Consider the following 144179-nt stretch of genomic DNA (forward strand, 5'->3'; position numbering starts at 1 on the left):
TACGCAATTCTTCCTTCCTACTTTGGAAATGCTTAATGAGTTAACATGACATAACCTCCTATGCAGTAACTAGTTGTTGTCACCACTAGCTACCATACATGCATTACCATAAATATTGAGGTAAAAGAGATTACCTATGCTTTTCTCTCCTATGGCTAGTAACTTGTCTGTCTTGTCTAATATTTTGCAAGATTTTCTATTGAAATAAAACTTGTAGCCTTTGTCCACTAGTTGAGCTACACTCAATAGGTTGTATTTCGGTCCTTCCACTAAATACACATCCTCAAAAGTAGTAGTCTTGTTTAGGGCTATAGTACCTTTTCATATCACTATGCACTATGAGTTGATTCCAAACTTTACCATTCCTCCATTGTAGGCTTTAACCTTATGAAACTTGCTCCTATCACTTGACATGTGGTGTGAGTAATTGTTGTCTATTATCCATTTATTGTGGATACTGGTACTTTGTATCAAGTCTATCTCCATAATTTCTTCTATAATGGAAAGAAAAGATACTTCATCCTCATCCTCTTCCTCACCACTAGTTAACTCTTCATCAATCACACCTTCTCCAATGATGTAGCACCACTTATTTTATTTCCCCTTGGACCACTTCTTGCTAGAACCTTTCCAGTTGTTGTTTTCTCTCCAGTCGTTGGTCTTCTTTCTGACTAGATCTGGACATCTATTTGTGTAGTGTCCTACCTTTTTTAGTTGAAGCATTTGAAAGGAAGCTTACCTTTGTGATTCCCTTTTCCTCTGACCATTCTCTTTATGAATAGGGCCTCTAGTTCTACTTGTTTGGCCTCTTTTGCATATAGACTCTCCAACTACTTTTTGTGTCTAGACGAGCTTGATTCTCCTCTCTCCCTTTGTGTTTTATTTGGCACAATAGATGTTTTGAATGCAATATCAACCTTAGCTGGTTCATTTTTTTTGTATTTGTTAACTTTCTTATCGAGGCTTCAAGAAACACCTCTATCTTATCTATGGTTCTCAAATCTTGGATGGTTGACACCCTTTTGGAATATTTAGGCAAAATGGTTCTCAAAATATTGCTCACATTCTGATATTAGTCCTCTACATACTCTCATGACTAGCATGATTTCCTTCAATCATTTTTCATAGGCCTTGATTTCTTCTCCTTCTTGCATTCTCATGTCATCAAGCTTTCCTCTCAAGTTCTCTTCTTTAGATCTCATGACATGTTTGTCTCCACCATGGATGACCCTTATCTTTTCCCACATTTCCTATGCAGTGTTTGGTTCCTCCACATCTTTGTACTCAGAGTATGATAGGGTGCCTACTAGAGCATCCATTGTAGTAGTGTTTATCTCCTTTTCCTTCAATTAGTTTACACTAATTTGACCAGATAGTTCTATGTACTTAACTTCCAAATGAGTCTAGAATGCATCTCTCAACGTCTTCAAATGCAGATGTATATTTTTGTACAATGAGCTATAATTTTTCCCTTGAGAAATTTGGTGCATCTCTTTTAAACATCTTGATTTTTTCCTTTAGCTATTAGGCTCTCGTCACCCAAGGACATGTGCTTTGGTTCCAATTTTTGTTTCCAACTATAGGTCAATATACGAAGAGAAGGGAAAATCAGTATACTTACTAGTTTTTACTTTTCATCTTAGATCTTGCTTCTGTTCTTCGATAGTTCAACGTAGGCAATAACTTAGCTAGTCAAGGTCAAGAAAAAAAAACATCACATGAAAGTACCAATACATAACATGGTATTTATCTCATGGAAACCTAGCTAGGGTAAAAACCACATTGTGTGAGTCAATCCTCACAAGTTTTCACTTTTCTAAAGTGTGCCTAGTCAAGAGCTTATCCTTGTAAAATATTACAAAGACACTATAAGGTGTCACCCTATTAAATGGGTTTTGATGAGATCTATTAGGAGAATTATGGTTAGAAGACTTCAAAACACAAGGTAATGTGTCACCCTATGAATGGATTTATACAAAGAATGTGTTATGGTCCACCCTCAACAGGATTTGTTGTTGCAAAGGTAAGTAAACAATAGTGAAAATGATCTAATAGTTTTAGCTACTAAACTTATCTTGGTGTAGATCTTGGGTTGACTCTCTTGACTAGTCTGTATATGTGCTATGCTTTCTATGGCTCTATGTCTTTAGTCTTTGATCACTTGTGTGCTTGCTTCACTTTAGGAACATGATACTCTCCATGTTGTTGATTCTTTCTCTCCTCTTCTCAGCACAATAGTCACCTTGAAGGATTGACCTAAGATTCCACTTTATTTTGGCTCTTCTGGCTCTCAGGATAATCACTTGGAAATCTAACCTTCTCTCCAACTTCATTTTTTTAAATAATTTTCTTCTTTCTTCACTTGGAAGCTTTTTCCCTTAGAATTTAAAATTTGACTTCCGTCCCTATTACCAACTCAACTTCTCATTGTAGTGTTGCACCACTCTTGTTAGATTGGGGTATGTTTGTACAAGTCATAGGTGCCATGTGTCTTTGTTGACTCTCATCTACTAGAAAGAATTCAAATTTTAATTCTTTTAAAAGTTCCTTGCTCCTTTCTCCCATCACCATTAGATGTGATGGTAAGTGCACTCTTTTCTTTCTTTATGACCAAGTATTCGTGGTTATCCTATTTTGTGCACTTTATGTTGAGTCATCTCGTTACCCTATTTGTTGTTCCTACAGCTTATCTTCCTTCTTCTGGTGTGGTATTCACTTATCACTTGGCATGTTATGCCAAGTGGTTTACCTTCTTCATTGTCTTAACTCAAGTTGTCATTGTTCCTTCCTTCCCTTCTGAATTAGGTTCTCACATTAATGTGTTGTACAGGTTGTACCACTCTACTAGTTAGATCTCTTTTCTTGTGTTGCTAGCAATGACAACACACTTGATGACTAAGTCTATTAGTCTTCTTATCGGTTAGTCTTCAACACTTTAAGAAAACATTTAGTACCTTATTAATCTTGTCATCATCTAGTTTCTTATTTTCAATTCCTTTATTACTTTCCCTTTTTTCTCTACCAGTAAATAACTTTAGATCATCCCTTCTGCCTAGTTTTCTTAATTCTTTTCTATTTCTCTCAATATCTCTCAATAAGTATCTCATTTTGTTGTCAAATGCATTAAATTAATGAGACAAATATTCTCATCCAAAATCATGACTTGAAATAATGTATTTATACCCTTCTGGAATCTAATATTGAATTCAAAAGTTGATTCATTCTTATTCTTCTTAATATTCTTGAATTCAATCAGCATGAAACTAGAATTTGTCTTATCCCCATATTGCTCCTCAAAATAATATTCAAAATCTTTCCAAAAACATATACTATCATCAAGAAGTCTTCTAAACCAATCTTGCACATCCTCAGAAAGAGGTTGCACAAATAAATTCATGACAACATCTTCATTATCAACTTCATAATCATTGAACATATCAATGATATTAGATCTTCCTCACCACTTATAGAATTTTTTCCAATGAACTTGTTGGTCTTATCTCTTAATCCATTTAGGACAAGATTAGGATATCCAAGTATACCATTAAAACAATTATTCCTATATTTCTCAAGATGAATAGGTCTCCTCTAAAAGTTTAAACTAGTACCTCCACTAGGACCCACTGCACTACTTATATGACCACCCATATTCACATTTTTTGTTTGAATTGGTGCAACATGACTTAGTCCAAAAGATGAGGAAAGAGGTATAACACAAGTTTTACTAGCAATATTTTCTACAAGACCAAAACCAATACTAGTAGACATACCTTGACCAGAAGGAGGTAATCCTACAACACCAACAGAAGAGGTTTTCAGAAACTATATTTTCTTGTGCATCTTTGTAGTAGCTACTTCATTTTCAACAATTTCTAGCCCTTTAGCCAGAATCTCTCATTCCTTACTTTGTCTCTCTAGTTCTACATGAATCTTTGATGGGACATAAACACTAGATGCATTCACTAGTTCATTTATTTGGAACCCCACCACCTTTTGTTTCCCTTTTTTTATGGTATGTATCATAGGCTTAGATAAAACATTTTCAATTCTATCCTCTTTAAGTGCTTCACAATAGTTTATTTGTCTTACAATTGGTCCTTCTCATTCAAACTCATTTTTCTACAACAAGCATTCCCTCTCATGATATTCACACCTCAAAGAATCTATGTCACCAAATAGATCATGGTACAATTTTTTGGGTCAAATTCACATTTCATGTTTCTTTCTTTTAGTCTTGCAATGTTTTTGAGGAGATCTTCTCTCTCAAAGAGAGCCCTTAGAGTCTCATCTTCTCTTTCTTTCTCTGAACATCTATATATGGAATATTGTTCCATATATTCTTTCCTCAAACAACTCTACTCACCAAATAATATGTTTGGACTAGGAATGGTAATTTCATGCCTAGATGAAACTTTTAGATCTATCAGGTTGACATACTACTGATTCATAGTCCTAATGTAAGGGATTTGGACTTATCCTAATACTACAAGATTCATATTAGAAAAATTACCATATTGATTACTCCCTTTAGAATGATCCTTTCTTTTATTCTTGTCACTATAACCCGGCATGGTGATCTCCTTGTCTTGCTTAGGGGTATCTCCTTGTGTAGGAGTGTTAAAGAAGAATATTCACTCTCTTCAACAACTAGATGTAAAAGGTTATCTCCATTATCACCCTTTGCTTTCCAAGTAGGAGCACTACTTGTTTGTCCAGTCTTCTTGAGTCAACTTTTCTTATTTCTGTGAGGTAACTCAATCTACAAATTAACCTTGGGATGTGTCTTAGTGTAGGTCCTAGTATTTTCTCTTGTCGGCCATTTTATAATATATTGTATAACCACTAGTTCAGAAACCTTTTTGAGTCGTCACCCACTCAGGGAAATGGAAATTTTCTATAGAAAAACTTCAAGAATCTAAAAGTAAGGCTAGATAAAAGGACAACTAGGTGCATATCCCAATTAGGACAATAGTAAAATCACCCCAATAACTCTACTTATAATATGGAAACATACAATATTATATATTTCTTCATAATTGTACCCAAGACACACTAACTAGGCTAGTAACCTTGTACTGTAGATGGAGATAATTTTGTATGAAAAATCCGAAAGGATGACTGGTATGACATATACCATGTAACCATGTGAACCATTTCCATAGCATTCCCCAGTAGAGTTGTCATTTTGTTGGCTTCTATTTTGACAGAATTTTAACTACCCAATAGTGAGAACAAATATGCCTAAGGTTTACCTAACATTGCATCATGCACTTTATGAGAGATTGTATTTCATTTCATATTACATGGGTACCTAAATAGCTTAGTAGCTAGGATACATATTGCATTGTGAATTAAAGTGCATTCCAATAAGTTGTACTTGATGGGGGGTATTGATATAATTAGATATTCACTAATTTCCATTTATTAAATTTACATAGGATAGTCCAAGGGGTTTATCTTAGTTAATTGGAGAAATGAGTTCTCTTTAGACTCTTGGTCTTCCCTTGGATGATTTTTCTCATTGTAAAAGGTAGATTCTAAGTTGTGACTCTTGGTCTCCCAATTGTTGTTTCTAGTGTGGTTGCTTGTGAGGAACTCGAATAAGATTGTAAATCTCATTTTGTTGCTTGAATGAGCACAATATTTGTCAACAACCTTCAATATAAAATTTACTTAGGATAATACATTGCATAGAAGTTCAAATATGATATACCTAGGAGTTTGTGCCTATATTAAGTACATGCCATAGGATACTTCTACTTTGGAAGGGAATAGTTGTTATCTCATTCTATTTGTGGGAGATTCACCTTTTGTGCATATATCACATTATCATCCTCATAATATGACATATACACCATTTTATAATGGAGGATGATCGATTATTGGAGGACATATAATTCCACCTTATATAGGTGATATCCTATCTACTCCTTATCATTTTATCTTATTATCTTTCATGTATGAGTAGTTCCTTATAGAGATAGCTATATTGGAAAGGAAAGGGAGAGAGGTATAGATCGAGAGAGAAAAATAAGATGAGAGAGAGAGAGAGAGAGAGAGAGAGAGAGAGAGAGAGAGAGAGAGAGAGAGAGAGAGAGAGAGAGAGAAATGGTGTGTTTTGAATAATAATGGTTGGTAACATGTCATTTTCACTCAAATTATTTCACTTCACTTTAAAGTTTGGGCATCAAATCCTTTCTCTTTAGGTAGGCATCCACACCTCAATGATATTTCACTATAAATATAAAGCTCTATGTTGAACTACACATTATATTATACAAACTACACAAAATCATATCATGGTTGGTGAGATGCACTTTTTTTTCTTATTTGATGTTATCTCAAATTAATAAATGGATATCAAAATACTCCTTTTAGGTAAAAAAGGTACCCACACCTCAACATTATTACATTCTATTTATGAAGTTTTAGGTTGAACCACGCACCATGTTTTGTAACCAACACAAACTGAGTTCATTGTAGGTAAGATGTTATTTTTATACTCATTTTATGTTTCATTATATAAATTCTCACTTTCATCAAATTGATATGTTCTTCTACCCTCATATTAATATATTCTTATTTTTATTTCCAAATACACTTTGATGATATAATCCTATTATGTATCATAGTGACAAGAATACAGTATGCAAGGTTAAAAATGTGGTTAATACATATCCATTATATTAGTATGTTTTGGGCTGGCATATCCATCTCTCTAACCATATCTCATAACCAACTCTAAGAAAGGTCCCCTGACTATCTTTTACATTAAAGAAGAAGACCAAATTATTGAATGGTGCCAAATATGGCTATATTTGGTCATAGATGGGAGATTTTAAACTTGAAGGAAGTTGTGTCTTAAATATGTGAGAGTAGACCCACCCCTTTCAAGATGATCGAATTGTAAAGTGAGAGGGAGGTAGGGAGATGAAAAAGAGGGATAAAGTGAGAAAGGGGGAGATAGGTGGGAAAGAGGGAGAGAGTGAGAGAGGTAGAAAGAAATAGGGGGAAGGGACGAAAGACTTAGGTTTTAGGGATTATGGTTATAAGGTTTAGGGTCTTGGTCTTAGGGTTTTGGGTTTAGAGAGGGAGAGAGAGGTGGACCTCTCTCTCTCTCTCTCTCTCTCTCTCTCTCTCTCTCTTTGTGTGTACTAAACCATGAATTATTGGAAGAATAAGGATTATGATAAAAACCTATCTGACCTCTTAGAAATAAGATGGAAGAGAGTTTTTTATCTACTATATTATCCTAAAATAGTGGACATCAAACATAATAAGGCCAACTAAATGTGGAAAGGAAGTGTGAGGTAATCATGAAAGTTGACCACAAAGGCAATTCAAATTCCAAAAGGCTTCATTGAAAACCAAAGGTCTAAGTAAATAAGGTAGTTGACCTGATATACTAGGAGTTGTGACCCATGGAGGAATTGGTATAAGGACAAATGAAATGCACCCATTTCGATTGTAATTCAAGAACAAATCAGTGCAAATTGAGTAAGTTTATAGAGTAGATAAGGAAGGGTGCAATTTATATCATATCAAATTAATCCACAACAGATTTATTTGAATTAGGTGTTTTTAGATTTGAGTCTCCAAACTTAACTTCTATAGTTTCAAGAAAGAATAAAATCATGATCAATGAAAGCCAATCTAGAAAATCAACCTACATAGCCAACCTAGTAATTTCAATGAAAAATGAAAAGAACATAAAGTATGTTGACTAGCATGGGTGAAGAGGTGTGAATCCATAAGGAGATATACATATAAGCCCCTCATAAATCAATCAAACACATTTAAACTCAAAACAAATTCAAGGGAAAAAAAAAGCAAACTCCCAATACAATGTGAAAAGTATAATTAGAGAAGTGTCAAAATTATGTAAGGGTGAATTTGTAAATGAAAGTGCAAAAATAAACTAATTTGCAGAGCAGATTACAAGAAAATTCAATCCAAATTCAATATGAAAGGGTTAAGTATTCAAATTTAATCATCAAGAAGGAAAATTAATGTGTAGACTCAAATTGTCAATTTGCAAGTGAAGTTTTCAATCAATCAAGGGTGAAATATGTAATTAAAATCGTAGATGCACTTAGTTTCACAAATGATAATGTCAAAAATAGACTCAAATTGAAAGTAAGAATTATATTTTTGTAAAGGATGATTTTGTCTTGAAAATGCTTTAAGTCTAAAATTTTAATTCATAAAATTCACAAGTAATTTCTCTTGTTTTGCAAGGATCAATACATCATGTTGATCAAGGAGCTCAAAGTGACAATAAGAGGGAAGATTAAAGATCAAGTTTGAGGTAGAGGTTCAACATTCATGCAAGAAATGACAAATGATGAAGATCAACATGATGATCCTGAAAATGATGGAAGAATTCATTACAAGGAAATCACATCACTCCAAGGATTTATCAACAAATGAGAAATGAGATTTACATCAAAGGGACTCAAAGAGCTAGGAAAATGAACAAGTTCTACAAATCAAGAAATGCTATCTCAATCTTGACTTTCCTTCAAAAATCCAAGATCAACATAAAGAACCCAATTGTCACAAGAAGGTAAAGATACTAATATTAACAATTTCAAGAATAATATAAGGAGAAGATTTCCAAAACAATGAGGATGAAGACAATTCTAAAGATGAAGCAATTTGGGAATATAAGTCATCACAATCAATCAAAAGGCTTGAAGATGTTGAGTATCAGTATTGCTCGAGATGCGAACTCTTTATGATGCTACCAAAATAAAGTTGTAACAATGATGAAAGAAAAACATTTTGAAAATTATACAAGCTAAAATGGCCCCCACTCATCTTCAACCAATCAAAGAAATCCAAGTCACCTTGTTCAAGTTCATCCAAGTGGACATATGGGATGCATTTAACAAAACACAACTAATTTTCTCATTGGTCCATCCTTAAAAGTGTACATATTTTAAAGAAATTTGATTTTTTTATTAGATTATTTTAAATGATTGTAAGTAGTTGTTGTAATAGCCCTAGTTAGTAAAAATGTGTCATACAATGTCGCTATGGCTTCTCGCCAAGGTAAACTTTAAGAAAGCAACCTCCAAAAAAAGATATAAAATATTGGTGAATCTTTCACTATTTTGAAAAAATCTATTTATTTCTATTGGGGAATCAATTTTTTATTCTAAATATGATTAATATTGGCGATTATTTTTTAATCATAATTTTTTTGTATAAAATATTGACAAATATCAATAATAATAGGAAGTTCAGTAATCACCATGGAATATTAAAAATCAAAATTGAACATTTTTTTACCTCGTGGAATATTATGAGGATCGTTACATATACTTTAAATCAATAGCGAAGGTTAAGTATTGGTGATATATCCCTAAAGTAACTAATGATTATGATAATTATTGATCAGTTCAATTTAATTTCTCCACTAATATATTGTATTTAGGTGACTTAAATCTAATCATGTAACAAATATTGTGGTCAATATTTGAGTTTGAATTTTTTAATAAAATAAATTATTGAATAATTTTAAATATTCTAGAACTAAATTTTATAAAACTATGGCAATTTAGGTTGTATAAAATCTTAAATTATTAGCCAAATTACTAGCCAAAAAATTCTAAAATTAGCCAATTTACGAATATTAGCCACTAAAAAATACCTTGCTTCTCACTTCCATGAAATTTTAAAACCATGTGTCCCTGTGGATCTCTCTCAAGCTTTTGCTTCTGCCTCTGAGCGTGTCGCTATGGTTATTCCTTCATCACCTTCGAGGTCTGTTGCGGTGGATGGTGTTGTTGGGGGGGTAGGGCTTCCCTTGCGCGTTCTCCAAGTGGCGTTCATCTTCCTTCCGACCCTATTTTATTTGTTTTGGTTCTACCCAGTACCTCTGCAAGAACCCCCATTTTGGCCTCTCTTGTTTGTGTTGCTCCTGTGGCTGGTGCCATTTCTGCAAGCTCCCCTCCTGTTGCTAGTTCGAGGGGTAGGGTTTCTTCCTATGCTGATGTGGCCGCCTTTGAGGCCAGTTTGCATGGCGATGTTCCTTCTGCGGGTCTCTCTTTTGGGATTTCTACGCTCCGGTGAGTGTCTCTAGCCCATCAAGGGTTGTTTTAGATCAATATATTGCTAATGAAATTTTTAGTACGGTTGAGGAGTTCTCTGCCCTAGCTGCTATTTTTTGATTTTGGGGTTTTTAGCCCTCTCTTTCTAATCTCCATGCTTGGATCTCCAAGCATTGGGAACCAATCTTAAACAATGGTGTTCAGATCTTCCTGAATGCTAAAAGATTCTTCATTATCAAGTTTGCAATTGTTAAAGACAGGAAGACTATTCTGTGTGATAGTTTCTCATGGAAAGATTGTTTCCCACTCATGGCCAAACCATGGCATATGGATTTTGACCCACTCACAGAGTCCTTTAACAAGGTCCCTATTTGGGTTAGGCTTCTGAATCTCCCTATGCACTCTGGCTTGACTTTGTTTTGGAATCTGTGGAGAATGCTATTGGAAGTTTTTTGTATGTGGACTCGGCTACTTTTGATGTTCTTCGTTCAACGTGTGCACGAATTATTGTTGAGTTAGATGTCTCAAAGGGCCTCCCAGAGAAAATCTGCTTGGCCTCTTTGTGGGGCTCCTGGACCCAAATTTTGGATTACAAAGGTATCCCCTTCCGCTATAGGATTTTTCATATGACAGGTCACATGGCTGCTCGTTGCTCTACTGTGAAGTCCAAGCTTGGGCGACCTCCTTCCTAGTGGCTAGGGGCCTCCTCCGAGCATTATACGGTGCATAAGTCTCTAGAAGTGTTCTCGGATCCTGAGGACGACTCTCCCCCTGTGGTTGGCACTCCCCTGACTGAAGCTTCTTTGGGGGCTTTGGTTGTTGAGGATGTCTAGCCTTCGTGTCAAGACCCTATCCCTCCTCCTATCTCAGTTTTGGCTACTCTTCCTGGGCCTAATGGGGGCCTATCTTCTATGGTTCCTCCTAGGGAGATTGATTTGTTGGATTCTTCTGATTTTCCTGGCCTCCTCTCTTCTTCTAGGGCTTGGCTTGGTGAGGCAGCAAGGGTGGATGATGGATGGATTGTTGTAAAACAAAAGAAATCTAAGCCCTCTATTCCTCCACTAGATTTGATTCTCAGGTCAGGCAAGGGAGGCTCTAAATCAAAGGGCAAATCATGAGCTCCCTCGTTGTGCCTAGTTTTTGGAGGTGGATCCCACTGTTGGGTTCTTTGGCTCCCAATTGGATGTTTTGATTTTGTTGGTGATAGACTTTTCTGCCACCATGTTTACCTCTCTTCTTGGGGGGTAATCATATCCTTCTTAGTCTGTTGTATCTTTGTCTCAGTGCTTATTGAAAATCTTAAGCTTTGTACAGGGTTTCAGGCACCCTTCAAAACTTGTTTTCCTTAATCAAAAATAGCCCTAGCTAGGGTTGACTTGAAATTATTTTGGTCATTAATTCAAATGAATCTCACCGCTCCATTGTATTTGAGAGTTCTATAAAAACCTTGGCTTTCTTATTTGTAAGAAGTGAGTCAAGTTGTCATAGAAGTGTGAAAAGCATAATTAGAGAAGTGTCAAAACTATTTAAGGGTGAATTTGTAAATGAAAGTGCAAAAATAAACTAATTTGAGGAGCAAATTATAAGCAAATTCAATCCAAATTCAATATGAAAGGGTTAAGCATTCAAATTTAATCATCAAGAAGGAAAATTAATGTGCATGCCAGAGTGTCAATTTGGAAGTGAAGTATCCAATCAATCAAGGGTGAACTATGTAACTAGAATCGTAGATGCACTTAAGTTTCATAAATGCTAACGTCAAAAATAGACTGAAATTGAGAGTTAGGATTATATTTTTGCAAAGGATGTTTTTGTCTAGAAAATGCTTTAAGTCTACAATTTTAATTCATAAAATTAACGCAAGTAATTTTTCTTTTTTTGCAAGGATTAATACATGACGATAATCAAGCAGCTCAACCTAACAATAAGAGGGAAGATTAAAGATCAAGTTTGAGGTTGAGGTTCAACTTTCATGCAAGAAATGTCAAATGATGAACATCAATATGATGATCTTGAAAATGATGGAAGACTTCATTACAAGGAAATCAATAACTCCAAGGATTTATCAACAAATGAGAGATGAGATTTACATCAAAGGGAACTCAAAGAGCAAGGAAAATGAACAAGTTTTACAAATAAAGAAATGCTATCTCAATCTTGACTTTCCTTCAAAAATCCAATATCAACATAAAGAACCCAATTTTCACAAGAAGGTCAAGATACTAATATTAAAAATTTCAAGAACAGTATAAGGAGAAGATTTCCAAAATAATGAGGATGAAGACAATTCTAGAGATGAAGCAATTTGGGAATATAAGCCATCACGATCAATCAAAAGGCTTGAAGATGTTGACTATCAGAGATATTGCTCGAGATGCTGACTTTTTATGATTCTATCAAAGTAAAGTTGTAACAATGATGAAAGAAAAACATTTTTAAATTTGTACAAGCTAAAATGGCCCCCACTCATCTTCAACCAATCAAAGAAATCCAAGTCAACTTGTTCAAGTTCATTCAAGTGGACATGTGGGATGTATTTAACAAAATACAACTAATTTTCTCATTGGTCCATCCTTAAAAGTGTATGTATTTTAAAGCAATGTGATTTTTTCATTAGATTATGTTAAATGATTTTAAGTAGTTGTTGTAACAACCCTATTTAGGGTTGACTTGAAATTATTTTGGTCATTAATTCAAATGAAGCTCACCCTCCATTGTATTTGAGAGTTCTATAAAAAGCTTGGCCTTCTCATTTGTGAGGAGTGAGTCAAGTAGTCATAGAAGTGTGAAAAGCATAATTAGAGAAGTGTCAAAACTATTGAAGGATGAATTTGTAAATGAAAGTGCAAAATAATCTAATTTGAGGAGCAGATTACAAGATAATTCAATCCAAATTCAATATGAAAGGGTTAAGCATTTAATTTTAATCATCAAGAAGGAAAATTAATGTGTAGACCAAGAGTGTCAATTTGCAAGTGAAGTTTTCAGTCAATCAACAGTTAACTATGTAATTAAAATCATAGATGCACTTAAGTTTCATAAATGCTAATGTCAAAAATAGACTCAAATTGAAAGTAAGAATTTTTTTTGCAAAGGATGTTTTTTTTCTTGAGAATGCTTTAATTCTACAATTTTAATTCATAAAATTAACACATGTAATTTCTCTTGTTTTGTAGGATCAATACATTATGATGATCAAGGAGCTCAAAGTGACAATAAGAGGGAAGATTAAAGATCAAGTTTGAGGTTGAGGTTCAACTTTCATGCAAGAAATGACAAATGATGAAGATCAAGATGATGATCTTGAAAATGATGGAGGATTTCATTACAAGGAAATCACATCACTCCAAGGATTTATCAACAAATGAGAAGTGATATTTGCATCCAAGGGAACTCAAAGAGCAAGGAAAATGAACAAGTTCTACAAATGAAGAAATGCTATTGCAATCTTGACTTTCCTTCAAAAATCCAAGATCAACATAAAGAACCCAATTGTCATAATATGGTCAAGATACTAATATTAACAATTTCAAGAACAATATAAGGAGAAGATTTCCAAATTAACGAGGATGAAGACAATTATAAAGATGAAGCAATTTGGGAATATAAGCCATCACAATCAATCAAAAGGCTTGAAGATGTTGAGTATCAGAGATATTGCTTGTGATGCAGACTTTTTATGATGCTATCAAACTAAAGTTGTAACAATGATGAAAGAAAAACATTATGAAAATTGTACAAGCTAAAATGGCCCCAGTCATCTTCAGCCAATCAAAGAAATCCAAGTCAACTTGTTCAAGTTCATTCGAGTGGACAAGTGGGGTGCATTTAACAAAATACAACTAATTCTTTCATTGGTCCATCCTTAAAAGTGTATGTATTTTAAAGCAATGTGATTTTGTCATGGGATTATGTTAAATGATTGTAAGTAGTTGTAACAACCCGAGTTAGGGTTGACTTGAAATTATTTTGGTCAATAATTCAAATGAATATCACCGCTCCTTAACCTTGTCATTTGTAAGGAGTGAGTCAAGTAGTCATAGAAGTGTGAAAAGAAAAATTAGAGAAGTGTCAAAACTATTTAAGGGTGAATTTGTAAATGAAAGTGCAAAAATAAACTAATTTAAGGAGCAGATTACAAGAAAATTCAATCCAAACTCAATATGAAAGGGTTAAGCATTCAAATTTAATCATCAAGAAGAAAAATTAATGTGCAGACCCAAAGTGTCAATTTGGAAGTGAAGTATCCAATCAATCAAGGGTGAACTATGTAACTAAAATCATAGATGCACTTAAGTTTCATAAATGCTAATGTCAAAAATAGACTCAAATTGAAAGTTAGTACTATATTTTTGCAAAGGATGTTTTTGTCTTGAAAATACTTTAAGTCTACAATTTTAATTCATAAAATTAACATAAATAATTTATCTTGTTTTGCAAGGATCAATACATGACGATGATTAAGGAGTTCAATGTGACAATAAGAGGGAAGAATAAAAATTAAGTTTGAGTTTGAGGTTCAACTTTCATGTAAGAAATGACAGATGAAGATCAACATAATGATAACAAAAATGATGGAAGACTTCATTACAAGGAAATCACATCACTCCAAGGATTTATCAACAAATGAGAGATGAGATTTACATCAAAGGGAACTCAAAGAGCAAGGAAAATGAACAAGATCTACAAATGAAGAAATGCTATCTCAATCTTGATTTTCCTTCAAAAATCCAAGATCAACATAAAGAACCCAATTGTCACAAGAAGATCAAGATACTAATATTAACATTTTCAAGAACAATATAAGGAGAAGATTTCCAAACAACGAGAATGAAGACAATTATAAAGATAAAGCAATTTGGGAATATAAACCATCACAATCAATCAAAAGGCTTGAAGATGTTGACTATCAGAGATATTGCTCAAGATGCAGAGTTTTTATGATGCTATTAAAGTAAAGTTGTAACAATGATGAAAGAAAAAAAGAAAAAAAAGAGAAATGTATGAGCTAAAATGGACCCCACTCATCTTCAACCAATCAAACAAATCCAAGTCAACTTGTTCAAGTTCATTCAAGTAGACACTTGGGATGCATCTAACAAAATACAACTAATTTTCTCATTGGTCCATCCTTAAAAGTGTACGTATTTTAAAGCAATGTGATTTAGTCATTGGATTATGTTAAATGATTGTAAGTGGTTGTTGTAACAGCCCTAGTTAGGGTTGACTTGAAATTATTTTGGTCATTAATTCAAATGAATCTCACCCCTCCATTGTATTTGAGAGTTCTATAAAAAGCTTGGCCTTCTCATTTGTATGGAGTGGGTCTAAGTAGTCATAGAAGTAGAAGTAGAGAATGAGACAAAACAATGTTGCCAAGACAATGTTTTAGTTGATATACAAATTTTGTTGAAGATATGGTGAGTTCCTATGTGTTGCTTCTACAGTATTGCAAGTTGTAGTGTAAGGTTAGTTTGAACTTGATTAAATACTAAGTTTGATTGTGAATATTCATTTGGCTTGTACCAATATTGAATATTTGAATGAATGTTCGCAATGTAAAATCCCCTTGTTACCTTTGGAGATTGCATCATCCTCGTACAATTTCATTTGTAAGCAAAGCTTGGTTAAGGAATTCACTCATCTAAGCATCATCCATTGTTGTCATTGTCCTTGTGAATAGAGTAGATTTCCTAGCCTTTCAAATCCCTTTTATCTTTATTTGAAGTAAGTAAGTTAGTGTTCCAAGTTCTAGCCACATGGAGAAGAAGAATTGATTAAGTCCAAAAAAATAGCACATATCTCCACACGAATACCAACAAGATGACGCCATATTCACTAGGTTATATCCAGCAGAAAGTTTATCATTTGCATTGTAAATCTTGGGGTTGCTTCATTTGATCACACATTTCCAGATTCTTTAGCATTTGAAGTTTCCTTATTCAAGAACGAATACAATACTTGGTATTTTATTTTGCATGTTGAAGTGGTCACAAAACTCACATCAATACATGGAAACATCAACCTTCTAGCCTTGAGTCAAAAGTCATTCCATTTACACGATTTGGAACATCACAAAACTATATCAGCCTCTGTGCCAAAATTCAATCAGATTTACACGATAAGTTGCATTTCTTTTATTGCTTTTGAAAGCAATTTGTAAATTGACAGTAATTATTTAATGAGTTTCTTCCTTCAAGATTATGATCTGTTATACCAAAAGATGCAATAATCTACATAGTTCTCAAGGAAATGTTTTCACATGGTATTCGCTCTGCACAGAAAAGATATGCATGTTGTTTGCCACAAACATTAATTGAAAAGATAGGATAGGGTGAAGATCCCAAAATCCTATCTTCCCAAGGTTTTTTCAAGAATTCAGCACAGTGGTGTAAAAATGAAAAACTTTATCTTGGGAACCTCCACTAAAAGGATTTACTTTACAATTAGCCTCCTCTATCCTAACGAATATAAAAAATTACTAATTTTGAATCTCAAATTATCAAAGCTATTTTTTCTTAAATCTTTAGATATCCAAATCATCATCGGGATCTTCATCTGAATCAGGTCTCTCATCATCTGAATCTCTCACATAATGTATCTCACCTTTTCCCCCTTCCTTTGATGCAACAGATGAAGCAATAACTGAATTCCTAGTAGCTTCTTCAGAATCCAAAACAGGTGAAGCTTTCCATTCAATACTCCCTTTTCTTCCATCATAGATATGTATCTCCTTGCCATTTCCTAAATACATAACACACAATGTAATACAAGTAGCGTTCCACATCAGAAAAGACAGGGATCTAAACAATAAATCTGAGCTATTAAAAACAAATCTCTAGTAAAATGAGAGAACAGTTCTGCTACAATATTACTTTCTAATGTTTCCATTAATGTTGAAGTACACATATCTGCCACCCTACCTTGATGCTCAAATGGAAGAGTAACTTTTGCACGATCCTGACGTTCCTTTTCTGTTAATTGAAGATTGAATCGGACCTGTCACATTGTTTGCACTTAGTTTTTAGCTGAAAAATAATGTTGTTATGCAATAGGAGAAACTTAACAAAATAATGGAGGATAACTACACCATCTGGATTGATTTCCATCCTAACGCTATGAGGATCTTTCTAGAATGGTATAGATACAATTGGTAACATTAAAGTAGATATAAGAAAGGCAAGCAAGCTCTTCATAAACTGACTTGACCAGATTCAAAGCTGCAACAAAAAGGACCAGCCCTCCTAAAAATTCAATAACATCAAACAATGTGCTTATTAAAGTGGCACAGTGCAAAATCAACAAACCTGGGGAATATTACTACTTCCTTTAACAATCAAATTCCCATGGGTAGTTGGGGAAAACTTCACATTTGCCCGCTCCAGCTTGAATTCTTCAATCTGAACAGAAAATTGGAAATCACCAACACTGTAAATATTAGAATTAAAGACAACATCAATAAATTAAGAAGCTTACCTGTTCTTGAACTCTCCCATTTCGGCGTTTTACGCGTAAACGAAACCTCCCTCTTTTCAAATTCTCTTCTAAGGCAGCCAGATTGTGAGGATGACTTTTCAGTCCAGATAAATCTCTTGATAGAGGGGTGATTGGCTCTATAAAAGCTACCATAGAGGACATGTATTCAAGAGCCATTGAAGTGCTAAGGTTGTGTACCTCCGAGTGAATTAACAACAAGACACATGAGATTTGAGCTGCATGCCAAGACAAAATTGACTTGAGAGACCCCATGCCAGTTCATTAAAATTAAAATGCTGTCTTGACCTGCAAATTATCACAATCAACTAAAACCACAGGAACTTAATATAGAACCCAATATTATCCAAAGCCGCAATTTTAGGATTGGTCTGTTACTTTGTAATCATTTATAACATTGTTAGATTCTTCTATTAATGTTAGCCAATGAGTTTACTTGGATTATTGATAAGTCAAAACAATACAAAAACAACTATTATCCATATTCTCAATCCATTATTCTAGGATGGGTTTACTCAATAGTCAAAATACATTTAGACCCAAGAAGCCGGGTTCGGACCTTGGAGCTTGGGTCCGGATCCAGATTCAAGCCCGAGTCCGCTTCGGGTCCAGGCAGGGTCCCTATTGGGGAATGTGGGTCCACAGGCAGACCCACAGTCCCCAACAGGGACCCTGATTGGACTCGGGGGAATCCATGCGGACCCGTGGCCGATGGGGTCAAAAAAGTGACCCATTTTTTGATGACCCATTTGACCTGTGAAAGGCATTTGCATCTTTGATACTATGAGTCTATGATCATTAATAAACTATTAAACATTTGTCATATATCATTATGTTTCAAACTTTATTATTTGTCAATCTGATGAACTAGTTTATGTTTTGAAATTTTCATTTTGCAATGTAGTAATTTTCTTTACAATCATGAACATAGATTAATGAGTGAGTATTTAATGTTTATCTTTGACATTTGGCATTGATCAATGATCAAGTAACATTGATATATTCATACTATGAAATGACTTAGTTTTACAATTATGCACATTTCTCTTTTCTTTTTGCACATACACACACACACACACACACACACACACACACTCACAAACCCACCCACGAACCCAAATGGGAAAAGAAAACTTGCCTGAACCCACGACCCGAACCCTGAAGCTGAATCGGCAACTTAGATTTTGACGGTGCTGTTATCATTAACCAGTAAGGTTAAATGGGAATCATTGATGACACAATTGGATATAGACAATAGATCATGGCATTATGATTTTGAAACTACTATTATAGACTTTGTGAGTTCTTAATGCTATAAAATGAGCACTTTGCTCCTTAATTTTAATCAGCTCAAATTTAGACTTTGAGGGCTGATTGCAGGAGACACCTTTCAGGAAAGACTCGGCATCTTTTTGATCGGACTTGGAGGGTTGATTGCAGGAGATGCATAAAGGAAAAAACTTGACATGATAGCACGTCTACTTATCCCACCTTCAAATATCTGCTTATCCATATGTCTTATTTCTAGTTTTTGTATTTCTCATCGCATGTCCTTATTGCAATAGAGAATAACAAGTATAATTATTAAAATATATAAAAAGGAAAAAATACATGGGAAAATGATGGTGCAAAGCTGTTTCCTGCTGCGAGGCAAGATTTGTGTGTGTCCGTCTTGTGAAAGATAAGAGTTTATGAACATTCAATTGAAACCCTAGAAAGCTCCACACAGATCAGAGCTGCAAACAAGAAAAATAAATGAATCTCATTTTATATTGGTTTCAGATAGCTGCATCATTTGTTAAAATTAACTTCACTCATAGGAGTCTGTCATGTACATAAATATAAATACCAGTGAAGCAATAGGAAAGAAATACAAACCATGACAACGAAGGTTATTTATGAGGCTTGCTACCGAAGGCAGTGGTAAATGTCTCATCATGATGCTTACCTGCACAGTACAGAAATGATTTTCAAAAGACAGTATCCATAAAACAGTCTTGATTGATTGGCATTCTTCATTGTGTGAAAGAATGTAGAAATTCAAAGCATGAATCTATGAAAACCAATTATTTTCAAGTTGTATGATTTCTTTTAAAGGAAAGAATGCTTTTGACCTCAAGCTATGGACAGGTGAGGTCACATAAAGGGGCCTCATCCTCATTTAAACATTCAACATTAACACACCAACGGAGTTTGAACCTTGATGGCCAGAACACCACCACTGTAACTTAACCATCAAAACATGCCAATGCCAGAAAGTTGCATTATTGATAGAAAACCACTAAGGCTTTATTTCTATGGATATATATCTTTAAGTTTCATCTTAGTGTAGAATGGACCTTTACCCTCCCCATGTCTTCCTATATTAGCTGAAGAAACAACATTCAAAACCGTAGTTACAATATGTGTGAAATACCATCTGCACCATTAGTAGTCACTTCAATGATCTCCTCCAGTGTTTACAGTTTTACACTTCCAGAATGGAAACATGTATATCCCTTAGCTGCTTGATTTGAAACACATCCAAGGTTTAAATGGCTTCCTTCATCTTTTACAAAACCCAACTCTTATTTTTTGCACATGGACTATAATGATTATAGAGTATGCCGTCTTATATGCAGAGGCCATCTGACTGTTTCACTTTTATCACATGATGCGAAATAGCATAGATCTGGGTAGATTTAAGGCCTCTGCTGAAATAGTGTAATTATTTAGAGTAACAAGATTCATGGTTTTGTATCTGATCTTAAATCTTCTATTATAGCTATGTAAGAGGATTTTAGGGCCAAAGAATACAAAAGCATTTCAAAATATTGAAAATGTCAAAGATGAGTAATTAGTCAGAGCTCAATTGCAGTAGCATATTTCTTTTCTAAATGTTTCTGTAATGTAGTTGGAAAAAAACTCACGTTTCATCGTAGCTAAATATGTGTATTATAGAGTCAGATCACGCATGTCCAGTCTTCCACACAATCTCTCAGATAAGTAATTTGTCAGAGCTCAGCTGCAGAAGCATATATATTCTCTCATTGTTTATGTATAACCTATTGCACTGTCTTTGTATGTATCCTGCACAACCCAACATGCACTTTTATACAAAGGGAATTTGTCTCGACTCCCAACTATATCCAACCTGCTTTTGTTTTGGTATTAAGAAAAAAAATTATCATGTAATAGTTGACATGTAATTATCATCTCATATTTGATAGAATAGTTGATATTTATTATTAACATACTATATAAAATTCATTTCTTATCTGCATCCCTTTCAACCTTGCTTCTCATCACATTACTGATGTGGTCACTATTTCCCATTTCTTGATTCCCGTAAATCATGTGCAAACATAAGCACAACAATCCATTACACAAATCTGGAAAACTGAAAGCATTGGCTAGCCCTCACTATGTTTCCCATAATCAAAAGTTTTGTTAGCATGCTTCATCCTCTAAGGAAAACCATTATAAAAAATTAATATGTCCCTTTCTTGATGGTAACTAGCCAATATCCACAAATTTACAGTTTGTTGATGTTTTAAATTTCTAGCCAAGAAGACCTTAATATGATTTAAATTCAACCAAGCATACAGTAAGCCTGCAGTGTAGCTAGTGCTATTATTTCGATTTTCAATATAGCCCTAGATACATACAAGGTAACATGTCAGCAGGAACAGGATGTGTTATTCAGACCTCACTAGTGTTCTGCCTACCCCATAGCCTAGCATTCGAATAACAACAAAGACTTGCTAGAAGTTTATGTAGACCAATCAATGATATGCACCAGCATTTTAGCAAGATTAGCAAACTAGTATATAGTGAATTGTTTGGCATGCATGTGGCAAGGCCATGAAGTGGTTGTTCAAAAGAATTGGCATCATATCCAATAATGTGGCTAGGATCCTACAAAGTTGCATGGCATGTATAATGCCTTGGAGAACTCTAACTTGAGATGCAATAGCACTGGAGAGGACGATCTTTTCTAGCTCACAAATAATCATGACTAGTATTAGTAGAAGACAGATTAGAAAGTGTGAACAAATTTCTCCCTTCCACCACCTTATAACTGTTTTCCTGATCTTCTTACCTTCTCATTCTTGCCCTCTCTCAGCCCCTCTCTCAGCTAAATCCCATTTGGGGGTGTTTCTCCTTGTCACTCCCTTTGCAGCTTAAAAGACTAAGACATGGACAATGTTGTGGACAATGGTCACAAGGTTGTAAGTGCCATCTTTACACAGTTCAGACCTTAACGCAGAAAAAGTAAAGAATGGCAGGCACCATCCACTTCGACACAAGAAAGGTTTTAAGAGAAACAATCAAGAATGGATGCAAAATGAGATCCCCTTGAAAAGTTAGTGGATCACATAATGTGCATTAAAATTCCATTCTGTCTATGCCCAGGCCCATGCACTTGAGGACACTAACTATCGAGTGACCTACCCTCCAGAGTTATAGAATATGTAAGCTGAGAGTTTAGGCGAAGAAAAAATCAGCATTAAAGTGCTAATGTTAAGGTTGAATTTGTCGATGTTCTGGTAGCTTTAGGAGGATAAACCTGTGAGATCAAAGAGAAATTAACATAATTACAATGATTCGTATATATTATTATATATATACACAACTATAATTAAGTTTGTGATTATATTAATTATATTAAATAATAGACATGTCCCATGAAGGGACATGTCTCTTCTCGGTTTATTCCTCATACAAATTTAGAGATCAATGCATTTGAAAAACATATACCAAGAAGGCAGTGCTATTACATTTGCAGCAATCCTTGTAAAATCAACCTGGTATCAGAGCCAAACTGCAAATGTAATAAAACAATCAAAGACATGATAGAAAGATTTTGTTCTTGTAATCAGCGTATAGAGTCAAACAATCAGAGCAAAGCCTTGGGGAATAATCAGACTGAGAAAGTGATAACGAAAGAATACTATAAAGTTTCTCACAATTATGTCTATCAATAATGGGATGTGATCCCTACTATGGATGATGAGGCTAAGACAGTCACAGCATGCAATTAATCTATTATGGATGATGAGTCCATGTTGCTGGTTCAAACCAATGTTCCGGGACTCTACGAGTTTGAGCAGGACTCTGCAAGTCCGAGGCAGAGGCAGCCTTTCCGAGGCAGATGGCCTCTGGACTTTGACTTGGCTGAGTCCTCGTCGACTCGCAGAGTCCAAGGACTCGCCAAACTCGCCGAGTCTCGAGCCTAGGACTCTCGCCGGTGGCTAAGGCCATAAACTGCAATTTTTTTTGGATTTATCATTATATTTAGCCTCTATGTTGTCATCCTCGTGGTTTAGCTCATATTTACAATTTTGAACAGCCCCTTGGTTAGAAGAAATTCCATCATCTATTGCACTATTTTCAAATTTATTAGAGTATTTTCCTCCCCTAAATGTATGGCCTCGCATACTATTATGTCATCATTTTCGAATGGTTCATCCCAATGGAAAAACTCATTTTCTACCTCAGAATTATCTTGTAAATAAACATCCTCATAAAAAGGCATAGATAGATATATGATTATCTTGATACTGTTAAATTGATGATGCTTGCACCTTGACTTTGATATTTTGTTGTGATCAGTTTACAAACTAATTTAACATAAATAAATAAACAATCACCCATAACAATAGATATCGTATGTTGTCTAAACTTATTAAATTCATGCTACTACTCCCCAAATTGAGTTTTCTATTCTTTGAAAGTTATTCTCGTCATTTTGTGGTGGAAGATGCCTCTGTATGGACATATAAGACTGAAATAACTACATTTATTCTGCTAATTCTGTTGAACTGTCTTTATTCTGTTGTTACCTCCTGTAAAAGGTAACTGGAATCAAACAATAGAGATTTTACATGTATTGATGGCACTTTTGCTCATAATCTGTTCTGGCCCATCCTATTTCTGCCCTCAACAGCCAGGTCAGCTCTCAAAAAAAATCCATTTTTTGTCCATTTAAAAATACAGTAACATAACATGTTGATATGTACTGAACCTGGTTTTTGACCTATAATATGTACTAAACTTTAAATTTGATCTCTATATGAAGGAAGTTGGTACCCCTAATTCAGTAATATACATGTTTTTAAGAATATTTTTGCAGATTTATGTTGAAACATATGAATATACATGTGCACAGACAGGAACATAAGCAGGAACTGTATTCAGTTTTTTTTCCTTCAGAAATTCACTTATATACTTATGTGATCTATGCAAAATTGTGTATGTATATTAAGCAGCTTCTACTTATCTCAATTATTGTGTATTTGATGTTAATTGACTAAAAGATGGATGAAAAAAATCTTAAAATCCTTAAAAATCTTTGAATGTTGTGGGTTTTTCAATTTTCCAACTCCTTGCCAAGTCTGGTGGCCGAGTCCAAGTCCGAGTCGGGTTTTGATTTTTCGAGTCCGAGGCGAGTCCGAGTCCCATAACTATGGTTCAAACCCCCGACACTCTCACACCAGATGATGTCTCTACCTGTTGTTTTTTCCTTTCTTCGATTTCAAGATATTTTAGCTTCATTCGATGGCCGTGAGGATGCTGCAGAGCTTACAGAATTTGGTGTTACACCTGCCAATCCCTTTGCTTGACAATTTCTAGAATCTTTTCAACAATTTCAGTTTGCACAAATCCTGCAATCATTGCAAACAATGAGGCATTCTGTCAGATAGTCTACATGCCCTGTCTATGCTTCCACATTCTGCATACCAATTCAACAGTGTTTCTAACGCAGCCTTCAAAATCTTATACGAGTCAAGCATTGGGGGGTTTTTGGAGGATTGCCTCTTATTCTCTGCTCAACTCATTGAAAATCACAAGAGGACCAATGGACAAGTTCCAGTGGAAATTGGGTCAGCGCCTCTTTAATTGCATCCTTCAATTCAGACTTGATGTTGACATTCACCCACATTGGATTGAAGTTTGCCTACAGATTGATAATGTAACATGTGATCTGCTTCCACCATTAGACTTTGACAATTCATCTGAACAACAATTTCCAGCAAAGATCTGTTTGACAGTACATCCTAAGCATGGATCCCAAGCTGTTTCTTTGAGTGTATCCACGAACATGTTTAAGAACAATTGGGTGGCCATGAGCAGTCGATTGTGAATGGGACTGATGAAGAAAAATAGAGTGGACTATGTATGATTCCACCACCAAAAAGCCGTTACATAGCACTTAGCTTCTTAAGTATATTATTCCACATAAGAATAAGGAATAGGATGTACATAGGGCTTTCAAACAACCTTGACAAATGGCAAACATATCACGTGCCACATTTCAGTGTAACATACAAAGAGGAGGAAAATTATTTGGTAATCACCAATTCAATAGAACTATAAAAGAAAGTATATTGGCCACAAACGATAGTGACCATCCACGTGAGAAAGAGAATCAAATGTATACAGTGCTCATACATTGGTGGTCGTGACACATGATGGCGGTAAGCATGAATTAGATCATTGAATACTGATGTGGGAGTGTTAAGAGAATATTGTCATCCCCTCATACATGAAACAAGTTTTAAGATGAGGGGTCATCGGACCCCACAAAGGTATACCATATTAATGTTTTCCTTTAATTACCAAATGATACTATAATCATATATATATAGTTTTCTATTCATTAACATATGAAGTAATATAATTTGATATTATATTCTAACAATAAATAAAGAAATATTTTTAATAATAATGAAATTATTATAAAGTATTCTGGGAGGAAAGATTGATCCAAAACTTAATAGCTAAGTTACCGGTTCGTGTTCAATTCCAAGTTCAAAGTTCGAGAACTGGTTTGCAAGTTTGTCAAAATTTTGGAAAGGTGTTTGGGTTTGTTTGAGTCCGTTAGTGCAAAAACATGTAAAAATTTAAAATTATATAGATATATACATTTATGAAGCATGAGTTAAAATTAGAATGTAGCATACTAGCATAAACACATTTAAACAACAAAAACACCATAAACTTGTAATCATAGTGATCATACCATCATATAGTTCAACATCAAAGATTCAGAACATTAAATATAAATCATAACATCAAGTTCAAGTATCATTGTTTCGCATTCATTGTTCAACGAATAGAATAAAAATCTATTAATATTTTAAGCTCTTCAATCTTCATCTTCTTCTTCATATTCTTCTTCTTCTTCTTCTTCTCTAACATTAGTTGACTCAGCAATAGAGCTAAGGCCAATGGGATCAGCAGCAACACCAATGGTATTGGCATCAAATTTTTCAAAAAATGACAATGAGAGGCCACCAAAAGCATTTCATGACAACCTTTTAGGGTTATGGATGCCAAAAACTAATTAAATTGCAAAAACAACACTTTATTGTTGTCTGCAAGGCCCATAAACCACATGGTTCGATTATTTTGGCTTGGTTCGCCTGGGTTCGAACCAGATCAAACCAGCAGGCAAAAAATGGAACCCTAACAGAACCAGACTGCGAATCAGACCCGAACTTCGAACCAATTCAAACTTCTGAAGGTCCTGGGGTCCAAGGACGGACCATGGTAACTTAGCTTTATAGTGTCAATATGGAAGATCAGTAATCCCCATCTGACTAACATGACTATGTTTATGTTACATCCCAATTTTTGACCCAATTTAAAATGTTCATAAAGTCGTTGAGGTTCACAAGAAGTCAGTTGACAGTTAAATTTGTTATAATCCTACGAAATGGTAAGATGGTTAGTCGTTATGATTTCATATGAAGATAACATGCTAGTTGATTATTTATTATGAATTCATGGAATTGAAAAGGTGGTTTTCCATTATGATTATTAATGATTAATAACTTGTTATGGTAATATGATTTAATTGCAGAGAATTTCTTTGTAGGAAGCACGTCAAAGGGGTGGAAGCATTGTCAAAAAAGATTGGGTATAGGAGCATCACCATCACTAGGCAAATAGGTATGAATCGTGAATCACCATGGTTGAGGACCTAGTGATTGCATAATAGGATACACACATTAAACATGCGTGAGCTATTAAATTAACATTTAAAATATTAGTTTTTTTTTTATTAAAAATAATGCGTACTGTTTATATCAGTTTTGTATCACTATATAACATATAGCAATCAAACACTTGATATGGGATATCAAACACTCAATTCCTCTCTTGAAAAGTTAATACTCATGAAGACATGAGATAAACTCCAATGTTCCTTACACCTGTGCATACTAACTCAATTATACCGATGTGATTTGTTGGTAATCACGTAGGCAGCCTTACGTTATTCATTCAAGGATAACTTAGACCGATGATATTGTATGAGTGCAAGATGATGTTGATGGTGGTGATGATGGAGGGTGTGTTCAAATGACTTATGCCTTCCTAACTTTCTTAAAATGAAATTCGACTACTCAACTACTTGCTATTCTACTCCTACTCCTATGAATGGAAAGATTAGCAAATGGACGGGGATCGAATCTGATGAAAGTTTACCAGCAGCTCTACCTCCATAGATGCAATGATTCAAGGGAAAAGACTAGTTTACCACGCAAGGCTTCCCAAAAAGCCGCTAGTTATAGATCCCTATCAAACATCCACTAATATCACCATGCAACTACCCATCTACTCTTACTCTTACTTAACAACCTTCTTGAAATAAAATCTACTTTAGCAACTTCATTGAAATCTAATTCTATCTATTGGAAGTAGAAACCATGCAACAACACCAAATGTTCTTAATCACCATAAAAGTCACAACAATGATAAAGAGAAGCGATTTTGGTATTATCTTAGCAACAATTTTCTTCAAACCTTTACAAATGAGAGCAAATGGCCTTATATAGAGGCCAAAATTACACCCAACGGTAGAGATTAAGAGGCAAAACCAATGATCCAGATTGGATCCTAGAAACCCTAATTAAGGTTGCCACTCCATCGACCAATGAGAAGATGCCACCTCATCAATGGATCAATGATGAAAAAAAAAAAAGTGACAACTAATGAGAAGGCACCAAAATGGTAGCCAATTAGAATCAAACACCTATCCTACCCAAGAAGAAGGAGAATTTGCCACTTGGGCTTACATTAAATGATCTTCTAATATAGTTCTACCCTTTTCTTTCATCCTTTTAGCCAAAGTGATGAACTTGGCTAGCATGTTGTTGACTTCCTTCATGGGAGGGCAAAATGTATGCATCATCTTGAGCTCAGCTGAATTCATCATGTTGCTTGCTGCTTGCAGTGTCTTCTCATGATTGTTTTCATATTCTTTCGAATATTCAATAAAGGCATTGAGGGAGGCAAGGGTGCCCAAATGTTTCTTCTTGATGGCAACATTCCCAAACTCATCCAATCTTGATCCAAATTCTGTCTCATTGACGTCCTGCTCTCTGATATCTTCAAAATCAAGCGCAGCCCCAACATCGCTCATCATGGTTGAAATGGAAGTGTCAACGCCTAGGCTGTACTATGTAATCTCGTTCTGTACCTCTTCAAGTATTCTCAATCTGATAGTCAAGGCAACAAACCAAGACTCCACCATACTCAATCCTCCTTCATCTATCAACTTGGCTCTTTCCAAATATTTCTCCAGTAGCTCAATGAATGCCTGTAACCTAGGAATGGTTAAGTCCTTGACTGGAAGGAAATCCTTCCACTCATTGTCAAATGTTCTGAATTTGTCTTTAACAACCACTAATGACCTAAATGTCGAGACAAAGGAAGGCAAGATATTTCGCCCATTTTGGATTGTATCATGGACCCAATCCTTGACTTCACGCATCTGAGCCAATATCTCTTCTATGTTGCTTCTGCTGTCTTGTGGAAGGGTTGCCTGATGCAACTGTTGGACAAGCTAGCAATCTCTTCAATACTTGTTTTTGGCCTCCAAATTTACAATCCTTTTGTTTGCCTTCCTCAACCTTTCTTTAATTGAAACCATGCCTTCCTGGATCTCCTCACATTCCATGTCATCTGTGATTCTTCCCAAGTTATGCTCTACTATCTCATATTCCTAAGCTACAATCTCATCCAATGCTTTGCTAACCGTTGGTATAGCAATCTGAACTTTTCAGTGACCATCATTGTCGCTCCTAATTACCTTTGCCACTGTTTTTGCAATTTGTTTCTAATTCTTGCTATCACTCTTTTCCATTAATCCTTGGATATCTTCAACTATTCGGGCAATCACTACCTCACCTCTTGGCATAAGCATTTGCCTTTGTTACATCCCAATTTTTGCCCTAATTTCTCTTTAGTTAAAAAATAGTCGTTGAACCAGAATAAAATTTTGGTTGTTCATGTGAAGTTAACCGTTGTTCCACCATGATAGTTATAGCCGTTGCGTTCATGTGAAATGAATATAGTTTATAGCCGTTGTGTTCATGTGAAATGAATATAATTTATAGCCGTTGTGTTCATGTGAAATGACTATAATTTTTCTTTAACAGTTGTTCAATCAGTTATTATGTATGATGAAATTCCTAACGGTATTATTTAAGCAAATTATGAATTATGAAATTGATGTTTTTGGCGAGAAAGATTGTTTTGAAGGTTGCAGGATAAAGACTCCAGAAGGAGGGGAAGCATTACGAAATGAGGTCATTCGGAAATGGGATGATCATGTGACCTAGTTATCAGGAATATCAGGTTTGATCAAAAAGACACCATGGCAAGGTTGTCAAAGCTAGACAATAAAAGTTCAAAGTGGAAAGTTACATGAGCTAAAAAAAATAATGCAAGATTATTAAATTAAATAATAAAATTCTTACCTTTTTTTAAAAAAAAATAAGTACTATCATTTAATATTATATCATTATTTTGATTAGAATCACAATTAAATATTTGCAAAGTGGCACTATTATAAAAGGATCTATAATACAATAATGTCACTTTGAATATACTTAACTATAATCTAACCAAAATAATAATATAACATTAAATTATATTAATAAAACTTTTCACCCATTGTCCCAACGTTTTATATTTCCAATTGATGGGAATTCCAATCGTATTTCAATCTTGTAACAGTAGGAGATGAAAAGCCAATTCATATCTTTTAAATTCTGCCTTTGTCGTTTTCAAATCACAATAACAAATGTTTCCGCCTGTTCCTGTCTTTGCAATGGTCTCAGGTACTGTCTACCAATAATCCAAGAGTGGTGTTAAGTGAAAGTCTCTCTCTCCCTGCCATGAGATATCTGTTCTAGACTTCCTTTTAAGATTCCATGATCTTCCTGCCAAACATTCACCGCCTACAACCTGTTTTGGATAACCACGAAATCATTTATCTGAGCCACGTGAAAGCCATTCTTGCACGTTTTCTGAGAGTCGGGATTCAACTTATATTGAAGACTTCACCAACTGGGCGCTCAGTAACTATAAACAAGTAAGAGTGTATTAAAAACGTTTTCATTTCCTTTGCTCACGGGTTTCCACCTTTTATGTCTTCTTCCTTTCTGAGTCCGGTTGAAACAGAGTGAAGGGTTCTGTATAAAGGTTGAGTCATAATATTACACTTGTGCTCATCATAAATTGTAGAAAAACCAACAGAGTTTGTAATCATTGTTTAGCAATTAAAGTAGATAATGCTTATGATAGTATTAAGACTTCTGATCTCAATTTATTCTGTCTGATATTACCACTTCAATCAACAATACTTTTGAATATAGAACTATTCCATTATCAGCCATGTTATAAATCTGTAGAACCGAATCATGAACTATTCTGCTTCAATAAACCGAAATTAGTAATAATGATCAATTCTGAAAAACCACGAAATTCTAAGAATGCAGAATCATAATCTTATGAATAAGATATGACGAGTTCAAGCACCGAAGAATCACCGATCTAAAGATCTGTTAATGGTGTGAGGTGTAGATGAACCTGACAAAAGGAAACAAGAAAAATATCAATAATTAATTATAATCAAAATAATCTAATTAGCTCATGTAAGTCCACTTTGATGATTAATTGTCAAGCTGAGCAGTGGAGATCGGGTTATAAAAACCCACCTCTGAAATCCCTGGCCAAAGCGATAAAAGGGTAAACATGCCACAACAAAAGATCGCGTTGTTGTCCTGATACTTCAGCTATTCAATCGAATAGCTGTTGGGACCTCAACTCACCTGAGTACTCCGATGACTGGATCGATGAACATCCTAAGCCTAACCTCAGAGTAGAGAGGGTCGTTCTATTTATTTAGAACTTGTGGGGATAAGTAAAAAGGTCCGCGGTTAGGAGGTTAAGCCTACGTTAATGCTTCTTCTCTCACCAAAATTAGAGCTTGGTCAATTAATTGGATAAGTCTATCAAGTAAATCAGTACGTATCTTTATTTTATTTAAGTTATCTTTATTTCTTTAATGCAATATTTTTTCTCTGTAAATAGATGAATTATAAATTGAATCTTATTAATATGATAGTTTGGAGTTTTTCTTTACAATAAAATAGATCAGGATTTTTCAAACGTTAGAATGAATTGATATTCAGTAAATAAAATAGATTTAGAATTTAAATTAACTTCAGTTTTAGTATAGATATATCTCAACAGATAATTTATTCAGTTGATTTTGTAGTTGTATAAGAAACTGATGTTACATATGGTATCAGAGCGCTGGGTTCAACACTGAACCTAGGGCTCATCACGTCCATAAAATCTAATAAATATGAATATAAATACAGGATGCTAGTACGTAGAACACCCCACAAGAAAACCCGACATCCTATATTTCCTTACCTCATAAAAAATATGACTAAGTATGACTATTCTAGCTGCTTTGAGCCTCGAGATGATGAAACATTGTATCAAGCCATACAACGAATGAAGAAGGAAAGGATTCGATGGACCCCGGCCAAGAAAGCAGCGAACAAGAACAAATTGATTCAGAATTGGAACGCTGAGCAGAAAAATTCCCTTCTTCATTTTCATTGATCTTGGATGGTACGGGACATGTACCAAATTAAGCCAGAAGTTGCAAAACAAAAATAAACCTATTCTATGAATGTAGGTAACCTCATTAGAGGAATTTTTGTAATAAAGGATTGCTTTGTCGCGCAATGTTAAATAAGATTTTTGCTTTGTTGAGCAATGTTAAAAAAAAATTTGCTTTGTTCAGCAATAGATATGTTTTTGCAATTATGCTTTGTCGAGCAATGGATATGATTTGTAATTAAAGATTTGCATAGATGTGCAATAAAATAAAATAAATAAATATCTTGGCAAACAATGGGGATTAAACTTTTGAGCAACAAAAGCTAAACTTTAAACTTAATTGTGTAAACTAACAGGTGCAACTCCTGGAAATACAACATGAATAACGAGGATGTGGAAAACCGAGAAATAATCTGAGAGAATCAACAAGCCTCTAACGAATTATTACTTCAAATTCTTCAAGAAACACAATTAAAATTAGAAGCAATGGATAAAAGAATGAGTGAGATGGCAGCCCAGATGGGGCAACAACGCGAGGAAATGCAAGAGACACCCAGAGTTGAGACTAAAGTCTCGGAACATAATAGGACTCCCTCCCCTAAGCAAACTGATAAACAAAAGAAAAGGGAGATTGTAGCTGATTTATCAGCTGATATTACGAAAATTAAACCTCCAAAATTTTGTGGTATTGAATCTGGGGAAGAAGCCGAGGCATGGCTGACGGAGATGGAACAATACTTTGAGATTCGGAATTTTTCAGAGACTTCTAAGGCTGTTTGGGGTATATACCAATTCACTGGGGAAGCAGCAACTTGGTGGGGAAACACTAAGGTAGAATTGAACATTAGATCTACCGACATAACTTGGGAAAAGTTCGTCAAAATATTTAGAACACGGTGGTTACCTCAAACCTTCTATGACCAGAAACTCATGGAGTTTCAGAATCTGAAACAGGGGGAAATAACAGTTCATAAATATTGGGAGAAATTTACCAGATTACTTAAGTATGTACCCCCTTACCAGCAGGATACCAATCTAAAAGTAAGAAAATTTATCATGGGTTTGAATAATAGAATAGGGGGAGCCGTAGATGTTTTAGCACAACGAACCATATAAGAAGCCTTGGAAAAAGCTGTGCGTCAGGAGCATAAAGTCAAAAAGGATGATTATATTAGGGACAGCAAGAGAAAAACCAATTGGAACTCAGAAGGTGTTGAATCTGGACCACCAAGGAAACAGTTCAAGAACTTTAAGAATATCAAACCTGATAATCGAAGCAGTGGAACCAGAGATAATCAGGGAAATGTTCATATAAACAAAAATGACAGGAACAATGAAAAAAGAGGACCTGTAGGAGGTTGTTTCATTTGTAAAGGAAATCATTTTAAAAGACAATGCCCTAACCTCAATCAGCAACAACGCCCATCCTTGCCGCAGCAACAACAGGTTTTTCAACAAAGAATTCATGCAGCCCTGGATAATCATCAAGCAGAGCAACAAATAGGCCCCATTGAAACACTGGGTAAGATTTATGGTAACCCGGTAACTATTCTTGTTGATACTGGAGCAACAGAATGTTTTATTTCACCTAAATTATTAAGTAAATTTCCAAAAAGATCTGGCTTTATGGCAAAACCGTGGACAGTCGAATATGCAAACCAAACAAGGGCTAAGGTAGAGCAATGTTTGTTCGAAGCCCAGGTTGACTTTCCAAACTTCTCTACAGAACTAAATTTATACGTAGCACCATTAGGATCTTATGACATTATTATAGGAATAAATTGGCTCAGCGAGCACAAAGCTAAGGTAGATTGTCTTGCCAAAACAGTAAGTTGTGTAGATGACCAAGGCAAGCCTAAAAATATTTCAGGGGTTAAACATAAAATGAGAGTCCAGCAGATTTCAACAATGCAGCTTAAGAGGTATGGAAGAAAAGGTTGTGAGATATTTGCAGTAAAAGTTGAAGATTTAAGGGAAACTACACTTGGAGATGACTATATTTATAAACATGGGGAAATTAAACAAAAATTAAAAGAATCATTTGAAGAAAAATATCCCTATCTAAAGAACTATCAAGATGTATTTCCTAAGGAACTTCCTGGATTACCCCCTTCTCGGATATTTGACTTCTCCATAGATTTAGTACCAGGAGTAGAACCTATATCCAGAGCCCCGTACAGGATGACCACCACAGAACTTATGGAATTACAGATTCAATTGCAAGATATGATGGATAAGAAAATGATTCGACCCAGTGTCTCACCATGGGGAGCCCCTGTATCATTCGTAAGGAAGAAGGATGGAACCATGAGGCTATGTATAGATTATCGAATGCTTAATAAGGTCACCATCAAAAATCGGTATTCGCTACTCAAGATAGATGATTTATTTGATCAAATGAAGGGAGCGACTGTGTTTTCAAAAATCGATCTGAGATCAGGATATCATCAGCTACGAATAAAGGAAGTAGACATACATAAAACTACCTTCAAGACTAGATATGGACATTATGAGTTTACAGTCTTACCATTTGGATTAACAAATGCCCCTGCAACTTTCATGAATTTAATGAATAGTATATTTCACGATTGTCTAGACAAATTTGTGTTGGTATTCATAGATGATATTCTTATTTATTCTAGAAATGAAGAAGAACATCAGAAGCATTTAGAGATAGTACTACAAAGACTTAGAGAACATAAATTGTATGGGAAATTATCAAAGTGTGCTTTCTACCATATGGAAATTCAGTATCTAGGGCATATAATTTCAGCACAAGGCATAGTAGTAGATCCATCTAAGATTAAGGCGATCAAAGAATGGCCAATACTCAAAAACGTGTCCGAAGTCAGGAGTTTTATGGGGTTAGCTGGATTCTACAGGAAATTTGTCAAAGACTTTTCAAGAATAGCTTATCCAATCACAACACTTCAAAGAAAGGGAAAGAAATTTATTTGGACAGAAAAATGTCAATTAGCTTTTGAGTTGCTAAAGGAAAAACTGACTACTGCAACTATTTTAAGAGTACCCAATCCACAGAAACCATTCGTGGTAATCACTGATGCTTCAGGTGAAGGATTAGGGGGTGTGTTAATGCAAGAGGGACAAGTCACCGCCTATGAGTCTAGAAAATTGAAGAATTATGAACAAAACTATGCACCACACGATCTAGAATTAGCAGCCATAGTCCATGCTTTACAAATGTGGAGACATTATCTAATTGGAAAACCCTTTGAAGTTCGATCTGATCATCAAAGCTTAAAATATATTTTTACTCAGCAAAATTTGAATGCTAGACAAAGGAGATGGTTAGAGTTCTTAGCAGATTATGAATTTGACATAAGCTACATTAAGGGAAAGGAAAACAAGGTTGTCGATGCCTTAAGTCAAAGGAGGCACATTTCAGCAATGACTAAGGTAAAATTCCAATTGAGAGATCAGATTTTACAGCATTTGGAGAATGATGATTTTTATGCAAAAATCAATTTGGCACTTATTAGAGATCCATAGGACCCTAAATATTCAGATTTTAATTTAGAGGAGGATGGACTGTTGAGATATCGCCACAGGATTTATGTGCCCAATCAACCTGAGTTACATAGATTAATTCTAGGGGAGTATCATTCAGTTCCATATTCAGGACACCCAGGAGTCACGAAAATGTTATCAGATATAAAACCTTCATACTATTGGGAGGGAATGAAAAAAGAGATAATTGAATTTGTAGCAAGTTGCTTAGAGTGTCAAAAGGTGAAAGCAGAACATAGATACCCAGCAGGACTGTTACATCCAAATGAGGTACCTAAATGGAAATGGCAAGTAATATCCATCGACTTTGTGCAAGGGTTGCCTATGACTCGAAATCGACATAATACTATTTTGGTCGTGGTGGATAGATTGACTAAGGTAGCACATTTTATTCCAGGAAATTTATCCGATGGAGCATCCGAGATAGCCCATAAATTCATAAAAAAAAATTTCAGATTACATGGGGTACCAGAGAAAATTATCTCAAATTGTGATACAAGAATAACTTCCAGATTTTGGCAGACATTATTCTCAACCTTGGGCACTAAATTGAATATAAGTTCAGCGTATCATCCTGAGACAGCAGGTATTAGAGGATCTTCTAACGGTCTACTGTATGGATCGACAGTATCAATGGGAAACGTATCTTTCTTTGGTTGAATTTGCATATAATAACTCCTATCAATCTTCGATTAAAATGGCACCTTTTGAAGCCTTGTATGGTTATAAGTGCAGAACCCCAGTAAGCTGGAATCGACTAGAAGATAGAGTTATAGTTGGCCCGGAAATGCTTCTAGAAATGGAAGAACAAGTACTTCAGATCCGTCAGAGATTGAAGGAAGCTAATGACAGGCAAAAAAGTTATGATGATGCGAAAAGAACACCCAGAGAATTTACTGTAGGGGACAAGGTGTTATTAAGAATTAAGCCTCAAAAAAGTACTATTAAATTCTGCAAAAATGCTAAATTGGCTCCCAGATATGTGGGACCCTTTGAAGTTTTGGAGGTAGTTAACCCAATAGCCTACAAGATTGCTTTACCTCCAGCCCTTGCCAGGATGCATAACGTCTTCGTGTCCTACCTTTAAAAGTTTGTTAGTCATCATGAACACATGATTGATTGGAAGTTGTTGCAGGTATGAGAGCCAGGGGTGGTAGAGGTAAAGCCAACCAGAATACTCGAGGTGCGTGAGCTGCGCTTACGAAATCGAGAAGTAACTCAGTGCAAGGTTCAGTGGGACCAGTATTCAGAGGATAATGCTACGTGGGAAGACTATCATGATATCTTTCAAAAATACCCTTATCTATTTTCAAAAACTGGGAACTGAATATTCCTCTTATTTTTAATTTTAATTATTAGTTTTCTTTGATACTATTTCATCGTGGACGATGAAAAACCTAAGGGGGTGGATATGTTACATCCCAATTTTTGCCCTAATTTCTCTTTAGTTAAAAAATAGTCGTTGAACCAGAATAAAATTTTGGTTGTTCATGTGAAGTTAACCGTTGTTCTGTCATAATAGTTATAGCCGTTGTGTTCATGTGAAATGAATATAGTTTATAGCCGTTGTGTTCATGTGAAATGAATATAGTTTATAGCCATTGTGTTCATGTGAAATGAATATAGTTTATAGCCGTTGTGTTCATATGAAATGAATATAGTTTATAGCCGTTGTGTTCATGTGAAACGAATATAATTTTTCTTTGACTGTTGTTCAATCAATTATTATGTATGATGAAATTCCTAACGGTATTATTTAAGCAAATTATGAATTATGAAATTGATGTTTTTGGCGAGAAAGATTGTTTTGAAGGTTGCAGGATAAAGACTCGACGAGGGGAAGCATTACGAAATGAGGTCATCCGAAAATGGGACGATCATGTGACCTAGTTATCAGGAATATCAGGTTTGATCAAAAAGACACCATGGCAAGGTTGTTAAAGCTAGACAATAAAAGTTCAAAGTGGAAAGTTACATGAGCTAAAAAAAATAATGCAAGATTATTAAATTAAATAATAAAATTCTTACCTTTTTTTTTAAAAAAATAAGTAATATCATTTAATATTATATCATTATTTTGATTAGAATCACAATTAAATATTTGCAAAGTGGCACTATTATAAAAGGATCTATAATACAATAATGTCACTTTGAATATACTTAACTATAATCTAACCAAAATAATAATATAACATTAAATTATATTAATAAAACTTTTCACCCATTGTCCCAATGTTTTATATTTCCAATCGATGGGAATTCCAATCGTATTTCAATCTTGTAACGGCAGGAGATGAAAAGCCGATTCATATCTTTTAAATTCTACCTTTGTCGTTTTCAAATCACAGTAACAAATGTTTCCGCCGGTTCCTACCTTCGCGATGATCTCAGGTACTGTCTACCAATAATCCGAGAGTGGTGTTAAGTGAAAGTCTCTCTCTCCCTACCGTGAGATATCTATTCTAGACTTCCTTTTAAGATTCCGTGATCTTCCTCCCAAACATTCACCGCCTACAACCCGTTTTGGATAACCACGAAATCATTCATCTAAGCCACGTGAAAGCCATTCTTGCACGTTTTTTGAGAGTCGGGATTCAGCTTATATTGAAGACTTCACCAACTGGGCGCTCAGTAACTGTAAACAAGTAAGAGTGTATTAAAAACGTTTTCATTTCCTTTGCTCACGGGTTTCCACCTTTTATGTCTTCTTCCTTTCTGATTGGGTTGAAACAGAGTGAAGGGTTCTGTATAAAGGTTGAGTCATAATATTACACTTGTGCTCATCATAAATTGTAGAAAAACCAACAGAGTTTGTAATCATTGTTTAGCAATTAAAGTAGATAATGCTTATGATAGTATTAAGACTTCTGATCTCAATTTATTCTGTCTGATATTACCACTTCAATCAACAATACTTTTGAAAAGAGAACTATTCCATTATCAGCCATGTTATAAATCTGTAGAACCGAGTCATGAACTGTTCTGCTTCAATAAACCGAAATCAGTAATAATGATCAATTCTAAAAAACCAAGGAATTTTGAGAATGCAGAATCATAATCTTATGAATAAGATATAACGAGTTCAAGCACCGAAGAACCACCGATCTAAAGATCTGTTAATGGTGTGAAGTGTAGATGAACCTGACACAAGGAAACAAGAAAAATATCAATAATTAATTATAACCAAAATAATCTGATTAGCTCATGTAAGTCCACTTTGATGATTAATTGTCAAGCTGAGCAGTGGAGATTGGGTTATAAAAACCCACCTCTGAAATCCCTGGCCAGGGCAATAAAAGGGCAAACATGCCACAACAAAAGATCGTGTTGTTGTCGATGACTGGATCGATGAACATCCCAAGCCTGACCTCAGGGTAGGGAGGGTCATTCTATTTATTTAGAACTTGTGGGGATAAGTAAAAAGGTCCACGGTTGGGAGGTTAAGCCTATGTTAATGCTTCTTCTCTCACCAAAGTCAGAGCTTGGTCAATTAATTGGATAAGTCTCTCAAGTAAATCAGTGCATATCTTTATTTTATTTAAGTTATCTTTATTTCTTTAATGCAATATTTTTTCTCTATAAATAGATGAATTATAAATTAAATCTTATTAATATGATAGTTTGCAATTTTTCTTTACAATAAAATAGATCAAGATTTTTCAAACGTTAGAATGAATTGATATTCAGTAAATAAAATAGATTTAGAATTTAAATTAACTTCAGTTTTAGTATAGATATATCTCAACAGATAATTTATTCAGTTGATTTTGTAATTGTATAAGAACCTGATGTTACAGCCTTAACCATAATGGTGCAGTGCATCTCCCCAAATCTAGATTTGGTTCAATTAGCAAAGCATTGTCAATGGCCTCAGGCGCCTGGCTTATTTCCTCAATATCAATTGGCCTATCCTCTTCTTCACTAGTGACTGTCACATCCTCTCCACATTGGTTTTCCGAGAAAGGAGAGTACTCAGTGCTATCAGTGTAACAACTTGATTATGAATCAGAGCTCACTTTTACCGTGGCCCCTTGTCCACTTGTATTATTCTCTTAGCTTCTAGCCTCAATTATGCTCTCTCTTGATGGTGCTGCATTCTGTTTCTTTGCTGGAGGTTCCTGATGTTCTTTACTTTTCTCAACCTCCAAACCTCTCTTCTTGTTTTTAATTGTTCTTTGTTGCTAGCTACTTTCCCCACATTTTTGTCCGACTGACTCCTCTAGACTTTCCTCCAGTTTCATCTTCTCATAAGTAAGGTGTACCCTCTGACTTTGTAATTTCCTTAACTTCTCATTGTACCACGACTCAGTGTGCAGATCAACTGTCCTTGTAACTACCTCCAAGGAAGGATCCTAATGATCATCCCAATCCACTGGATTCAACTCCATTCCATCCACTGTATCATAATCTTCTCTTAGCACATTTTCATCATCTTCTAGTTGATTGGGAATATCAAGGCCTCTACATCTGATTGCCCTCATCATGTTCACTGGCAATCTTGAGAAAGCTAGCTTTCTCACATGAAAGTCATCCTGGGCATTGGCCCAAAAATCTTCTATAGTAGGAACATGTTTAAATGTATTTCCATGAGATGCTTTGATAAGACCATTAGGATCGAATCCTTGCCTTGCTCTATACCATCCTAGATGATACCATTCTAATTCTTTCTCCACAGTTGCAAAGGCGACAGGATTGGGACAACTATCATTGCCAATTCCAAATAAGATAATCCTTGTCTCACTTTTAAGTTTCATCATTTTGTTATAATGCTCAAGTTGTCTAGCCAACTCCATCAAAACTACCTTGTCGGGTGGGTACCTTGGAAGTCTCTTGGGGCAAACTGTACTTCCTGCTACTCTAATATATGTGAATTGCGGAAATTGGATGAACCAACTCCCATACTTCTTAACTTTTGCTTTCGCTTCCATCGAGAGCCTCTTAGTAGGTGTCCCTTGTAATATCCATACTGTCTTCATGGCAAAAGCGTCATAAAACATCTTATAATCCTTGATGTTGTGCAAATGAAGCTATGCATAGCACTCATGCACCAAATATTGCCCCGGCCCATTGCCAATTACTCCTAAGGCCTTAAGTCTAGGATATTCATATAGTGTTGCAATCAAATAGAAAAGATAGGACCCCATATAGAATTGCTTTTGATTTTGCACGGTCCTAAGTTGCGATTCTAAATTCTTGCTTATAATCCTAGCCCAATCAAACCTTCTCTTTCCATTTTCAATTTCATTAATAAAGAAGTACATTCAGTTTTCGAATTGCATACCTTGAGCTATGCCCATGATCTAGATGAGAAGCATAATGAGATTGCCATACTCTGATTGGAAATCTAACTTGGTGAGCTTTGACAACCTGGTGACTCCCTTCTTGCCTTTGTGTAACCAATTCTGCATTAGATGAATGAAATAGGCCTCTTGATTATCCTGAAATGACTTAGCCGCCTAATCCATCATTACCGCTGTCATGCTTTTATACTGGGGAATATTAAATGCTTCTTCGACCACTTGTCTGCCAATGTTGGCTAACACTCTCTTCCATTCATCAAAAATGGACATAGTAACAATATCAAATCGGGATGCACACTCCATTACCAATTCCGAACAAGGCAACGTAGGAGGAAAAGCCGTCGCGTGTACAATTCCGCTCTTGTAGATCTTCTTTGCCATAGGGGATTGGCCTTCCTTCAATCTGTCTTTTAACTGTATCATGTTCACTGTATCGATATTGGTATCATTTATTCGCCTCACTTTCGAGAAAATGGTGGTCTTAGGCATCATGTCTTCCTTTTTTTTTTTAGTATTCATTCTCTTTGAGTTCTTGCTTGCACTAACATCTAGCATTCTAAACACTTATTTCTGCCCCTTCGTTCTAAATGATATGGACTACACTTATCAATCTCCATCCTTCAACCTAGGGGTAGGACTACCACTTATTTTTGCCTCTTCATTACCTTAGGATGGACTACACTTATATCTCTCAACTTCAAACCTAGGGTGGTCTAGCTTATTTCTACCTCTCTAAGTGTCCTATCATGAAATCTACACTTATCTCTCCAAAGTTCAACCTATCAATAGAATGATGAAGTGGTGGATGATGAATGCAAGAAGAATATAAGAGAAACAAACCAAGCAAGAACAAGGAATAGAATCCGCCTTTAAACCAATCTTCACTTCTAAAATGAATAGAATTTTACCTTAAATCTGTCTTTACCAATAACGAGCCCTCTTCAAATTTGGATCAGATCTCGAGCCTCCTTGCAAATAATGATGCCCTAGCAAAAATCAAAATTTTGACCTTCTTGGAATCGCCCACATTTGCCAAAATCAAACCTTGGATGGCATAGCCTCTTCACCAACAAAATCGCCCAAGTTAGAGAAGATCCAAATTTGCTTCAAAATCGCCTAGGGGAGAAATTCGCCCAAGATGGAAGAAGAAAATGCTGCCAAGCAAGGAAAATCTGCCCAAAAATCGCTCAAATTTGCAAGCTACCCTTCTAGAGAAAAATCGCTCAACACATGAGTAGGAAGATGGAATGAGGAGATGAGACAGGGGGAGCCCCTCTTATACCAAAATTTCCTTGTCCCTCCAAGCTGGCCAACTTGCCTTGGAGGAAAGCAAAAATTAAATTAGCTCTTTATTAATGGCCCAGAATTTAAATGCCATGCTAAAATTACTTAGCTCAAAGTGAAATTAGCTCATTTAATTGTCGGTTGTGATCAAAAATTGCAAAAATAAAACAAAGAAAGCCTATGAGATGCCAAAATTTTCATTTAACAATGTTTTGGCAATTAAAATACCATTAAAATTGAATTTAGCAAGCTAAAATCGATTTTCAATTTTAATTTACCAATTTCTTTCAATATTTAAAAAATCTTCTAGGCAATATTTCAACCAATTCAATGAGATTTTGTAATTTAATCCACTTTCAATTTTGCAACGAAATTTTAATTTTTAACCAAAATAAATCATTTCTCTAGCATTCAAAATCGATTTTCCAATTTCAATTTCACCATCCAAAATTTTCATTTTCATTGAAAAATTCAAGATTTTCTAAAACAATTGAATCTAAAAAAAATTATTTTGAAAATGCTCAAGCTTATACAATTATATCAAATATCCAAAATCCGTCTAAGTCTAAAAATTTGCAAATTTATCTTGTCGAATATTGTTCTAACCATCGGAAAAAATAAATTTGCTATTGAAATTTGTTTGGCCTAAGGATAAAATTACATGTTCCGGAAAATCAAGTTTCGCATCGGGTGAAAAAAATAAATCCAACCACATCCCTTCTAGCGCGAAGGCATCCAAGGTGTAAAATTTTCAAATCGAAAACTTTTGGACAACTCCGAAAAACTTGCCAAGGCAACCGAAAAAAGGGGGTCTCCAAAATTTTGGTGTGATGATGTGAAAACCTCACAACACATACCTCAAATGGTTTTTGGTTGACTTTTTCACCACATCATTTTAATACATATTTATGTACATATACAGATATAAATTATACATTATAATATTATTTTTATACAAGATTTTATCTATTTAATAGGTACATTTAAATTCATGTACAAGAAGAGAAAATAAATCTCCCAAGATGAAACATGTATTTAGATATACATATTTAAAAGGTACGACCTTGGATAAAAATTTCATATGTGCCATATTAATAAAATATATTTACATGCAAGTAAATAAATATGTTTATATTATTCTTTTGATTTGTAACCTTTCAAATTATTTTTCTTATTTATTCAATTCTTTACTTGAAACCAAAATGCACATTTGGCATATTTTATTGGCAATCAAGAGCCAAGTCTCTTCTTGATAGGTTACGGCTTTTTGGAAGCCAAGGAGACTTTTGAATACTTCTTATATTATGGAGCCAAGTAAGTCGGAAGACAACATAACTCATTACCCAGCTTCTTTTTATTGCTCTCGATTGCTTCTCCATACCATCTGACTTCCTCTTTTTGGCACTTGTCTTCTTCCTATATTTCGGATACCTCTACAGATACAATACGATATCTTTGAAATTTTATCATTGTTATCCACTATATATTTCTTCCACAAATTGCCATTGATGATTTACTAAAGATGTGATTGTTAATCACACTAAAGTTTGCATTTCTTCCATGAAGGGTGGAGCTGATTTATAATAGCGTCCAGAAAGACACCATTCTATTTCCAGATTTAACCAGGTTATGTGGTGTTTATATTCCAAGCTTTATAATATATTTTATTATCAGATATTGTTGCATTCCAATTTACTATAACAGTAAGATACAGTCTTGTATCATGATGCAAAGCATTTGCTTGAACATCGTCAGATAGACCATTTCTAAGATAGAGTTGTTTATGATAAATAAAAGCCAAATATCCATGACATGCTATCATATTTTATTTACGCCACTGAAAGTCAGAATCAAATGATATTTTTCTATAAGTCTTTAAGAACACATTCTTCAAATCACAAATTATGATAAGCTGGAAACATATAATATTCAGTTGAGGATCAACGGAAAGAGCTGGTTGCTCTGACATTCAAACACCTGTGACTCACCTAGCTATATAGCCAAAGAAAAGGGTGAAGAGGTGAGAGAAAGGAATCTGCAATAACATGAAACAGAATCAGATGTGACATAACGATATTTATCATTTTTAGAAGGAATCATTTAATAGCTCAAGCATGATCGTGTTTATTGTTTTCTCCTGTTGTCAAGTCGAGAGGTGTGTTTAGATACTAGGATGCTTAGTGGCTAACAAGGTGTTCAATGTTTATTTCGAGTAGGGAGGGCCTTTCTAGTTAAAGAAAGTGTGGGGATAAATTTAAGGTCCATGATTAGGTGGTTAAGCCCCTGATAATATTTCCCCTCTCCATGAGATGTCAGGATGTGCATCAGATAAAGATAAGTTGAGTATTCAAACATTTATTGGTAACAAGTATTTTTTACTTTTCTGATATTTATACAAGTAGAAGATATGATAGATTAAATTATATCATTGAATTCGGTTATTTCCTTTGATAAAAGAAATCTTTCTCATCATTGTAATTGGTAACCATTTAGATCGGTTGACCTTCCAACTGAATTATGGAATATATCTATAGGATTGTTATTTTAGTCTTTCATTTATAAGAATAATGATTATGAGCATATCTTCTAATCTTATGTTATTGCCACAATTAGCAATAGGAAGAAAAGAAATGAAATAGAGGTATCTGATGCCCTAAATGATATAGTGGTCTCTGATGCCCCAAATGATCCAATGGTAATTGATGTCCTAATTGATACAGTTGTATCTGATGCCCTAAATGATTCAATGATAATTGATGCCCTAATTGATATAGTGGTATTTGATGATAATCGTCATTTGATCTTCAGTGGTATTTGTAGACTAACCTGGGTGTTTGCAGAAGCATCCTTAGATTGATTCGGCTTTGAATTCCATGGTATGTAGATTTTAATTTCCATAATAAATTCATTGATGGTGTTTTCAATTCTTAGTTATGAAATTTTGTTTAACTGATCGTAACTATTAATCTCATTCACATGAACGTAACTGATATAACTGTCTTCTTATGAAAATGAAATAATAACTGTATTTCTTTGATATATTAGTTGTTAATTAAGACTTGGGAAAGAGTGGTTGTTACAGTTTACTATAATCTCTATAATGTTGGATTAATGATCTCCATTCGACCAATGTGTCTAAGATTAAAGATTCTCTATAATGTTAGAGTAATGTGAGAGATTTAATAAGTGTGTGCAAAATTTAAAAGAGATAAAATAGTTTAGAATTATAATTTCTAAGGGAGTATTGATATTAATATCAAGAGGACGAATCAAGAAGTATAAAGGATTGCATCAATAGATGTTGATGCATAGATAAGTATTTATTATCCTAAGTATTTCATTTATCTACTCACTATGGTCTCTCTCTTATTTGTATTTCATATGTACTATAAATATTATGTCTTGATCTTTTCCGAGAATGTTCTTGCAGGAAAAGGATAATTGATATCAAATGAAGAGGGAGTGACACTTCTTCAAAGGCAATCTTGAATGAGGAGCTTAGATGTTTGATATTCAGAGGGAGTTCAAAAGTTCTTGTGAGTGACTATGATTTTAATGGTCCTATCCCTTGTTTACGTCATGAGAAAGTGACAACTTCCAAATGATGTCACTTGTATTTGCACAAGTTATTGAAAAGTGACGATCTTACAATAACTTATTTTTTTCTATTATGATGGATATCTTACAATGTCTATGCAAATCGTGATAGATTATACTTTGCATGGTGGATGTTTATATGATAAGCATTATGAGAATGCATGTCACATACCTTATAAACATTTTTTTGAGTAAAATGGTGAATGTTATGCAAATTGATGTTTTGGAGGGCCATTACATAGAGTACCTAGTGAATATCATGCAACTTGATGTTCTAGAAGGCCATTACTCACAATACTTCGTGAATATCTTGCATCTCAACATTCTGGAAGGCCATTACTTGAAAAAGTATTTGGTGAATATCATTGATATTCCGATAGACCAATACTCATGATATCAGATATGATATCAAACATTTTTGAATAACTAGTGAATATCATGTATTCTAGGAGACCAATACTCATGATATGAGATGTGATATCAAAACATTTTGACTACTTAGTGAATATCGAATGTCGATATTCTGGGAGACCAATGCTCATGATATAAAACGTGATATCAAAATTTTGAATGTCTTCTAATCAAAGATATCCTTATATTACATTGAGGTAATATATGGTCATGTCTGTTTATCCCAAAGTAAAAAGAATCAAAATCGGATTGGAACCAGCAAGGCCGAATCGAATTATGAATCGGCCATGAATCGAAATCGAATCAGTCACAAATCAACAAATTTTAAAAACCCTTGAAATTCAAAGATTTTAACAATTTAAAACTTATTTTATGCACCCTTTATTGAATATAACTTAAACACACTATAACATCATCAAATAGAAGCTAACATACATAAACATGGAACATAAATGATAAAATTCATCACATACATAATTATGTTACACGTAAAATGTAAATTGTAGCTTTAGCAAATAGAAATCATAGGATCATAATGAGTCAAATCATAGAATGTACGTAAGATGAAGATCCATAAGACTTCAAATCATAAATGTATGTAAGATGAAGAATCAAGATCCATGAAACGTATGTCTATCAGTATCTGTAAATGTATGTCTATTAGTATTGGTGCTCTTCCTTCTTGCTGGTTGCAAACCTAACATTTTTCTTTTCTCTTCTCTCACTTTTCCTCTCTTCTACTCATGCTAAACAATTAGAAGGCCCTCTAGGGTTAAGACAAAGAGGAAAGGCAAAAAAAGCATTTTAAAAAGATGTATTTTTATTAAAATTTGACTTGACTTTTTCCCTACTTGCGTGGCTGATTTTTCGCAATTCATAGAGGTGATTCACGCAATTTTTTGCATGAATCGCATGATTTGGCGATTCATGCCATGAAATCATTGAACTGATTCACCAATTCCAAAACAATCAGGAACCATGAATTGAATCGCCAGACCGGTGATTCAGGCAATTTCATGGTGATTCTCGTTACTATGGTTTATCCTCCATGGATAAGAGGGACTGTTGATGTTTTGGTAGCTTTAGTAGGATAAACCTGTGAGATCAAAGAAAAATTAATATAATTACAATGATTTGTGTGTGTGTGTGTATAAAGTTTGCCATTATATTAATTATATTAATGAATAAACATGTCCCATGAAGGGACATGTCTCTTTTCGGTTTAATCCTTATACAAATTTCAAGAGATCGATGCATTTGAAAAGCATATACCAAGAAGGCAAGGCTATTACATTTGCAGCGATCCTTGTAAAATCAACAAGATTCATGCAAGAAAAAGAACCATGGGAAGTCCACATCCGAGTCATTTTAAGAACAAGTGGCCAACAGCAAGTATAGTGCTACAAAAATTTCAATTAGGGAATCCAGATACTAATTACCAAGTCGATTTTCCATTCAATTTATAAGGAATAAATTCAATTCATTTTTCGTGTTTTCATCTACTACACTAACATATTTCTACATGTGCTTGTTTTTCCTTGACCACTATTTTCAACTTCATCTCCCTAATCATTGTACCCATTATCTATTTACGGATTCAGTGAGAGATTTCAACGATCATTTGTCTTGTTTTGAGTTTTAATTATGTAGTTAGACTTAGCCGCCAAATTGCATCAATTGTTCATCATGGATTTTATCCCTGTGAGCAAATTTTCATCAATTTCAAAAACTGGTAGTGTTTTGTATTTAACAACATTCGTATTTATAAATAGGTTTTGTAGTACAATAAAAGAACACTATCGGATTTCTTTCTATTGGGTAATTAGCTATTCCTAAAATTTGTTTGAGCAAAGAGATGATTCAAGATAGGCATGTTCAAGTCTTTTTATCATCATATCTTGTAGCAAGATTTATGTAGGTGAGTGGTAGACCTAACTGAATCTCTTAAATTTGTATGGGAAGGCAGATGATTAATGATTGGCATCTTCAAGTCATTTAACATTAAGTGGGTGTGAGTGGTAGACATGATTGAGGTTCTTATATTCACACTATATCTACCTCCAGTTTCCTTCCCTTTGGAATCACAAAGAAGATACCGTTACCCATATATTCTCTACATTCTTATGGCATAGAATAAATACTTCTAAAAGTACAAGTAGCCCAAAGGCATAAGGAACAAAATTAGAAGTAGAGTAATCAAATTTGCATTTCACAATTTTGAATCTTTTCATCAATTAATCTATTGTTTTAGCAAAAACATTAAATCGTTACCTGCAGACATTTGTCTACGAGCTATCCTTTTCTAGTTAATCTTTTCATGGATAAAAGATGCATGGGTGATTGCTATTATAATCATGTTCATTAATAAATCCAAGTGGCTATTCATTACTGTTCAATCTTCTGGCAAAATACTATTATGTGGGTAAGTCCACCTTTTATTATCAAAATCTTTGCATTTTGTCTAGAGACACTTTATGAGTGGATAATGACCTGAGGATACACCCTGCGTAACGCCCTGCCAAGGAACCCAAAAGAAATTAACCTAAAGTTTCACTAAGTTTGTCAAACATTTCTTTTTTAAAAATAACAATTCAACAACAATAGAAATAATGTAGTGGAAGCATTAACTCACATACATAACAACCATCATAAAACAGATTAAATCTCTTAAGGGTCCTATGACGTTGAATCACATTTAAGTTTTATTAATATTAAATTCAATACACAACAAAACCACGTCAAGGAATAATCACATATAGAAATCCACTTAAATAATATACAATTACATAGGATGCCACTTGGCAATAATCAGAATGCACAATCATCCATTGTACAAGTCACAGGGTATGAAAGGCTGAAAGAATATACAACATCAATAATAAATACATCATCTCGTAAGATCTCTGAAATCAAATACAATACAAGAAAGTATAATCATCCAACAGAAATACAAGATCAGATAGAAAGGAACATTTGCACAAACACATCCAGCAATGACATCCAACTGTTGGATCTCAATGGTATAAGAAAATGCACTACCACCTGACCTCGTGGAACCTAAATGGCCCACTCCCACCACGCTGAGGAGATAAACTCAAGTCCCATACGAATATCAAAACACAAGTCATAACCAACATCTAGGTTCAAGGAAACACCTGAAAGCAAACTATCAATCAACATCTAGGTTCAAGGAAACACCTAAAAGCAAACTATCTCAAAGGGTACCAAGACATAAGTGACACCTAAACTCAGAGGCAACAATGACACATAGGAAATCTACTATGTAAGTGGGCAAGCGTCATCACATGAGTCAACTCTAAGGTTACCATGGCAGCCTCACTAGACTCTGGCCCCCTACTAACTCTATGTGGCACTAGTATCCTTTCGTACTAACAAGGCATACTAACGAAGCAAGGTCGCAACCAAAAATCCTCTCTACTCCCATCCTAGCTTGTACTAGCACTCAAGGCATGGACGAGGAAGAAACACTAACTCTTTTTAATTCATTTTAAAACCCATTCAATGAAATGTTATCACTTATTAAAACAACCTACAATGGGGTTACCCAGGCAGCCACTTCCCAACATGACATAAAGATAACCTACCCTAAGCTCAGTAAAAGTAGAAGATCTCATACGACCATAAAATACACATCAGTTCTTAAACAAGCAACTGGAAATCATCGAAACATCACTGATCAAAATTCACAGATTTCACTAATACAATCATCTAAAAAGAACTGATCGAAGACTCAAAGGTTCAAAGGTTACACCAGAAAAGTCACACCATTCACCTCAATTCTATACAAGAAACTGGAAATCATCAAAAGATAATTCATCGAAGACTCAAAAGTTACATCAAGAAAACACACTATACACCTCAATTCTATATAAACAACAGTAAAGCATTAACAAACAATGATCATAACTCATTATAGACAACACGTGACACATTACCATGGTCAGGTATAAAAGATCGTATACATAACATCAACATAACACAAAAACCCCCAAGCCTCTAGTGAACATCCTGATTGGTCAAACACTAAGTCAACCCAAACCCAACAACAATAACCCACACATCACATAATGCACAAACAAGAGTAACTTTCATAATTCATTAGGATTTTTGAAAACACAATAGTTCAATTTTCACTAAAGGTTTTCAAGCTTTCATTTTCATTTTCAAGTATTACAGATTCACTACAGTTCTCAAGTCTACACGAATCTCAACACTCAACAAATCATAAAAAGTTGTTTAAACATAACTTTCATAGTTCAATTCGTTTTCAAAATACAAGATTCGATATACAATTAGGGTTTCAGTTTTCGTTTCCAAGTATAACAGTGGATAGAGTTTTCGACTTATCAAAAGATGTGATAAATTTCCCTAATAATAGAAATCATTTTCATATTTAAATTTAACCATCAAGCAGAACCCAAGTTTACCAATTAACAATTCTCAATTTACTGTTCAAATACATTTTAATAATAAATTAATTAAAAACTTTAATTAAATATTATTAAAATTAAATCACTAATCATTAAATTATTAATGATAATAATTATTTATTTAAAAATAATTTATTTTAAATTATTAATAAATAATTATTAATCTATTAATAATATAATATTTTTAATAACATTTAATATTTTTAAAACTATTAACATTTAATATATTAATAATTATTAACTTTTAATATATTAAATAATATTTATTATATATAAAAAAATTTATTAAAATTAATATTAATTAAAATATTAATAATAATAATAATAATTAAAACTATTAAAAAACTGCTTACCTCCATACCTGTGCAACCTGCACCAAAGTAGCCACACACTGCCTTTGGTAGCCGCGGATTGCTTAGGCAGTCGTGGTTTGCTTGATGCAACCGTGAGCTCCAATACAACCGCGAGAGGAAGGGGTTGGGGGAGTGGTGGCCCCTACCCACGCAATAAATTATTATTTTTTATTTTCTTTCTGAAAACAAACACGCACAAACCCTCCCCTACAAAATGCAATTACTCCATTTTAAATATTATATTTTATAGTTTATCACAATAATTATAAATTACTGTGGTAACTATGCAAGTATATAATTTTTTTTTTGATAAATTTTCCAATCTAGATCTGATAAATAAACCCAGGATAGACAATCGAAATAAATTAACATTTTGGATTTTCTTTTAACCCCATAACCTGATTTTTAACAATCCATATACAAATCCTCAAATCAACAAAACAAGGGTTTCAATAAGATGAAATTCATTCACAAACGCTTTTGAAAATGAAGAACAATAAAGACATAAACAAGGGTTTCAACCCGAATATAATCTGAAACGATATTCAAACAAACACGAAGAAGACAGATAATTTCCTAGATGAACTACTGCACAAAACTCACGAGATCCTACCTGGATCTGATTCTAAACAATGAACGCACAAAACATGCAAGAATTTTCCTTTTCTCTCGAAAACCCTTTTCCCAAAAATCAACTCCTCCAAACCTGTCATATGGAGAAATGAACTCTAATTTCCTAATAAAGAGTTTTTCCCCAAATTAGGGCTTCGACTGTGCAATCACGTGAAACCCCTTTTCCTAATTACTTTATTATATTTTTATTTTCATGTGCAACCTTTTTGCAATTTGATTAAAATATCCTTATTAAATCAATTTCTTTCTTTCATAAATTAATTCTTGAGACGATTTTGATAAAATATTTATTAACTTAAATAATAATAATATTTAGAGTTTTATTATAAAAATGGAACTCCTAAATATGTGATTATTAAATTAAATGAATATGATTACACCAAATATAGAACTTTAACTATATTTATAAATTTAATTAAATATAATTAAATATTGAATTTTCTTTATAAAATTTTCATTAAATTTAATCATTAAATGCTCTTTTAATTTGATTTAATTATAACAGAAAATCATCACAGACCCACAAGACTAAATACGAAAAAATCATAATAAAGTACAGAAAACTAGATCAAACTCAAAGGTCATAATCACGAATTTAAGTTACTTGACAAATTTGGAAGGGTAAACAACTCAAAACTTGTCCTACTTTTTAGGACAAATGGCTTAAGGTTAGGATTTGGACTCAAGAATTATCTCCCCTCTTTTACCATTGAGATACTGTGATAGGGTACGCTCATCCTGGCATTTCACGGAAATCGATACCTAGTTCCTGCAATCTGCATAAAATCCACACATGTACATACACATATAATCTAAACTAAACAAGTAACAGCGGGAAGTGGTGCATCGTGTAGATTTCGACTAGCAAGTGACTACGACTCCCTCCCTCAACCACATCAGAAACATCATACATAAAGTAAAACATACAGGTACACCATACACATGCAAGTATGGGGTAAGTATCCATAAAAAATGCATATAAATAATCCATCTAACTATCATCATGAGATAATTGAAAAACACTGTATACTAGCATCATCATTGAAAGAATAATCATGCATACATGAAATAACTAGTACCAAAGTAACTCATCATATAATCAACTGAGTATGAAAACATATCCAACAATTTGGAAAGCAAATGTCACTAATCATCAAGCATGAACATAAAGCTGGCCTAAAAGAGTTCGGCAATAATAACTAAAAAATAAACTAGACGTAGGCACTACATCCACCCCCCCAGACCTAGGCTTACTCCTAGAAGCCTATAAACAAGTAGGGGTATAAATCCCGTAAAGCAGATGCATCCTCCCATGTAGCTGATGACTTGTCAGCAGGGTCCCATTGGACCTTTACCTACCCCATGGTTCGAACCTTGAGGGTCAAATCCTACTGCTGCAGAATGCTAACTAGCTCCAAAGCCAGTTGCCCACCCTCTACCTATAACGCATTCCAATCAAGAACATGTATCACATCAAGAATATACCGTCTAAGAACAGAAACATGTAAAACATCATACACAAGCTAGGTTAAGCGGCAATGCAAGACAGTAGGCAACTGGACCTATCCTCTCAAGAACCTCAAATAGCCCCACAAAACGAGGTGCTAGCTTCGAACCCTTTCCATAAAGGATCGGACTCTTCCGCGGATGCACTCTCAAGAAAACTTTCTCACCCACTGCAAATAGTTTTTTCGTCCTATGAGCATCGACATACTTCTTTTGTCTATCCTATGTTGTAGACACGTACTCATGGATGCGCACTACCTGTTGCTCCATATCTCAAAGCATCTCAGGACCCAACAGGATGCGATCCTCTAAACTGTACTAACTCAACGGTTTATGGCAAGGACAACCGAAAAAAGCTTGAGAAGATGTCATCCCAATAGAACTGTGATACCCATTATTATAAGCAAACTCAACTAGATAAAGATAATCCTCCCAAAGAGTCTGTATGTCCATCACATACATCCTCAGCATATCCTCCAGAACCTGATTCACTCTCTCGGTCTAACCATCTGTCTCTAGGTGATAAGTTGAGCTTAAGTTCAACTGCGCTCAAAGATCATGCTACAAGGATGTCCAAAATGCGAATGTGAATATAAGATCCCTATCCGAAATGACCTTTCGAGGAATACTATGCAATCTCACGATATCACACATGAAGACATTAGCTATTGAAGTTGTTGTGTAGGATGACCTCATTGGTGAAAAGTGTGCCACCTTAGTCAACCGATCAACGGTGACCATGATAGCATCATGTCGATGAGCAGTCATAGGCAATCCTACAATGAAATCCATAGAGATAATATCCCACTTCCATGAAGGAATGAGATTAGACTGTAAAAGCCCTATTGGATGTTGGTGCTCTGCCTTGACTCTCTAGCACTCAAGACACCTAGCCACGAAATCAGCGATATCACGCTTCATTCATGTCCAAAAGTATAAACGTTGCAAATCTACATGCATCTTCTTGACACCTAGATGTGTCGTGTAAGGTGCACAATGAGCCTCTAATAGGATCAATGTACGAAGGTCATCCAGTAGTGGTACATAGATCCTTCCTGAATATTGCAAAAGGCCATCTGACTCCAAAACATAACCTGATAACTTGCCCTCCGATGGTTTACCTGAATCTATCTCCATGCTCCTGATACCAAGTATTTGTAGGAAGTTCCTGAAGTATACGGCTCCTCAAATCCACACTAAGTGTCAAAGATAGTGTCTCATGTCTCCTACAACTCAAAGCGTCAACTACCATGTTCTCCTTTCCCTGAATATACTTCACCTCGAGGTCATACTCACAAAGAAAGTCCATCCAACGCCTCTACCTAGCATTCAGATTAAGCTACGTAAATATATACTATAGATTGCGATGATCTCTATGAAGCTCAAAACGATGTCCCAACAAGAAGTGTCTCCATCTCACTAGGACATGAACTACCGCAGCTAACTCTATTTGGATGGAGAAATGTGAGGAAGCATTTCAGAGCTCAGAGAGCTTTTGACGAGTGCACCGATATTATCAGTACCTAATCCAACAGGTGACTTTATGGTGTGTACGGATGCTTCCCTAGAGGGGATTGGAGCAGTATTGATGCAAGATGGACGAGTGATTGCTTATGAATCACGCGAACTCAAGGATCACGAGTTGAATTACCCTACACGTGATCTTGAGTTAGCTGCAGTAGTTCATGCCCTAGTGAGATGGAGACACTTCTTGTTCAGACACCATTTTGAGCTTCATAGCAATCATCGCAGTCTACAATATATATTTACATAGCCTAATCTGAATGCTAGGCAGAGGCGTTGGATGGAGTTTCTTTGTTAGTATCCCTTCAAGGTGAAGTATATTCAAGGAAAGTTGAATGTGGCAGCTAACGCTTTGAGTCGTAGGAGACATGAGACACTATCTTTGACTCTTAGTGTGGATTTGAGGAGCCGTATACTTCAGGCACTTCCTACAGATACTTGGTATCAGGAGGTGAGCATGGAGATAGATTCAAGCAAACCATTTGAGGGCAGGGTTTCAAGTTATGTTTTGGAGTCAAATGGCCTTTTGCACTATTCAAAAAGGATCTATGTACCACTACTAGATGAGCTTTGTACATTGATCCTATCAGAGGCTCATTGTGCACCTTACTCGGCCCATCCAAGTGTCAAGAAGAAGCATGCAAATTTGCAACGTCTATATTTTTGGACAGGAATGAAGTGTGATATCACTGATTTCGCGGCTAGGTGTCTTGAGTGCTAGAGAGTCAACGCAGAGCACTAGCATCCAGGAGGGCTTTTACAGCCTAATCTCATTCCTTCATAGAAGCGAGATATTATCTCTATGGATTTCATTGTAGGATTGCCTATGACTACTTGTCGACATGTTGCTATCATGGTCACCGCTGATTGGTTCACTAAGGTGGCACACTTTTCACTGATGAGGTCATCCTACACAGCAACTTCAATAGCTAATGTCTTCATGCGTGATATCGTGAGATTGCATGGTATTCCCCGGAAGATCATTTCAAATAGGGATCCTGTATTCACATCCGCATTTTGGACATCCTTGCAGCATGATCTTGGAGCGCAGTTGAACTTCAGCTTAGCTTATCACCCAGAGACAGATGGTCAGACTGAGAGAGTGAATCAAGTTCTGGAGGATATGTTGAGGATGTATGTGATGGTCAGACAGACACTTTGGGAGGATTATCTTTCCCTAGTTGAGTTTTCTTATAATAATGGGTATCACAATTCTATTGAGATGGCACCTTTTCAAGCTTTGTATGGTTGTCCTTGTCGTACACCGTTGAGTTGGGACAGTTTAGAGGATCGCATCCTGTTGGGTCCTGAGATGCTTTGAGATATGGAGCAACAGGTAGTGCGCATTCGTGAGCACGTGTCTATAGCACAGGATAAACAAAAGAAGTATGCCAATGCTCATAGGACGGAAAAGCAATTTGCAATGGGTGAGAAAGTTTTCTTGAGAGTGCGTCCGCAAAAGAGTCCAATCCGTTATGGAAAGGGTTCGAAGCTAGCACCTCGTTTTGTGGGGCCGTTTGAGATTCTTAAGAGGATAGTTCCAATTGCCTACCGTCTTGCATTGTCCCCCAGCCTAGCTCGTGTTTATGATGTTTTACATGTTTTTGTTCTTAGATAATATATTCTTGATGTGACACATGCTCTTGATTGGAATGTGTTACAGGTAGAGGACGGGCAACTGGCTTTGGAGCCAGTTCGCATTTTGCAACAGCGGGATTTGACCCTCAGGGGTCGAACCATAAAGCAGGTAAGGGTCCAATGGGGCCCTACTGATGAGTCATCAGCTACATAGGAGGATGCATCTAGTTTACGGGATTTATACCCCTACTTGTTTATAGGCTTCCAGGAATAAGCCCAAGTCTAAGGGGGTGGATGTAGTGCCTACCCCTAGTTTACTTTTCAATTATTATTGCTGAACTCTTCTAGGCCAGCTTTATGTTTATGCTTAATGATTAGCGACATTTGCTTTCCAGATTGTTGGATATGTTTTCATACTCAGTTGATTATATGATGAGTTACTCTGGCACTAGTTATTTGATGTATGCATGATTATTCTTTCGATGATGATGCTAGTATACAATGTTTTTCAGTTATTTGATGATGATAGTTAGATGGATTATTTATGTGTTTTCTATGGATACTTATCCCATACTTGCATGTGTATGGTGTACCGGTATGTTTCACTTTATGTATGATGTTTTTGATGTGGTTGAATGAGGGAGTCAGTCACTTGCTAGTCAGGATCTACACGATGCACCACTTACCGCCATTGCCTATTTAGTTTAGATTATATGTGTATGTACATGCATGGATTTTATGTAGATTGCAGGTACCATATATCGACTTCCCTAAATTGCCAGGATGAGCATAGCCTAGTGCAATATCTTAATGGTAAAAGAGGGGAGATAATTCTTGAGTCCAAATCATAACCTTAAGCCATTTGTCCTAGAAAGTAGGACAAGTATCTGAGTTGTTTACCTTTCCAAATTCATCAAACGACGTATATTCATGATTGTGACCTTTGAGTTTGATCTAGTTTTTTGTACTTTATTATGGGTTTTTGTATTTAGTCTTGTGGGTCTGTGATGATTTTTTGTTATAAGTGAATATCCGAGAAAAATAAGCATGGGAAGTGAACATCCGAGTCATTTTAAGAACAACTGGCCAAAAGCAAGTATAGTGCTACAAAAATTTCAATTATGGAATCCAGATAGTAGTTACCAAGTCAATTTTCCATTAAGTAATAAGGAATAAATTCAATTCATTTTTCGCCTTTTCATTGTTATCTGCTACACTAACATATTTCTGCATGTGTTTGTTTTTCCTTGACCACTATTTTTAACTTCATCTCCCTAATCATTGTACTCATCATCTATTTACAGATTCAGTGGGAAATTTCAACGATCATTTGTGTTGTTTTGAGTTTTAATTATGTAGTTAGACTTAGCAGCTAGATTGCATCAGTTGTTCATCATGGATTTTATCCCTGTGAGCAAATTTTCATCAATTTCAAAAACTGGTAGTGTTTTGTATTCAATACCATTCGTATTTATAAATAGGTTTTGTAGTCCAATAAAAGAACACTATCAGATTTCTTTCAATTGGGTAATTAGCTATTCCTAAAATTTGTTTGAGCAAAGAGATGATTCAAGATAGGCATGTTCAAGTCTTTTTATCATCATATCTTGTAGCAAGATTTCTGTAGGTATGAGTGGTAGACATGACTGAATCTCTTAAATTTGTATGGGAAGGCGGATGATTAATGATAGGCATGTTCAAGTCATTTATCATTAAGTAGGCATGAGTGGTAGACATGATTGAGGTTCTTATATTCACACTATATCTGCCTCCAGTTTCCTTCCCTTTGGATTCACACAAAGAAGATACCATTACCCATATAATCTCTACTTTCTTGTGGCATAGAATAAATACTTCTAAAAGTACAAGTAGCCCAAAGCCATGAGGAACAAAATTAGAAGCAGAATAATCAAATTTGCATTTCACAATTCTGAATCTTTTCATCAATTAATCTATTGTTTTAGAAAACCTTAAATCAATACCTGCAGACATCTGTCTACGAGCTTTCTTTTTCTAGTTAATCTTTTTATGGATAAAACATGCAAGGGTGATTGCTATTATAATCAAGTTCATTAATAAATCCAAGTGGCTATTGGTTACTGTTCAATCTTCTGGCAAAATACTATTCTGTGGGTAAGTCCACCTTTTATTAGCAAAATCTCTGCATTTTGTCTAGATACACTTTATGAGTGGATATTGACCTGAGGATACATCCTGCTTCAAAGGATCATATTAAACTCATAGTGCAGTGTATATGAATTTTGTTTCAGGAATAGAGGTTAGTCTTGGACCATAGAGAGTATTCAAAATCTGTGTACTTAAAGTGCAACACAGTGTGTTGCAAGTGTGGTACAAGTAGTTTTTAACTGGGGCTTAACATCTAAGAAGAGTTTTCCCATAACTATTCCCAATAATAATGCATTGGATGGAGTGAGCCTATTTCTTTATTGTCCTTCATAAGGCATTGAAAGTCAAAGACTCAAATACAAAGGATTTTACCAATTGAGGCTCCATTGGCTGTTATGTTACTCCTATGTATTATCAAGTAAGAGTGCAAACCTCTGCAACAGCACCTAAGCTACCGAACTAGGCTACTCAAACGCATATACTTTCAATATCCTAAGATGGTTCTTAAATTGGTGTAATTTTTGTGCAGACAGTTAAACAGTGTTGAAAACGTGAAGCATTTCTCCAATCAACAAGAACTTAACAAGTATTGAATTTTATCATTGGATGTTTCCTTTTGAAGTGTGTCCCTGATAATTCAAGGGAAAAGTGGTAGGAGAAAAGGTTATATTCCTGTAGAAACATGAGACTGCCAACTAGCAGTTCTTCAAAGGAGTCTGTCAGTAAACCTTGGAGGGCAGCAAATAATTTGCCTTGTAACAATGACACAATGTCAGATCCTGCCCAAGAAGCATGGAAGAGATCATGGAAGCAAAGTTCTTTATGGATCCTTCAAAGACGACAAAGATTGGTAACTGTCTATAATTGGCTTGTACAGTTACCATGAATATCTCCAAGGATAATACATGGCAAAAGTGAGGTTCCTGATTCTTCTATCTGCCTGTCATGAAAGGAGTAGCATTTGTTTATCTTGTCATCAGTCTGGAACAGGACTCTTTTTTGGGTTGCAAGCACCACACACACCGACACCCACACACACAAAAATATGCAATCTAATTGGTTTGCCTTTGGCTTGTTCTGGTGCATTTCAACTTGAAACATTTTGTGATATATGAACAAGTCTTGACATCATTTGAGACCCAACTCTCTCTCGTAAACATACTTTACAAAAGATACGGTATACCAAACATAAAGCATGGTGTTTAAACAATTCTAGCTTGGATTTCACAATAAGTGATGACCTAAAGAAATGTTCCTTCACAACTATTGCAGATACAGACTTCCATGTCCCCCTTTTCCAGCAGTGTCAATCAGAGATTCAGAAGACCCTTGACATATAATTTCATTTCAAATGGGTTATTGAGGTGATATAAGGGAAATAACTACTTAAGTTGTTCATGAAGTAACTTATGTTGTATTCATAGAGGAAACTTATATTTTATTAATATAAACATAAAGCTATTTTAGAAAGAGAATCAAAGTGTCGCTAGGGTTGGATGCCAAAAGTAATATTTAGTTAGATCTTTCTAGACACTTCTCAAAAACATTTTATAGGTAAGGAGTAAAAAGAAAGAGAAAAATTATTTATTTCCCCTTGTTAGGTCTTTAAAGAGGGTAGGGTGCAGATAAGGAATATTTATTATATTTGATCAAACTCCTATTTTTCTAAAATTGAGCCCCTCTGCAGACAAAAATTCTCTTGGCACTAAAACTTGGAGGAACATAAACCCTCTAAATTTCCAGTCTTAGGTCGAAGGACAAAGACCCTCGGATTCAATTGGAGTGATTCATCTAGAGATTATCAATATGTTGAGCAGTTTGCAAATATTTTCTAGTTCTAGTTTGGTAATTTTAGATTTTTGTGAGTTCATGAATTTGATAGTTTGTATCAATTTGTGATGATTTCATAAAGTTGTCTTTAATATTTCATTTAATGCTGGTCATTTCATTTCGGGCTGATTATATTATTATTGAAGAGAAATATATCAATTGAATACATATTATGTTATTTGTTTGTTGGCCATACATGCTAATTTTTTCAATCACAGATTTGTCATGAATGCTGCACATAATGGGAAGTGATATTAAGGATAGTATCGGAGTTCTACTATATAATGCCATTTATATTTAAAATGGAAATGTTAATAATTGGCATGCCTCTTATATTACCAGATTTTTGTTGTTTGTAGTATGTACCAATAAGGTATGAATGGTAGCCTTTAGATGTGTCATACATTCGTTGTACTCCTGAAGGGAATTAGTAATATTTGTTAAGAGGGGCATGCTTCAAAAGGAATAAATGCTCCTTATTAAGTTGTCAGACCTTGAGGAAAGGGAGTTGCAGCATTTATCAATTGTCATAAAACACTTCTTGAGGGGTCCTACAGACAAACTCGCAAGGAGTTTTCTTTGGTAGATGTACCAGTGGAAGCACTATTGATAATCTCTAAGATTTCTGGTATTTTAGAGATTTTTAATTTTATGACAACCATCATCTGATATTTACCTCCTTTCAGTCTTGTTCACAGAATTGTTTTGAAATTATTCTATGTTGATTGTTTTGAAATCATTTTGAAATTATTCAATTTATAACAGTCATACATTCAGAAGTTTTGAACACTTAATCAACACTAATTGCATTGCTTCATAATATTAACCCATGTGGTTGTAAACTGTTTCAGCTCTGAGTTTTGTTTTATAATTATTGAACACTTGCCACCGTACCTAAGTTTGGATTCATAATTATCCTAAAATGCTTGCCACCATACCTAAGTTTGGATTTATAATTAAATACTTGCCACAAGAATCAGTCCACAACCATTTTCAGTTATAGAATTTATATAATGTTTGATAGGCTTACTGCTAGAACCAATATTGTAATAATTTCGGGTTACAGTTGTATGCATTGTAAGTTGTGCAACTTGCCACCACCAATCATATTAATATAAATAATGATATTAGTCCTTTAATCATACACTCTCACCCTGACCACATTAGGGTCTTGGTGATTGTGAAATTGCAAAACACCAAAAAAAAATGAATTAGGCCATTACAATGGTGTTAGCACAGTGCTATTGTCTATTTGTAGGGAAGCTACCTTTGACCCAAATTATATCACATGCATTCCAATATAGAAAACAGAAAATTGAAGACATTTCAAGAATCTATGGCAGAGATATTACGAGATTTGCCAAATATATATAAGGAAATGAATCATGTCATAATTGCCTCCCATCCCAAGTACCCACGCCAAAAAGAAGTCTATCTAATCACATGCTTGCACATCTAATATTTTTGTAACCAGGCTTGAACCCATGGTCTTCCATTTTTCCTTGGGTTTGATTACATCTATTAGTATAGTTGGAGCCCTACAAGCTAGAGAAGGATTTGAAAAAGCTTACAAGTCATAAATGTTGCAATCCCAGGAATCACCTGCAACCAAAACACTATCACATCTAGAGAGAAAAAGTACTAATTGCTGGTGGAAATGGTGGAAAAAAACAGGCACAGCACGTGTCAAAGGCAAAAGCAAAGAATGAAGTAAAAAATTTGAAACATGTTAAGTTTTAACATCATAATATTTTATAGAATAATTGCATAAAGTTGTGGGGTTCACGTAAGACATTAAAAAAAATTGCAAACACATTTAATATTTTTTTTTTACTTGCTAATGCTGCCAGAAACACCATTTCATCCCTGGGGCACTAGGGGGGATGGCTTGGCCATCCTCAGTCATACAAGAGATGATCAACACATTTAGCAAATGGTCAACAAAGTTTCCAAGTTTCAGAAACAATTTCCAAACAAATTGACTGGTCAGGGATAGCTTCAAAGCATGCCAGTTGTCTCCCTGTCCCCAAATCGATTTCAGTTTCTAAAACGTGGTGATTAGAGGTATAAACACGTTTCTGGGTAAACACTATCATACCATGAACACAAAAAATGACAAAGGATAAGTTGAGAAATATACTCTCTGGTATAACAAGATGCTAAGAAAGGAGATTCAATGCAATCAGCAGTAGGCATTCATAAACGGTACGTTAATCTTTAATTACCAACTTTGATGTGTCCGGAAATGTGTTAAAGTAACCATTGATAAACGATATGTACAATATATTACGATATTAGATAGTTTCTATTTACTCTCTCTTCCATCTTTTTCTAATGGTCACTCTTTTTGTAATGTTTCTATAAACTTCTCATGTTCGTTACAGAAATCTTCTCTTTCTCTCTTCAGAATGTTTCTATTCTCTCTCTTTGTTTGTTATAGAAACACTCTTGTGTATGCTTGCATATATAGATCATTGATGATCTCTATTTAATAACACATTCATTACTTTACCATAATATGGTATCAGAGAAAATTCCTGGCCTTTTCGAAAAAAAATAATTTCTTTCTGAAATTATTAGTTCAAAATTTTTGAAATATTTGCCTAAGTGTACACAAAAGTTGCATCTTTTTTTCCTCCAAACTTGACTAGGGATTTGATGTCCAATTTTTTTTTGCAATTTTCTTTGTGCATGGATTAAAATCTGCCTTTTTTTTCAAATCCGCCCTCTATTCAAGAACTCTACAAATTTTTTCAAGTTTTTTAATCCAACTAAGGTTTTTTTGAAAACCCTCAATTCTCGTGTCGGATTAACAAAAGTTTTGCATATTCCTCGTGGGTTTTTGCAGATCTCTACGAGGTTAGTATCGCTTTTTCCTTGGTGCATCATTTTTTGTGCAATGGCATCTCTCACCAATCTTCAAGGCAATCAGCAATTCAACGGAAAGAACTACAAGACCTGGAAGCAGAGAATGATGACGATCTTCGAGTACTGTCGCCTTGAGGCACTTGCTCTGGGTACCAAGACTCGTCCTAGCACAGTCGATGCTACTCAAGATAAGTTTGATGAGCGTAATCGTGAAGCAAGTATGCATATAAGCTTTCAATTTCTTATGATCTATATGCTTTCAATTTCTTATGATCAACTGCCTCAAGTGCCATCTAGCAAGACAGTTGCAGTGATATGGACAATCTCCGAGGATCTTCACGAGACATCAAATAAAAGTAGAGCCTTCTTTCTAAAGAACAAGACAACATTGCAGAACATGAAGACCTCTCTGATCAACCCGAGGCTGTCTTTTACGCATTTTAGGACATGCAAATTTCTGTTTTTGATGATAGATTGACCATTAAGGAAGGATATTACGATATTAGATAGTTTCTATTTACTCTCTCTTCCGTCTTTTTCTAATAGTCACTCTTTTTTTAATGCTTTCATAAACTCCCTATGTTATTTACGGAAACTTTCTCTCTTTGTCTTCAGAATGTTTCTATTTCTCTCTCTTCGATCACTATACAAACATTCTTGTGTATATTGTATATAATATATATAGATCATTTATGATCTTTGTTTAATAACACATTCATTATTTTACCATTAATATAGTATTGGTATGTCTTGATGATCGAGCATGACAAACCAATATCAACAAGCTTGTGTTGTAAAATCAATTAGTTCCATCATCAAGTCAACAAACTTGTCTCTAAGGTTCAAAACATTAAATTTCTAAGAGTAGGTGTCTTCTGAATTAGAAATGAGTTTCTTGTGATTAATATGAAGTTAAAAAGAACAAGAAGAAATATGCATTTAAAAAGACCCACTTATCAATAAAGAGTCAATAATGACAAGACTAGAACAGAAGTTATGCAATACAGAGATTTTCATATTTTTTCAAACACAGCAAGTTTCAGAAAGAAATTGATTATCAGAAACCCAATAAATGGGCATAAAAAGAGCTAGAGTCATGACCAGGAAAGGGAGCAGGAAATTACCAAATCAATGGCAACAGAAAAACGAGCGTTGCACTGGTTCCCATTTAATCCTGCAATCAAAAGAACCTAAATCAAGGATTGAGTCAGCAGTAAACTGTGAATATAATGTATATAATATATGCATCCCTGGGCACATAATATTCACCTTTCAATAACCTCTTCATTTTAGGTTGCAAGTTTGAATGCTTTCTCATAAAAGTAGCTAAACAACCATTCTAAAGAGATTTGACAAGACTATACCTTCACCTGATGAGATGATAGCAGACATCAAGCCATCCATATTTCCTATGTCCCTATAAACAGTAAACCCTGCATGTGATTCTTGTTCCTGATGTTTCTCAGAGGTCTCCAAATTATAAGGTTTTAAATTATCAACAATTTTTTTCTTCCATCCAAGTGGGTCTGTGAAACAGTCTAATACCTGAAACCTTTGTCACCACCAGAGGACAGTAAGTTGAATATTACTGATAAGAACATTGATGCAAATATCATTAACTAAATCTTCAAGAAGCAATCAAGTTAATGATCTTTCTAGTAGACAAGAAGTGAAGTAAGGAAGTTTAACAGACATTTGTAGCAGTTTATGTATATGAATCCAAACTCAAAATACAATTTGTAAAAACCTTCTGATTTCAATCCCAACTATGATTTTCAAATAAACCTCCCACCTGTTGGCGATAAAATTTGCGTGGCAAATTTTGAGCACCCTTGAGAAATTTGAGCCCTATAAATGCCTTGTGAAGCCTATGTACCCAGCTGTACCTTTGAACCCTATGAGGTGTTTTATGTTTCCAACACCCTGTATTCAGCCTGTCTAAATATTCCATGAAGTTAAAGCGTTATTCTGAACCATTTTGCGAAGTCTTGTTTTGAGTGCATTTCAAATCTGCATTCTACCCTAGTATCAAACAGCGACAGGAGGCCGTGTTTGCGATTGAATATCTTGCACCCAGAAATTTTTTAAGACTCACCACTTTGAGAATATCTAATATCCATACCTGAGAGCCTATGTTCCAGATTTTGTGTTGTTTCGAATCCGTTTGAATAGGTTTTGAATCCCTCAAAGTTGGTCATTCACTGTTTTCATTCATTTGCACTTTGTACACAATTCTGGGAAGCCCTGTTTGACGTACTATAAATTTTGACCAGTTGATCAAAATCTTGAAATTCTTATTGCACTGTATTGTAGACATCAGAAACTTGTTATGTTTCAAGTTTCAGCTCTTGACGAATCCGTTTGAACAGTTTTCAAATGCGATTGCAAATGGAATTTCTAACTTTTCACTAGTGTTTGAAAGTGCAGATTGATTGGTAGCCCTGTTTGTGACATTTTATCTCCTAATCCATGATAGGTCAAGTCAAATAGATTGTACCCCTATATTGTCCTCTGAAAGTACTTCAACTGTGTCAGTTTGTAAGACGTGATGAATCCGAATGCGCACTTTTCAGGGTCATTTCCATTTGCCAAAGTCGCTTTGCAGTCAGTGTTTCTAATTGCAAAATCCAAGTAGCCTACTTTGAGCGTCCGCCAAATGCGTCCTGTGATTCGTCATGAGCCCAAATCGCATATTCATACTGTCCTCATGACAAAGTTTTAACGCCCCAGTTTTTGTCTTCCCAAGTTCCCGCTTGCCCAGTTTTCCAAGCCAATTCCAAACCCAATTTGTTGCTTTCTGACGTGTTTTCTTGTAGGTAAATCTGGAAGGGCAACTTTAACAGTCGATATCTTTTGACTGGGAATTCGTCATGAGAAAAAATTTGGCAAGGTGCAAGAATGCAGAACCGAGATTCAGTGTGCCAATTTTTAGAGCCTAATCAGGTGATTTAGTCGGTTTTTAAGGCCAGTCAACAGACCTCCTGGCACAAAGTTGGCGAGTTACAAAGAGTTGTAAGATGAGCTTCAAATTGATTTTTAGGCAATGGAATTTGTTTTCAGTTAGTATCAGATGTTTTGAAGATCAGTTTGAAGAGTTAGTGTTCTAGAAACGAAAATTTTTTTAGTCGGACCCGCTTTGGGGCCCCACTAAATCTTCATCAAACGCCAAGAACAGAAGACTGTCTCCGTAGTTTCTGTGATTATGAATGAATCAAGTCATGAAGATCAAGAGGCTAAAGAAAATGCCTTAACATATCAAAGTGATGTAGTGTCTAGGCTAGCTATATCAAACATTCATTTGGAGGAGACATAGCACATAGTACAAGACAGTCAATGGGAGCTTCATGACATAGAATAGAGCAGACACTATTTTAAAAAGTCCCACGCCTACGGATTTCAAAAAAGAAAAACAATGGGGTCTCGTGTGACAGGGAGCCATACTCCATGAATTGGGAAGAAACTTCCATGAAGCAACTATCTACCCCATAAATGAAAGGAAGCACCTACCAAGAGGCAGTCAACAGCAATAAGACAAGCCGCAGTTAAGAAGTGAAGCCTTTCCAGTTGAGGGAAAGTGCAAGCAGTCCATGGCTTGAACCAAGCAGTCCACGCCTTCAAAGGGAAACTCTCACGCTACGCCAGCTTAGAAGGGGCAACCCACGTTGAGCCAAGGAGTAGATCCTCGCATAAAAGAGGGAGCGGCCCCTTTTGGAGGAAATCAGCGCAAGTATAAGAAAAAAAAACACCACGCCATGTCAATACAATCTTTTGCAAGTCACTGCAGATGCTGTTTGAAACACGTCCTTCACCAACGAGGAGGTGCGTTTGCCCACGTTGAAGTAGGAAGGCAGCGGACTAAATTTTAAAGAGAAATGAAGTTTGCGCAAAAGACAGTTCCATAAGAAGATGAGCCGCCCAATAATGCAATGAGCTCACGCTATCAGACAAGCTCGCAGTAGATTAGAGATAAATCCTGCATAGAAGGAACAGAGCAGAATGCGTGAGAAGGAGGTGTCTCCAAACTCTGCCACGTAGCCAAACAGGGGAGGCGTCTCATAACAAAGGAAATCACACTTGCTAAAGGAAAACCCGCAGATGAGGAAGAGCAAACGACTTCAAGCAAGGAGCTTTTCTCATGCATGAAAAAGTAATGCATAGCAATGAATTCGTTGGGAGCAACACACGTTTGAAAGCAGCCCTCACGCAATGCGAAACAAGCCAAAGCTCCAAACCGTTGATTAAATGAAGGATAAACCCGCAGTTGTCAAAGTAAATAACCTGCCAATGATCATCAAGCAAAAATGAAATGCCAGAACAGTTAAAAGGAGCCGAATCAATGCATTGAAGGAGCGATCTGCAGGCCGTTGCGTACAGGGCATGGTTTCTTTTAAAACCAGTTATCCCACATTTAAGACGTGAGAAGAGTTTTCACTTTTTAAATACAAATTTACACATATATGATTGTGTCTTAAAGACATGCCTTTTCCAAAGGCCGCGGCCACGTGGTGGGCCTCCAAATCCAACCTAAGTGTGGATGACGTCAGCCGCGGTCGACCAACTCAAAATTTTAAACAAATATTCTGCCGCGCTAATGTGATCCAGGCGACAAAATGATGACATGTGGCGAATCGAGCGGCCCTCGTTACCTCGCCATGCGAAGATGCTCGCTAGTTAACTATAGCGAGATAGCGAGGCTGACGTGGCACGAGTTCTGAGGTGGCAGAGGATGACACGTGTCGTTTCATCGCCATGTCACTAATGACGTGGAGGTTGTTGAGTCAGATAGCGACATAGCGAGGGAGAATCAGGAAATAACATGTGGCAAGTGGTCCCGAAGCAGTTGATGACATGGCAGATGATCCAGACCATGTGGGCCAATCAAATGCAGCCATGTGGCATGGGTCAACAGAGCTTTGGCCTCGAAATTGAAGAGTTGGACAAAATAAAATAATTTTAAAATTTCTTTTTAAAATTATTTTCAAAATATGCACGTTTTCAAAAATTATTTTAAAAGAGATCCATTCTAATGTTCAAACATTAGATATTATAAATTTTGAAATTTAAAAAATTAAATGCGCAGACATGAGTTTCTAAGCAGAGGAGTCATTTTCAAAATGACTTTCAGGAGGTTTTCGAGAGGCCAAATAGGCGATGTTATATATCATCGAAATCGGGAGAAGACGAACTTTCCGATTCTGGAGTTAGTTTTTGCACAGGTATCAATCAGTTTGAGCTACACGAGGTTTTCCATCAGGTACCTGAATCGCAACTATATTCAGACCAGGAAGTTTAGTTTTGATTTTTTGTCAAGATAATGACCTGGATATGCATAAAAGATGGTAATAATGCAATTGGGGTTGAATTGGTTACATTAAAATCAGTAAAAACTCATAATTTCACCAGAATTGCATAAGGTTTTAGATATTTTAGTTGCAAAAGAATTTCATCATTAGGCAGAGACATTTGCAAATCAGTTGCAAATAATGATGAAACAAAATCAGATCAGATGGGATGAAAGAAGAAAGAGGTTACTCAGTTGCACAGGATTGAATTTCAAGTGGACACTTGTCGTCTTCAGAACAGATCCGGGAATTCTTTCTCTTCTATATCTTTCTTTCTCTGATACTTTGTAATGGTTCCAGTTTCTGGGAAGAAAAAGTTAATTGCTGTGATACCATTGGGGATTCCAGTTTTTGCATTGTGAGACCATTGGTTCCAGTATTTTGACATGTTTCCATGACTGTGACACCATTTTCTTCAGTAGAACTCTCATGTGAACAGCATTGTAGAGATAATATAGATAGTTCTGAGATATTAGGTTGTTTCATGTTTTAATTTTATGCATCTGAATGTATAGTTTCAAGGAAATGAATACATGTGAACAACAATTTCACTAGTTTTGTTCTAGTTCTTGTCTCCTGTCTCAGCAATCTGTATGTCTTATGTGGTTTGGAACAAAGATTTGAGACCCATTTGCATCCCTTTCAGGTTGTATGTTTGATGTATTTTGCTGTTGGACCAAAGGGCCAAGTAAATGCTCGATATGTTTAAACAAGGTTACTGGTTGTTTGAGAAGGATATTTTGTGAGAATGAGACCTGAATGAACACTAATGTCTGAACCATAAGGTGGTTGGATAGATTTGATGTCTGGGTATATGAGATACGTCCTGATGTCACAGATGTATGTTTTGAATTCATGGAATTGCCCAATGGATTAGGCACTGATCAGTTATAGGATCACTGGTTATACTGTTGCATTTTTGAGGTTTTGTTGAATCAACATCTTTAATCAAATGAATTTCCCTTTCATGTTGAAGAGCTATAAACAGAATGCCCTCACTCTGCCTGTGAATTTCATTGTTTTGCATCTAGCTACTGCAAATATATGTTATTTCATAAGTTATTAGGAGAAATAAGGGTTTCTATCTGCTTTGTATTAGATTCAGTGTATGCTTTGATAACTGGTACCATATAAGGAATCTATAGGTTCACCCGCCTAGGTTTTGCAGAGCCTGAAGTGCAGAAGGAGTATAGCCTTATAGTTGGCCTGGTGTCTGAATGGATGTGTTGATAATGGGAATTAGCTGCCCCTAGATGCATCTTGTTCTCATCAGGGTAATTGGAAATGGGTAACATTTTCAAACACCACCATGAAAGAACAGTAGCTTTTATTTAAAAATTTCATCATGAGAAAATAACAGAAGTCAATTCTCCTGACACTAACGTACAGAAACCATAGCTCTCAAGCAAGCCACTCAAATTGCAAAGGCAATCAATCTTCAATGTATTCATTGCTGGTCCATCTGGTTCACACAATCTTGCAAAAGAAAACAAGTAATTACACATATTACAATAAGTCTTACCATGCTTATAGATAGGAAAGCCTCTCAGAAAATAAAACTATCAGAAAATAAAACTATCTTTGCTTTATACTCCTCTCGCAATTTTTTTGCCTTACTCATTTAAAAGTGTGTGGTTGGTCAATTTTCTAAATTGAAATATTAAACTAACTCATTTGAAACAACTTGTACTCCTTTGACTCTAATCAGTTGATATCCTTCCTAAAATTTCATACACAACTTATCAAAATCATTTGGAATTCTTACAAGGCCTTCAAGTTTTCAACCACTAAACCCCCATGACCACACCAGTCCCCACTAAAACTTCTCCATAGGACCCCTGGGGTTCCTCGGGCCAATAAAGGGGAATATCTTCACAGAACATTGCATAAGTGTAAGTCATGCCTCCATCTTAATATATAATAACGTGAGGGTAAAGATGAATCAAATAAATGCATTCTAGATAAATAAGTAGGGTCTAATAATGCATGTAATCATGTGTATGCTTTGTATCTACATATATTCACGTGTATACTTCGTGCATGCTCCATGTCTTCACAGATTCATGTGCATTTTGTGTTTTCAATTGTATGCTTCATGTTTGGCTTTATATTTTTAGTTGACAAAAAATATGAGAATAACTAGAGTGAATCAAAATATAGAATTTATTACATTTGAGGTGATAGATGTGAGTCATGCAATTGTAGTAACGTTGGGTCAACCTAATCCATTTTTTGCAAATAAAATTGGCACCATTATAAGATGGCCTTGATCCTTTTTTCTGGAAGATGAGAAGAAATGTGTCCTAAGTGAAACCTTGCCAAGTTCCAAGTATCGATCATAGCTCACATTTGAATTAAGGGAGAAAACATATATGCAAATATCAGAGAAGTGCAGTGAAAGGTGGATTACGAGTTAGACTCAATGATCATTACTTGAGGACAAGCATTCTCAAGAGGGGTGGACTGTAATGCCCCCTCCATAAACACCCATATTAACAACATCTCTAAATGCATCAAACATTAAGAAGACTATCAAACAAGAAAGTTGCCTTGCCCTCAGACTTCACAATTTTCTATGAAGCCTGATCAGGTCCAAGCTAACAGCAAGTAGCACTGTGGCAAATCTTGATCATCTTTTATTACAGTAGTCTTCGTGGCAATGCCACTGAATCAGGCAGCAATCAAAGACATAATAACAATAAACAAGAGTCCTAACAGAGGTTAAGATATAATATGGTTCAATAACAAGAAAGGCAGTTAGTCAAGGTGGTTTGATAACAAGAAAGGCAATAAGTTAAGGCAAGGGATATGATGAGGAGTCACTTCCCTTGAAAAAAGGTAGCTGCTGGGAAAAACCTCCAGCCAAACCAAGGGATATTTATGGACAGCCCATTGAGCATTCCAAAGACATGTAGGAAATCAATCCAATAGAATAATCTAATCAGACTTCAGATATGCATATGGCTGTGATGTTGCATCCATAAATCATTATGTAATTTAAGTGTATAAAGCATTCAAACTGCATATGTGCAATTACAGATAATAATGTATTCATTCTGCCTGTGTGCAATAACAGATAATAATGCATTCAATCTGCCTATATGCTATTGTAGATAAGTTATAAGTGACACTTATAACAATGCTTTCAATCTGCCTATATGCAATTTTAGATAATGATGCATTTGATCTGCCCATATACAATCAATCTTGCCAATGTGCATTACTAATTGCTGAATGCAAACGATCTGTTATATGTTGTTGATTGCAAAAAGGTTAATACTCAAATCATATGTTTGTATATATGCATGTATCTATTATGTAATCAATCACATGAGAGTTGAAGTAATTATGTATTGTTTCTATAATTGTCATTCAGATAGGAGCTTTCCTTTTCGTAGTTAATCCTTATTTGGAAAGTTACTTTTTCCTGTCTTTTGTTTCTGTTTTAGAAATTCTACATTTAATATCTATAAAAGGAGTATTCCTCTCCTTTGTTTATTATTAAATATCAATCAATTATTATTTCATGGTATCAAAGTCTATAGGTTAGTTTTTTGGCGAATTTTTATAATCCATAGTTTCATTACCTGGAACTTTATTTCCAGAAGTTTTTAACTGATTTTTCATGAAAAATCATGCGCCCATTGTTAGAAAATATTTACCAATTTTTTAGTAAAAAACTGAGGTTTTCAATAAAGATCAAGGGTATTTTGAGATTGTGTTTTTTAGATCGAACTGCAAATCACAAGCGAAAGTTTTTAAAAAAGAATCAAAGCTTCTAGTTTGTGATTTTTTTCTGAGTTAGTATGATTTTCCAGGAAATTGTGGTTTTTGCACATTTTTCCCAAATAAATGTGATGGGATTTTTCATGATTTTTCCCTAAAAAACCATGATTTGTTGTTTTATGGTGACTGTTGAAGAACAAAAATTGTGGCTTCTGCAGGTTTACTTAAGATCTGCAAGGGATTTTTGCGAATTTTTCATCAAAAATCATGGGTTCTTTCTCTACTAAAGGGTTTTCTGATTTTTTCCCACAAAAAATCATGGAAGAGTTTTGCATGATTCTTTCCAAAAAAATCATAGTGGGTTTCTCTAGATTTTTGAGTTCATGGATCTTTACCGTTTTCCACAGAATAAAGGTTTTTGCCAATTTTTCAAAAGGCGTGTGTGATTTCAGCATTATATCAAGCATTTGAAGATTTTTCCACATAATTATGGTGCTGATTCGCAATAGCTTATTTTGATGATTTTTGTCAAAATTATGGTTTCAAAGTTTTTTGCCTATTTTTTATCAACAAAAATCTAAGATTTTTGAATCTAATCTTGGTGTCTCTAGATAAAGGGGGGTATGGCCTAGTTACCCAACATCATGTTGGAGGGAATATGGGAATCTTGGTCATATCCAGAAGTTCTGCAGCACCAAGGAGGGTCTTGGCAATAGGTTCGTGTCGAAAAGTATTCCAAAAAGAAAGAGGCAACCTTGTATTTATTTGTGGTCAAATGACTTACAGATTATGTCAAGTTTTCTACAGGGTAGTTATTGGAATGACCATTAAGGTAGGGAGTTGAAATAATTATGTAATGGTTCTATAATGGTCATCTTCCTCTTTGTAATTAGTTCTTAATGATAAAGTTACTTTTCAGTCTTTTGTTTCTGTTTTAGAGACTGTGTGCAATCTTTATGTAAGGAGTATTCCTCTCTTTTCTTTATTATAAAATATCAATCGATTATCATTTCAATGAGTTGGAAGAAGTACACTAGGCAGATGTAATTTACCGGCTCCCCAAACCAAGTATGCCACACCAAGAGGATAAAATTGGTCATTGTTGGACATTGCTACCTCTTGTGGCCTGAGAGGCGATTTGATTACCCGGAGGGATTAGTCATAGTTGAATAATCCCACTGCTTGTGGAATGTCAGGAAGTCACCATGATACTAATATTGCATGCTCTTGGGCTTAGTTGGGCTAGGGAATTTCCCTTTCAAGTTTCAAGTTTCTCAGAATTGTTTACAGTTAGTTAAGTTTACCTCAGTGTGATATTGTTGGAATTGATGTTTATGTGTAAAAACAAGTAAACTCGAATTTGGGGACATTACATTAAGGAATTCAATTGTTCCTACAAATGGAGACACTTTCAAAAGTTAAGAAACAATTTCACCAAAACACAGTTTATAGGGCAAGGACCAAATTACAATAGGCAAATCATGATGGAAAAGATTTGAATCATTCAACTAAGAAATTAGAGGTTCAAGAAATATGTGAATGCATGAAAAGTAGAATTCTAACATAAATTAGCTTCCATTGAACAATTTTTAAGCATTTAAAGCTAACTAAGCTTCTCGTGTTTAACTAGAAAGTAGAAGATTAAATTCAAGAGTTTGGCAAGTTATAGTAATGTAATGAAGCCTAAAATGTTGTGAGGTTCCTTCAGTAAATACTGTAGCAGTGAGACAGATCTTTCACCTGAGATGTTTATCATGAACTTTTCTTGAGTCTCTTCTATGCTTGATGCTCCAGTTCTGCTCCTTTCTTCAGCTTTGTATTCTTTTCAGTCATGTCTCTCTTTGTTCGAGACTCCAGCATTGTTACGTTTTGTTCCTTGTTCCTGTTTGGCATTGGAGTTTTACCTTACTCTCTTTGGATGTTATTCAAATCATTCATGTTTATATGCCTTCAATGTAATAATTCTGGTGACGTGGCATCTGTCATGGTCCTTGGGAGGAGACCATATGGCAATGGCTATCCTGTGCGGAATTGTATGAAAGGCTACCTTACAAAAGGGAAACATACTACACCTCCCCTATGCGCCCATGCGGAATGCTTAAAACATATCAGATCGGATACCTCTCAAATGTATGCTAGTGGATTAATCAAGGTGGTGCATGAAAAACACGGTGCCAAAATGAGAATAGAATGAACACGGACCAAATTTGAGGGTGGGGTGATTTGCCCAATATCCTTTATTAAATGCAACCAGTTTACAAGTTATAAATGGATAGGATGCTGTGTTCAAAAACATGGATCACCCCCAAGTGTATTGATTGTGCCAAACATCCTTGACAGATCTTATTACAAAGAGCTCCAAGCTCGTATCCAAAGGTTTACAAAACAGTATGCAACTATGCAGCCAAGTGCCAAGGCAGTTCGCCAAAAATGGACGCCAAATCCTTGTCCACACTTTGCTCTTCCTCGTTGCTCCAATGATTTGATGATTTAATGATGTCCAAATGATTGCACAATGCTTCCTTATATAAGTCACCCCAAGTAGATCTCCAAGCTAGCTATTACCAAATAGGGCCACACCCTAACAGTCTAGTCTTCGTGATTAACACAACTCCACACATCACATTAATGCGAAGCCTTAACATCTACATGAGTCGGCCTAAGTGAACAATCTCCAAGGTGTCATTTCATTGAAGTGCTCAAGACCTGATGTTGGAAAATAGAAACCCCAGTTGCGCAAAACCAATGCAAATTGGCCTCACAACTTGGTGTCTCGCCGAATATGAAGACCCAATCAGCCCACATGAACAAATAAATCACCAAGTTAGCTGCTCCAACAAGGTAAGTGTGTTGTCCAATCGGCCCAGAAGTGCAAACCCCTTACATGCTCCCCCACTAAACTAGTGCAATTTGCCATGCACTGGAAGGTCAACCATGGTGTCTCAATTCTGCACATTCGAGTTCCTTCGCCGAAGGAACCCAATCTTTTCATCGATCTCGATCTTGGTCTCACCTATTCCCAATATGGACTCAACCACTTGAACCAATTTGCCTCGGAATGGTTCAGATGGTGCCCCTTTCTGATCAGCCCAAGTCTTCATGACTTGAGTATCGCATCAAGATCTTTGAATCTCCTTGACACCTCTCTGAGTTAGCATCAATCAAAACCTCTCTAAGGTGTACCACCTCTTCAGGATGGACAGATACATGATTGACCCAAGTCTCCACGATCTCATCTCTATGAAATCTATCATTGAAACCAGTGAAGTCTGGATAGGTATCCACAAAATCAATCTCATACTGCATTGGATCAAAACCGTGTCACTCCAAAGCACTAGTGACTGCATCAAGTTCCAAAGGCACAAAATCTTGAACTGCATTGTGAGGCATAGTCCCCGACTTGTTCTCTTATGCATCTTCAAGCTCGGTTGCCTCTTCCAAAGGCATGTCGTCTTGAACTATGTCGTGAGGCACAATCCCCAACTTGTCCTCTCCTACACCCTCAAGCTCAGTTGTCTTGGATTCCTAGCTATCTTTTTCAACATCCACAAAGCGCAAAGTGTTCAATCTCATGCGAACATGTCACTCAAGCTAGATTGGCTCGATCACCTTGTATCTCAATATGATCATGATGTCATCCAAGTATACTTCACCATGCAATTTTGTCAAGTCAGGGAATGACCGTGCAGTCTTTGACACAAACTCATGAGATAGTAACTCGGCCAACTTAGAAAGTTTGTCGCACAACGGATCTAGTACTATTTGACTATCCCAGTCCCACCAGTCAAGTGCCTCTAAACAATTATCCAAAAGAGTCAAGGCCTTAGTGCATCTTCCACTATGCAAGTTCGCACCACTACCAAGTATCATTGGATCTTCAATGAAATCGCTTCGAGTTGTTCCCATCGATCAAAGATGGCATCTTCCTTAAAGATGTTTGTTGAGTCGGAAGGATGGTGCTCAATCTTGAAATCAACATATAGGCATGTTGAGCCTCCTCTCTACCGCCTGAACAAAATGGAAGCACTGTAGATGTGGGAGATGTGCTCACCAACTTGTTCCTTTCGAGGTCCCCCAAGCTGCCTAGCCGCAAGCACATCATCACTCTTCATGTCTTCTCAAAAACTTCAATCAAGTGTACACTCAACAAACTTGGTAGTTTCACCAAGGTTCATATCATTCTACTCCTTAAATGGGTCGCCACAACTCGGCAAAGTTTGAACTGTCTCCTCAATCAGCTTTATCTTCAAAGTGTTGAAAGCATACTGCTACTTATCACCCCCACTTCCAACCTCTGTCTTTCTTCAGCAAGTCGGTCAAAGAGCTCGCAATCTTGGAGTAGCCTACCACAAACCTCCGATAGTAATTGGCTAGGCCAAGGAACTGCCTCACCTCGTGAAAATTATGCAACGACTCCCAATCTCGGATCATTGTCAGCTTCTCCAGATCTGGTCTGATCTAGCCATGTCCCACAATGTGTCCCAAAAACAGCACCTTCTCTTGTGCAAACATACACTTCTCCTTCTTCACATACAAGTCATGCTCCTTCAACAACTTTAACACCTCTCTAAGGTGCTCTTTGTGCTTGGCCACATCCTTGTTGTATACAAATATATCATCCAAGTAGACTACCACACATTATCTAGCAAGGGTCTAAACACATTGTTCATCAAAGTGCTATAAGGAGCTGGGACTTAAGATCAAAAGGCATCATTCATAACTTCCATACCTTGTTGTTATGGTTGTCTTCTCTTCGTCGCCCAGCACAATCTTGATTCGATAGTAGCCTTGTCCCAAGTCTAACTTGTTAAACACCTTCACATCCACCAATCGATCAAAATTGTTCATGATGAGGGAGAGCGGATATTTGTTCTTGATAGTGAGTTTGTTCAACGCTCGGTAGTTCACACAAAGCCTTAGTGTACCTTCCTTCTTGGCATAAGGAATTCTGGATGGCCTCAGACATCCCGCCTCAACAAGCTCGGTTAACTGTCTCTTCAACTCGATCATTTCAGATCCAAAAAGACGGTACAGTGCTTTTGCGAGCAACCTGGCTCCGACCTCCAGCTCAATCCTGTGATCAACATGTCTCCTCTGTAGCAAAACTGTAGATAGCTTTTCCGGCATGAGATCGACATACTCGAGCAAGACATCTTGGACGGCCGAGGTGTTTGAAGTCCCAGCTAACTCTCCTTCATCCCATCCTCCAAGTAGTGTTGCCAAGTATAGCTCATCTTTATTGCTCTTGCAGATTTTCTTTGCACTTAGCGCATTCAGCACCCCCTCACATCCTTGCTCCTTACTGTCGGAATCAAACAAGGTTTGCTTGGATCAAGTACCAAAATGCACCCCAAGTGTGGCATCACTGCTATGGATGTTGTCCTTAGGAACTCTTGCCCAAGGATCAAATTGAACTCGACCATTTAAATGGCGACCAAATCCACAATGCCTTGCCAAGGCCCAGCATGAATGACCTCCTTCTAGATCTCTCCACTCACCTTTTGTGCAAGTGTTGTAACTACCTTGAAATGGATCGATGACTCTCCATCTTTAGGCCCAGCTTCCTAGCTCGCCCAGCCTATATGTAATTGTGTGTTGCCCCCGAGTCGACCATAACCACAACTTTCTTACCCCCAAAAGAAAGTCTCCATGTAGCAGAGCTCATGTTTATTGGCCATAGATGCACTTGTTGAGTTATGCATCGAGTTGAGAAGTTGCAAAGTGCTTATCCCAAGCATCTTTGCCTTTTCACCCAAAATCACACTGATCTAGCTCCGATCTCCTTCGTCTAGTGATCAATTTTGTTGCAAATGAAACAACTCAAGTCACGATTCTTCTTTTTCTCTGAGGCGTGATCCTTCTTCATGGAGTTTTTGTCTTTCTCATTTGTCTTGTTTTCTTTCTTCTTGCCTTTGTGACCATTGTCCCAATTTGAAGACTTCTCGCTCTTCTTCTCATTCCAATGGAACCATTTTCCTTGGTTCTCATGAGCTCCTCCAAAGCCTTAAACAGCATTTGCCTTATAATCAAGTAGACTGTCCACAATTGTGATCTCCTCGGCAAGTGACTGCACCTTTTGACACCTAATCTCCTCTCGGGCCCAAGGTTGCAAACCCTTGGTGAACAGGTACAATCTCTCAAAATCATTCAACTTGGTGCATTCCATATCCACTACCTAAAACACCTTGACATAGTCTTGAATGGTACCGGTGTGTTTCAAGTTCTCCATCTTCGTTCGGATGATCCAATCCGAGTTACCAGGTCTAAACTGATCATGCCAGGTCTACCTCAAATCTGCCCAAGTCTTGATCAACTTCACAGGCTTGCCAACACGTTCATCCAATTGATGTGTTCTCCACCACAACTTAGCACTCTCATTCAAGTGTGCAGTCGCCTCTTTGACTTGAGCTTTACTGCTTAAGTTTGGTGCATTGGCTAGAAACTCCTCCACATCCCAAAAGAAGTTGTCTAGGACGGTGTCATCGCGATCTCCATCATACTCCCCAATCCTCAATTACTTGGAAGTTTGACCGCCTCCTTGTAGCAATGAATGGTAGATCTGTCGGCCCTCCTTCAGGTAACGGATGTCTTCCTTCAAGAAGTTCATCTACTCACCCAACTTAGCCAGTCCTCCACTCCATTTGTCTTCTAACCTCTCCTCCAAGTCAGAAGTCTCCAATGCATCCAACCTTGCCTCATGATCTTGAAACCAATCCTTGTGTTTAAGAGTCCCACTCTTCTTTGTTCCATCATGATGTTGGGGTTGGTTCTGGTCCATCTCGAATTGACTATCCACATCGCCCATGCTTCCGCTCAATTCGAGATCTGATCTCAAGCAACCTCCTTTGCTTAATTTTTGCCAAGGTCAAAACTCACCGCCAAGATCAGATCTAGAATTGAGCAGAACTTGAGCAAAGGAGGTTGGGAATCGTTGCTTAATGTTCACAAGGTGAGGCAATTCCTCGGCCTAGTCAATTACTATTGGAGGTTCGTGGCAGGCTACTCCAAGATTGTGAGCTCTTTGACCAACTTGCTGAAGAATAACAAAGGTTGGAAGTGGGGTGATAAGCAGCAGTATGCTTTTGACACTTTGAAGATCAAGCTGACTAAGGAGAAAATCCAAACATTGCCAACTTGTGTCAACCCGTTTAAGGAACAAAATGATATGAACCTGTTGTGAAGCTTTCACACCATCGCCCCAAAACTCTGGGGACCCCCTTTTCTTCAATCACCTTGGTGATAAATAATTTTTGAAGTTGTCCAAAAATTTCCAGTCTTAGAAAATTTTATTGGACGCCTTCAGGTCAAGAGGGAGGAGGTTAAATTTATTTTTCACCTGGTTTTAAGCTTAATTTTCCAGAATGACTAATTTTATCCTTAGGCCGAGCAAGTTTCAAAGAACAACACTTGGCAAGATAAAATTGTAAATTTTGTACTTCGACAATTTTTTTTTTTTAATTTGGATATAATTGTATAAACTTGAGTAATTTTCCAAAAATGAAATTTTTGTTAGATTTGGGTTTTTTGGAAAATCATGAATTTTTTCGATGAAAAAAATTTAATTTTGTGATGGTGAAATCAAATTGCAAAATCAATTTTGGATTCTAGAGAAATGATTTATTTCTGTTAAAAATTTAAAATTGCATAGCAAAATCAATTTAGATTAAATTGCAAAAATTGGCATTAAATGGATTAAATCTGCCTTGAAGATTTTAAAATATTTAAAGAAATTAGTAATTTAAAATTGAAAACCAAATCCAATTTTTAATGATATATTAACTACTAAATTCTCATTAAATGAAAATGTTTAGCATCTCCTAGGCTTTATTTATTTTATTTTTGCAATTTTGGTCTAACCGGCAATTTAAAAATGCAAATTTCATTGTGGCAAAATTAATTTTTAGCTTATCATTTAATCCGGGCCAGAATTGTGCATTAATTAATGTTTTTTTTTCCCTCCTAGGTGCAAGTCGGCGAGCTAGATAAGGCAAGTGAATTGGCTATAAGAGGGATCTCCTTCCCCTTAGCTCCTCATTCATTCCATCCTCCTCTTCCATGCTTGGGCGAATTTTGAGGAAGGCAGCGATTTTTCTTAAGGAAGGCGATTTTTTCCAAATTTTGGCATTCTTGCAAAGGTGGATTTCTATTGTTAGCAATCTGATTTTTTTCCATTAAGGCTGCATTTCTGCCCTAGGCAACTTCTAGTGGCAAATCAGAATTTCTTGCCCTCAAGCGAATTTTGTGGAAGACAAAATTCTGATTTTCTAGAGAGGCTGCGATTTTCTCCTAGAGATTGGACAATTTTGTTGGTGAAGAAAACAAGTGATAAAGTCTCTTTTTTTGGCACATGCATGGGCAATTTCAAGTGGACAAAATTCTGATTTCTTCAACTAGGGCATCAATATTTGCAAGGGGCTTGAAATTATTAGGTCTGATCCGAAATTCAAAAAAAGACTCGGCCATTGGTAAAGGTAAGCTCAATTCATTTAGAGTTGAAAGGGGTCCTTAAGCGGATTTCACTCTTTTGTTCTTGTCTAGTTTTGTTTCCCTTGGTTCTTCTTGCATTCATCATCCACCACTTCATCATCCCATCATAGATTGAAGATTGGCAATTGATAAGTGTAGAATCCATGATAGGACATTTGAAAAAGCAGAAATAAGCTAGACCACCCCTAGGTTGAAGTTGGGAGATATAAGTGTAGTCCATCCTAAGGTAAAGGCAAGGCAGAAATAAATGTTAGTCTCACCCTAGGTTGAAGATTGGAGATTGATAAGTGTAGTGATAGAACTTGGCGAGGCAGAAATAAATGTAGAATCCACCGATAAAAAGAAGGTTGGAGATCGATAAGGGTAGTCCATATCACTTAAAACAAAGGGGCAGAAATAAGTGTTTAGGATGGTAGATGTTAATGCAAGCAAAAACCCTAAGGGAACAAACACTAAGAAAGACAAAAAAGATATGATGCCCAAAACAACTTTCTTCTCGAAAATGAGGCGAATAACTGATACCAATGTCGGTACAGTAAATATGAGACAAGTAAAGGACAGACTAAGGGCCCGTTTGGTAGCTGGAATTAGAATGGAATTGGCATTCAAAATTCTAAAAAAATTCTAATCCATTGTTTGGGTCCACACAATCGGAATTGGAATTGGGAAAAAATGGAATCCGGTATCCCCATTTGACCCCCAAAATAAGGATTCCAAATTCCTTCAAAATACTTGTTATTTGGAATTCCTGTTTTAAATCCCATTTTAAATCTCATTTTTTGAAAATGAGGATTTCAACTAAAATAAAATTTAATTGGGTTTGACATCTGGATGCCCATTTGGGGGCACCTTTTTTTGCACTAACTTTTGAAATTTAATATTTTTAAATGGGGGGAAAATTTTAAGCTATTACTTGCTCATATATTTTCCACTATTGAGTAATTTATCAGGCTTTTTCCCCTTGATCCGCCTCGGTTGTTAGTGCAATAAAGTTTGGTGAAATAACTTTTTCACATACATTGTTTCTCAGTTAAATGCTACAGCTAGATGATAATATTTTGCATGTTATTTTGGCTAGTATTCCAATTCCACAATGTGCAACCAAACGGATGAAATCTATATTCTCACAATGAATTCTTGGTCAACCAAACAGTCCCAAATTGGATTCCCTAATCATAATTTGGATTCCAAATTCCAGAATCCCAAAGCTAGCATTCGGAATGCCAATCCTTAATTTATATTCCAACAACCAAACGGGCCCTAAAGGAAGGACAATCCCCCATGGCAAAGAAGATATACAAAAGCGAAATTGTACACACAGTAGCTTTTCCTCCTACCTTGCCTTGTCCAGAATTGGTTATGGAGTGCGCATCCAGGTTTGATCTGATCAGTAAATCCATCATTTTTGATGAAGGGAAGAGGGTGTTGGCCAACATTGGCGGACAGGCGATTGAAGAAGCATTTAACATTCCCCAGTACAAGAGCATGACAATGGTGATGATGGATCAGACAACCAAATCATTTTAGGATAACCAGGAAGCTTATTTTATGCATCTGAAACAAGGTTGGCTACACGAGGGAAAGAAAGGGAAAACCAGATCATCGAGGCTCACAGTGGCAGATTTCAAATCAGAATATGGCAATCTCATTGTGCTCTTCAGCTGGATCATGGGCTAGGATCATAAGCAAGAATCTAGAGTTGCAACTTAGAACTGTACAAAACCAAAAACAATTCTGCATGGGATCCTATATGTTTTACTTAATTGCTAGATTGTATAAAAGTTCGGGACTTAAGGCCTTAGGAGAAATCGGTAGTGGGCCGAGGCAATATTTGGTGCATGAATGCTATCCACAGCTTCATTTGCACAACAACAAGGATTACAAAATGTTTTGCGATGCCTTTGCCATGAAGACAGTAAGGGTATTACAAGGGACACCTGCTAAGAGACTCTCATTTGAAGCAGAAGCAAAGATAAAGAAGTATGGAAGTTGGTTGATCCAATTTCTGCAATTCACATACATTAGAGTAGCAGGAAGCACAATTTGTCCCAAGAGACTTCCAAGGTACCCACCCGACAAAATAGTTTTGCTGAAATTGGCTAGGCAACTTGAGTATTATGACAGAATAATGGGACTCAAAGGTAAGACGGGGATTACCTTCTCATTCGGAATTGGCAATGATAGTTGCCCCAATCGGGTTGCCTTTACAGCTGCGGAGAAGGAATTGGAATGGTATCATTTGGGATGGTACAAAGCAAGGCAAGGATTTGATCCTAATAGTCTTATCAAGGTATCTCACAGAAATGCATTTAAACATGTTCCCACTATAAAAGACTCTTGGGCCAATGCCAATGATGAGTTTCATGTGAGAAAGCTAGCTTTCTCAAGGTTGTCGGTGAACATGATGAGAGATATCACATGGAGAGGCCCTAGTATTCTCGATCAACTGGAAGATGATGGAGATGTGTTAAGAGAAGATTATGTTATAGTAGAAGGAACAGAGTTGAATCCAGTAGATTGGAATGACCATCAGGATCCTTCCTTGGAAGCAGTCACAAGGGCAGTTGATTTGCATACCGAGTCGTGGTATAATGGAAAGTTAAGAAAACTACAAAGTCAAAAGATACACCTTACTTATGAGAAGATGAAGCCAAAAGAGGGCCCAACGGAATCAATCAAACAGAAGGGTGAAGGAAGTAGGCGGCAATAAGAAATAGTTAGAAGCAAAAAGAGAGCTTTGGAGGTTGAGAAAAACAAAGAACATTCGAAACCTCCAACAAACAGACAACATGCGGCACCGCCAAGGGAAAGTATAATTGAGGCTAGGCGCCAAGAAGATAACACAAGTGAACAAAGGACCGCGGTCGAAGTGAACTCTGAATCAAAGTCAAGTGGTTAGAGTAATAGCACCGAGCACTCTCCTCTCTCAGAAAACCAACGTGGAGATGACATGGCAGTTACTAATGAAGAAGAAGATGGCCGATTGATATTGAGGAAATGAGTCAGGCACCTCAGGCCGTTGGTGATACTTTGATAGTCGAACCAAATCCAAATTTGGGGAGATGCACCGTACCACTATGGTTAAGGCAAATGCTTATGCCAAGAGGCAAGGTAGTAACTACCCGAACAGTTGAAGACATCCAAGGACTAATAGAAAAGGGTGATAATGAGAACCAAAAACAAATGGCAAAAACGGTGGCAAAGGTAAATCAGGAGCGACAATGATGGTCATTGAAAGGTTCAGATTGCTATACGAACAGTCAACAAGGCATTGGATGAGATTACGGCCCAAGAATATGAGATAATGGAGCATAATTTGGGAAGAAACACAGATGACATGGAATGTGAAGAGATCCAAGAGGGTATAGCTTCAATCAGAGAAAGGTTGAGGAAGGCAAATGAAAGGATCATAAAGTTGGAGGCCGAGAACAAATATTGGAGAAATTGTCAGCCTATCCAACAGCTACACTAGGCAGCCCTTCCTCAAGATAGTGGGAGCAATATAGAAGAGATAGCGGCTCAGCTACATGAAGTCAATGATTGGATCCATGATACAATCCAAGATGGGCGAAAATTCTTGCCTTCCTTTATCTTGACATTCCGGTCATTAGTGACTGTTAGAAACAAATTCAGAATATTTGAAGAGGAGTGGAAGGATTTCCTTCCAGTCAAGGATTTAGCTATTCCCAGGCTGTAGGCGTTCATTGGGCTACTAGAGACATATTTGGAAAGCGCCAAATTGGTTGATGAAGGAGGATTGAGTACGGTTGAGTCTTGGTTTGTGGCCTTGACTACTAAATTGAGAACACTCCAAGAGATACAAAATGCAATTGCACAGCACAGCCCAAGCGTCGACACTTCCATTTCAACCATAATGAGCGATGTTGGTGCGGCACTTGATTTTGAAGACAGCAGAGAAGAGGACATCAATGAAACAAGGCTTGCATCGAGATTGGACGAGTTAGGAAAGGTTGCTATCAAGAAGAAACATTTGGGCACCCTCTCCTCCCTCAATGCCTTTATCGGATATGCAAAAAAGTATGAGGAGGACCATGAAAAGACACTACAGGCAACCAGCAACATGATGAAATCGGCTAAGCTCAAGATAAAGCATGCACCTTGCCCTCCCATGGAGGAAGTCAACGAAAGGCTAGCTAGGTTCATTGCCTTAGCGAAAACAACGAAAGAAAAAGGGAGATTTATATTAGAAGATCATTTGATGTAAGCCCAAGTGGCAATTTCTCTTTCTTCTAGGGTAGGACAAGTGTCTAATTCTGATTGGCCACCATTTTGGTGCCTTCTCATTGGTTGCTACTTTTCCATTTTTTTTCATTGGTCCATTGATGAGGTGGCGTCTTCTCATTGGCCGATGGGGTGGCAACCCTAATTAGAGTTTCTAGGATTCAATCTGGATCGTCGGTTTTGCCTATTTATCTCTATCGTCGATTGTACATTTTGTCCTCTATCTAAGGCCATTTGCTCTCATTTGTAATGGTCGGAGAAAATTGTTTCATAAGATAATGCCAAAATTGTCTCTCTTTATCATTGTTGTAACTTGCATGGTGATTAAGAACATTTGGTATTGTTGCATGGTTTCTACTTCCACTAGTTAGAATAAGATTTTCATTTTAAAGTTGCTAAAATAGATTTCATTTCAAGTTGCTAAGTAAGATTAAGAGTAGATGGATAGTTGTATGGTAGCATTAGTGGATGTTTGATAGGGATCAATAACTAGGCCACTAGCATCCGAGCAGCTTGTTGGGAAGCCTTGTGTGATAAACTAGTTTATTTTACTTTGAATCATTGCATCTATGGAGGTGGAGCCACTGGTTAACTTTCATTAGATTTGATCCCCGTCCATTTGCTAATCTTTCCATTCATAGGAGTAGGAGTAGAATAGCAAGTAGTTAGAAGTTGGAGTTTTGAAGAGGAAAGTTGGAAAGGCATAAGTAGTAAGAACATTCACCCTCCATCACCATCACCTTCTCCATCAATATCATTTGACATCCACACCGAATCACCATCACCATCATTCCACCAAGGACCAAGTTATCTTCGAATGAATAACGTAAGCCCACCTACGTGATTACCAGCAAATCACATCGATATACTGAGTTAGTATCCACAGGTGTAAGGAACATTGGAGTTATTGCTTATGTCTTCATAAGTATTAACTTTTCAAGAGAGGAATTGTGTGTTTGATATTTCGTATCAAGTATTCAATTGCTAATATGTTATGTGGTGATACAAAAACTGACATCAACAGAACCTTGGTGAAACTACCAAGTTTGTCAAGTGTACACTTGATCGAAGTTTTTGGGAAGACACAAAGAGTGATGCTATGCTTGCGGCTAGATAGCGTAGTGGACCTCTGAAGGAACAAGTTGGCGAACACATCTACATCTACATTGCTTCCATTCTATTGAGGCGGCTGAGAGGAGGCTCAACATGCCTATACGTTGATTTCTAGATTGAGCACCATCCTTCCAACCCAGCAAACATCTTTAGCATAGATGCCACCTTCGATCGATGGGAACGGCTTGAATTGATTTCATTGAGAGATCTAATAATACTTGGTAGCGATGCAAACTTGCATATTGGAAGATGCACTAAGGCCTTGACTCTTTTGGATAATTGTTCAGAGGCACTTGATTGGTGGGGCTGGGATAGTCAAACAGTACTAGATCCATTGTGCGATAGACTTTCTAAGTTGGCCGAATTACTATCTCATGAGTTTGTGTCAAAGACTGGGTGGTCATTCCCTGACTTGACAGAAATGCATGGTGTAGTATACTTGGACGACATCACGATCATATCAGGACACGAGGTGATCAAGCCGATCCAGCCTGAGAGATGTGTTCACATGAGATTGAACACTTTGCGCACTGTGGATGTTGAAAGAGATAGCCAAGAATCCAAGGGAGCCGAGCTTGAGGGTAATTTGAGGACAAGTCGGGGACTGTGCCTCGCGAGCAGTTCAAGACAACATACCTTTGGAAGAGGTAGTCAAGCTTGAAGGTGCAGAAATGAACAAGTCGGAGACTGTGCCTCTGTAATGTCCCATTTTTTTGGAGGAATTAATTATAAAGTTATCAATTAAAAAAAAAATATATATATATATATATATTACAAGGTAACTTTATAAATTAAATAAAAAAAGCTTCTAGAGGTTGCTGGAAGAAGCGGAGGAAAAATTAAAAAGGGAGGCCGACCTATCAAAGAAAAAAGAATAAATAGGCATTGAGGGCTCATTGCCTATCATTGAGACATTATTGATTTTTGCTTATGTGCGTTGTGGAGCCTAGGGTTTCTGCAAATAGTCACAATTGGCCATTGAGAACGAAAACTCTCAATTGGTACGCAATTTTGAGGGTGTGAGAGATCACCTGAATTATTGCAGCTGTGGGAAGGATATTTCAGTCCTTTCATTTGTGCTTAATTGCTGAGTTGGAGTTTCAGTTGGAGTTGCACTTTCACCATATCATCTTCAGCAGTCAGTCTTCAATATTTGATCAATCTAGGTTCTTCTTTTCAATCTGTAGTTGCAACAAGTTCTCAATTGTATACAGCCAGTTAGGGTTTCTCTATAATGTGCTATGTCATAATGTTTTGGTGCTGAAATTTGCCATATCATTTGTAAAAACAATTTGGTTTTCATTGAATGAATACATTGGCACTATTATTTCTTTTATTTCAGCAATATATTTTAGCAATGTGTTAAATCTAGGGTTTGTTTAGTGGCCTATAAGTACGGGTCATTACAGTGGTATCAGAGCGGTTTCCTACCAACCTGATAGGGTTACCCAGCCACCATTTAATTTAGTTTACAAAAGAACCAGCATAACTAAGAATATGGCTGAGAGACATTCTCCAAGCCCATCCAGAAGTGTGTGAGATGATGAGACTTTATAGCAACAGGAGAGGCTTCTACAGTCAATAGAGGCAAGTACACAGGCAATAATGGTTGTGATGCAACATTTGATTGGGGAAAATAGGAGAAATAATCATGATCAAGATGACAGAAGCATAGCAGGATCACAACATAGGACACGGTCTAGAATAGCTGATAGACCCACACGTCCTACATTTAGAGAAGAAACTCCAGCACGCACACCTGATGCTATGATAATAGATATTGTAGATGAACTCCGACAAGCGAGGAATGAGTGGGATTCATTACCAGAACATGTACAGGATGGATGGACATTTGACAGGTACCTGAACTATAGAGCTGCCAAGCAAAAGCAAGTAGATAAACACAGTGAGTTGCAACAGGTCACCAACAAGTTCGTATTACCCACATTTGATGGCAGTGGAAAAATGACTGCTCGTGCTTGGATTCATAAGGTGGATACTTTCCTATCTCTGAAGACTATGACAGAAATTGAAGCACTCAAGTATGCCACTTTACACTTAGATGGGGCAGCACATGATTGGTGGATACATGGCATGATCACATTGCAACACAATCAGGTAACCACTTATCAGGAGTTTGTGGATAGATTGATAGAAAGGTTTGATAAAAAAATCCTGAAGTTTATTTCCGGGAGTTAGCCCAGTTCAGACAGTCAAGAGGCTTAGAACAATTTATCAATGACTTCCAGAAGCTTGCAGTGATGGTGCCTGACATTTCAGAAAGGAGGCTAGTCATTTTATTCACAAAGGGATTAACTGAACCACTCAAGGGGTGGGTAAAGGACTTTGATCCTCCTACATTACAGGAAGCCATGAAGAAAGCCCGCAATATGGAACTTGCAGCTCCAGCAAACCGGTTTAGTTCAAAGGGTTCTTCATCATTTAGAGATAACAAAGGGGAATTCAGCAAGGGTAAAGAGAAGGTTAGTGACTCAAAAGACAAGCTAGCTGCACCTTGGGATAAGGAAACACTTAATGACTTGCGTAGGAAGAAGCTATGCTTCTTTTGCAAAGGTCCCTATGAGTTTGGTCATGATTGTCCTATGAAGCCTAAGGGGAAGGCTAACCGGGTGATGTGGGCTTATTATGAAGGTTCAGATTCAGACATCTCAAAGCACCATGATGAGGATCCTGATGAGGTAGAGGGAGAACAAGAGGTAGATAGTGCTGAGAAAAAAGAGGCTCCAGAGATACATTTACAAGAGGCACGTCTATCTAGTATTCAAAGAGAGGGATCTTTCAGATTTCGAGGAGTCTTGGCAGGACAAAAGATTATTACTCTGTTGGATACAAGTGCCACGCATAATTTCATTGATGCACGATTTGTGGAGAGGCGTGGACTCATTACTGAGGAGTTTGAGGGACTAAGAGTTAAGGTAGTTGATGGATATACTCTTCGTTGTGATAGGATGGTGCGAAATCTACCTTTGCGCCTAAACAACTATGAGTTTAAGGCAGACTATCATGTGGTCAACATGGGTGACATGGACATAGTACTTGGGATGCAATGGCTACATTCTTTGAAGGAGGTTACCCTGAGATTGGAGGATATGGAGATACAATTCGTGGTGGATGGCAGGACTCATGTGCTGAAGGCTATCCGTAATGGTGATGTTAGGACTATCTCATTTAGGTGGTTGGAGAGATTAGCCAGGCATAATAATATAGAATGGGCAGCAATATGTGCCTTGATGCCTACCCAGGGGGAGCAACATAAGACTGAATATCATCCAGATATTCAAAAATTGAGAATCAAGTATGGGAAGGTATTCAGTGAGATTTTACCAGGCAGGCCACCAGACAGAGGTATTGAGCACATTATCGAGTTGGAGGAAGGTGCTAAGCCTGTCAAGATCACACCATACCGGCACCCAAAACGACTCAAAGATGAGATCGAGAGGACCATCAACGAGTTGCTAGCAATGGGACACATCAGACCAAGTAAGTCACCTTTTGCATCTTCTGTTGTTTTGGTAAAAAAGAAGGATGGAACTCTACGAATGTGTATTGATTATAGGGTGTTGAATAGGAGAACTATAAAGAACAAGTATCCCATCCCACGCATCGATGAGCTGATAGACGAATTGCATGGGGCTTGTTATTTCACAAAAATTGATTTGAGATCAGGCTATCACTGCTTATTGAAAAAACTGCTTTTAGATGTCATTTCTAGCGAACTGCCTTGGCACTTGGCCGCATAGTTGCATGTTGTTTTGTAAACCTTTGGATATGAGCTTGGAGCTCTTTGTAATAAGATCTGTCAAGTTTATTTGGCACGATCAATACACTTGCGGGCAATCCATGTTTTTTTAACATAGCATCCTATCCATTTGTTACTTGTAAACTGGACACATTTAATAAAGGATACTAGGCAAATCACCCCACCCTCATATTTGGTCTGTGTTCATTGCATTCTCATTTTGGCACCATTTTTGTCATGCACCACATTGATCAATCCGCTAGCATTCATTTCGGAGGTCTCTAATTTGATATGTTCTTAAGCGTTCCGCATCAGCGCATAGGAGAGGTGTAGTCTAGTATCCCTTTTGTAAGGTAGCCTTGCATACGATTCTGCAATTGTTCCTTATGATTTGGCATCATACGTGGCACATTTAGTTGATTTTATGAATTTTGTTAAGTGATTAATTCACTCGAGCTGGTAACTCTTCTTGAAGTCGACAATTTTTGTCAACAGTCCCTTGCTCATCCTAATTGCTCTCTCTTGGCGGTGTTTATTGATATTCACAATTAATCCTAGTTCGTAGATCATTAATGGACGTCGTTTTGAGCTTCTGGGAGATTGTATTCGCATAGTAATTCATATCAGAATTTTTTGGCAAGTGCAGTGTTACATAGTCCAAGATTGTTTCTTTAAAAAGAGCAGTGCTCTGTGAGTTTTCCAGTTCTTGTTCAAATGCAAAAATATATTTTCAAATTTGAGAAGTCAAACTATTCTTGCATTACTTTTTTCTGTTATCGCTGGAGTATGAGCAGCGTATTATTGTGTCCTTTTTGTGCATGAAAAGCTCTACATTCTGGCATTTTGAGATTTAATATCATGTCTTATCTGAAGCAATATATATTTTATTGAAACACTAATCGATGTATGATCATTAAGTATTGAAGAACTTGATAGGAGCAGAGACTGTGTAGTTTGTAATTTTGTTTTTACAGTCTCAATAAAGGAACTACTCTTGGTGGGTTGGGTTGTTTCCCTCACTAAGGAGGGTTTTTCCCCATTGTGTTTTCTAATTACTTTGCATTTAATTTGTGTCATTTCTGATTATATTATTTTTGGTTCAAATTTTAACATGGTATTAGAGCGGGTCTAAGAAATTTGATCCAAAACCAGAAGTATCTAGTTATCTGTGTTATTTGATTATCCTTCAGTTGTTCATGTTCAGCATGTGAAAATGGTGAATGGTTTGAAAGTTGAAGATAGATTAGATGGCTCCTCGAATTTCTCTTCATGGAAGCCTAGAGTTCTTATTGCATTTGAAGAGAATGACCTTCTAGATTATGTTAATTTTGATGTTGCAAAGCCATTTGAAGAAGCTGAAAGAACTTAATGGAAGAAGAATAAGATCATTGCTAAGAAGATTATGATTGATTCAATTAAGGATCATTTGATTCCCATTAGCTCAAAATTGGAATCAGCCAAGGAGAGGTTTCACTATCTCCAGGACCTATATGAAGAGGTGAATCTGTAGTTTCATATTTTATGAAGATTATTGAGTTAAAGGACCGGCTTTAGTGCAATTGGAGAGTCTTTTGCAGAAAAGGATTTAGGGTGTGGTCCCATGAGGGGGCTGCAGGATCTATTTTTGCGGAGTGGGTGGTCCTATGAAGTTAAAAATAAAATTGCTATAGGATTAATTGGAATCTTCGCCTCAAATGTAGCAGCCCCTACTTTTTAGGGTGCAGATTTAAGCAGGTGGAAAAGATGGGGGGCTAGAAATTGCCCCACCAGCTTAGGCTTTTCTTGTACCACTTGTCAATCATATACCAATTTTCAATTTTTATCAATGAATTTTTAAACATATTTATTTATTTAGTAAGTGAATTGAATATGTTAAAATTTTAAAAAAATCATGAGACCACCCGCTTCCATAAATTATGGGGCTTAAACTTTTAAAGAATAACCCTAATACAAAATTCATGGGACCTCCCACTTTAAATTAATCCTAAAAATCTCTAGAGTACCCGCTGAATTTTTTTAGGAAGCCCCCCTCCATGAGAGTGCACCCTTAGTCATACTTGTTATGAATGGACTTCCCCACTATTAGGAGATTTTCATTCAAAGTGCAAGTGGTAGAGATGAGCTTCCAAAATTTGACAGATTGAGAGTTCATTGTAATAAAAAAAGAATGTAAATTAGAACCTAGAGGAAATGGACATAAAAGTCATCATGAAGATGATCGTGTACTTGCAACTCACACTTCAAAAGGAAAAGGGGACAAAGGACACTTCAAAAGATTTAGAGATAAAAACTTTGAGTCAGCCCCTGGCACCAAGAAATGGAAAAGGGATCTTTCTAGGATCTAGTGCTTTAGATGAGACAAGTACTTTGTTAGAGATTGTAACTTTAGATCGAAGCCTCAAGTTGCTGCTGCAAATATTTCTGCACTCTCTGGCAATGTTCCTACAAACAGATATATGGCTGATTGACAATGGAACATCTTGTTATATTATTGGTTACTGAGAACACCTTTTCAGCTTAGAAGAAAAGGATTCTCATATTCAAGTCATTATTGGTGATGATGCAAGTTATTCTATTGAAGGTGCTGTTTCTACATCTTTTCAATTGGATTCTGGGATTCCTCTAGACTTGAGTGATGTTCTTATGTGTCCAGTATTCAGAAGAATCTGATTTCCATATCAGCAGTAGAAGATAAAGGTTATCATGTTGCCTTTGTTGATGGAAATGTTCTTGCATAGAAAAAGAACTCTATTCAATCAGCTGGTGAGACTGGAATTCATCATGACAGCCTCTACAAGCTTTCAGCTTGTCCCATTAAAGCTTTAGCTCATGATACTTCAAATTCTGATGAACTTTGGCACAAGAGATTTGGTCATCTGAATTTCAAAACTTCATCTTGTATGGTGAAGGTGGTGGTTGTTCTTCCAAAGCTGAACCAAAACCATGAAGGAATTTGCAAGGGATGTGCTCTAGGTAAGAACATTATGAGTACTTTTCATAGTAGTAAAAGTAGAGAAAAAGAAATCCTAGAGTTTTTTCATTCTGATTTATGTGATCCTATGTCAGCTGCTTCTCTTAATGGCTTTTGGTATTATGTTACCTTCATAGATGATTTTTCTTGTACGTGTTGGATTTACTTTCTTCAGTCTAAAGAATCTAATGAAATGTTGTCTTGTTTTAAAGAACTTAAAGCACTTGTTGAAAATCTAACAAAAAGATTAAGATTCTTAGATCTAATAAAGGAGATTATGTTTCTAGCATCTTTCATTACTATTGTGTTAAAGATAGGATTAATAGGGAGTTGTGTCCCTTATAATCCTCAACAAAATGGTGTAGTTGAGAGAAAGACCAAAACAATTGTTGAGGCAGCTAAGGCTATGAAACATGATCAAAGTCTTCAAACGTTTCAATTGGTCAAGGCTTGAAGGACAAAAGTTCATATTCAAAATCATAGCCCTCATCAAATTCCACACAATATGATTCTAGAATAAGCTTTTGTTGCCAAGGCTAATCAAGTGACAGTGCCCTTGGTCTCATTCAGTACACACAGTGGTTGGTGACAAGGGCTTAACCGCCTTTTGTGTACTATATGTTGAGTGGTCGTATCGAGCATTAACAAATTGGACTTTTGGTGCAACATAGCTTTTACAAGCATCGAACCAGATATCAATTATTTCAGAATTTTTGGTTGCCTTGTTTATGTTCATGTTCCCAAAGACAAAAGAACAAAGTTGGAACCTTCAAGAAGGAAAGGCATATTTGTTGGCATATGATTCTTCAAAAGCATATAGAATCTACATTCCAGGTCAAAAACAAATTGAAATCAGCAGGGATGTTTCTTTTGGTGAAGATGTAGTTTGTAAGAAATAAAAAGAATCTAACATGGAATCTGATAGATAAGACTTTGAGCATCCTCAGGATTTAGCTATGGCTGATCTGGATCCACCCTCAGAGATTCGCAGATTTGGATGTTTCAGCTGATCCAATAGATTCTATTGATACTTCAGCAGGTCCCAGTAATACTTCAGCCAGCAAGAAAAGACCTTTGTGGGCCAAGAACACTATGGAAGAAGTTGAACAATATGCAACCCCTCATGGCACTTTTAGAAAGAGTAAAAGGCCCTATAAGTATGTTGGTTATGTAGTTTTGATGAGTCACATTATAGCATTTGAAACTTCTAGTGTTGAAGAAGAGTAAAAGGCCTCATAAGCATGTTGGTTATTTAGCTATGGCTGATCTGGATCCACCCTCAGCAATTCGCAGGGAGAGTACAGATTTGGAGGTTTCAGCTGATCCAATAGATTCTATTCATTTTATGGATACTCTCAAGGGAGTAATTTGCTCGGGTTGACAACTCACTCTTGAAGTCAAATGGTTTCAGTCAACAGTCCCTTGCTCATCCTAACGGCTCTCTCTTGGTGATGTTTATTGATATTCAATATTAATCCTTCTTCGTGCATCATTAACGGACATCGTTTTGAGCTTCCAAGAGATTGTATTCGCGTAGTAATGCATATCAGAATTTTTCAGGAAGTGCAGTGTTATGTTATGTAGCCCAACATGGCTCTTGGATGTTAAAAAGAGCAGCGTTCTATGAGTTTTCCAGTTCTTCAGATATGAATATATAGTCTCAGATTTGAGAAGTTAGACAGTTGTTGTATTGGCTTTTGGTGTTATCGCTGGAGTATGAGTAGCGTATTATTATGTCCTCCTCGTGCATGAAAAGCTCTGCATTCTGACATTCTGAGATTTAATATTGTTCGTATCATGTCTTGACTCTTATCTGAAGCAAAATATATTTTATTAAAACTCAGATCAATGTATGATCATTGAGTATTGAAGAACTTGACAGGAGCAAAGACTTTGTAATTTGTTTTGAAGATCTCAATAAAGGAACTAATTTTGGTGGGCCGGGTTGTTTCCCTCACTGAGCAGGGTTTTTCCCAGGACATTTGCATTGTGTTTTGTGATTGCTTTGCATTTAATTTTTTGTTATTTCTGATTATACTATTTCTGGTTCAAAATTTAACACATTCATATGAGTGTGATCTAGGATGGAATCTCCACACCACACTGAAGAATCTATAACCCAAAGATCATTTCATGGAGGTTATGGAGCATTCAAATAATTTGCAGAGTTCTGACAATGAAGCATTCAAAATAATTTGCAGAGTTCTGACAGTGGAGCATTCAAAAACGTGCGACTGAAGTTCAACTTCATATCACAAAAAGGGAGCCCACAATCTCACCCTCTCAAAGCAATAAGATGTCCCAAAGTCCCAATGACAAGCCCTAAGTAATTGAAAATTATATCACAATAGAATATGACATGAAGTTTACGAAAATTAAGATCCAGCTGGTCCGTTTGACACAGGAGTTTTTATCTTATGACTTCTAAAATTAAAAATTTATGTATAATGGTCGACAACTATAAACAATCTTTAAAGGTGCAACCTCTGGCCAACAGGTCAGGTTACGAACTGGCCACTTTATTCAGTGATTCCCGCTTGACTTAATTGGACACCTTGAAGCAAGTCAAAAACCTCTAAATTCATCAATTTTATTATATTTCAATTCTAAAATATCAAGACATGAGACATCGAATCATATTTGGCTGTTCAGGTGTCAAAAATGTTGAATTTTTGGAAACGAGACCCCAAATGATGAAAAAAGGTTGGAAACCATGTAAGGTGTCAGCAGCCGAAGACTGTCTCAAAACTTTAGTATAGAAAAATCGTCGCTAGCACGCGTATTTTAGCTCAATACTCATTATTGATGGCTGTTTGTGGTACATAGACTAAAGCCATCGCTTAAGCCCTTCGTTTAAAAATATACTCTTTTGAGACTAAGCTACCAAGGGCGTGCTGAAAAATCAAATAAGATTGGTCAGATATATCACCGACCACAATTATGCAGATTAGAAAGTTTTTAAGGTTAGCTAAGAGATGTAATGTGAAGATTTTACTGGATGAGTGTAAAGTTTCAGGGTTTTTTTTTATGCGTCCATCGTCTCTCTTCTGCAAGTATATTACAAGATTACTTTTTTTCAGAATCCTTGAGTTTTCTCCTTAACCACAAGTTCCCGAAATTCAACCATACTTTTCGGCTCATGAAAAAACCATCAAGAGGGAGCCTAAGTAGCTTACCAACTATGCAGTCCTCCGTCCACGCCAGCGGATGTCAATAATTTCATGTAGAACTCCGGAGTTCGATTGAAAGCCACCACAACCAGACCCCTGCAACTCATAAACCATGAATTTAGAAAAGAGGACTTACAAGCAAGAGAGTGAGAGGTATTGGAGAACGAAGATTAATATCATTACTTCGCTTGAGATCGGGAAGAGGTAATATTGGATGCAAGTGAACGAAGGAAGAAGTTAAAAATAGAGGGGCCTGCAAATGAATTTGAATTCGCATCGGATATGAGGAGAACTGGTGCGAGCTCTCCCTCAAGCACGCCGTCTCTGAGTTTTCTGCATGCGGAATCGGCCATTACGGTAAGATGTGATGATTTTTGTCTTTTCGCCAAACCCAAAACTCCAAACTCCTTCCTATAACCAGCTTTTTCTTTTCTATTTGTTCCTCATTACTACTAGTTGGCTACCTTTTCATAGCTTAGCTTTGTTTTCATTTTAGACTAGCAATAGCACACTAGGGTGCAATGGATACAATAAAGAGAGAGTAAAAGTCAATAAGCGAAAAACAAATGGGATTTTTATTTGTTCCCAATAATTTTAGAGTGCTCTTCGCTACTAGTTTCTTTCATGGAAACTTGTGAAGTGGAAATATCATATCAAAAATTATAAACTATAGTGTTCAAAAAAAATTCAAATTAAACATAGATCATAACTCTCAGTTGCATGCTTTTGTGTTTGCAACAATGAATCGATAGGTATTTACTTTAAGTAAAATTTAATTTAATTTTGTAATAAATAATATTGATTTATGTAATTTTTAACATCTAAAAAATATTCCCATAAAAATCTATTATGAAAAACTAATAAGAAAATAATATGAAAAAAATAACACGTATAAAGTGGAGCAAAATATATAAACTAAATAATTATAGAAACTAAAAACTAAACTAATGGAAGTCTTAGTTACCTTTATTATCATAAGAGATGGATTCTTGTAAATCACTACTCATTAAACATGTGTCAATGAGTTTGACTCAAAAACTACATAGTTAAACCCTGATAACAATATCACAAGTTTTCAGATGTTTCTGGTCTTGTTGGGTTCCAACCGTTGCTCAGACTTGGGTTGGCATGGTTATGTCAATAGTTTTTATGATGAACTCTCATAGTTTGGTAGACTTTTTAGACTACTACTATAGTTTAATTGATTTTGTTCATAGTATTATGCTAGTTGGTAACATGCATAAGTATTACTGCGGTTAAGTGGAACTTTTGTCACTACTGGTAATGTGTTGGTATTGTTAATGTGTTGGTTACTAGCTTTTTAGTTGTAAGGGTTGACCCCCTTGTTTTTTATTGCTTTTTATTTCAAAAATAATATAACAAGTTAACTTGTTGTAGAAAAATATCTCCTACTCATTAATTCAATGTCTATTAGCTTAAATATATGAATAAAATTTTAAAAAATAAAGAACTAAAATATATATATATAATCATTTAAAAACAATCTCCATAATTTTTTTAATGAAAAATTAATATGAGAAATATTAAAAAATAACAACTCCCACAAATATCATATAATATTGACTAAACTAAAAATCAATATTTAAATGAAAAACTATACTAATTTAAAAAATAATTTAAAAACTAAAACTTCAGTCGCACAAATATCTTAATTGCTAATCCAATTCGCTAAAATCAAAATCAATATTTAAAGTGAAAAACTAAATTAATTTAAAAAATAAACTGAAAATAAAAATTTTTTAAAATAATTATAAAAACTAAACTAATTTAAAGTCTATTGGCTTACAGATATGAATAAAATAATTATTTTTAAAAATATCCAAAAATTAATATGAGAAATATTTAAAAATATAGTTAAAAAATAGGAACTCCTTCCACAAATATCCTATTGGCTAAACTAAAGATTAATATTTGAAGTAAAAAAATTAAACTAATTAAAATAATTTAAAAACTAAAACTTCAATCATTTAAAAATCAAAATTAAATTTATAAAAGAAAAAGAAAAAGAAAAATATGAGTTAAAAGTAGAGATAAAAACAAATTAATTTTCTAAATAAAGAGAAAAAAAAGAGTTCAAAGAATAGATAAATTAATTTACAAATTAAACAAAAGAGTTTAAAATGTAGATAAATAAATCAATAAGAAAAAAAAAGTTAACAATGTAGATAATAGCCAATTAAATGAAATAAATAAGAAAAAAAACAAGAGTTAAAGTTGGAGTGACATAAAACTGATCTGAAAATAATTAACGGCAAGGGTTGACTGTTTTCGGTCAAAGACTGACAATTTACTAGCTAAAAAAATAATTTTATGGGAACAAAGTTCCCACATATAGCCTATCAGCTAAAATATAAATTTTCTTTTGCTATTGGCTATTGGTATTTTCTAGGAATCTTTTCTATTTTCTTCTTAGAAAATTTCAAAAAATAGAGATACACGTTAGTGGGAAGTTATGTGGTATCTTGCATGTTAGCTTGATTGTATCTTGGTGGCTAGGCATGCTTGACAAGCGTTCTTCTTTTTTTGGGTTTTATGCAATTCCATAGATGCTAAAAAATTTCCATCTTCGGCATAAATCTGATGGTGAGATGATTGAATGGCTAATCTTTTCAATCTTTTGGCTTTGTCGTTGCCCTTTTTGTTGGAAATATTCAAGATATAATAGGTTACTGAGAGGGGAGGGGTGAATCAGTAACAATAAAAAAAATTTAAGTCAACCATACACAACATTTACTCATCTATCCTACTGCATAAAAACTGTTAAACATTAAAACCATATATGCACAGAGATTTGGTGACCCAGAAACTTTCCAAAATAGAAAATAAAACTGGGGTGGGGATGATACCCACAAAGCTTCGTTACTACACTATGAAGTTGGCCAGTTAAGGCTTACAATGATCACTTTTGGTGATCTGCCTTGTTAGGAGCACAAAGGATTGCTAGATCCACCTTGTTAGAGGATTTACAAACATACTTTATAAGTATGCACTCTGTTAGGAGATTTGTATAAAGACGGTTAAGTCTACCCTGTTAAAGGATTTACAAAAATGATTCACCTGTTAGGATGAACCAACAGATCAACTTACAACTTAACTGAGTTCTTTATTGTAGATCACCTTTTGTGATTGATGAAATCATTTCTGCTCCTGATGGACCTTGCTGAGTATTCTTTTCTGCTGATGAATTCGCACTATCATTCAGATATCTTGTATGTCTTCTTGAAATATCTATATCACCCTCTCTTTTTTTAATATTCTATATCCTTTTTGAATGTGATTGTATATATACCATTCCAATAATTATTCATGCAAGGTCGGCCAAACACAAGTAAACAAAATATAACTGAGTCGGCCAAATGGTGAAATAAACTCGGGTTCTTCAGATAGACTTGATGACCTTCTGATACACGGCATCCACTACGTTACTCGGCATCGTCATGCACTCGGTAGAGGTAGGGGCACAGTTCATACTAGTCATACAACGTTGCCTGGAACTCGATAACCATTGGTGACTCGGTAGATATAGTGTCACTCGGTAGAAAAACTTCTTCGATAACCTCCTGAGCTCGGTTATCACTGAGTGCTTCCTCACTCGGTCAACACTAAGTGCAACTATACTCGATTGACATTAAGTGCAACTTTTCTCAGTTGATACTGTGTCTTTGATGCTTGGTTTGAACTGTGTTACCAGTGCTCGATTTGAACTGTGTTGCCAGTGCTCGGTTTGAACTGTATTGCTAGTGCTCGGTCTGCACTATATTACTCGGTTTGAACTGTGAGATGAGTGTTGTCACTAATGGCAAATAACTTTATGCCAACAATCTCCCCCTTTGGCATTAGTGACAAAAACAATTATGTGCAAAAATAGACATACAGTTCTGAATTTTCAAAATTGATCTTTGCAAGTCTTATTACACATATCTTTCTTACATGTATCTCCCCCATACAATATGCACAGTATTTACAAGTCATTACACATATTTGCACAATTTTATCTCCAAGAGTGTGCTATCTCCCCCTTTTTGACAATAATGCCAAATTAAACTATATATATTTACACAGAGAGTCCAAAATGGGAGATAAACTTAGAATGTACCTTGAGAATAAGAGCCAATGTCTTATCCCAATTTTCTTGCAAAAGTTTGCTGGTGGAGAGTGCTATTTGAACTTCTGCAGAAAGTTCAAACATATGATCTGCAATTGAGAAGTTTTTGTCATGAATCAATGTTTTGGAATGGACAATGTGCTTTTGCATTGTGTCCATGACAGGAAGGATCATATTTTGGATGTCAATCAGAGTACACCTGATCCTTGCTTCCTCTCTCAACAATTCTGCTTGTTTCTCTGACAAAAATCTTATTCTGAGATGATGGGATGAACTTGAACTGTGGTCAAGCTGCAACATTTGTGCACTGACCTTCATATCCTCATCAATTTTATTCAACTTTTCTTTGATTTCCTTAGTATACTCGGTAACATCACAAATTTTGTCAAAAAGTGAAGTTACATTATTAAAAGAATGTTCAAAATTACTCAAAATTGTAGACAGTTCTACCTATTTTAATGCAATATGCTGAGCAATGTGCTCAAGAACCTTATTGTCAAATTTCTTCTCTGCTTTTTCAATCAATTTTTCATGGCCGGAGGTATCCTCATTGAATTTATATACAACCTCTTCTAACTTATTCAAAATGTGTTGAGTAGAATCTACTTCAACACCTATAGCCTCTGTTAGAATATTCTTAGCACTTTCAATGATACTATATTCCTGGTCTCTCTCATGCCTCAGTTGTTTTTGCCTTGCCTTCTGATCTAATAGCTGACTGACCATTCTCATTTCATCAACTGATGCATTATCCAGATCTATCTTGGGAATGATAATGTCCTTATCCAAGTCTATTTCCTCATCCACAGCCTTGCTGGAAATTATGTATCTTTTTGCTTTTCCTGCAGTGACTTCACCTTTTCCCTTTGAGTCTGAAACAATAGTTGATGAGGCTGGACTGGTTGACAAAACTGGAATAGGACTAGCTAGAGGAAAACTGAGAGAAGTGCTAACAATATCAAAAATTGATGTTCTTCCCAAGATTGATGTACAGGTTGGTATGGGAGAACTAACAGATGCAAAAATTGGAGCGGATGAAGTTGTCAAAATTGAAGTACTAGTGGATATACTTACTGAACACTCTGCAGTAGAAGTTGATATGCCTAATGAACTTACTGATGTAGTTGATGATGCCTTGATCAATGAAGATGGCTGCAGCTCGGTTAATGAAGTGGTAGACACTTGCATAGATGGTGCCCGGAGCTGAGAGGAGACAGGTGAAGATTGAGCAATTGATGAAGCTGTTGTGCACACAAGCTCACTAGTAGAGGCTATCTCCATAGTTGATGTAGTTGCTTTAGGTGGAGAGTGAGGAAGAGATGCAATAACTTTGGCTGCAATTTTTACAGGATCATCTTCCTCCTTAGCTTGATTAGCTTCTTCTTCCTCCATTTCATCTTCCTTGTCTTCTTCCTCCATTTCATCTTCCTTGAATTCTTCCTCAACATTTATCATCATTGAGTGCAGATCCCCTGGAACATCTTCAATATCATCATCACTGTTGTCATTGTCCTTGATTTCAACAATATCCTCACTGGGTTTATGTAGATGATAGATATGTTTCCACATGTTTGTTGCATCATTGACAACATGCTCAATGTCTTTGATAAGTATCAAACAAGTGTGAAATCTAATCATCATATTACCTTCATGATCTTTTAGTGATTTCTTTACTTCTGCATCAGTGAGACTCGGCAGGAGATTTTTCAGGGTTTGTTCAAAGATATCTTTGATAGTTTTGGTTGCAATTTCCCATCTTGGTTGCAACCTCTTCAGTAGTTCTTTAGGGATCTGAGAGGCAATCTCTTCAGGAGAGTATTTCCATCTTCCCATTTTATTCAAAACCAATTCTTCAATCTGCATTTTCTCCTGTTTTGTTCTTGTCTCAAACTTCAATGCTTTGAAGTTTGTGAAGCTAGTACCTTCTTCTAATTGCTTCAACCTTGCCTCAAATGTGAGTGGAGGCTTGATAAATACAGGTTCCTTCTTCCCCTTTCTTGTTCTTTTGGAGAAGACTGTAGTAGTTTGCTTTTTAGGTTTGGTGATAATCACCTTACCTTTCTTTCGTTGAGGCTCCTCTTCTTTTTCTGACTCGGTTTCCTCTTCTTCTTCATCATCTTCTCCTTTCCCTTCAGTAATCATCACAGGACCAAGTTCTGTTTTTAACTTTGCAATCTTCCTCTTTCCTTTGCTAATGACCTGAGGGATTTTGATTGAAAGCTCAATTCTGGCTTTAGCTTCATCAAAAGTTCCAAAGACTGATTGCTTTGGATCTACTGGTTCATTCACCAGTGCTTCTATAATGTCTTTGGTTTCATCAATATTAACCTCATAAGGAAGAGGTTTCACCCATGCAACTCGGGGCCTGACTACCTGTATGTATACCTTGTCACATTCTACCATAAAGCATACATCTTTTTTATATTCCTCAACCAGTTTTGGTGGAATCCAGAACCTATTGTTCATTCTTTCCTTAAAATCTTCAAAGTAATTATCCAAAACACTATCAAAATTTTCACCTAACTCTGCTATAAACTCATTTGTTTGATAGAGAACGGGAATATCCTTTTTCCATACTACTGATCCTTTTGATGGAAAAGACTTTTGAACATAGAAAAATAGACAGATCAAAAGTGAACCGAATTTGCAGGAATTGTTCTTTGAAGTCCTTATGCTTTCCATATTTTTATTAAATTGAGACAAAAGCAATTCAGACAGATCAAACTCAACATTCTTCTTTACTATCTTATATGCTAAATCTACTGCTTCACAAGGTACACTGTTTGGTCGGTTGGAACTATAAATTTTATGAGCAATGACGTGAATACCAAATCTTAATTCAGCGTCAGTTATTGTACTGAGCTTAAGTCCTCTACCATCCCATTCTGCCTGGGTTAGCCTTTACAATTCTTCCCGACCTAGGGTTTTGGTAGTCTTAGCTTTGCTCAATATGGGAAGGCTAGTAATTTTGTTAATCATTTTCTTTGTGATAAGCACTGGTTGCTCTAACCATAATTGCCCGTTGTGAACCCGACTGAGTACATACCTAACCCATTTAATTTGAAAATTTCTTGGCAAATGTGAAATGTGGGTTAACCCTTTTGTTTCAAGATGCTTATGCTCGGGTTTCAAATTCTCATCTATGCCCATTTCACCTAGGGCATTATCAATTTCTAGGTTTCCAAGCTCTTGAATGGAACATTTGAAATGAGAGCGAATGTCATTTATAAGGAGTACCTTCGAACGAATTCGAGACTGAGCACCGTTAGGGTCGAGTGATTCTGCAATTGCTTGTGCCAATTTGAAGTTCGGAGCCTTCCATTCCACACCTTTAACCAGAATTTCTGAGCCTCTTTTTGTCTTGGAGCTTCTACTTCTGGATGCCATTGTTGCTCAGTAGGTGAAGAGAAATTCTAAATAGATTCTTCGCTCTTTTAAAAAATTTGCTCGAAATTGCTTTAAGCTTGCTCTGGAATCGCAAAAGATAACTTAGCTCAAAGTTCGTAGTGAAGAATGAGATCAAATATTGCCCTTTTTGACGAAACATTCTTCATAAATGCTTGGTACGACGGTAGATGAAATGACAGGTTGTCGTCCACTTGCTCGGTAGATACTATCAACTCAGTGATCAAAACAAAATATTGATGTACCGACCTAACTCGATAAGGTCATGAACCGACCTCGCTCAGTAGATACAACTTGGTGATGAAACTTTGTTGCACCCGACCGAACTCGGTTGAGTCTTGAACCGATTTGGTATCAAAGTGTATCTGCATACTGATCTGATCATTCTTCTTCCTTTGGAACTGCTTAGGATGATTCTTGGAGGATGTAGTTCCATACTTTCTTTTATGAATATTAACTGGAAATGATGGAGTCACTCATTTCTTGAGTGACATTGCCATTGCTTGACTTATCTTGTTCAGTAGATTTAGGAATCCATTGTTGCTTCATTTGCTTTCAAATGTTGTCTGCTTTGATTTTCTTTTCATCTTCAATTCTTTCTATATTCATACAATTTCTGGCTATATGACCAAGTTCTGTACATATATAGCACCTTACAGTAGTGTCCTTCTTCCTTAACTGATGTCTTGCACAATTTATGCCAGTATGTCCATATTCTCCACAATATTGACATCTGCACCAGGTGTTGTAGTCCCATCCAAATATGGCTTTCACAAGTTGTTTAGCTGGATTGAATGATTTGGATCTACATTGGAATGCCTTGTGACCATGTTTATTGCATTTGTGACAGTTGCCTTCAAATTTTGGTTTTTCTTTGCACTCATTTGCTTTGTGACCATGCTGATTGCAATTGAAACATTTACCATTGAATTTTGCTTTTCCATTGCTCCAGCATTTGTTTGATGTATGACCTAACTTTCCACAGTGATTACAAGTGGGTTTCTGATTCTTTTGGGTACTTTATTTTGAAGATTCACCTTCTTTATTGTATCCAAGACCAGCTTTACCTTCTTGTCTATGAAGATTTCGCTCATTTTGCAAATTCAATTGATTCATATCTGCTTGGGATTTCATCATTCTTTCATTGACTTGCCTTTCAGAGATTAGGTCATTTTCCAAGCTTTCATTGATTTGTCTTTCAATTCTCAAATCACTATGCAAACTTACATTGATTTGTCTCTCAGTGATTAAATCATTTCTCAAACTTTCATTCTCAGATCTTAGAATCATGATTTCTTCATTTGCATTAGATAGTTATCCTATAAGATCTTCATGCTGAAGGGATAGATTATTCCTTACCTCTAAGTCTTCATTTGCTTTGTTTCTCTGTTCCAAAACTTCACATAACCTGATGGATTGAACTTCTTGTTCTCTTTTGAGCTTTCTTACCTCTTCTTGCAAAGATCCATTCTTTTCTAGAAGTTCTTTGATTACCTTGTCAGCTTCTTCTGAACTACTTGATGGTAACAAATCTTCAATCTTTTCTTCAACATAGTGACGGTCATTCATTTGTCTTGCAAGTTCCTTTCTTCTTTTTAGGGATTGAGAAAGATGCTCCTTTGCTTCTTTGAGTTGAACCATGGCCACTTCTAGATCTAGCTTTTCATTTTCAATCACTTTCTCCAATCTGAATATCTCCATAACTTAGATCTTTGCTCAAGATGTCAAACTTTGTCCTAAGAACCAAAAAGCTCTGATACCAATTGTTGGAAATATTCAAGATATAATAGGTTGCTGAGAGGGGAGGGGTGAATCAGTAACAATAAATTTTTTTAAGTCAACCATACACAACATTTACTCATCTATCTTGCTGCATAAAAACTGTTAAACATTAAAACCATATATGCACAGAGATTTGGTGACCCAGAAACCTTCCAAAATAGAAAGTAAAACTGGGGTGGGGATGATACCCACAAAGCTTCGTTACTGCAGTATGAAGTTGGACGGTTAAGGCTTACAATGATCACTTCTGGTGATCTGCCTTGTTAGGAGCACAGAGGATTGCTAGATCCACCTTGTTAGAGGATTTACAAACATACTTTATAAGTATGCACTCTGTTAGGAGATTTGTATAAAGACAGTTAAGTCTACCCTGTTAAAGGATTTACAAAAATGATTCACCTATTAGGATGAACCAACAGATCAACTTACAACTTGACTGAGTTCTTTATTGTAGATCACCTTTTGTGATTGATGAAATCATTTCTGCTCCTGATGGACCTTGCTGAGTATTCTTTTCTGCTGATGAATTTGCACTATCATTCAGATATCTTGTATGTCTTCTTGAAATATCTATATCACCCTTCTTCTTTTTTTAATATTCTATATCCTTTTTGAATGTGTCAATTGTATATATACCATTCCAATAATTATTCATGCAAGGTCGGCCAAACACAAGTAAACAAAATATAACTGAGTCGGCCAAATGGTGAAATAAACTCGGGTTCTTCAGACAGACTTGATGACCTTCTGATACACGGCATCCACTACGTTACTCGGCATCGTCATGCACTTGGTAGAGGTAGGGGCACGGTTCATACTAGTCATACAACATTTCTTGGAACTCGGTAACCATTGGTGATTCGGTAGATATAGTGTCACTCGGTAGAAAAACTTCTCCGATAACCTCCTGAGCTCGGTTATCACTGAGTGCTTCCTCACTCGGTCAACACTAAGTGCAACTATACTCGGTTGACATTAAGTGCAACTTTGCTTGGTTGACACTGTGTCTTTGATGCTCGATTTGAACTGTGTTGCCAGTGCTCGGTTTGAACTGTGTTGCCAGTGCTCGGTTTGAACTGTATTGCCAGTGCTTGGTCTGCACTATATTACTCGGTTTGAACTGTGAGATGAGTGTTGTCACTAATGGAAAATAACTTTATGCCAACACTTTTGTTTCCACAATGAATAGATGATGAGCACATATAATGCAATAGTTGATGTTTTAGGAGGTGGACCTCTGCGGTTTTATTTTTCCATCGATGATGTTGTAGCAACATGGATCGAATGCTAGCAAGGGCTAGGGGTTAATCCAAGAAAAAGTCATCTCAAAATGCTTGCTTCTCTAAATAAGTATAGTAAAATGGGCTCAGAACAATAGGAGAATCATCACCAACACAAGGAGAAGAGAGTAGATCTGGGGAAGCTGATCACCAGGCTATTGAGATTTATAAAATCAATAATTTTCTCAATGAGAGTGATTTGGGAATGGATTGTAAGAATGCCCAAATAACATAATTTTTAATATGATTTTTTCTAGAAGTTGCATAATTTATTGTTGAGAAGGATGCGGCCTTGGGAAATTTCCATTTTATGAAAATACTTGCATAGTTCTTTTTTTGCATAGTGTAGGAATGGGATGGATATTGTCATATTTTTAATTTTCAAAATTGCTCAACTAGCAAACATGTAGTTCAGATAGGCTAAAATGTAGAGCCCAAAGAAGACAGAAAAAATTGCAGCCAACATTAGGAGGAGGATTTGTGCTCAAGCTAGTGCTTCACAAAGAGTTTAAGTGCATATTTGTATAGGAAGAAAAGTGGGTGAACAATAAGAGGAAGAGTGATAGTTGATAAGGAAGGTGGGTTTGGAGGTGGAAAGGATGTTGAAGCAAGCATTGGAATATTCAAATAGGAATAATGCTTCTGAGAGCGGGGGCTGAATCAGAAGTATTGTACTTTGACCATTAAAACTCTTTAATTGAAAATAGATTGCATGTATTTAAACATATCAACCAATTATGAGAAACACATAAGCATCACCATATAACACTAGAAATTTTGGTAACCCAGAAACCCTCCAGGAATAAGAAGGTAAAACTAGGGTGGGGATGATACCCACAAAAATTACTGTAGCAATAATGTTTAACCACTTCTGATGGTCTGCCCTGTTAAAGGCTACAACACACTTTTAAGTGTGACCTTGTTAGAGGATTTACACACTTTACAAGAAGTGTTACCCTGTTAAAGGATTTAATCACCTATTTAAAAGATCTACAAAATAGTTGTTAAGCTAACCTATTACCATAGGGTTTTCTTTCTAATACAATTGCTAGAGAGTATTAGGTATAATAAACTTGATAGCTTACAATCCTTTGATTGCTAAATACAGGCACTTGATCTACTTTCTCTGATCTTGATCCTCTGTGATCTGATACTCTTCACTTTGAAAAATAGTTTTCCTTACACGCCCTCATCCATTCTTCATATAATGAGATTTAGTCTTCCTTATAAAGACATTCAAAGACTTAGGGTTAGGTATAGATCTATGATCCATATTGAATCTCTATTTCCCACTCATTCCTTGCACATTTACTATTGGTTGCATGCCTTCTCCATTTTTCTTATTGGCTGCATGTAAATTGCATAGGAAAGACAAAAGATTCATTCTTATCTTTTCAATCCTTCGAGATTTTTCATATGTCGGCCATGAAAATAGTTTACATCTGCATTTGTAAAGTTACAAACTCATATGTGCATTCTGTGTTGCTCAGCACTTACTGATTCCTAATGCTTGACACTTATATTAAACTAGCTTACTCAGCTCCTGTTGTATTTTTGTATTGCTCGACATCATTTATGACTCGACACTTGTATCATGCTCGGCACCTAAAGTTATTCGGCACTTGATCTTCACTCGACACCTGATCTTCACTCTGCACCTGAAGGCTGCTTCGGCACCTAAAGATCACTCGGCACTTGAAGGCTTTCCTGACTCGGCTCATGTTGTGGCTCGACATACATGGTGTACTCGGCTCCAACATAGAAAGTGTTTAAGTGTGTTGGCACTCAAGTGTCAAAACCATTTTGAGACTAACAATCTCCCCCTTTGACATGAGTGACAAAAACACTTAACTGACCTTATGAGTACATTTACTAATCTGCTCGATGTACATACAAAGGTTTTAAAACCTTAATAAAAATTTTGTAATGTACAATATATATACCTCAAAATTATTGTAACTCCCCCTGTTGACTTGTCTCTTTGTTTCCCATTCATCTTGTCTAACCCTTTATCTTTTCTCCCCCTTTTTGACACTTATGTCAAAGGATTTTAAGGGTTAAGACCATATTTTGCCAAAAATGTGTTGTTTACCTCCATAATCATACTAAGAGTTGCATCCCAATTATGCAAAGCAATTTCCAATGATTTATGCTAGATGGAAATCTCTGCCGCAAGGTGAATAAGTCCCTCTGAAGTAGAAAGATTTGGATCTTTCTTGAGAACAATTTCTGCATAGACTTGTTCTTTATGGAGGACTTCCAAATGTGGGGTAATGGAGGATTGGAGCTGTAATAGTTTTGCCTTGATGGTGGCCTCTTCTGTTCTTAATACAACTATTTCTTTTTGAGTATGAAGTGTTTGAACAAAATACTTCTCACTTTGAGCTAGATCTTTTGGTAGCTGCATGCTTGAGATATTCAAATTCCTTTCCAGGCTCATTATCTTTTGGCTAGTTTCCTGTGTGAAGTATGAAAAGTCACACAACTTTCTGTAGAATGAGAATATATTCTCAAGTGCCTTTTTCACTTTGTCAGTTACCTTTGCCAATTCAATCTATGAAAGTGCTATTTTACTAGATATTTTCTCATTAACTTTCCCTTGAAATTTTCTTTCAAACCATTCCATAAGCTTTGCATTTGTCTCTTGGTCTGCATTTGTCACCTGGTCAACAATATCTAATAATTGTTCCATGATATGCTTGGACTCATTTGGTGACTGAATACTAAAGGCATCCATAAATATGTCTTTAATTTCATTTAAAGTTTGTTTTTGTTGATACTCCTTCCTGAGTATCTCTTGCCTCTTTCTTCTATTTAATGCTTCCTGCACCTCATTAATTTGATCAATGTTTTTTTTTTTTTGAGTCATAACTTGGTATGACTATCTCCTCATCTAGTTCAGGGTCTCCATAGTGAAGTACCCTTGCAACTTTTGTAGAACTTGATCCTGGTGCTGATATTTGTAATGGCTTTTGTGAAGGAGTCCCCGAGGTAGGCAAATTTATCAATGTTTGTATTGCCTCCTACTCTTTAGGGGTTTCCTCTATTTTCTCCTCTTGCTGTCTACTTTGATCAATTATTGTAATCTTAGGAAGTGCACCTTGAGTTTGTGATGTAGGATCAGATGTAATAGTCTGTCATGTTTGTTCTATTTCTTTGTCTGCTGCTACACTCGACTTTTGTATTGTTGTGTCAACTATGCCTGATGAAACAATTGTTGGCATTTGAAGTTGACTACTAGTAGATGTAGAGATGATGAAAGGTGGTTCCTGTGGATTCACCTTATCTCTAATTGTGTTTTCTACTAGTTTTTGTAATTCATCCATACTGACCAATACTGGATCTACACATAATCTTCCTTGTTGCATGGATTGGTCAAGGATTATTTTGAGATCTTCTGCAGTTAATGGATTGATGTTTTGAGCAAAAGTGTCAGGAACATCTTGTACTATTACATTTTCTGCAGGTGTGATGGGTACATGAGGAGGACTCAAGGGTGGCAATTGTGTGTCTTGCACACTCTGATCTTGTTGTTGCTCTTGCTCAGCTATTGTCATTTCATCTTGCTTTTGTGTCTCCTCCTCTATTTCTTTCTCCTTTTCTTCCTTCTTTTCTTCTTCTTGTTTCTCTTCTTCTTCCTTCTTTTCCTCTTCTTGTTTCTCTTCTTCTTCCTTCTTTTCTTCTTTTCATTGCTCTATTTCTATCTTCTCTTCTCTCCTTTTTCTTCTTTCTTCTAGTGGAGTGATAGCTTCTTCCTTGTATTCTTCTTCAAGAAAATCTTCAATCTTTTTGTACAAGTTCTTCCATGATTTTGTTTTTCTTTGTACAATTTCTTCCATTTTGTTTTGGAGAATGAAGAATGCCCTGTATTTAGGTGCAAACCTAGTACTGTGCCTTTTGATTGCTTTCTCTATTTGGTCCTTAGTCAAATCAGGTAGTATGCTTGCTAGGGTTGATTCTCTCATCTCCTTCTCCATTCTCAAACAAAAATGCCATCTGTCTTCTACAATTTTAGACAGTTCATCTGGCAATTGTCCATCTAGTTCAAGAGGAGTGTACTTGAACTGTTCCATCATTCCATAAACTGATTCTTCTATTCTATCTTGTTCTTCTTTAGTAAACTTATTGAAATCAACTTTATTTATGTTGCTTAAGTATCCACTTCCAATCTTTTTGAATAATGTATCAACTGAAAAATGGCTTACCTTTTCAGATTGATCTTCTTCATCAATATCAGGTTGAGCTACATATTTTCTTCTTTTCCTTGGCTCTTCTTGTGTCTTCTTGATTTGTTTCTTCTTTGTAGTATCCTCTTTAGCTTTTTGTGTGAAGGCCCTTGTTGCAGCTCTGGTTGTTGGCTTTTGAGGTGATGGCATGGCAGTTTTCTTTGGTTTGGGTTGAGCTAGAGGCTGATCTATTGCATTTCTCTTCTTTGGCTCGGCTTGGGTTGGTGCTTCCTTGGCTTCTTCTTCCTCAAAACCTTCCTCCTTGTCTTCACCTAGGCCTTGAGTTAATTCTATTGGGCCTTGCTCTTGTTCATCCTCTTCATTATCATTGTCATCATCTTCTTCTTTAGCTTTAGCCTCTACCCCTTCACCAAATTTCTTCGTAATTTTCTTCATCAATTTATCTTTATTTTTCAATGTGCAGGTAGTTTTTAATTCCATATTTATCTTTGACCTTACCACATCATAAGTGCCAAAGTGTGGGGCACTCTTATCTGTCTCTTCTGCCAATAATGCAGTTATTGTTGTAGATGCTTCATCTATGTTGATCTCATAACCAAATGGCCTTAGCCATCTCACCCTTGGAATTGCTGCTTGAATATAGGTGAAGTCAATATCAACTAAGAAGCATATATCATTAATATGTTTTTCCACTAAGGAAATTGGTATTCTCACCCTTTACTTCATGGATTTCTTGAAATCCTCAAAATAACTTGTCATCAGGGTATCAAAATTGTCTCCCATTTGTTCTATATATTCATTAATTTGGGATATGATAGTCCTATCACTTCTCCATGTAACTTTTCCAAAAGAGGGAAATTCATTCTAAATATAAAAGAATACACAAACTAGAATTGCTCCAAATTTACATTGATCACCCTTTGTCCTTCTTATGGCTGCTAGGTTTTCATTTATTTGTTGTAGTTGTTTTGCAAGATCATAAGTATGATCCTTTTTCATCAGTTTGTAGCCTACATCCACTACAATAGATGGCACACTATTGAGTCTACTAGATTGGTAGAATTTGTGGGCAATAACTCTAACAACAAACTCAACTAGAGGATCCTGAATGGTATGAATAGTCATTCCTCTTTTGTTCCACTGAGCACCTATGTTCTTTTCTACAACCTCCTTGGATTCACTTCTCAAGGTCTTGTTTCGATCTAGGGTAGGATATCTAGTTACCCTATGAATTATTCTTTTTTTGATTTTGACAGGGACATCTTCTAACCACAGACTACCATCATGAATTCTGCTCAATACAAGTTTGATCCACTCTGTCTTGAACATGGTGGGAAAACTCAAAACTTGTGTTAAACCCTTCCTTTCAAAAATTTTGTATTTATCTTTTAATACTCCATCGACACAGCTTCGCAAAGGCTTCTCTTATTTCCATATCTCCTAGGGCTCCTATCTTGCAATTGTAGCATCTTCTTACGTCCTGGACCATAACAACATTTGGGGGTATGTAAGAAAGGGCTCCAACTGGGTCGTTCTTGTGTGAAACTTCAGGAATAGGGCAAAAATCGGGCTGCCTAACCTCATTAGATACTAGTTGGACTTCAAACAATTCTTTTTTCCTGGGTTTTCTTAGATATCGAAGCCATTTATGCAAACTAGGGTTTCCTTTACATAGAAATACGAAACTATGTAGCTCGACACAAATGAAAATACCTCGAGATCAATGAAAATGCATTGTAGGAGGTTGCAATCTGCTTGGAATGCTGGATTCTCTGCTGTGAAGTCGCTCTGCGCTCTTTATCTTCTTTGCTTCTTGATTGCGATGAGGAAAAAATGATTGAAATCACGATAATATACCCTATTTCCATCGCATTAAATGCTCAACTGCAAACTCGGCTTATGAAGGATTTTAACATCACTCGACTTGCACTACATTTCCATTTTACTCAGCTTCCATAGGATTTACTCAACTCGGCATCAGTTATCAACTTGGTCGTTGTTAGGAATTTGGCATCCACTAAAGTTTTACTCGGCATCCAAAGACAACTCGACATCATTATTTTAAATTTTGTCTTGGCATCTTGTTTCATGTATATTTATACTTTCCATTGCTTCTCAATGGTTTAGAGCTGATGTATGATACTTCCTTATATGTATCAGCCCCATAGGCTCATCTTGAGATTAATTGGATGAGAAATGATCACTTGACCTTGTGGGTGAAGTGACCCTTTCATTGGATGTACTTGATTCATTATTTTTCTGCCATGTCTTCTTCATGTCTATTCTAATGTGTTCGACATCAATCTTTTCTTTGCGCTTGTTTACTTCAACCTTTGGTGCCTTTGACCTTGTAGGATAGTTTATGCTAATATGACCAATTTTCAGGCAACTGAAACATGTGGTTTGGCTTAGCCACCTGCTATAATTCCCTCTGAAATGTGTTTTTATATAGTTTTTAGGGATATGTCCATATTCCTGACAATAATAACAGCTATATTTGGTGTTGTAATCCCAATGGTACTGACTTTCATTCCCTTTTGTTTTTGCTAGTTGATTTGATGTCCACATAGGCTTTGATCTGCATTCAAATGCTCTATGTCCATACTTATTACAATTATTACAATGTCCACCAAATCTTTGTGTCCTTGTGACTTTGGATTTTTAATCTTGTGTCATATGTCCTTGCATGTTGCACTTGTGACAGTAACTCTTGCTCTTGGGTGTGTTTTGTTGATTGAATCTTCTACTCCTGCAAACATTAGCAGTATGCTCCTTTTTATTACAGTAATGACAAATGTGTTTAGAATCCTTACTATTTGATGATTCTCCTACTTCAGTGTTGTTGTATCCAAGTCTTGATGTATCATGGGCAGATCTTGGGGATTTCAGCAACTATTCAAAGTACTTTATGGCTTCACTTGACTTGTTGAGATTCTCTGCCATTTCTTTTTCTCTATTCAATTCATTATGTAGTTGTTCATTCTGCATCCTCAAAGTAGAGATTTCAATATCTTTCATATTAAGTTCATGATGAAGGTTCATCATTTGGGCAAGTGTATCCATCTGCATGTTTGAGATCCTTGTTAATTCAGTATATTTTTCTTCTAGTCTGTTTGCAAGATTCCTTTTGTCATCTTCCATCATGACTCTGTCCTCAACTGCTCTTTTCTTTTGTTTAGTGATTTCACATAACATTATGGCCTGTGATTCATGTTCCATCTTGAGAGATATTATCTCATTTGTTTGAATTTTGTTTTTCTCCGTCAGTTCTGCTATTGCTGCATCAAACTCTTTAGTGTCTCCATTGGCAAATAGTTTTGTGGTATTTATCTCCTTGTAGTTTGTATCATTTTCAGCTATGGCTATATCCTTTCTTCTTTTCAAGGATTTTCTCAGTTCCTCCCTTGCTTCCTCTACTTTGTGTAGAGCCAGTTGCACATCAATCACTTGATTGTTAATAATCTTTCCAAGTTTGAAGACTTCCATATTCAAACCTTTTTCTCCAAGCTGCTAGACTTCTTCTTGTGAGAACCTTGCAGCTCTAATACCAATTGTTGGAATATTCAAATAGGAATAATGCTTCTGAGAGGGGGGTGTGAATCAGAAGTATTATACTTTGACCATTAAAACTCTTTAACTGAAAATAGATTGCATGTATTTAAACATATCAACCAATTATGAGAAACACATAAGCATCACCATATAACACTAGAAATTTTGGTAACCCGGAAATCCTCCAGGAATAAGAAGGTAAAACTAGGGTGGGGATGATACCCACAAAAATTATTGCAGCAATAATGTTTAACCACTTCTGATGGTCTGCCCTGTTAAAGGCTACAACACACTTTTAAATGTGACCTTGTTAGAGGATTTACAAACACTTTACAAGAAGTGTTACCCTGTTAAAGGATTTAATCACCTATTTAAAGGATCTACAAATAGTTGTTAAGCTAACCTATCACCATAGGGTTTTCTTTCTAATACAATTGCTAGAGAGTATTAGGTATAATAAACCTAATAGCTTACAATCCTTCGATTGCTGAATACAGGCATTTGATCTTCTTTCTCTGATCTTGATCCTCTGTGATCTGATACTCTTCACTCTGAAAAATAGTTTTCCTTACACGCCCTCATCCATTCTTCATATAATGAGATTTAGTCTTCCTTATAAAGACATTCAAAGACTTAGGGTTAGGTATAGATCTATGATCCATATTGAATCTCTATTTCCCACTCATTCCTTGCACATTTACTATTGGTTGCATGCCTTCTCCATTTTTCTTATTGGCTGCATGTAAATTGCATAGGAAAGACAAAAGATTCATTCTTATCTTTTCAATCCTTCGAGATTTTTCATATGTCGGCCATGAAAATAGTTTACATCTGCATTTGTAAAGTTACAAACTCATATGTGCATTCTGTGTTGCTCAGCACTTATTGATTCCTAATGCTTGGCACTTATATTAAACTAGCTTACTCAGCTCCTGTTGTATTTTTGTATTGCTCGACATCATTTATGACTCGACACTTGTATCATGCTCGGCACCTAAAGTCATTCGGCACTTGATCTTCACTCGGCACCTGATCTTCACTCAACACCTGAAGGCTGCTCGGCACCTGAAGATCACTCGACACCTGAAGGCTTTCCTGACTTGGCTCCAATGTAGACAGTGTTTAAGTGTGTTGGCACTCAAGTGTCAAAACCATTTTGAGACTAACAAAATCAAGCGTTGAGAGGAGAGGAAAAGTCTTTGATTGAACAAGAATGAGAGTTGATCTAAAACAAACAAAAATACACACTTGACAATCAACCTATTCAATAGAGGTATGATTTCAAGGAATTATAAAGTTTTTATAGATGCAAACATACATATCAAAAATGTTTCGTTAAGAGGAATGTAAGAGATTTTGTGTGTGACATTGTTATTCAAAAAAGATAGCTATTGATAAATATAGTTTCAGCTTAGAAGGTTATTTAAAAAAAATATTATATCAATATTGATTCAAAAAAATGAAATGAATTAAAGTGTTCCAACAAATAGAGCATGTTAAAAAATACCAAGAGATTTTCTAATAACAAATAAATATAATTTTATTATAGGTCATTTAAGCAAAAATGTAGAGCATTATCTCTCTTTTGATGTGTCTTTCATAATATATGAAATACACCATTTCTTATTATGGTCAACTCATATAATATACTTGTCTGAATATTATTTCTATAATGAAATATTATGAATATTATTGCTATAATGAACTATTGAATTTGCCTGCCAATGCTTTTCTTTGCACTCTGTCAGGAAAAATCAGATTTTGCACATAATAAGAGATTACCTATTAGCAATTTTAATTTGTACAGTCCATTACAAGGGTTTTTGGGGACAGTAAGTTTCTACATTTACAATTATAAGGGCATTTTCACATTCCCTAATACTAGTGACTATTTCTATGTAGTTATAGTTGCTATGGCTCGAGGACAGTGGAAAGAGTTTGAAAATCATTTTGCTCATGGGAGAATCGTAGTCCTTGATGATTCACCCATTGATTTGAACATGAGATGGATTTTAATATCTTATAGTCATGAACTCTTGCCTTCAAATTCATAATCAGTTAAATTTCTTCACAATGGAGTTTTTGAGTCAAAAAAGAAAAAGGAAAGGTAAATAAAATTATGAGTTTAGAGTTTTCCATAATGTATTTATAGGAAACCAACACAAAAATTGTCTTCTTCGAGATGATTCCCTTCCTTTCTCTCCACACAAGACGTTTATGTACCATCTTAGCTTTTCTCCTTGTCTGCAAATAAATTTCTACAACTTTTCCATAATAATTTTTTTTTTTTTTTCCTCAATTGGATTTAGTTAGTAAATCTCTATTTTGTAATTTGTTAGAATCGTGCAAGAACTCAATACAAAAATAAGTAAAATTGTTGGTAGAGGATATGTTGGCCTCAATTGTTTGTGTTTTATTTTTGGAAGGTAAAATAGGGTTGATCATTTATGTTGTGTCATTAAGAAATTAGAAGCTTTTTTCAAATATTAAAATTAATTTTAAATACACATTTTTCTCGCTCCTTTTTAAATATATTATGTCTTACTGATAATCTCATCAAGTATTAAAATCATTTTTATATATAGTCTTCTCTTTTTTTTAAATAGCATTTTAAATTTTCAATAATCTGTTCATTGCTTTCTTTATGGTTATCTGTAATATGACTTCTTTTTAAAATTTTGTAAGGTTACTTTTATAGGTTTACATCATTTATGATGTCTTTTAGTTATTCAAGTATTATGTCTTTTGCTTTATATGTCTCTTTATTAGAATTTTCTAATCATTTACTATGACTTTTATTTTATCAATAGCTTTGTATTGTTATTTCTTATAGTTATTCTCATTTTTTAAATCTATAATCTTTCATTATAAAATTTTATGTTTTTTTTCCTTACTAACTTATTTTTTAAAAAACTTTTTTAAATTTCTAAAATAGTTAGGTTTTCTTCTATGGCTTTCATTCTCAAATTATGATTTATAAATTTTTATTCTAATATTTTTTAACCATTCTTATGAATGTTTTATTTTTAAAATGATTTTTACAATTAATCTCATGAAGTTTCTTCAAGTATTTTTCAAATATTATATTAAATTTTGGATACAAAAAGAAAAATATATTCTTAGTTTTAAAAATATAAAGTGTTTCTTTTTCAAGTCTTGGTTAGATAACTTTGTATAAAAAAATCTATTTATTTTTAATAATTTTTATAAACATAAACTTTTTTAGTTCAAAATACTCAAGGAAAATCATTATTATATTGAGTATTTCCTACTTACTAAAGTTTTAAAAAATAAATTTGTGTTAAAAATTTATTAGTTTTAAAAAATATATATCAATTTCATTCTCATTCAATGAAGGAGTTTTAATCTTATTACTTTCGAGTATGCATATCTTTTGTGTGCATGGAATTAACATGGCATTTTACCTTTGTTACTTTGATATGCTAGTTATTCAAGGCATCATGTCATTTGAGAAAAACTTTCCACTATTCATTTCTTTTATATTGTGTGGAAGTTAATAAAATAAAAATCATCAAATTGATGAAAAAATTACTTAGACATTTTCTATAATGTTTCAACAAACATGTGTTTGTATTTTTTCTTTTATTTTTATCTACTGATGTCCTCTTTTTTTCCCCTTGCACAAGGCATGGACTTAGGCTCTATGGAGCTCTTGTTTATATAATTATGCAATTGTATGTGAATGTAGAAGTGATCGAAACTAGTGTCTATTTACTGTATTTTAAATATAAATAAGAGATACATAGTATCTAGTTTGTGTCTATAAAAGTTCAATACAAGTTTGTAATCAAAGTGTTAAGTATTTCTTTAATTTAACTATGATATAATTGTTTAAAATATAATAGTAGAAAATGGTGCTACATTGAAAGAATATCTTTGTTTGAAAGTTTTAAACTTCAAAACAAATCGAACAAAAAATAATCCTAGAAAGTAACCCTAAAAACCAATGGGGACATTAGGATTTTAAATGAAAATATGAGACCAAATAGAATCAAGGTTGCAATAAGTTCATGATAAGTTTGCATGAACCATAAAAATAATTATGAGCATCTTAGTAGTTCTATTACCATAGGCATACAACGTCATAAGTAATGTTGAAACACATTTCTCAAGGAAATGTTGTAGATATGTGTTATAATTGAGACATTGGTAGATGAACTTCAATGAAAGTAATTAATAATGTTTGAACACAATGACTATTCATATGATTTTAATTTTAAAATAATTAAAATTAAATATAATTTAAGCACATTAATATGTAGAGAAAGGGACTCAAATGAGATTTTGCAAGGCCTCTTGCTACCATTTTTTACTTATCGACATAAATACAACCAAAACTTTTTGTCAAGCAAGTAGCATAGTCTTCATGCTTGGAGTCTTTAGTCATTTTGCATCAAAGAGTAATTTGATTGTTATTATATATTCTTGAAATCATCGAACAATTGAGGAAATTATAATACTTGTACTAGTTTTAACATATATCTTGGTGGATAGAGTACAAACATGAAAGATTAAATTTGATATTATGATGCATATATATAAATTCGTCATACCATTGAGATCTTGCCTAATACCTCCACAAAATTAAGATAATAATATAAGCCAAATAAAAATGACTTGAACATGTGAATTCTTATGTCCAATTAACTTGAAATTTCAGGCTACACAAGCTAAGTATGGGTAATTACTATAAAGCACAGTATATAGCCAATTGAAATATGACTTTAAGAATGGCAAAGTGTTGATAAATGTCGATATTTTTAGTGTTGATAAGAATGTTATTAAAAAAATGAAATTTGTACATTTGTTTATACAATTGTAAATTTGTGGCCTAAATGATTTTTATTCTTCCTGAGATTTTTTGGCACCAAAAAAGTTAAATTGGTTTTGAATCAATGACTTTTAGCTACTAAATAAAATATGTGAAGACTAAGTTTTAAATAAAAACAACGTGATCAAATAAAATTTGTATTGTAATAAGTTACAAAAATAAGTAGAAATATAAAATTGTAATCAAAATAGTCTCAATAAATACAATCTATGATTAGGTGTTGAATAGATAAACAAGAGTATATAAATTAAAGCCGGAACAAAGTAAATACCCAATAATTTTTTGAGCGTGATAGCAATAAATCAAAATAAATTTAATCCACAATAGAGGTGTAGGCATAATAGCATTGATAAGCATAGGTGAGGAGAAGACATTAAGATGATGTAGGTCTTCTCAAAATGCAATGATGATGATATAGTAATATACAATATCTTGCTTAGAGTGGTATATTTATATCCAAGTGTCTATTTAAACAACACACTAGGATATACATGACCATGTTTTATAGCTAGAGTGCAAAAAAATTTGTACATAAAGATTAAGTCCCCCAATAAATTTGTTTGATGATGAAAGGAGTTCATATATTCTCATCTTTGACTGGTTTATAGATAAAGGAAAATGTTGCATTAAAATAGGTCAATGGTTCTACATTGAAATATATAGTGTTTTGTAAATGATTATGTATTGTTATCATTTTTGAGAACATTTTGTTGACCTTGTGTCTTGTTTCATCCGTATACAACAAAAGTGACATGTGTACTAACATTATGTTGAGTTAGAGTGAAGTGCCCTTTTATGGAAATATTGGATAAGATGAAGACAAATCTAGATTTTTCTTGCATGTATTCTTCACATGTAACATTTTTAATGTCAAACATTAAATGTTGAACAATTGGCTAGTCAATAGAGAAATGAATTATTTGTTTATTTTCATATTATTTCAAATGAAGCTGCTAAATATAGTCAACATATCAATAAAACCTTATGCAGTGTGTACTTTCCTTTTCTATAATGTCATAGTTGTCAAATTTGTAATGACATTATGCACATAACACATAGAACAGGTTGGAGAATGTAGTCACCATCGTTAAAATTCTATCAACCTAGTGCACTTGTTTTGGCACCAAAGTACCATGAGATTGATAATGTGAAATATTAATAGGTCAAGAATGTGTGATGCTTACCTCTTCTTCTTTTTGCAGCAACCCATTTAACATTTATAATTTTCTTCTCACATTTAGCTTGCGAATGTATGTAGATAGGGCTATACAAAATGTATTTCTTTGATCATGCTTTTTAACAATATTTTTGAATAAAAGTGTAGGGATTCTATTTCTTTGGAGTTGTTCTTCTATTATAAGCTAGTGTTGGCCAAGATTTGGATGGAATGAGAACTTTTAACAACAAATGTAGTTTTTTTTTGGTTGATATTAGAGAAGTATACATGTATGAATCAAAAACTTGTGACAAGTAGCTCTGATTTGAATGATAAGAAGGAATTTTACATGCGCTCTATCTTCTTCATTATGTTTTTCCTTGATTTGAACTATATGTGAAGAACCCAATTTCTTGGCCACAATGATCAGTGCTCCTATTGTTCTGATGGGATAGTCACTTGTTCTATTGAGGATTTATTTGATTTTTATTCTTAGAATGAAATTATATTATGTATGGATGAAGGAGATGGTTTTGATTGTACCTATTTCTCAAAGGATTAGACTATAGTTACAATCACCATAATTATAGTCTATTCTTGGTCTAGTAAACTATAAGCCCCATTTTCAACATTTTAATCTCTATACTAGACTATATCGTATGCTTAAACAATTTTCCATATTTATCAACTATTCATCTTTGATCAAAATGTTATTTAATCATTTATTTGATTTTAATCTTCGGTTTGACCACCTTATCCTAATTCTTTATTTGAATAAAAGAACATGTGTCCTTTTAATTAAATAAAATCCCCTTTGTCCTATGTGTGTACATGAAAAGGAATTTCTTAGTTAAAAAAAGAAATGAAAAAGACATTTGTCTACACATTGAATGAACATTTTCCAAGGTGGGAGGAATCTCTTTTTCCTCTTAATCTCCTCCACACATCTTATACCTCTTAAACACAATAATTGATTTTGCCTCTTGAGAATCTTGTGCACATGGTCAAAATGAGAATAATTCTTCACCCTTGATTTCTCCTCTTAATCTCCCACTGTCCATTGTTCTTTAAAAGGAGGCTCTCCTTACTCTCTCATATCTCATGTTTATCCTATTTTTATATTGTTTCACTTTCAGTTGATTCTTGACCACTCAAATTATCATTATCATTTGGTTTACTTACATATTAGCTTAGTCTTTCCTTTATTGCAATTATCTTAAATTGCATAGTCTAATTAGAAGGACTTGGAATCTTGCATTTTTGGTTTAACTTTTACTTTCCTCATTCTTAGATTAGCTTTACTTTCCTTGTACTTACATTACATCATAGATCAAATCTTGCATGATCATCTTAGTTTACTCTCATTTGCATTGCATTCTCACTTGGGAATCCTTGCATATTAGCATCTCATTTCTCTTACCCATTGAATCTTCCATCTTGTAGTGCACCTTGCATGATTCACTTATATTGGCTCTTTTGAGAGCCAAAAACACTATATCTTTTTCATTTTCCTTGCACATTACAAGTAAGAAGCTATAAGCCACTTCTTGAGACTCCCCACTTCATGGTTCTCTCAAGTGTAATGGTTTATAGAAGTGTACCCCATTTTTGGCATTGTTGTCACTTTAGGGAAACTACTCAGATGCATCATTTAGCTAAAGGAATTAAAGTTGATGCCTTAAAGGTCCAAGCAATAATGGATACTCCACCCCCTCACAAAATTAGTTAGTTGAGAAGTCTTCAAGTGTGACTCTAGTCTATTAAGTTATTCATTTCTCAACTTCCTAATAGATCACAACCATTCAACAAGAAATTACATAAAGGAGCCATATGTGCGTAGAATGAGGAATGTGAAGAGAGAATAAAGAAAATCAAGGAATATTTAGCATATCCTCCAATTCTAATGCCTCCTATTCTTGGGAAACCTCCTATTTTGTACATTTGAGCTATGACTACATCCCTAGGGGTATTATTAGAATAGTAAGATGAGACAAGGAAAGAACGAACAAAATATCATATCAACTAAAAATTAGTAGCCTATGATGCCAACTACAATAATATTGAAAAGTCCTACCTTGTTGTGGTATTTGCATCTCAATAATTAATACACTACATGCTTTTGCACACCATACATCTTATAGAAAAGATTGACCCATTAAAATATCTATTAAGGATACCCTTACTAGTCTAAATAGTGAAATGGATGATGATTCTATCTGAATTTGATAGAGTATATCAATCATAAGGCCATTAAAGGCCAGGCTATTGTAGACCAGCTAGCAAATTTTCCTTTACAAGATCATGCTCAAGTATGTAGATAGACTTACTTGATTCATCCATTATGTTTATGACTAAACATAAATGGAAAATGTTCTTTGATGGTTCCTACACACATAATGGGTCATGTGCCAAGATTCTATTTGTCACACCTCATGGGTACACTATCCCTTAAGTCTTACAAATTACTATTCTCATGTACAAATACCATAGTTTAATATGAAGCATTGACAAATGAGATCAAATTGGCTATTGAATGGAGGATTGATGAGATAAAAATCTTTAGAGACTCTCAACTTATTATCAATCAAATAAATAATTATCAAAAACAAAATATGAGAATTTAATGCCTTACAAGAAGTTGTTTGAATCTCTAAGGAAATACTTCACTTTCATCACCTTGCAGAAAATACCTACAGCAAAAAATAAAGCAATTGTTGCTATGGAAACCTTGGATTCTATCTTGCAGTGACAAGAACATGAATTAAGATTTGAATTCCTGGTGGAAGAGCGACGTTACCCTACCTATGAACCCCCTAAAATCTATGTCATTTGCACCATCATGGTCATGATTCATCTTGCTATATCTAGATCTATTATTATATTTGTGACCAAATAATCCCTGATGGATTAACCTATAACAAAAAATGCCAACTCATCTATGGTGATGGAACACTTCTTAGATTTTTAGAGAGATACAAATTTGAATGTGAGCTAGCTGTAGTCAATGAGGGTGTATGTAGGTCTCACTCCAATGGTCTTGCATTAGCTCGGAAGCTATTACTAGCCTACTATGCAAATAGATGTTGTTGGGTATATGCCAAATCTTGTAGGAAGTGTCAAATGCATGATAATCTAATCCATGCTCCAGGCAGGGAGCTTCTACCATTAGTTACACATTGGCCTTTCTAGCAGTGGGCCTTTGACTAGTAGGTTAGATTCATCCCAACCCATTGGGAGGTCAAACATTTATCATCACTACTACAGAATATTTCATGAACTAGGTTGATTTTATACCATTATTTGTTGCTATGGGAAAACATGTCTCTTTTTCTTATCCTAAATTACATCATATGTTGGTACGGTGTGCCATCCTCTATAGTTATTAATAATTGAGGTCAATTAAAAAATAAAGATATTAAACAACCGTATAAGAATTTTAGATCAAACAAAATTGATCATCCATATACTATCCTAAGGAGAATGGACACAATGAGGCATCAAACAAAACATTATTGAAAATATCACATATAATGATTAACAAGTCAGGTAGAGATTGACATCTTTAGGTCAATCCTACATTATGGGCTTATAGAACTAGTATACACATTCCTACAAGAGCTACACCTTTTGTACTTGTCTATTCGTCAGAGGTTGTTTTACCTCTTGAGGTTAGGGTTCCTTCACTTAGGGTAGCTCTAAAAGGTGTTGTGATAGATGAGGACTATAAAATTATGTGTCTACAAGAGCTAGAACTTTTGGATGAACAAAGAAAAGTTGCATTCAATCACATAAGGGTTTATTAAAAATGGATTAGCTAAGAAATTTAGAGTCTCCCTTTTGTATATCTCCTATTGTGTTTAGCTTTCCAAAGTCAAGAAATTTTCATTCCATTTCTTTTAAGCCTCCTCACCGAGTGTCCCTCTCTTGAGTCTAACTGTTTCCTCATTGTTCTAAGTGTATATAACCAAGCTACTTGCAAAAAACCTATGGTCAAATCCATTTAAACCACTTTGAACCACTTTGTACTGAAGTTCAAAGAGGTTCAAACTAGCTCTATTAGGATTATATGGATTAACTTTTGTTTTGCAGGTGCAACCCACTAGCTTGGTTGCCGATTAGTCTTTGAACCACTTTGAACCACTTTGTACCCAAGTTTAAAGAGGTTCAAACTAGTTCAAATGTTAAATGTGATGCCGAAGCAATAAGGCCAATGACACATGGAACACCTACCTTTCCCAATACAAAAAGTGATGTCATAGTAATGATGCAAGGGGTATGAAGAATGAGTTGGCAACATGAGTGGGAAAGCCCATATCTTTTTAAGGAAAGCCAAATTTTAAAATTGTCAAGAGTATATTGATTATTAAAGAATAGTTTTCTTCAAGAGGACATCATTATTAATTAAAGTGTGTATGTTGCACTGACATTATCTTGCCATGAAGGCCCAAATATTTAGTTGTACTTCTTGGGTAGGCTAATTGTTTAAGAAGTTAGTTTAAGCTTGTTTTCATTGTCACTCTCTAAAATTGAAGGTAAGGTGCAAAATGAAAGGAGAGAAGTATTTCTTGTTTTCAAAAGCTACTAGGTAACACTGCCCCGACTAAGGAGAAAAGGGTGGTGACATTGCATGAACCAATTATCCAAGGATCACTAGTTCATCCCATGGCTCCCATAATGAGATCTAAGACTAGATCCTTGGCACAAGTTCAGACAGTAGCTCAAAAACTTGACTTTATGAACTTAGAACTTGATAAGGGAAATAGCCCTGCAACACTAGAGGCTCAAGGAGTGAGTGCAAAAATTCAAGATGGGGTTGATGAAGTTCAACATGGTTTCATAACACTTGCCAAACATGATGTAGGGATGCCAAACACAAGCTCTATTCCTAAATGACAATCCAATTTAGTAAATAAAGCCCCATCTCTTTTCTAGTTTAGAGCATAGTCACTAAGTATGCCAACCATACTCATAAAACCAAAAGGGTCAAGAACAATGCATGTTTAATCAAAGATCAAGTTTAAGGGAAAGTGACTATAGAAATAGCCACTTACAAATAGACGAAGGATGGAGGCGAATCAGAGGTTCATGATTTCAAGGTCACACAAATGGATTTGGGAGTTCTGACCCAAGATACTAATAAACACTTGTTCAAATTCTTTGTTGATCATATGTTAAGATAGTTTGAAAAGGATAGCCAAGAAAAGAAAGAGCTAAAATGACTAGTTATCACAATGGCAGAGTACATTGACTTTGGGCTTGATACTGTAGATGTATATCTATTAATACATAGTGTGATTTAAGACTTGGTGTTTGAATCTTGGCATAATGATTACTTTGTGAGCTGTTATATCAAATTATATATGACATTGGTGGTTTTTTAGTTCAAGTTATTACATTTTTATGTGCTCTATTTTAATATCTCTATTTCCTCCCATTTGTACTAAGTTCAAGTAATTCTAGAGGACTTTGTGCTTCTTATTTTCTCAAATTGTCTTGTAATTCTAGAATACCTCTATACCTAAGAGTACATGAGAGCACCTTTAGTACTTTCTAGTAAAAGTACATAGATTTTTAGTTTAAATATTAATTCATTGAAAATCCATAAAGAGGGAGCTGTACCTATGAAAATTCAAAGGGAAACAATTTAAATATATTTGCCCAACTGTTGTGAACTTTATTTATTTCCTAAATAGGGGTATAGAGTCATTTATTTTAACAAGGAGACAAATCTGTTCGCCAATAGATTTTTGGAAACTCTACTAGGGAAATCTCTAAAAAAGGGACTAAACTCTCAAAAAATTGATAATGAACCATAATGGTTCTTCCACACGACGATATTTTTCCTATCTTGCAACTAGATTTAGGCTTTGAGGACACAAGAAGATATAATCCTAGACCTGACTTCAATCACCTAGAAACACTAACAAAGTAACTAACATTTTCAACAAGTCCTTAGAGTTTTAGAAAGGGAAGAAGAAATAGCCAAGGACAGAAGAGTTGTTCCTCTAGTCTAAGAAGAAATAGTTGTGAATAGGCTTGCCCAAGTGCCAACAAGACCTTGAACCCATTTATACAAAAATAAAATTGGCTAATAAAAGGTACACTAGGGGGGAAAGAGATAAAGGATCAATTGATCATAATTTTGAACCTTTGAAAAACTTGAACTTTCTTCCTGGCTTTGTCACACCTAAGAAAATAAAGACTAAATCTTGCAGCATACCTTCTTCTCCACCAAAGGTTTCCCTAATATAATCTTTGGTGCAGGCCTTGATACCGCCAAGGACATTAATGCCCTCTTATATCAATATCTAACCTTTGAACTTTAGACCTCCAAATATGGTCATCAACCAACCTTGGGTACAAAACATAGACCCTCTGAACTTAGGAGTGAACCCCGCAACCTTACCTAAAGGTGCAACTAAGATGCTACCTAAATTTAATGGAGATGGCAAGGTGTCTATAGAGGACCACTTGAGTTCCTTTCACACAGGATGCGGCTTTATTAGTGTTCGTACTCAAGAAATAATAGTAAGACTTTTTGTCCAAACACTTACTGATGTAGTAGCTAATTGATTCAACCATTTACTCTAAGCTTCTATCAACAGTTGGGATGATATGAAAACAACTTTTGAAGCTAGGTTCAAAACCCTTGATAATGAATGCAATCTCTTGCTTCAATTGAGTCAGTTAAAAAAGAAAATCCATGAGCCCATGAGGGATTTCATATCCAAGTTCAATATATTATTACAAAGAATCCCCATAGCCTCTAGACCTAGTGATGAAAACATAAAGATATTCTTTTTGAACATTGTCCCACCTGATATAAGTTTCCATTTAATTAAAGACATAGTAGTTGATATAGCTCTTGCACAAAGACATACTATTCAGTTGGAAGATGTCTTGATTACAACAAGAAAATGGAAGAGAGAAGTGCAATCATCAAGTTCATCCTCTGCATCTACCCTAACATATCCTTTCATGCAAAGGTTGAAGAATGACATGGTTGTGCTTAAAAGATAGAAAAATAAAGCTAGTATGCCATATTAGTCACCATACCAAGATATTAGCAAGAGGCAACATAATCCATCTTATGGTAAGGCATCTGTGTCTATAAAACCTAAACAAGATTACAAATCAAAGAAAATCCTAAAGAGACCATGTGTTCATTCCATCTAACTACAGTTCATGATGGGAAAATGTTTCCTGATTGGTTGAGGTGCATCTAAATTAATGCAACAAGAGATGCCATCAGTGGAGACCATCTGATAGAGAATACATGCATAGAAGTTGGAAGTTCAAGTTCTAATTTCTTAGAGTATGAATCTGATTTAGATAGAGGAGAAGACGTCCTAGTAATATTACAAGATCCTTCAAGTATGATCCTCACATTGAACTAGAGAAATTAGAAGTTTAATACTGGTGCTAATAATGCTAGTCCAAATCTCAAAGGGAAAGACCTGGTATACAATGATTCCTTTTCAAATACCAAGGTTTCATAATTTAAAATATTGTTGAGAGAAAATTCCATCTCCAATCCTCCTATATTTGATATCATGGAATTTTTCAAATCCTCTTCCATTATCATCTCCTTAGCTGAATACTTAAGGATGAATCCTATAGAACTTGATAAATTGGTTCAATATGTGAAAAAAGAACCTAGTTCAAATGTTCAATTTAGTAGATCCTTTATAACTAAAAGCTTGAAAGCCCTTGAAACTCCTACTTTTTTGTTAGAAAATTCATCACCTAAACCTATTAATAAACCCTATACCCATGATACAGAAAGTGAATTAGAGGAAAAGAAACCCAATCCTTTCTATATTTCTTTGTTGTTGAATGGATAGAAGATGAGTAATTGCATCATAGACTCAAGAGTCTTTGATAATATTATGCCTTCTGTGGTGGTTAAAGATCTTGGTCACCCCCTCAAAAAAACTTTTGGGTGATGCTACTCCATGGATGGGAAACAAGTACCACTTATGGGATAGGTGAAAAAATTCTAAGCCGTCCTCACTCCCTATCCAAATAAAAGATTAAAATTGATGATATTGATAGTCGATATTCCTATGTGCTATGGCATGCTACTTAGTAATATATTTTTCAAGGATATGGGAGGAGAAATCGAAATGGATTGTTCAGAGGTAGTGATCCCAGTAGGCAAGAGGAAGGTAAAGTTGGAACCCAAACCCAAGAATAAGTATACCATAGTTCCTTCTAACAATCTCAAGGCCCAAATACTATATGAAGAATGCTACTTCTTAAATTATGTGATTCTCCTTGATCATGAATATGAACCAATTACCGAAAGTTTAGAGAAGGAAGATTATGGATCATAGAGTTTGATGGCAATTGTTCAAACTCTAAACTTGGTGCTAGAATTGTCCTAGTTCCTCCTTTAGAAGCACCCATTCCTTTCTCATTCAAACTTGATTTCAAGAATACCAATAACAAATTAGAATATTAAGCCCTATTGCTAGGGTTAGAAGAGGCTAAATCAAAAGGAATAAAGGAACTGATAGTGAAAGGGGATGCCAAATTGATTGTTAAGTAGGTAAGAAACCAATTTTTTATCAAGAATGATAGGTTAAAGAATTATAGAAGCTTGGTCTGGGATGAATTAGAGTCTTTTGATGCTTTTCCATAGAATTTATCCCTTGTTCTTAAAATTCTAGACTTGATTGGCTAACAATTTCTGCTTCATTACTTTTACCTCACCTTGATTTTAAAAGTAGTACTTATAGGGTATATATATATATATATAGGCCTAATGTACTAGATAATGTTGAACATTGGTAGGTATTTGATAATTAATCCTAGTTAAAAAATTTATTGGATGTGTTTAAAATTTTGATGACTTGTTCTTCAAAGGTTTCGAGGCAGAAGGTAAAAACATTAGTGATGAACTAGGAGAAATTGATGAAGGGATACAATTGAAAGGAAATAAAATTCCAAAGGGTCTAGTTTCTCTTGAACACCTCTTTATGAGTAAAGATGAAAATTCTATAAAGGGGGATGTAGCTCACTTGGAAGTTTTGAAAGAATATGACAAGATTGATATTGGAGATGAAGATAATCCTAAATGGATTTCAATTGGCAAGACCTTCTCTATGAGGGAGAAGGACTATATGAAAAGGCTTTTGGTAAAGTATACAGATTTTTTCCCTTGGGGATACAAAGATCTTAAGAATATTAGGAATGGATAATTTAGACATCATATACCCTTGAAGACTAGTTCAACACCATACTGTCAAAAACTCAAGAATTATAATTTGAAGGTATTAGAGGCCATATTGAAGGAGGTCTGAAAGCAAGAATCATATATCTTATTCATCATTTGACCTAGATAGATAATATTGTACCTATGAGAAAGAAAAATGGTGAGATCAAAATTTGTGTTGATTTTAGAAACCTCAACCAAGCTAGCCTAAAAGACAACTACACGCTTCCAACAATGGAACATGTTCTACAGTCTATGGTAGGTTTAAAGGTCATGTATATGCTTGACAACTATTTAGGGTGTAATCAAATAAGTGTTTCCAAGGAAGATCAACACAAGATAGTTTTCATAACACCCTAGGGCACATATGCCTACAATAGAATGCTCTTTGGGCTAATAATGTAGGGGCAACATTTTAGAGGGAAATGAGCTCTTCATTTAAAGACTTGCATGATAAGATCATTGTCATATATTTAGATGATTTGATAGTTTATTCAAAAAGGAGGAAGCATCACTTGAGAGACCTTGAAGTAGTGTTGCAAAGATGTAGACTACATGGCATATCCCTGAATCTCAAAAAGTCAGTTTTCTTTGTGGAAGAAGGCAAGCTTTTGGGACACATTGTCTCAAAAGAAGGAATCAAGATTGATCCCGATCGAGTCAAAATAATTTAGTGACTCCCCCTCCCTACCAATAGAAGTGATCTGAAATCCTTCTTTGGCCAAGTTGATTTCCTAAGGAGTTTCATCCCTAAGTTCTTGGAGAAAGTCAGACACATGTTGAACATGATGAGTGAAAAACACCCATTTAGTGGGTCGAGGAGGGAAATAAAGCTTTCAAAGATATCAAAACTATTACATCTCGAACACCAATGTTAGTAAGCCTTGATTTAAATTTTTTTTTAATCATTTATTGTTATGCGTCAAAACACACCTTATTCAATATTTTGACTCAAAAGAATGATCGGGATGAGGAAGCTCCCATTTCTTTTATGAGCCTCCTTTTAAAGAAACATGAGCTAAATTATTCTTAGGTTAAAAATTATGCATTCATCATGGTGAAAGTAGTCAAGCAGTTCAGGTACTCTATTTTACACTCGCACTCAGTAGTGTATGTACTAGAAACATTAGTTAAGAGTGTACTAACCCAACAAGATATTGGGATAAATAAAAGGGCAATGTGGCTGGCTAAAACCCAAGAGTATGATCTCACTATCAAGCCCACTAGTTTTGTTAGAGGATGAAGATTATGAAAACTGATAGTAGAAAACAAAGAACCCATAGAGAATGCTCAAGCTATTCCCATGGCCTTATTAGTCATCTTAATTGATCGTTGGTTCACAAATGTGGCTCACTACCTAACTTACAGAGAGTGTCCTAAACACATGAACCATAAGGAGAAGGTTGACCTTAGGTTAAAAGTGACTAAATATGTGATCTCACAAGAGGTGTTGTATAAGAAAGGAATTTATGGGGCTTTCCTCAAGTGTGTTGACTTTAATCAACAGGATAAATTATTAAAAATCTATCATGTTGATGCTTGCAAAGGACATTTTTCTTCCATAGTGGCAGATTTTAAAATCCTTAGGAATTGATTTACTGGCCAAGGATGTTCAAAGATGCTTACCTCTATGTCAAAAATTGTGAGAAATGCAAGTTATTCACTAGTCATCCTCAATTAGTAGCCTTACCTCTAAAACCAGTGGTAATTGATAAACCTTTTAAGAAATGGGGCATAGAATTCATTGAACCTTTTAATCTATTGTCCAATGCTAGTCATACATACATCCAAATGCTAACTAATTATTTTACCAAATGGGTATAGGTAGTTACCACAAAGAAGGAGAATTCTCAAGTGGTATGTGACTTTCTAATGAATTTCATATTTGTCAGGTTTGGAATCCCTCTGAAGATAGTTGCAGACAATGCCACATACTTTTCCTTTGAAGAAATTTCAATTAACTATTATGAACCTAGGGTATCACTAGCCCACTCCTCAGATTATTTCCCTTAGGGAAATGGACAAGCCGAATGTAGCAATAAAAATTTGATCTCAATCATGAAGAAGCTAGTAGATGAAAATGCTCGTAATTAGCACAAGAAGTTGTATGAAACATTATGGGCTGACATAATTACACCAAAGTGAGCTCTAAGAATGACACCTTTTGAACTGGTCTATGGGGTGGGAGCACAAGTATATCACCTATTGCGTTCAACTTTTCAAAGTCAAGAAATTTTCATTCTATTACTTTTAAGCCTCCTCATTGAGTCTCCCTCTCTTGAGTCGAATTGTTTCCTCATCGTTCTAAGTGTATATAACCAAGCTACTTGCAAAATACCTATGGTCAAATCTATTTGAACCCCTTTATACCAAAGTTTGAAGAGGTTCAAACTAGCTCTATTGAGATTATATGGAATAACTTTTGTTTTGCAGGTGAAACCCACTAGCTTGGTTGTCGATTAGTCTCTGAACCACTTTGAACCACTTTGTACCCAAGTTGGAAGAGTTTAAACTAGTTCAAATGTTGAAAGTGATGCTAAAGAAATAAGGTCAATGACACATGGAACAACCACCTTTCCCAATACAAAAATTTATGTCATAGTAATTATGAGAGGGGTACGAAGGATGAATTGGTGGCACGAGTGCGAAAACCTAGATATTTTTGACAAAAGACAAATTTTAAAATTGTTAGCAGTATATTGATGATAAAAGGATAGTTTTCTTCAAGTAGACATAATTAAAGGACATCATTATTAATTAAGTCCTATGTATTGTGCCAACATTATCTCACCATGAAGGCCCAAATATTTAGTCATACTTCCTAGGTAGGCTAATTGTTTAAGAAGTTAGTTTAAACTTGTTTTTGTTGTCACTCTCTAAAATTGAAGCTAAGGCACGAGGTGAAAGGAGAGAAGTGTTTCTTCATTTTAGAAGCTAGCAGGTAACATTCCCCAACTAAGGAGAAAAGGGAAGTGACATTGCATGAACCAATTATCCAAGGGTCACTAGTTCATCCCACAACTCCCATAATGAGATCTAAGACTAGATCCCTAGTACAAGTTTGAACAATAGCTCAAAAACCTGACTTTATGGACTTAGAACTTGATAAGGAAGATGGCCCTACAACACTAGAGGTTCAAGGAATGAATGTAAAAATGCTAGATGGGGTTGATGAAGTCCAAAATAGTTTTGTAACACTTATCAAACATGATGGAGGGATGCCAAACACAAGCTCTATTCCTCAATGGCTACCCAATTCAGTAAATAAGAAATGTAGTCTAAAGCCTGTGTCTTTTCTAGTTCAGAGCATAGTCACTAAGTATGCCAACCATACTCCTAAAATAAAAAGGGTAAAGAATAATGCATGTTTAATCAAACATTCCATTTCAGGGAAAGTAATTACACTAATAGCCACTTACAAATGAAGGGAGGATGAAGGAAAATTGAAGGTTCAGGATTTTGAGGTCATGCAAATGGATTTGGGAGTTTTGACCCAAGATACCAGTAAATCACCTATTCAAGTTCTCTGCTAATCATATGTTAAGCCAGTCTGAAAAGGATAGCCAAAAAAAGAAAGAGCTAAAATAACTACTTATCACCATGGTAGAGTACATTTGACTCTCTGATGAATATTGGAGCTCTTCCATTAATTCAAGCTCCCTAGTTGTATGACCCTAATTCTTTAGACAATAAACAACTACTAACCCAGATTCAGAAAGGAAAACTCTTCCTAGAAGCTATGGACAACTAGATAGACAGGATCATGGAAGAAGGGAACAAGTTGATTCATGAATTTATGGCTACTTATGTAGAAGGGGAATCATTAATTAGGGAAATTCAACCCTTATACCGTCATGGGAGGCTGATGAAGCTTAACGAAAGGTAATAGTTCACCAAGTGTAGGAGGTTGATAAATATGACGTGAGTAAATTTCTTACTAAAAATATATGAAAACTGTTGATCCCTACATGCTTTTCATACTGAAGAATAATATGAATTGAAGAAATTCCTTGTGTAAAAGTGCTTTAGAAGAAATGCAAGCAATTGAAAATGAAATAAAAGAGATGCAGAAAGGGGCTTTAAAGGACATGGAGATAATCAATCCTATTGAAATACTACAATTTGAAGAAGGTAATGTAGATTCAAAAGGATTGGTGAAAAGCTTCCAAGAATCCATTGTTGACATTAAGGTCAATTTGATTATTAGTGACTCACACTTAGTCAATTGGTTGCATTGCTTCCAAGCTCTATAGTTTCTCTCGAGCCAAATAATCAATCTATGGTTACTACCATGTTTCTCAGTTGCTACTGAGCTTTAGAATCTATGTATAATTCATGCCAAGTATATTAGTGTCTACCTAGTTGTTCAGTACAAGTGATGGAAACTCTAGTGTTAACCAAGCTCCACAATGTCAATTGAGTTACACAGTGTTAACCAATTCATTTAGTGTTAACCATGTTCTCCAATGCCTATCGATCTCACATTGTTAGTGATGTGGATCTAGTGTTGACCAAGCCATGGAGTGTTAACCAAGTGATTTAGTATATGTCAAGTTTCATAGTATTCATGAAGTCACGTAGAGTTGGCCGAGTTCAAGATACTTGGAAGTGATCAGTATGAACCAAGCCTCTTCATCAACCAAGTGCTAGATGATATTGAGTGTTGAAAATGGTTGTCAAGTATCAAATAATCATCAATTTTATCTTTAGAACCTAAGTTACAGTAGTTGCACTGACTTTGTGGATTTTGATGAAACTTCTATTATAGTCAACTTCAATAAGTTATGATTTAGATTGGTATATATGTAAAGCATTGTATCATATCCAAATAAGAGTATCACATGAGCATGGAATAAAGAAAAAGTACAAATTAAGAAGGCTACAAGTAGTATAAGGGACAAAAAAGATTTATCTATCACAACAAGATGATCATTATAATTCAAGGAATCTCAACCAACAAATCAAAGTTGCAGATCATAGATCAACCATTGGGTCATCCTAATAGGTGTATTAGTTAAATCCTTTAACAAGGTAGGCTTAATAGTCTTATGTAAAATATCTTTATTGAGTGCATACTTTATTGTATGTTTTGTAAATTCTTTCACAAGGTGGACCTCACAGTCCTTATTGCTCCTAACAGGGCAGATCATCAGAAGTGATCAATTGTAAGCCTTAACAAGCCAAATTTATATTGTAGTACTAAAGCTTGTGGGTATCATCCCCACCCCAGTTTTAATTTCTATTTGGAAGGTTTCTAGGTTACCATATATTGTTTTTAGTGTTATGAATGTTTTACTACTTTCATTCTTTCATGCATGCAATTAGATCAGAATATTATATGGATGATTAATTGATGGAAAAATAAGAAAAAGATTTTATTGGTTGTTGATTCACCCCTCTCCTCTTAGTAAACTTGCCTACCTTATATTTCCAACAATTGGTATTAGAGCTTTGTGGTTCTCATAGAAGAAGTTTAACAACTTGAGCAAAGATCAAGGGCAATGGAGGTATATAGTCTAGATAAGGCTATTGACAATGAAAAGTTGGATCTTGAATTCAGCATTGGGAAACTAAAAAAGGAAAAGGAGCAACTCTCTTAATTATTGAAAAGAAGAAAAAGATCTTGTAGTACAAATAAATGACAATCTCTACACTGAAGAAAGAATTGAAGATATATATCTTGGAAGAAATTTAGATGAAGCTGATGAAGCAATCAAAGACCAATTAGAAAAGAATTCCAATCTTCAAGAAGAAGTTAGAAAGATGAAAAGAGAACAATAAATCCAATCAATGAGATTATGTAAAGTCATGGAATAAAAAGACAAAGCCAAAGAAGAGATAGAAGAAAAGAACAATGAGATCAATCAACTATTCCTTTAGCAAGCATATTTTATTGATCAACTCACTGGTGCAAATGAATAACTCATGAATCTAAGATTAGAAAATTAAAGATTGTAGAATGATCTAAACATTGAAAAGCAAACCAATGAAAGGATGATGAAATCTCAAGAATGCATAAATAAATTGAATGAACAAAGTCAGTACAGACACAAGGGAAAATCTAGAATAGGATACACAGAAGAAGGTGAACCATCCAAGCAAGGATCTCAAAAGAATCAAATGCCTACTTACAATCATTGTAGTAAGATAGGTCATACATCAAACAAATGTTGGAGTAATGGTAAAGAAAAATTCAATGGAAAATGCTACAACTACAATAAGCATGGACATAAAGAAAGTGATTGCAAGGAGAAATATAAGTTTGAAGGAAAATGCTATAGTTGCAATAAATAAGGACATAAATCTTATGAATGTAAAACAAAGAAATTGAATCCAACAAAATAGATTATGAAAGCAATATTTGGATGGGACTACAACACATGGTGTAGATGCCACTAATAAGGTGAATTTGGGCACATTGGAGCAAATTGTGTGAAACATCATATGTGGAAAAGAGATACCACTAAAAGATGTTTCATTTGTGCAAAACTTGGACATCTTGCCAAGAACTATACGAACACAGGGAGAATTGAAGATGAAAAGAAATCCAAGGCTGAAAATATCAAAAAGTAGATGAAGCAACAATAGATACAATGATCTCTTGAGAATGCAAGCCCAAGTCATGAAATAGATGTCAGTCAAGAGTTGGGTGAGCATTTCAACTTGAATCCCTATGGGAATAATTGGAACTGAGATTCTGAAGCAAACATCCCTCATTAGTACTAGCCAACAAGAAGAAGAAATCCATACCAATATTCAAGGTGCACAAGGATCATAGAGTGGTTGTGGAGATTCAAGACCTTACTGAGCTAGGTCGGGTCGCAAGACCCTGCCGAGCAAGGTCAAGATATAATAAAGTATTGTATGTGGACACCAAGCTATTGAAGACTCTACCAATTTATAATGCTTCTATTGAGCTATGAATGTCTGCCAAGCATTAAAGGTTGAACCAAGTGGAAGAACACCTATCACCAAGTGAGTAAACTTACCAAGCATTAATGGTGACTATAAAGAATAAATTTGTTAAAAGGGAGAAATTGAATGCATTATTTCACTACAAATTTCAAGAGCTATTTTACAAAGAATAAGTTCAAAGCTTAAGAATGATTTGAGTGATTATTGTTGAATAAATTTTGATTTTTTAGAAACCCTACTGAGCATGGCGTCTTCTAGAAGAAAAATCAAGAAAGGGTCTAAATTGTTGGTTTGAGGAGTCAATTGCAAGGCAAAAAACTTCAAATTGAGTCTGGTAATTGCAAAAGTGCTTGACCCAGCTAGTGCACAATATAAAATTCCACCCAAGGTATTGCTCATACATGATATCTATTCATATTATTATTTTTCTATTCAAGAGCTAGGTACTCATGAGATGAGCGAAGCATTGACTGAGTTATCTGTGAATAACATTCTAAAACTTGGGCATCAACATTTGGAAGCCAAGGGCTTGATACACATACCACATATGCTAAGAGACTTCTAATTCAAATGGATGAGATATATTCTAAACCATGTGCATAATGGATAATGATGGTTAGAGCAACCTATTCAAATATTGAAGAAAATTATTCACAAAATCATTGGTCTTCCAATGTTGAACAAAGCCAAAGCAACCAAAACCTTAGGTCGGGTTGAACTGGTGAAGTGAACACTTGCCGAGTGGGATGTCAGAATAATGAAGATAAGTAGAATCACAGACATGGAACTAAATTTTTGAATTCACATGATTGCTCATAAGATCTACAGCTCCAGTCATCTCAATAGTGTGTCATGTGAGGCAATTGATCTGGCTCTGAAAGTAGTGAAGAATAACATGGAATTTGACCTTTCGAAGTTGTTATTAAATCTTTTCAATAAGAACATGGAGAGCATCAGAGGTTCCAAAAACAATCTATGTAAGTTTGGTTCACTCTTGACTTGTTTATTCTTCTTTGTGCAAAATTTTTTCCTTTCCAAAGGTACAGTAGTTTGGAGAAAATATGTCCCTATTTTATATCAAGTAAATGAGTATATAGCATAAATGGGTTAACACTTTGATAGCATCATGGACAACTATTTTGAATCATTCAAAAAGAAGATGCAAAATAGATATAGGATACCTAAGAAGCTTGTAGAAAACTACAAGGATGATATCTATTTCATGGTGGACTATGACAAAGTGTATATTCAGGTACGTAGACCTAGAGTGGCATGGGTTAAGCCTCTAGAGTGTGAGGTTAACATTGATGACACCAAAGATATCATTGAGGCATTGTTGAATGAGCCTATGGATCCTAAAGCACTTTATTTTGGGACTTATGAAGAAGCCAAGGCAAGGATATAACTTGAAATTAAGCTTTCTCAAGCAATTGAAAAAGGAAGAAAGATGATAGTGATGAAGGGCCATACCACCCTTACCAACTCACAACCAAGATCACAACAATATGGAGACAAAGAGATGAAAAAATGCTTCACAAAGCATGCTTTTATTGTACTTGAAAATTCTTACAACATCAACAATATGACATCATATATATGACTTCTTCCAAAAGAAGTTTACAAATGCTTCAACATAAGAGAACTCCAAAATAAGAGCTTCCAAAAGAAGATTCTTCACACCAAGAGCTTCACCAAGAAGAACTTCCCAACTAAGATCTTACACATTAAGATCCTTCACCTCCAGAGTTTCTATACAAGAAGAGATTTCACTTGAAGAGCTTAAACTTGAAGAGCTTACCCTTGAAGAGCTTGATTACAAATGATCATAAGCCTTGCTTATATAGGCACTTACCACCCAAGATATTACAAACAAAACCAATATGGGATAAAAGGTAAATACAACTACCTTAAAACAAATATTAAATTCTCACCCAAATACAACTAAGCACCACCATGTGGCTAGCTAGAAAATTACATTTATTTTGTGGATCACAACACATATTAAATGCATGATATAAGGAACTTTCCACAAACTTCTAAGATGCTACCTACACACCTTGATAAATGAAATGACAATTATTTTTCTTATTTTTCTATTTATAGCACCTATGCATCTTGAAAATAGAAATTCCTCTTTTTCTCCTTCTTTCCCCCTTTTTTTATTTTATTATTATTTTTCTTTCTATTTTCATCACTTTCTCTCTCCTCCACAAACTTAAATTTTTTTTTTTTGAACATGCCCACTTTTTTTTTGATGCAAGATACTCTTGCATTAGACACCCATGGTAGGAAAATTTTTTGTGGATATGATTTCACAAAATGAAGCAACTGACAATGACATTTTTTTCCTTCTCTTCCAACACCTAGCTTGAACAAGTATCCACTACCCATATATTTCCTTCTTTTTTCTTTTCCAATAGCTAGCTTGAACAAGTGTCTATTGTTGAAAATACTCTTTCTCAATGAACTTTGTCGAAGTATAAATTTCATCCTCCTCCAATCTTATAGGATTTAATAAATTTGTAATAAACTCAACAACACCATACAAATCTTTCTTTGCATACCACACATCACTAACAATATCTTTATGCAAACCATCATCATCTTTCAAATTCATCTCAAAGAAAACATCCCATTATTTGTAAGAATTTACCTCTTTGACATTTTCATCTTTGCTTGTTTCTTTCATATCTTCAACAAGGCAAGTAATCGCTTCACTCTTCCTCCATTGCTGCAGTCTTCAAATCATCTTCATATGATTTTGGCTCATGAGTCTTGCCATATTGATGCTCTTCCTCTTCTCTTTCATCTTCTTCAAATTTAGGTTCACATATAATTTCCTCTTCATCCTCTTGCTCTTCCTTTGTATTGCATGTGTGATACTCTACTAGATATTCTTTCTCTTTTGCATCCAAGGAATTGTCAACATCTCTTTTCTGGTGATGTACTCTTCTCTTCCACAACTCTTCTTCTAATTTATTTACTTGCTTCTACAAATCAAAGAATGCAACTCGTAATGCCTCTTGATTTCTTGCTTTAATTTTCTCAAGTCTAGGAATCCTCAAAATCCATCCAATCACAAAAGTCATCTTCTTCGTTCTCTTCTACATAATCAAGTCTTCATAAGACAAACTTCATGCAACACAAGTACCTCATGCAAACTACCTCATAATTGACAATCTATCTACACACTTAGTTAAAATTACGATCCTCGTGCAAACTACCTCACAGTCGGTGATCTGTCTACATAATCAAGAACTTCTTGACAAACTTCACCCAACACAAGGCCCTGGTACAAATTGCCTCACATTCGACGATTTGTCCACATGTTCAGGAACTCCTGCTCTAATACCACTAACAAAGGGCCATAGCATGCTTACCAACTCACAACCAAGATCACAATAATATGGAGACAAAGAGATGATAAAATGCTTCACAATGCATGCTTTTATTATACTTGAAAATTCCTACAACATCAACAATATGACATCATAGTTATGACTTCTTCCAAAAGAAGTTTACAAATGCTTCAACATAAGAGAACTCCAAAATAAGAGCTTCTAAAAGAAGATTCTTCACACCAAGAGCTTTACCAAGAAAAACTTCCCAACTAGCATCTTACACGTTAAGATCCTTCACCTCCAAAGTTTCTACACAAGAAGAGCTTACACTTGAAGAACTTACACTTGAAGAGCTTATCCTTGAAGAGCTTGATTACAAATGATCACAGGCCTTTCTTAAATAGGCATTTACCACCCAAGATATTACAAACACAACCAATGTGGGATAAAATGTAAATACAACTACCTTAAAACAAATATAAAATTCCCACCCAAATACAACTAAGCACCACCATGTGACCAATTAGAAAATTACATTTATTTTGTGGATCACAACAAATATTAAATGCATGATTTAAAGAACTTTCCACAAACTTCTAAGATGCCACCTATACACGTCGATAAATGAAATGATAATTATTTTTCTTATTTTTCTATTTATGCCACCTATGCATCTTGAAAATAGAAATTCCTCTTTTTCTTCTTTTCTTCCCCTTTTTTTATTTTATTATTATTTTTCTTTCTATTTTTGTCACTTTCTCTCTCCTCCACAAATTTTTTTTTTTTTTTAAAACATTGAAGATGTCCACTTTTTTTTTCCCTAATGCAAGAGCATCTTGCATCAGATAGCAAAACTAAGACAAGCAAGTTCTACTCTCTTGCTAATAGAAGGAAAAGGTGATGATGTGGAAGAAGATAATGTAGAGGATGAAGATGAGGAAACCAAATCTAAGGAAGAAGATCCTATAAGGAAGAAAGGTAAGGTTATCATAACCAAACTTACTAAGTCATCATCCACTATTGTATTAACAAGAAGGACACCAAAGTCCAGGAAGAAATTGAAGTTAGGTGAAGAGGATACTAAGCATATTATCTTCAAAAAGCTTGCACCTACACTTTAAGAAAAGTTGAAGGAATTGGAAGAAGGAACCAACATGGTGTGTTTTAGATTCCTCAAATATGAATCAAGGAATGCTTATGAGAAAAGACAAATTAAAGATGCTATTATGACCAAATTGGGAAAATAGAAGTATTCTCCTGATGAGATTACTCAACGAATTCCTATTGAGCTTATGCAAGAAATTAGACCTCGATGGGAGCATGCAAAGAGGACTACAAAAGACATCTTTGAATAGACTTTGAGGCAACTCATATCGAGTCTCAATGAAAAGGAGGAAAAATAATATTTGAAGGAGAATGAATAGAAGTTCACTCTCAAGATGAACACATGCATGATATTGTTAAAAGACACAAAATATGTTGTGGTAGCTATAACAACATGGAAGAACATCTAAAAATTGCATCAAACTAGTGATTTTGTTGTTCATGTTAATAACAAAGATGATGATGATGAGGAAGAGGATGCGGAAACAAAGGATGGTGAAGTAGATGATGTAAACTTGCATGATGATGAGGAAGAATAGGAAGCTACTAGGGGAAGTATTCCAAAGATTCAAAGCTTTAAGGAAACTGATACAAAGAATATTGTAGCATTAGTAATGGCCTCATTTCCTCATTCTTCAAGTAAATCCTTAGTCCAATCTAGCTTAGAGAAGGCTTCTACCAAGTTGGTTGAGGCTACCACTACAACACCAAGTGCCCAACCAAGCTCAGGACCCGTTCAACTAAGTATTCCATTGACTGAAGTGACCAACACTTCATCTACCAAGCAGCAAGTGCCTCCATCATCAAGTTTAATCATGCAATAACAAGGTATTTCTACTATTAGCACCATATCTACATTTTTTTCTAGCCCCTCAATTACTACTATTGTTTCTATTCTGCATATGTCCATAGCTAGTACAATGACAGTTGAGAACAAGTCTCAACCGAGTACTGCAGTTTCAGATAAGGGTAAGGGTAAATAAGAAGAAATTTATCTAGATGAGGATATAGTTATTGTAATCCTTACCCCTGGTTAACTTTTTTTATTTTATTGCCAAACTCTTTTAGGCCAGCTTTATGTTTATGATTGATGATTAGTGACATTTGTTTTCCAAATTGTTGGATATTACTTCATATTTAGTTGATATATATATATATATATAGTTAGTTAGTTAGTTAGTTAGTTAGTTAGTTAGTTATTTTAGTTATCTCATGATTGTTCGATAATGATATATATGTTCATGTGGTGACTTTTAGTTATTTAATGATGTTAGTTAGATGAATGATTTTTATGTAGTTTCTATGGATACTTACCCCATACTTGCATGTGTATGGTGTGCATGTATGTTTTCTTTATGTTTGACATTTTTAATGTGCTTGAGGAAGGGAGTTGTAGTAACCTATTAGTTAGGATCTACATGATGTACCACTTCTTACCATTGCCTATTTAGTTTAGAATATATGTGTTTGTACATGCATGGTTTTTATGTAGATTGTAGGTATCGAATATCAACTTCCTTGTATTGCTAGGATGAGAGTACCCTATCACAATATCTCAATGGTAAGAGAGGGGAGATAACTCTTGAGTTCGAATCCTATCCTTAAACCATTTGTCCTAAAAAGTAGGGCAAGAATCCGAGTTGTCTACCTTTCGAATTCATCAAGTGACGTAAATTTGTGATTATGACCCTTGAGTTTAATCTAGTTTTTTGTACTTTGTTATGGGTATTCATTTTTAGTCTTGTGGGTCTTTGGTGTATTTTTTGTTATATTAAATCAATTTAAAAGAATAATTAATGTTTTAATTTAATGAAAGATTTATTAAGAAAATTCAATATTTAATTAATTCAAAAATTAATTAAATAAAATAATTAAATTTAAAGATAAATTTATAGCTCTAATGTTGGAGCATATTAATATTAATTTAATTTAATATTAATATTTTTAGGAGATCATTTTTAAATAAATGCTAAATATTCTTATTACTTAATAAATATTTCTATCAAAAATACTTCAAAAATTAAATTAAAGAGAAAACACATTAATTTAATAACGATATTTTAAATTGCAAAAAGTGTGCATGAAAATGTAAAAGATAATAAAATAATAAAAGAATATTGATAATCAAGTTCCCTCGAGTGATTGCACAATCAGAGCCCCAAATTTAGGGGAGAACTCTTTATTAGAGATCTAGACCTCATTTTGCAATTACACAGGTTTTGGAGGAGAAATTTTGAAGAAGGATGTTTTCGGAGAAAGGGGATTGCTTTGCGTGCTTTGTACAATTGTCATTTTAGCATCAGATCCAAATAGGATCTCATGGTTTATTTGTAAAGTGGTTTTTTGTCCTTTGAATTCCTATCTTCTCTATGTCTGTTGTGTTTCTATTTTTAGAATTCTTCTGGGTTGAAACCCTTGTTTGCATAGTCATTGTTCTTCATTTTTGGAAACTTCTATAAGCAATTTGATGATTGAAAGCCTTGTGTGTGGATTTGGTTGTTCATCATTTCTAGGAAATATCTGTATACAAATTGGAAATTAGAAAACCCTCGTTTATGTTTTATTGCTCTTCGTGCTCAAAATGATGTATAATTAAATGGAAGAATTAGAAACCCTTGTTTGGTAGATGTTATAAATTTGTAATCTAATTGGTAAAAAATCAAGAGTTGGGTTCCCTAGCGGGGCGTTAGATCTCGTATCAGAGCCCGAGTTTCTATATTGGGAGCTCTAGGTATATTGAAATGCCACTAGTTGCTAACTAGTTGAATTAAAACAAAACTTGAACTATATATATATATATATATATATATATATATATATATATATATATATATATATATATATATATATATATATATATATAAATATATATATATATATATATTACAAAACTTCAAACTGAAACAAAACTTAAACTATTATGTATCTGTTACAAACTTGAAACATTTGAACTTCAAACTAAAATGTACTTAAACCTAGGAGTAGGTAAACTGAATTGAAATCTTGTATTGTGTTCAAAACATGTTCCTTATGTGTATGCTTTATAGTAGTACATTCTTATGGTTATTTTAGCATCTCATTATTCTTGGATATTATTGTAGGATGGTAATTGAGATGAGATTGATAGTTAGAGGTCATGGGCAAGGTAGGGATGTTAGTCTGCATGAATTTGCCCATGAAGGTCCTATCCAAGAGGAGAACATAGAAGTGCACCATAGTGAGCATCAAGTTGATTTAGAGGAAGTTGACTTGTGACAGATGATGAAGATCATCATGGATCGCTTACCTCCTCCTTGAGGTGCTAATCATTAGGAGTCACACCATGTGGGGAATGAGGAAAGGTATAGGTCTAGGAGTCCTCAGAGGGACTGTCACTTTGTTAGATAGAGGTTAGCCATAGTTGAGTATATGAAGGACCTTCAAAGGTCCAAGATCAGAGCTTTTGATGGGCTAGGTTTAGGTTATGTAGCTGAGCTGTGGCTTAAGGCTCTAGACATGTGTTTTTCTATTTAGGACTTTAACTCTAACATCAAAGAGAGGTTTGTCATTACCAACCTTGAACTCTTGATGCAGGCAAATAATGAATAACTAGGGCCAAAGGCTCACCCAACCATCCAAACCACCCTGCAAGAGTTAACACAATAGAAGCAAACACAAGGAACAACAACCGAAGGAGGAAGAAGAGAGAAATACTTTTATTGATTCATCAAAACATCTTCATACATGCCCAGCTATAAGGCCTTCTAGGTTACGACCAATTACAAATACATTCACATTCAAAGATCCAACTGCAAATTCACACTTTTAGTTTTGCTCTACAATTTGCTCCCAAAAGCTTGCTTAACTCTAAGCCTAAACACTCTATATATACTTGCCAAAACAACTTACAAATTAATCTAGAACATTACATAAGAGGAAGGCCGACCCAACAATAGTTTGGACACATCCCAAGAAAAGATTTTTTTTTTACTAAAAGAGGGGTAAAATTTTTATTGAATATC

The 144179-nt window shown here is 35.3% G+C and overlaps 1 protein-coding gene across 2 annotated transcripts; it reads right to left on the reverse strand.

The window, feature by feature from the left end:
* Positions 1-16168: 16168 nt before the first annotated feature.
* LOC149548326 (elongator complex protein) lies at positions 16169-95766 on the reverse strand. 2 transcript variants are annotated; one of them, XM_089792409.1, is made up of 9 exons: positions 95445-95766; positions 95268-95357; positions 63815-64002; positions 63575-63624; positions 19428-19497; positions 17532-17767; positions 17363-17455; positions 16979-17054; positions 16169-16799 (listed from the first exon to the last, which is right to left on the reverse strand). In XM_089792409.1, exons 1-9 carry the CDS (start codon positions 95612-95614, stop codon positions 16582-16584), a joined length of 1191 nt encoding a protein of 396 aa, XP_089648535.1. In that variant the 5' UTR covers positions 95615-95766; the 3' UTR covers positions 16169-16581. The 2 variants fall into 2 exon arrangements, with proteins under 2 accessions (XP_089648535.1, XP_089648536.1); XM_089792410.1 differs by having other exon boundaries at positions 63821-64002; positions 95445-95746.
* Between the last annotated feature and the right edge of the window lie 48413 nt (positions 95767-144179).

The sequence above is a fragment of the Cupressus sempervirens genome, chromosome 7, assembly GCF_028749045.1.
Source record: "Cupressus sempervirens isolate cs-2001-9-10 chromosome 7, ASM2874904v1, whole genome shotgun sequence".
NCBI classification, from domain to species: Eukaryota; Viridiplantae; Streptophyta; class Pinopsida; order Cupressales; family Cupressaceae; genus Cupressus; species Cupressus sempervirens.

Coding starts and splice junctions, on each gene's coding strand:
- LOC149548326 (XM_089792409.1), bottom strand. CDS start 95,614: ATGGCCGATTCCGCATGCAGAAAACTCAGAGACGGCGTGCTTGAGGGA. Junction 63,625..63,814: donor TATCATCTCATCAGGTGAAG/GTATAGTCTTGT, acceptor TTTTGATTGCAG/GATTAAATGGGAACCAGTGC. Junction 17,768..19,427: donor AAATAACCTTCGTTGTCATG/GTTTGTATTTCT, acceptor CTTGGCATGCAG/CTCAAATCTCATGTGTCTTG.